Source organism: Anopheles funestus, chromosome 3RL, assembly GCF_943734845.2.
Source record: "Anopheles funestus chromosome 3RL, idAnoFuneDA-416_04, whole genome shotgun sequence".
Lineage (NCBI taxonomy): Eukaryota > Metazoa > Arthropoda > Insecta > Diptera > Culicidae > Anopheles > Anopheles funestus.
In genome coordinates, this window is record NC_064599.1 from 46,712,395 (window position 1) to 46,856,573 (window position 144,179).

Sequence of the window (144,179 nt, forward strand, 5' to 3'; positions counted from 1 at the left end):
ATTGGTATCTGGTAGTGGATAATGAATCTGTATGCAAACATTAGACCGGATCATCTTAAGAGTGCGCAGCAAAGTAAGGTTAAGGGGCTCAAAGCGAAACCGCTTCAATTATGAAACACAACGAGCCGATGAACATTTGACCTGGCAACAGGTTTTGCGAACCATCGGTTGGGGTGGAAGTCTTTTACGTTGGCCCTGTATTCAATACTGAACACAACAACTCACTATTGGAATTAATAGCAGTAGTTCCAGACATGAAAAGCACTGAAATTTCAAAATTGTTCAAATACGCGGTGAATTATTACATCGAATATGCTCTCAAGTGTGGCTTCAGTTAAAAAAAGAACGTCTAATGTGGCTTATACATCGTGTCTTTTGATCTGCAAGTTCCGATCTGAGATTACTTATCCATCTTCTTTATTAGTTCAGAAGTTCCGATCCGTCGATTTTCCTTTTGAGATTCTGATAATTTTCAACGATCTGTTTTGCTCAGGCGCGCAAACGCACATTAAATATTAACCGAGCAAATGAACGTTAATTATTTCCAATTTCGACAAAAAATTAGCAGAGAACAATTTTAGTAGAAAACCATGTACCTATTCACATCAACCAACAATTGTTTGAGTAGCGAAATCACTATCAACACGCTGCTAGTGCTGTATAAACGACTTCATTTACAGCAGCAGTTCATTCTGTGGGCAACATCACCTGAATATAAACTGTTAAGAATAAACGTAACATCAAGTCAATTCTCTGATTGGTTTGTTGTTTGGTCCTTGGACTCACGGATAAAATATGTATTTGAATTACACCCTTACATTCATTATCTTCATTACCATGGTCTGCAATTTACAATCGCTTGTATTGATGATTTTAATGGTAGTCTCAGTAAACCATTCTACAACCATTCTTTCCCTTCACTCCGGTCGCTTTTCGCTGTGCTTCCTGGTGTGTTCCTCGGCGTTTTTGGTAAATTTTTTCCTATCTTTTAGAAATTCCTCAGCTAGATCTGCCCGTAAAGGATGTTCTGGCTCGGGATCGTTAACAAGTTCTATCAGTGCTTGAATAACTGCAATAATAATAAACATTAATATGTTTCCTTAGTCACTTATACAATAACAATACTAACCTTGATCTGTTTTTGTAGCCGGTTTCCAATTCTCGGCACTTATGATAGGCAGACACACCTGTCCCTTTTCATCTATGTTTGGATGATATATTTTAGTTTTAAAAGAAATCTTTGGTGGCTTGAAAGGGTATTCGGCTGGGAAGTTTATCTCTATTCTAAAAGCACCCTTGTTGTAGGGAACATTGTCCTTTGAAGAAAAAAAAGAGGAGAAGGAAGAGTCACGTAATTGTGAATTAGTGGCATGAAATAAAACCGACACGGTACGCTCGCCTCACTTTCTTGGCGAAGCTATGCGGAAGAAAGCTAGAATAATTAAAAATAAACTAAACCAAGTTTACGCTTGTCATTCATTTACCATTCAATCTGAAGAGATACAATTTGTAAGAAAACATACATTCGATTTTAATAAAACATTCCAGTATCGTTCTTACCGGTACAATCAATCCAGTCCATAGTAGTAAATTAGCTTCATCCACAATAATGTCACGAAAAGATTTCATTCCCGATGCTCGGATGTCTGCTAGCTCCTGCACAAAAAGAATACATATACACAGGCACATATGATATTTTTCATACAACTATCGAGTATTGCATTCTGTTCAAAACGGCACTGGTAAAAAAAAACTATGAATTTCCCATTAATGCAATACAGTGACTGTATCACATCATACAAGGTCTTAGCACAACCATCCCTAATTTTTACCCCCCTCATTTTATAGACACAGACAAATCAATGAAAACTGACTGCTTACGAAAAGTACGAATCCTCATTTTGGATATTTACACAATTTATTGGCTGTGTAATATTATACCAGCGCTACACCGGAAAATGTAGTTCCCTAATCACAGAAAATCTTACTTTTTGCAATCTCCTTGTGGCTGCCATTTTGCTCAAGTTTCTTAAAATAAAAAAAATTGTTGTTTGCAATTTGACAGATTGTTTTCTTCCTCATTAAAATTAAGGTGGTTAAATGCACAAGGTGAATAGTTACAGACTGGATGGATGTGATATGTCAAATGAACACGGCGGTTTTACCATTCGCCATTACCACCGATTTGTAGATATAGAAATTATGAACTTGAAAATTTGAGTGATGGATAGTACGAAAAGCACCGATCACAAATTATTGCTGTTTGTTACATTGGCCATTAGTTCATTATCAAGCGTAAAAATGTCAAATGTACATTCCTTTGCATAAATACTATCGGTTCATACCCACTATGGAAAGACCTTGATAATCCTATGAACGTCAACACTATTGTCAAAAGTTTCCACATTGTAGAACCTTGCAAGCGTGAATAAAATATCAAGTCAAACACGAGGCAGTAGCGTGGAAACACGGTTTCAATTCTGAATGGGTAAAATACGCGAAAATAAGAAATACGTTAATTATGCCAGAAAAAATAAGTTCAAAAAGAATCAATCGTCCCGTACATGGACAGATAATAACGACGCGAAACATAATTCCAGTGAAGATGTGGATCAATTATGTTTCCCACAACAAAAACTGAAGCGGTTCAAGCGATCCAAGTTGCAGTTTTCCATCAGTGAAGAGGAGGAAGAAATCAAAATATTGTCTCAGCGTTACTCTAAAGAAGCAACACGTGCTACCGCAACAATCGAAACATTCAAAGATTTCCCCATTTCAAAGAAAACTCTCGCTGGTTTAAATGAGGGAAATTTTACCAAACCTACCATCATACAGCGAGAATCTATTTTTCCTGCATTGTGTGGTAAAGATATCGTTGCAGCAGCGAGGACAGGCAGTGGCAAAACGTTAGCATTCGTAATTCCCATCTTGGAACGACTATTTGTAGAAAAATGGTCCCACATGGATGGTCTAGGGGCACTCATAATAACTCCTACACGAGAACTAGCCACACAAATATTCGAAACGACGGTGCAAGTTGCAAGACATCACGATTTTACCGCAGGCCTGCTGATCGGTGGACAAAATTTGAAAATTGAGCGAAATCGACTACACAACTTAAATATCGTAATAGGCACGCCGGGTCGTTTGCTACAACATATGGATGAGAATCCTTTATTTGATACAACTAATTTGAAAATTCTGGTTCTGGATGAAGCCGACAGATGCCTGGACATGGGATTTGCAGCGGCAATGAATTCCATCATAGAAAACCTTCCGGATGTTCGTCAGACTTTACTGTTTTCTGCAACACAGACAAATTCGGTCCGTGAGTTAGCTCGGGTCAAGCTGACCACACCCACCCGTATTGCTCCACACGAGCATGAGCAAATAGCCACTCCTGACAAGTTGCGGCAAAGCTACGTGATAGTAGATCTACATGTTAAATTAACTATGTTATGGTCATTTCTACATACCCATCCAAAGCAAAAAATCATCATATTCTTTTCCACTTGCAAACAAGTCAAATATTACTATCAAGTTTTTAAAAGACTGCGTCCTGCGTCGTTGCTCCTTCCTTTGTATGGCGGAATGAATCAAGAAAAGCGTAACAAGATGTATACCGAGTTCTGCAAAAAGAAAACAAATGTGTGCCTCATGGCAACGGACGTAGCATCGCGAGGACTTGATTTCCCCAACGTACACTGGGTGGTACAAATGGACTGCCCTGAAGATGTTGTTCAGTACATTCATAGAGCCGGACGAACAGCAAGGTTAAACACTAGTGGAGAAAATCTTCTCGTATTATTGCCGCATGAGGCACACGCCATGTTACATTTGCTAGAAAACAGCAAAATACCCATAAAGCAGATAAAAATTGACGAACGACAATTGTTTTCACCCCTGGCAAAAATTCAATCAATCCTCGCGCAGTTTCCTGAACTAAAAGAATGCGCCAAGCGAGCATTTGTCGCTTACGTAAAATCAGTCGCCAAGATGAAAAATAGAGAGGTTTTTCAAGTCCAAAAATTAAACCTCGATGAATTCGCACGATCATTGGGATTAAGCATTACACCCCGTGTACGGTTTATTTCGCAGAAGTCAAACAGAGGAAACCAATCGAAATTCATTTCCAACTTAGATAACAAAAGTTCAACCATGCCGGTGGTGGAAACTAGAGATAGCAGTGAGGAAGATGATCAGGATGTAGACGATTTTCTACAAGTAAAGCGCATCGATAACGATTTGGAATGTTCAACTAATGTCGAACTAAAAACCATAACGGAAAATTCTCAAACTCCAACTAATGTGAATCAAGGAAATGCAGCAAAGAAACGAATGTCTAAGAGCAAACTAATGAAGAAGTCGTTGATCACTAGCAAACGAACCGTATTCGACGATGATGGCAAGCCTGATACATGCGCTGATAGCAAAGAAGATGATATTTATGATTTAACGGAGGCCCGTTTAAGGCTTGAACGGGAAGATGCAGAAGATAAGAAGCGCTACAAAGCGTTAAAGAAAGCAAAACGCATTACACTAAAGAAAAAGGAACGCCAACAAAAAGGAAATGATGTTTACGCTGCGGCTGACGATTTCGGCAGTGAAAGCGATGCTAGTGTAAATCTTGATTGGCTTCCAGATCCGGACAAAGTGTATGGCGTAAAAGAAAATCTAAGTAAAACCGGACAACTTGCAAAGGATCCACTCGAATCACGTTCCGAGACGAGAAAACGGAAGTTGTTGCAAAATTCTCGTGAATTAACTTTGAACGATACAGAACAATTGGTAATGAATTTGTTAAATTAAATTTATGATTGCGTTTGCATAAGCAGCGCGGTTAACAGGAAGTATCGGTGTGGAAATACAATACTATAGAAATAAAATATGTTATCATAAAATAATAACAGCCCTAACGATAAGAAGCATTCGAAATGAATTTACACATTACTTGTGTTAACAGGTACAATATTGTACACTTCTGAATATCATGGTTCGTTATTTTAACAACTGTTTAGGCCCGGGTCAATGAATTTTTTTTTTCGTATGGACGAAATGTCAAATTCTTGCTGCGGGAACAGTTTTGTTGCAAAAGAAACAAATCGATTTGTTTCATCTTCGAATGTTGCCGCAACAAATATAAATACCTTGGTATTGCGTTGGCTCACCGCAGTATTGTATTTACACGCTGAAGATCCTTCTTCGAGCGTCCAAAATTACACAAAATGGATGATGCACTCCCTATTTCGACAAATTTAATTTGAATACAATTATTTATCTTCCGATGATTTCATTAGAAAAATTTCAAACAAATGTCATCGGCCGTTTTGACATAAAAATGTGCCTTGTTGCATGTTCCATTTTTGATATTCATAGACCATCTCATTTTGTTGCCATTGAACAAATGTTGATGCAACATTTTCATAGACCCGGGCCTTAAGTTTAACTGATGGGCAACTGCTATGATAGGAGCCACATTTGGACGAGTCGTGTTTCGTGTAATATTAAGAAATAAACCAATACGCAGCCACAATGAACAACATAATTATCCGTGTCAAATCATACAATCCGTGGAAAGAAATCCTGGCAAATCGAAATATCTATGCTAATGTGATTTTTGTAAACAAACATGCACCCTAATTGTCAAACTGAAAATCATATTCACTCTGGTTATGGAGGTATATGTCACATTTACACAAATGATAAGCGCCTGATCAAATAGAGTGTTTCATGCCATGTGGTTTAATTTCGTAAACAAAGCTAGTTAAATCTCTCCAAAAGCTAACTACAACAAAGGGCGCAGTAAAAAGGGATCGTAATAATATTACTACTATACTATTAGATCTATAAAATGCAATCTAGTACTGAGCTTTCGTCCAGCGAACTACCTGGAAATGTAGCGAAAAAGGTTACTTCACAGAGTTCTGAGAATAACGCGGCAGAGGTGGAATCGATTAGAGGAAAGCCGAAGTCGGGTAGAATATGGAAAACTCGCAAAGAACGGTGGGTAACAATAGTGTAGTGTAATTGTAATATTGTAAATTGTAAAACTGCACGTTACCATTTGTTTTGTCTTCCACAGATTTGCTACGATAAAAAGGAGCCTTCCTGGCAAAACACACGCTCAACAAATAGCTTATAGAAATGAAATAAAGCAGATCAAACAACTTTCCAATTCTATTAAGGAAACAAGGCGCCGTGAGAATGAAGAAAAACGTCTCCGGCGGGAGGAGAATACCCGAAGAAGGTTGGAAAATGCAAGAAAGTCGGAAGTCGTACAAATAATCAAAAACCCTGCGAAGTTGAAACGGATGCGGAAAAAACAATTACGTATGGTTGAAAAGCGCGATTTAAGCAATTTGAACGTAGTGTAAGTGTAAATAGAGTCGAATTATAAAGATGGAACGTTGATGTTTTCATTCGTATTACATTGTATATATTTGAAGAAAAAAAAATAGTAAGCAACTTTCATTCGGACAACGTTGCAAGCAATTCAAACGCATTGGTCCATTCAAAGCCATCTTTTTTGTCCACAACGTGAATGTTGCTTGCTTTACATGTCACATTAAATAACTTACGAAAGGTAGTATACGATTCAAGTGTTGCTCGATCGCCAATAATAATGATTTTTTCTTGTGCTCTAGTGATCGCCACGGTCAGTCTCCGTTTGTCGTTTAAAATTTCATAGGTGCTGCTGTCTGTCCTGACCTCACAATCAGGCGCCGCCGGCGCAGTGGCAAGTTCAGTTGTCTTTGTACAGGAAAATATTATGATCTGTAACAATAAAAAAAGTAATATTTGAACTTGTATATTTTCGATCATATTTCAACTGCACATATTAGTGCTGTGCAGGTTAAAAATTTAATCGAAAAAATGTACCTTTTTATCCTTTCCTTGATATTGGTCCACCGTGTTGACCTCGATGCAGGATGCATAGTTTTCGACAACTTCTTTTTCACTTCCTATCATATCGTCGTTCGAGGGCAACTGCAAATCTTGAACATGGCTGGCCATATATCTGCCATCTAGTTTCCGTATTTTGCTTCGTATTAAATCCACCTGTGCACGAAAAGGTGCTATTATGCCAATCGATTCGCGTTTAACACCAGCTTGAAGCAATGCTTGGCAAATGTATACCACCAGTGCAGCTTCTGAAATGTTTGTACATTTCATAAAGTTTTTCGTAACACGATATCGATTATTGGACGTTGTTTCGTTCAATTTCTGATAGCTGGTATTTAATTGATACGTATTACCAGTATTCACAATGACAGCCGATAAGTCCATTTGGTTTGATATCGCTTTCATTAGCCATCTTTCGACTTCGTATATCCTACGAACAGTTTGCAGATTGGGAAGTTTGAGCGTGGCATTAGCTACCACGTCATTCCCACATACCAGTTTACCGTCATAAGTAAAATCGTTAGCTAACTTCGTTAAAACGCGATTCATTCTATACTGTGTTGGAAGTATGCAATAGGAACCCTCCTGATCCAATCGATGGAACAGACTTTCTGCAGCTCCAAGAGACCTGAAATAATAGCAGCATTCAAACGTATCCTTTCAGTTAAATTTGCTTACTTTGACTTAGCTAATCATTTAAGTAACATTACCGTGCTGTAGCAGATTTAACCACAGGAGGAAGCTGTTCTGGGTCTCCTACTAACAGAAATTTCTTACAGCGCAGCAAAGGGCGTATGATACTAGCTTGAAAAACTTGCGTTGCTTCATCTACGATGCAATAATCGAATACACGTTGAGTGATCAATGGATGACCCGTTCCCATACATGTTACCGCGACTATTTGCTATAATTAATTTGAAAAAATGGATCGATCATCATTCTAAGCATTTAATTTTGTTACACCTACTACTTACAAACTTTCCATATAACTCTGCCAATTTTTCCGGGCTAGTGCAGTTCTCAGCTAGATTTGACTCTGCAAATGATCGTACAGATGGGTCGATTCGATCCATTGCTCCTAGTCGAATGAAGCTTAGCTCTTGGAAAGGTAGTAATCTTTTTAATATATTGTCAACTGCAGAATGCGTGTTGCTAGTCAGTAGAACAGATTGGCCAAGGAGTGATAACAACCGAATCAGACCAACAATAGTCTGAGTTTTCCCAGTACCAGGCAAACCCTTTAACAAACAGTAGGACTCGGTAGCAGCCGCTTTCAGTGCTGCCTGTTTTTGGTGGCGATTCAATTTTTTTAGAATTTCTTTGGCTGTGGGAATCATCGACTTGCAAAGTATTCCATCTGAGAAAGTCGGCATTTCACGATCGATAATAATCCTAAAAGAAACAAAACGCTCAATACGTCCGTCGACTTAATAAAATTAGTATGTAGAACTTGTATATTGCATACCTGCGATATCGTGCCACTGCCTCATCGTTGCTGAGGAGATTAGCTAAATTCGATAAATCGAATCCTGATGATTTGAAAGATACGTTCTGATCGAGAATGAATTGTTCCCCACTATAGTTAGCCGACAAGTCACGTTCAAAGGATACAACTAGTTCATTACCAGCATGACTGATAACGTGCCCAGATGCAACGGCAACCCGTTTATTAGTGCTGCATATAACATACTCGCCTGCTTGAAAAGTATCAATGTTTTGAGCCACTTTTTTATTTTTTTCCGCAACAGGGTCAAAACCATTTGAAGGTTGTTCATTCAATGTAAACGTGTGAAAGTATAAGTCATCTATAGCATGCACCGGTGTACAGAGAGTAAGCCCAGCAATACACCAACCATTTTCTGATCGTTCCTTGGGCGTTAAATTCCAAATATTTCGTGCAGAGTGGGCTGAGCATTGTAAAGAAGAAAAAAAACAGACTGTTTAATTGATTTCTATTTGAAAACTTATTTAGCGACGTATAGAAATACTTACACTGAGATGATTCTTTTATCTCCAGATAGATCAATCCAGTCCACCGAATGAAGTAATCAATGTCACTGTTTCTTAGATGCTCGCACGCTGTGTCTGCAATCAACGAAAATTCATGTTTTGTAGCATTGGTGCGAGATTCATGTTCTCGTTTAGATAAAGCGACGCAAACCGTGCTGTATGGACATTTCGCACATGCTCGTACATTATTGATAGGTGCTGGCAGTGTAGGTTTCAGCGGCATTGCTTCGACACAGTTCGTGTTATCTATATCATATGGAATCATCCACGTACTAAAAAATCGGGTAACTTCATTTCGTAACATAATCAAATCCCGCTTCATGTTGCGGTTTGATGCTACACGGCTACATTTTCCATCCCGCAAGTAAACCAGCAGGCCGGCAGTAACGTCGTGACCAACAAGTTCCATCATCATTTCGTATAACGCCAACTGTCCGAGGTGTTCGAAAGAATACGTTGCTCGACCCGTTTTCAATTCCAATGGCATTATTTCACGTTTAGTAGCATTATCACGAACTACGGAAACCGTTGCATCAATCCTGCCCTTTATTCCTAGTTGATGGCACCAGATGTTTTCTTCAATGTCATTTATCTCGCATATCGAAATTTTATCAGAATCACGATAATTTTCGCACGACAATTGTTTATCTATTGGTAGGAGGTGAAGATGTTTCTTTATAAAAATGTGTATTTCCTCAAGATATGGTTCTATTAAGCAAAACGCTTCTTGGATGCTCATCTTCGCAGCATGCAGTGAGGAAATAATTTTTCGGGATTTCATAACAGATTCAGCAATTGTTTGTATTTCTTTTAGTGATTGGCAGGATTTGTTTAATAAACACCGTTGAAAGATACAATGTACTAACGTGCCAATAATCATCTATTTATGAAAAGTTAGAAAATGTATTGCATTAAAATCATTCCTTGTTGCTGCTTAATGGTTTTTTAAATACCTGTGTATTCTCTAACTCGGATATGCGGAACAATTCCTGTAAAACCCCACGGCGTTGGCAAAACAGTGAGCTCACCACTGTGGTACCGGATATTAGTATATCCGAATCCATGACAAAGAAACCGCTGTCAGAATTTACTACAAAGTGTTCGGAAGTTTCATGTTCTTTGGTAGCTAACACAGATATTGTTAGCCCTGGTGCGATGCCTTCAATCATGTTCCTACAATTCAAGCACACATTATATATAAACGCACATACTAATAGCATACTAATTATATAATATTTGTTTCAACTTACCATGGCGGTAAAAGATGGCATATAGCTTTGTCTTTACATCGTTTATCTTCTAAAGTTACTTTAACATGCGTATTTCTTAATTCCTCAACGTTTAACACTACGCACCTTTTCCATGTTGACAAGTCCAAGGTGAAATGCTTAAATCGAATGTATGTCAATAAGTGAACATAAATTCTAATAAAATCTAAAGTCTATTATCACCTTTTCTTTTACATCGAACTCTACATCAGGCCATTCGTCATCCCACTCCATCGTTAATTCAGCATTAGTTGCATTATTGTTTAATTCATTCGAGACCGGTAGGGCAATGCCGGCTTCAGTTGGCCGAACACATTTTGCGTCTAATTCCAAAATCTTACTGGGAGGTTTAATGACTGGAGAGATTCTTCGTTTCATACTTTCTATACACTTTAAAACACGTACGAGAGTACCGTTCCTATTAACTTCACGAATAACAATGAACGACTGTAAATTACCCGATAAACAAATTTTGTTAAGAACCCGCCAAAATCACATATGTCACGAATTGTCATATGTACAATAGAATTGTCAATGCGTATTCGTAGAAGCCATTTTAGAGTATCTCTTTTGACAGTAAAGGTTACAGTTTTTAATAAAACAATCTTATGCTGTGCATATGCACATAAAGAAAAGAATGTTTAATTGCATGTATTGAGGTATTTTAATTTGATTGTAAATAAAAACAAGGATAAGTTACGTCATGGGAACACCACTTACCGTCTGGTCTATCGAAAAAGTTTGCAAATAAAAATGAGGTGGTCTATGAAAAATGTTCGCCAAACAGATTTTAAGCTGTCAAAATTAAAGCTATTTGTTGTTTACAAAATGATTTGAAAAAAATCGAGCGATTATACTATTAAAAATATAAAGAAGAGTGTTCAATCTAATTACAATCCATTCTGGAGGTTTCTACGGATATGTTTGAGTGGATAGCACTAGTTGTAACACAACGGCTATGGAAAACAAAACTATTCATTACAGAGCTTTCTTATAATTCCCAACTAGCAATATCAACATACCTTCTCGTTCTGTCTTATGAACAATCAAACCTGCCAAAGCGAGAAAGCATGTTGGTTTGGCTGGTTGGGCTGAAGCAAGGCGTTACCAAGGTGCTGAAATAAGGTGTGACCAAACAAATTTTCGTCAAACAAATTATTTTGTTTGGTGTAGTTTGCCAAACAGAAATTTAACAGTCCCCCATACGATTTGACGTTAAAATTTTGGCAAATTTTTTAATAGACCAGACGGTCAGTAATTTAATTTAAATTGTTTCCATTGCACAACACTTTCTAAATTGGATATCCCGCCATATTTAAATTTTGACATTATGTGTAGACGAACCTTCTCTTCATCCACGCTGTCATCATGCGTCCTTTTCCGCATTGGTTATTTGGCAGTACGTTTGAAGCCGGCATAATTTGTTCATCGAGATATACTCTTTATTCTGTGGTTGTTTACTGCAATAAGATATAAAAAGATACAGCTTGCGGAATTGATATAAACGCGCTCGAAAATAATTGTTTTGTTGCGCTAAATTACACATAAAGTTAATAGAAAATGGCTGAAATGTATCGGGAAGTTCCTGTCTTTCAACAAAGTGTTGGTGGTGGAAGCCGATCAAAATCTATCAATATATCATCAGGTAATTATTTTTATTTCACTGCTAATATGTGCAATAAGCTAATTTTGATTTTTTTTATATAATGTTAGCAGGTGGTTATCATGCGATGTTGGTGGATTCCAAGACATCTGAAATTGCAGGCGGATTCAGATTCGACCACTTTATCAAAGGCGTTTCTATGTTAAAACGTTTCATTTATTGGTAAGTGGCTTCTACTGTTGACTATAAGCAGCAATATTCGTAATAACCAACAATATAGAGGCAGGCTAGTCAGAAAATGCGAGATAACCAACTATCCTATTGTAATCGATAAACAATGTACATAGTGTGTAATGGCAATAACACTTTTTCGGCTTATAATGTGGACCAGTTATGTCAAACACAATTTGCGATGCATAGCAGGCATAGGTTGCAAGTCTTAGCTTGCACGTACCTATGTGTAACTACCTAGTACATTTAATTTTCAATTAGATATATATTTGTTTGATTTAATGGTGGACAAATTTCACCACACTTAACCTTACTAAGCGACGAATAGTAGTAAGAGAATAAGAGATATAGTCGAACTAGTGCTAACGGTTCCACCTATGACAAGCCCAGTAATACACCCCATTTGGTACGCACACCATTATGCGATTAACAACTATTATTACCTAATTATTTAACTTTTAATTTCAGGCGAACGATCAGAGAATCAATTTTTTTAACTGAAACATGTTTGGATACAAACCAAGTTAGCTATGAATTAAAAATAACTTTTGAAGCAAGTCCTATACTCGCAGTAGAATGTTACAAATCAACCAATTCATCACTGCTACTGATTTTCGTAACCACTACATCCATTCATCGAGTTTCCTTTGAAATGCCTTCATCCACGGATACTCAATTATATACTGAGCAAGATTCAATCCTTCTTCAGATAAACGAAAGTATGTTAACTGATCCTCTGCATTGTTACACTTTCATCAACGATATAGGTAAGTACGAAATTTCGAAATCTTCAGAATTTTATACGAAACATTGATTTGAACTCGCAATGCTCTGGAAGAGTCTGCATTCAGCCTGCACACAGATCATGGGCCCCTTACAATGCGACTATAGTTTTGGGTCCATAAGTACTAGAGATGTGCACACTGAGTAAGAGTGATTGAGTGAGTTTAATCCTGCAAAGTAGTTTATGGTGTCAACTCAGCAAAAGGAGTTTTATGATTCTTTTACTTCCTCCTTTCCGTTTTTATTCATTCACTCTGTGCCGAATTATGATGGATTCTTTTGCGTTTTTACTCACTTACTTTCTGTGTCTAATAATGAGTAACAATTCAGCAAAAATTACAGCAAATGTAATAACTATTCACTGCAGTACAGTGAGTAAAATTTAAAAAGAGAAACAAAACTCTTACTCTCTTTCTTATTGAGTGTACAAAAACGCATTAAAAACTAGTCCTTCGTTAGCATAGAGATTGAGTGAATGAACAACGTCAAGTAGTAATTAAAGGATTAGTTTACAGTAATATTTTTATTGTACATCTTTAATTATTCAAATTTTTCGTGTTTTTCTATATTAGGTCCAGCGGTTCCAGTTGCTGCAACCATTGCTAATTCCAGCGATAATTTGACTAGTAAAATAGCCATTGCATGCGCCAACTCTCTTCATCTGTTGGGGCTACGAATAGAAGGGGCAAGAGTGAAGGTGCAATGCTCTGAACTAGCCCACAATCCGTTAACATTTTCTAAATTGATCCATTCAATCACCGATTCATGGCGTGGAAAATCCTATACAAGCCAGGTGGTGGCTATGTCGTTTGACACACAAACTTTAAAAGAGCATCAATCGTTTCTCTATACGTTGCACCGAAATGGTGCTTTGCGTGTTTGGTTACTTGGAGGTCGATGTTTGGCATCGGAATATTTGTCCAAATTAACCCAGGGCAGTGAAACAGAATGTAAGTGGCTATTACAATGATTCGTTTTAAAATCTTTCTTACTAATAATGCATTGCTTTTTCAGTTCATACTTGCATTTTACGGAGTTCAGGCTCGTTGGTGGCACTTTACTTTTCGTTTCAGACATTTTCTGAATTCGTTATAATAAGTCCGGAAATATCGATGGATTCCGTCACTGGAAACATATCATCTGTAGTACTAAAAAAAATAAGTACTATTCTGGCCCCAAATTACGATCTTATCGATTTCAAGCTTTGTGATGAACGCTTATGGACCTTATGGTGCAACGCCGAGGGTGAATCACAGGCATTGTTTTATGATTTAAGCACAAAGGATACAGGGATCGTAGCGCAAAACCAGTGGTCGCCGATAATTTTGGAAAATATTAGTGATAAAGAGCATTCTTCATTTGAAGTTGGTGTGGATCTAAAAGATGTTTATTGCAGCCGCATCTTTCAGTCTGGAAGTTTTTCAGATAAAGTTATCAGAAAATCGCTCACGGTAAACCCTTATTTCTTGGCGCTATCTTACTCCATCTTATTGTTTTCGTGTTTCATTCCTTTTTTTTCCAGATGTTCAATCGTAATACTTCAAATATAACAGCGAGTTCAACAGCTATCAATTACAATATGTTAAGATTGAAAAGATATGCACTTACTTGTATTGAAAGCCAATTACAACAAGAGTGTGCAACTATGCGACAAAACGGTCCGTTGGATAATGACCAAATACAAGAAATATCAAATGGGCTGTGGGAAAAATTTTATCTTTATTGCATCCAGTACCGTTTCGAATCATCCCGCCCTATTGGATTATTCATTTGCGAAGGAGTGCATAATGAAAAGTCCTTATATCCTTGTGTAAAATTCACTGGCATTATAAGAAAAAAATATGTCAGTTTCTTCCGCGTTTGTGACGATTTAGAAGCTGCATTTTACTTTCCGTTGTGTTACGACAATTTTTCGCCCGGTTCATCTAACGATAGTTCTTTGAAAGAAAATCCGGAAATGACGATACTGGTTGCATTTTTGAGCGAAATAGAACAAACACTCACAGCAGAACAAAAACACAAACTAGACAGTTTCATACATCAACGACGGGAAAATGAATCAAGCGAAATGTACATATCGTTTATCGAAGCTACACAAAACAAATTGCTCATTCATGTAAGTAGCTTTTGATGGTATATAATCATTTTTTCTCATTGAACAATTAGTAAACAGCATTCATACATTTACAGAATTTATTGCCCGCATTTTTGCAACGTATTTCCAACCTGCCCAGAGCGATCGAGACATTGCTTCAGTATTTAACACCTATGCATAAGGATGATTATTTGTCTTCATGGCAGAAAGAATCGTCCGGCCTTCTTGCTGTTTGCAACAATTACGAATTAACCAGTGAAATAGTATTAACAACCGTGAAGCAAGCGATACAGCTGCGTTATTTGCTGCTCCGCAACCTTCTGCTGTTGCAAAATATGATCACTCGTCACTGTAATTTTCACTACTACATCATCGATGCAATACAGTCCACCATTGGTCCAGATACTGAGAATATATTACGTTGCTATCATGTTATGAACTGGATAGCCCAAACTCGTCTTGATATCGATTGGACAAAATGGTGAGTACATCTAATCTTTTTGATGTGGTAAATCCTTACAAATAGTTTTTTACATTCTTTATTTCAGCAACAAAATAGCTATTACGCTTCCATTAAATATACGTACGTCATTGACATTGTTACAAGCGTATGCAATTACTCAGATGAACGAATTAATATCGCTGAGTCGTACAACTCATGCAGAGCATACTGTTACATCATCATCCTTAATACAAAAAGCTAATATTGTAATTGCTTTCATGTAAGATTTTAAACGAGTATAATCAGTTTCAAACAGCGCAAATTTAAAATTTATTTATCATTATTACTTCCTCTAGTTGTCCCTCGAGTGATGATTTCTTGTTCGGTGAATGGTTGTCACAGAATGATTTGCATGTGCATGTTGACGAGTATGTTCGCTTGTTAAGCAATTGGTGTGAGTGGAATAGCTGTTCTAGTAAGTGTATTGAATTAAGGTATGTCGATAAAATTTCCTTCAATGAAAAGAATGTCTTTTATCTTTTAACAGGAAATTTCATTAAAGCTAAATCATGCCTCTCGCTAGGGGATACATCCAAAGCGCTTGATCTGTTTCCGTTATCTCTGAAAGGAATTCAAAATGAGCGTATTTTAAAAAAGTTCTGGTGTCAAGATGAAAACAACCCCATTGCATCTAATTGCGCAGCGCTAACAGCGTTTTATCTTAAACTCATTCGTTTATTTCAAAAAGACGGCGCTTACGACGGTGTACTAAAGCTGGTGCACTCAGGAATCGATAATACGATTGATCCAATGCAACAGGTTTTTATTTTTGTCATTCCCAAATGCAAATGCCCACTCCAATCACAATTAAGTACATTTTATAATTGTTTCTGCTATCTGTTTCAGACTATGTTTCAGAGTATCGAATTCAGCTGTCATATTGAGTTGAGTCACTACGAAGAAGCATACAATGCTCTCATAAAAAATCCAGAACCTGCACGCAAAAAAGATTGTTTGCGGCAATTGATATGTTTGCTGTTCTCTGTGCGTCGTTTAGACATTCTTCTAGATTTGCCATACTATGGATTGGAAGAAGAGTTCACTAATATTGTGGGCATGAGTGCACGCTCTGCGGATATTGCCGATTGCTTACAGTACAATTTTTTGTACTCGTTTTACGCGAAACAAATGAATTTACGTAAAGGTATACCGCTATCCTGTGTGTCATGGTACACGTTGATAATAATTTTGTTTTATCTATTATATTTCAGCTGCCATTGTAGCGTACGAAGAAGGAATGCGGAATTATTTAGAATGCAATAGTTTCAACCATTTGAATAGGTATTATTGTTGTCTTATGAAATGTTTGAATTCACTTTCCGTTATCAAAGAGTCATACGCATGGATTGTACACCCTATTATAGAACAAGTTGAGGTATGTTTTGCGTTTCCTAATGATATAATAGAGTTGATAAACAAAAAAATATTTGTTTGATTATATTTTCAGGCACCCACTGCTATAAAAGAAGACATAATTGACATCGTTGACAAAAAACGGTTAGAAGAACAATTGATAACTACACAATGCGCTCTTCAATTATCCGTGTATAACGAAGGATTCAAGCTCGTAACATCTCTTGATGCGATGAATTTAATTTCTTTATTGGTGAAACGTACACTGTACCGTTCTGCATTGAAATTAGCCCGTTGCCGTATGCGTTCCATGATCCCCACCATTTATGAACATATAACGAGCTCTTGTATCGCAGCATCTTTCGCTCCCGAAGCGGCTGGCTCAAATTTTGATAATACTATAGAGTGTGGATTGCCTTGGTTGAACGATAACTGTTTATCTGATTTAGTTGTTCTCTCCGACAGCACTACAACTGCATGGAATTATTTGCGCCTCACATTAGAACAAGAAAACGAAGACCTAGTTAATGACGCTTATTTGGCAGTTTTTAATCGTATTCTTTCAAGATGTGCTTATATTCCTACATGGTTGAAGAAATGGTGCTTCGAAAATATACCCACGCAATTTATCCGTGCTTATTTACGTCACGGACGTTTAGATGAAGCGTATGAGTATACAATCGAATTGTTTAAAACTAGATTTTTCAGCACTGGCCGATTCAATCAGCATACTATTTTTCCTTTATCATTGTGTGAATATCTATTATATGAGCTGGAGACGTCATCAGAACACAACATGGTGAGTGTTGAATTTCAAGCAATAAATATTTCACTACCTAACATATTCTTATTTATTTCTTTCCTTAGGAAATGCAACAGATTGAACATTATTTGCGAATCATTGAAGTTGTTCTTTAAAATGCAACTTTTTCTTTATTAGAGGATGTAATATTATAATGTTTAACAAGTTTGGTAATAAAAACAATGTTTTGTGCAAAGAATGTAAGTTCTGAAAGTGTATGAACCATAGTGAATAAAAAACTCATAGAAAGGCATAAGAAATTCATAGAAAGTAATAGGGGGTATTTCAGGATGAATTCACTTACGAATAATCATATCGAAATCAGTTGTATTGCTAATATTGATATTTTGTTAATTACAATTTCATCGCATAGTGTTATAGCGAGGGATCAGGCTTCCCTAGTAAAACTGATTTCTTTGCTTTTAATCGATGCTAAAAAGACTGTCCATACGAAGCTACACGCAGCAACAAATGGAACACGATTTCGTTCAGGGACAAAAGCAAAATTAATTGTTTGAATAATTGGCCAGACGGTCAACCCAATCATATAAGTTTGCGGAAATTTTACCTTTACCTCTTGCATTGCTTGCCCAGTCGTCGCTCCTTCGGCCAAAGACATGATAAACAAAAAACTTACGCCAGCAAATGGGCCGTATGTAGCTTGTTCGACAATTGCTTTGAACAAGGCTGTTTTCAAATTCATATTGGGCCACATTATAGTTGAAATTTTAACCCATCCGTAGATAGTCGGAGCAACGTACAATGCACCGTACAATCCATACCGTATGCATTGAACGTAGTCGAACGACCCTGTAATATGAACACCGTACTATAATTTAAAAGCAAAAATTGCGTTTTTTATACTTACCGAAGCGTCGTCCTTCCAAGCTTTGTTGTACTAGATTAGCCGTAGGCCATAATACAGAATAGGTGACTATTCCGCGAGCCAGTGGATGACTTAAACGTTTTACCATAGCCATTACGGCTGTAGGGAAATTATTAATATTAATCAACTATTACCCTTCATAGCTGATTGGCTAGTACGATTGTTTTCTTCGTCAATTATGTGAGACTGACCCCTAGTTTGATTTGCTTTTGTCGAGGTAGCACAATCAACGCGTATTACTTTAATACAATGCTTTTAAAATTGTACGCTCTAATGTAGCTATTGATGTTCCAAAAGGTCCAAAGTCAATTGAACATTATGGAACAAGTTGTTTACAAAAAGAGTTGTCAGTTTTAGCAGTGTTGCGCGGAACCAAAAGCGCAAATTGCTCTGTTGGAATAACAAAAATAATATGGTAGGGGATTTACCAAAAAGATTCACGTGGTACAGTGTAGAACAAATTGACATTTAAAATGACCTAGAAGATACGGATTGGATTAAGCTTATTAAAATTAGTGTATAATGTATGGTGGCTTTCTTTAAGCATATGGTTTTATTTAAGATTGCAGCCGATTGTCTCTAAATAAATTTGTAATATTTTGCTGAAGTTGAGCCAATCGTAGCACTCAATATTGATTGCTTGAAAGTATCATTTCTAAGCATTACATGTAATCCGGCAGCCAATTTAATGGCACCTTCCAGCGTTCAACAATTCAAAAGTTAACAGATAAATAAGTGAATTCCTCATACGAAACCTCCGCGAACTGCAAAACGTGTATAAAGGTGGTGTATTTTTCTTCTATATTGGTGGGTAGCTTAATCCTCCTATGGCGATTGACTTTCAAAATCAGAAGCGTACCACTCTGGAATAGAAAAGCGAGTCCTGTCCATTTCTCGTGAAGTTCTTTGCGTAATTGTTGGATTTAGTCAAAGTGGGTATATAGGGGGTGTGTTTATAGCATTTGACACATTGCCATTTTGAATTACAGTTTGACAGCGGGGGTCGATGTCGATGTTTTTCTTGACAGCTCCACACATATCATTACGGGTCGGACCTTGTCTTGGGTTTTTCTTCATACACAAATAATGACGCGCAGATTACATTTGCGTTTGGGTGCAATTGTATTCAGTGCAATAAATTACTTGAGTGGGCTTTGTGACGCAAGAACATAAATTATTCGATAAATGTGTTCGTTCATATGTTGAACAGGTGCCAAATGGAATGAAATGGAAGTAACATTTGTGTTTTAAAGTGTTCGTGTCATGCAGCATTGCGTACCGTAAAGTAAGCAGTCATTCCCCTACAAATACGCTCAACAACAGTGTGAAGCTTTATTACTCATGTATTTTAAGCAAACGAATTGAATGTGTTCTTTTTTGTGCATGTTTAAGAAAAAAAACAACTGGAATGAAAATTCCAATGTATAATTGCAGGATGCTCTTCTGCTTTTCGCTAACTCAAAGTATATAATTTTGATTGCAACATACACTTTTACGTATTATAAAGTAGTCGCGTATAGAATGGCTTAACGCTGGAGCATAGTTGATGACACATTCCGTCGGAAGCACTTCGAGTATACGTGTATCGTAAAAACGCGCGTGTGTATGTGTGTTTATGTTGTTACCAAAAAAAATGGTAAAGTTACAGCCCCTGGAATTCATCGACTGTTTGATAGACAGTCCAGATTTTCGCGAAAATCTCAATAAGCATGAGAAAGAGTTAGAAAAAACGAGTCAACAAATTAAACGGATTATCAAGGAAATTAAAGACTTGTTAGCTGCTGCGAAAAGTAAGTTATTTTTATTACAATGATTTCCGATTCTCACTCCACATAACCGCTTTGCAACTTTCAATTTCTATTAACGTTTTTTTGAATTGTTACAATGTTTAATGTGTTGTTGTGATACTATTAAAAATTAATGGATAAAAAATGATACATTGCTCGAGATAACAAAGTGCAATACCTAAGTAGTTTTCAATGTACAATATTATAACGAACCGTGAATGTACGCATACGCGCAATGTGATGTTGTCTATTTTCGTTATTTTCTCATAGAGTTATTCAACATAGAGAAAGAAAACATACAAAAATTGGAACAAATTTATTGTATCCAAATCAAAGTCTGTAGAGTAATGAGGTCTCGGAATATAGGCTTTGTTGACATTGCCATCTTGGATTTTCATTTTGACAGTTAGACGTCCTTGGCAATGTATTCGTGAATTGTTTACTGAGCAAATTTCAGCGCTTGTAGTTTTGGCGACAGTCGTTACAACGTTAAAATGTGGGGTATATATGCACTATTCCATAAATTTCCATTGCGCATTGTATTACACGATAATCACACTATTAAGTGATTTCGTTTTAAAATAAAATATACAACAATTAACAATAGGATATCTTGAAATAAAATCCCTCCTTCGAGAACCGCCGCTATCAGCTATATATTGCTCGATTGCATTGATTCTCCAATGTTGCTTTCCTCGATCCCCCTCTATGTTCCTAACCGTTCACTCCGTATTCGTCCTCCCTTAATTAACCCCAGACGTCGCACTGCAGCAGGTTGTTCTGACCCATTGTTGCTTGCTCTGCGATCGTTTAACGCCTCTTCCCACTTGTTTGATTTCCACTTCCCTTTATGCTCCTTTCGTTACCGTCTTAGATTTCCCTTTTAGCCTCCTCATCATACTCAATGAGCTTTTATTATTTTCATGAACTTCCTTTGTCTGAGTTTTAGTTTTAGTTTAGTTTTAGGTATATATTATGGTTTAAGTTAAATTATTTTAAGTATTCTATGTGTAGCCTTACGGCAGACATAATATAATAATAAATTGAAATTGAAATCATTTTTACACGAGCAGCTAAAGCAGCCTCCAAAACAACCGTACACATGCAACTACACAACATCGTGTAGGAGCTTCGGACACCTATCTGTCATTTTATTTTTCATTGTTATTCCAAGAGCTGCCAAAACCCCTCTATTACGAGACCTCATTACTCTACAGACTTTGATCGAAATAAAAAGTTGCTTCAATCATTGTTATTCTTATTTACCCAACTGTCAAGACGAGTTGTAATATCATATGAAAAACTTTGGGTTTCTTTTTTTAGTTTCTCTTTTCATTCCTTGGTCAGTAATTACAATAGTGACTTTGCAGACTTCTAACACATTTTTTCTCATAAATGAGGATATACACCATTTTTGAGTCCACCCAAACTGTTGTTACACGCTTTTATGCCAAACGTAATCAACACACGCTACCTTGAAACATGCGCTGCATTTCTAGCAAGATAGCAATGTAGAATTTTGATAGTCACTGTGGTACACTATTATCTCGGACTGCGGAAATTTGCGTGTCTCGGCGTCTCTCAAATCCGCTTGTCTCATAAACATTGCGTTTAGCAAGTGGCTAGAAATGCATCGCTTGTTTAGTTGGGTGGCGAGTATTTAGCTACAGTTGGCAAGTGGTTAGAAGCGCGTGACAGTTGTTTAGACAGGCTCGAAAACGGTGTAAGGCTGTTGACAGTGCTCAGTGGTACACGACTTTTTTCAAAATTTTGCATGGGATTTGACAGATGATTTTGGTCGTACGATCAAATAAAAAAAAATTGATTCTGTCGGATGGTCGTGTACAACTTCTTCCAACAAGTTGAACTCGTTTGTATAATCGCGAAATTGCTGTCATTTTCTCGATGTAAATGTAAACAAATTATTTCATTGTTGCTTTAACTGCCAATTAAAAAAATGGTACGATCATATCCGACGAGCAATGACACCCCTTCGGTTTGGTCGTGCATTTAAAATAGTCGTACGACTGAGCACTGCCACCAGCCTAACACAACTACCTTTTACCTCCTTGAAGCTAGAACCGTTTGTTCCTGGCATTGAAACACGCGCCCAAGTCAGCGTTTCTCAAATTTCCCCCCGAGATATTATATTATAGAGGGCAACAGAAATCCCTAAAAAATCCGCGTATTTCGAATATTCGTGCACAGATAGTTCCCGAGATACACAGTACCTCTTATACGGGGGGAGATTCGTAGATACATTTATTTTAAACTAGCTTACCCGGCAAACCTAGCTTTGCCCTTAAACATGCCTTTTGTAATTAAAGTAAATCTTGATTCAATCTTGATTCGTGTGGTATTATTAGAGTGGCGATTAGAGAATATCGTTGATTAATTGAAAATTCTTAAATTATTGCCATTCTTAATCCAAATGATATTCCCCATCAAAGCAATTATTTTTCTTTTACGTGGCTTCTTTTCTGCTACTTTAAGAGGTATTTCTGGCTTTCCTTGACGATTGGGATGTAATACCAGGTACTTCCGTGTAAGGCGCCGATTCCACATGTACCACCGAGCCGCAAATCACTCGCTTTTTACTTATTTAACACTCACTTTACGTTTTATTGAATAAAATTGCACAAATAAATCGTCATGTGTATCTACTCTGATTGATTTGTTCGTTAGAAGCTTTTAGTCTCAGTAGTGTTCCACATTATTTGTGTTGCAAAAAGGCTATGCCTACTTGGTAACTCCCGTAGGAAAAACAGAAAAGAACTCATAATAATGGCCAGAGGCCACCTAGCGAAACGAAAAGTAGCGGTAAAGCTATTCTCATACCTAACGAACGTTTAGCGAAAATTTCATACAAATCGGTTCAGCCGCTTAAGAGGAGTTTGCAACACCGCGACACGACAATTTTATATATGTATATAGATTTGACACGTTGATAGCACAAAACTTAAAGAAATAAGTTGAAATTTGGTTGAAAATGTCTTCTAATTAAACCAAATAAAACACCGGGGCGGTTAGAGAAAATCGTTGGACAATTGACAAATTTTAAACTATTACCATGATATTTCCAATCAAAGCAACAACAAAAATTCTTCTTTTGTGACACTTCAGGAGGCATTTCTGGCTTTTTTTGTCGATTGGGATTTAATACCAGGTCCTTCCGTGTGGCCGGTGTGGCGCTGATTCCACATGTACCACTGAGCCTCGAGGCAGGTGAAAAACGCGGAAGCTGGGATGTCCTGTAGTTCCGCCGTCGCTGCGGCTTCTATCTTCTCGATAGTGTCAAAACGGTGTCCCCGAAGCGGCCGTTTTAGCTTGTTGAACAGCCAGAAGTCGACTGGTGTCAAATCTGACGAATACGTCGGTTGCGGAACAATATGGGTGCCAGTTGCTGCGAAGAACTCCCTCAAAATGATGGTCGTATGGGAGGGCGCATTATCATGGTGCATAAACCTGCTGTTGTTTTTCCACAAATCTGGCCGCTTTGGCCGGATGGAGGTCCGCAACTGGCGCATTACGCTTAGATAGTACTCTTTGTTCACCGTTTGGCCTTCGGAAGAAATTTCTGGTGAACCACCCCACGGTAATCAAAGAATACCATCAGCATCACCTTGATTTTTCACCGGTTTTGGCGCGACTTCTTGGGTCTCGGCTCGTTTGGGGAGGCAGGCGACATCGAATCTCATTAAGTAAGCTACGCAAAATTTTGTTCATTAAACAAAACAAAACGTAAGAAAGAAGGAGAATGCGAAAGTGAGAGTCGGATATGGGCTAGGATATAATTACTGTTACTGCGTTCAATTACGATAAACATATACGCACTCATATAAACACATAATATACTAAACATATTCAAAATCCGGTCCACAAAGGAATAGGGACAATTATGCATTAAGTTATATAAACCATTGTCATTCGACCTATAAGAAAATATTTAAAAAAATAAGTAAAAATAATTGGCGCATTTCGCTCACATTCCGCAAGGCTTCAAATAATGTTCCATCTTCTAGCTCATCGTTTCACCTTATCCAGCAGCTTATCCTGGCGGAGAGGAATTTCGCTCCTGGAAGCGCATCGCACAATCGCTCCTGCGTGCAGCGCTCCTTGTGCACGTTGGTCAGCTCGGAACAAATTTCGGAATAAAATTATTCTTGGGGATATTTAATGTTTTTATTTATTGTTATCATTGATAGAGATAAAAAATTGCATTTTTGGTTCAGTTCAGACCATATGGCGCTCAATAAATTGGTGTTTTTGGACGTTTTTCATACGCTTTCTTCTGACAATGACAGGTTTTTCAATTGTAAGGGGTTCTAGTTTCGGTTTTTTGTTTCTAATATTTTATATAATAGCACTGGTTTACTTTTTTATTCATTTTAAGAGGTAGAAAGTTGTTTTTACCACTATTTTGGGTTTTTCGGTTCGACAATTATAGGTAATTTTTCATCTGTCGAACACACATGTCTAAAACCACACCAAACTAGTTGTCAAAACTGTTTGACATCCCTGTACTAAGACCGCTGGATTCCGGTGGAGGGCGTCGGGATATGCGTCGGGACACACATATACTTGTGATGAGCTCCTAATCATCTCGATGTGTATCGTTTGACGGTCCGAACAGAAGAGAGCGAGCCGGATGCTGTCGATCAGTCTCTACCATGACCGGTTTGGTTAGACGGTGACGGAAAGTTTCCCGTTTGTTACTGAGAATGAGCATGATTGTAACAACATTTAAAGATATTCACTGGTATTATAGTTCAATCGTATTGATTGGATGAAGACTGACAATTACCAAAGGTATTGATATCATTTGCACAACTTATCTAACACAGCCTTAAATTCTCCAAAAAACGTTTTAACAATATCTGGATAGTCAGAGTCGTTCTTGATTTTCAACCTTTTAAGTAGCGAAATTTATCAGATTAACTCATCAGAAACAGATTAATGGATCAGATGAATAGAGAGCGTTCATTATGACGTCATTATTATTCAGTTGTTTACAATTCAAATACAACGGTTTGTAATAATTTGTAACGTTCCATCTCTTGAAATCAAGCCTATATGTAATAGACACTCTAAAAACGCATCCAGCAATGTAACGGAGAAATTCCAAAGTTAAAATTTTCAGGATTAGCTCTCTCTCTCTCTCTCTCTTCTTGGCTTTTAACGACCTTACGGGCGAAATGCCTTCCCTTTTTGGCTTACTAGACTTATTTTTACCACGTAGCCGGATAGTCAGTCCTTGCTACAGGGGGACGGTCCGGATGGGATTTGAACCCAGTCATGCCGTGTGGACCGGCGCCGTTTATCACATGCACCACCGCGCCGCCCCATTAGCATTCAGGAATAGCACATGATCTACTTTGTGCTAATCTAACAAGCTAAAATAACTAACACTTTTTCTTTTGTTTCCTTGACAAATTCTACTTCAATTGGCCGACAAAAACGTACAATTTGAGGTAGTAAATTAGGCCAAATTATTATGCTCCTCATGAAAGGCGCAAATGAAAGGCGGATAGGACTTAACGCTGATACAAGTAAATGGTTATCAGAAATGATGGCGCCTTGTAAGATGCCGGTTTACCTTTCTTTACCCGGTACAGATACAGATTATTCTAAAGGAATCATACCTAATATGGAACTCCTTCACATTTTTTTAAACCCCTACCGCGGCCTTATGTGTTACCCTAAAGTATGGATTGTTCAAGGCAAGTACTTTTAATTATTATTATTATTTATTTATTTTACCGACGGACTGCTTAGTCCACTCGATAGTGATCTTGAAGCGGACATTATGTGTACATAATTAATTAACGTGCACAGTACATTTCACAAAACTTTCGCACAGCAACTTATTGGACATACTCTTTAAATAAATAGACAGATTGACGCAAAACAAACTGTGACACTAAAGGTTACAGCTAATTACACGCAAGACGCTAATACGGGCGGCCAATTCGACTGCTGTAGTGCCTGGTTCATAAAAATCTCCCACTGTGTTCAGTAGTCGACACATACGAACCAGCGGGTCACGGGAGCCGCAGGAGGTCCGTACCCAAGCAAAAAGTTTCGACTTGTCAAAAGCAAATGCCGGAATGTCTCCCTCTAAACAGTATCCCGTGCCTGCTCGCACTTACACTGAGCGAGAGTCGGTCAGAAAGCTCGAGTCGTGTCTGATGAGTTTTCTCATGCCGTTCGCTTCTCTTGGGTTATGCCCTCTTGCTCGTACTCACGCTCGTTCTACCGTCGATACAAAAGTGTACAATCCGTGCAGTTGTCAGACTGCTCCAAACACCAACAACACCAACAAATGCATTGGTTTACAACAAATCGAAGCTACCCGAGTTGTTCGCGGGATCGTATACAGAATCGCTGATGAATCGCTGTACGTTTGCTTTCCTAATTTTTATCATTATTATTAACATAATTATTAGTCCATATTATGAGAGGCGAATGCACCAAGACATCATACAAAAATAAAACAACAGCAAACATGATCGAAGCCTCTTTATGTTACTGTTTTCACGCTATCACGATTTTGTTGTGAGCTAATAGACGTTTTGGGCGTTGGAATCCGATTTGATTATACGACCGTGAAATAAAGAGCCACCAAAGTACTAGTTCGTCATATGCTCACACTGCAGAATTATCCCAACATTTGTATCATGTGTATACGTCGTATCATATGAATGGAAGCATATGCATGGTGATCCCAATAATTCAAACGATATTTTTATCTTAAGGAATGTATGCATGGCTTGTTGTTCAGACCCATCGTCAAATGATCAACCGATGAAATAATGCGCAAACTATTTGCAACAAGGCGTTCTGAAGAACGTTAATACAAATCGATTGCGTGGCCGGTGTTCCGCGAAGCATTCTTCTAATGCTTGTCTTTGCCGGCCAGAGTTGCTGATCACAACATTTCATTTGCTATCGATCCTTTCATTCAATTGCTCATTGCATTGCATTGCACCAGCTAAGCCCGTGAGCCAAACTGTTTCTGTAGGATGCGACCGTAGCGACACTTCCTGGAAAACTAATATTAAGCACAAAACATATCACAACACAGCTGAACGTAACACATGGAACATTCTCTATCGTTCCCTTGTTACCAGCAATCGATGCCGTGCGAAAGATGCTCAGATACTTTAAATAAAAGGCGCGTGTAGAAATTGAAACGCAATGAAACATTTAACAGCAATCTGTACATGAACGTACTTCGCGACATCTGTAATGAACCTATTCGGTATCAAGCAAGAGCCAAGAATATGTACGATTGATTGTACGAATGTTCTGGTATGGCTTTGCATATTAGATGTCACGAAAGGCTACGAAAAAAGGTATGTTTATTTTAACAACAAACCCATAGATAATTCAACAAATATCATTGTAAAATCCTCAAAATAAAGCTACGTAAAAACGGTCCGTGTGCGAGGATCACCATTCTATGTTCAAAAATAAAAACACTCGTACAAAATACACCAACCTAAAAAACATTATCGCTCAGATCAGCGCACAACATTTTGATGCATCGCGCATGAACCATCACCAACAATAGAACCATAACAGAACAACTGATGGTACTTCGTTCGAGGCACTGCACGTAGAACAAAACCTGGTCCGTATCAATCCTTTTGGCGCCAAATTGTTGGTACCATCGGTTCGCGGACGCCTGAAACACCACCTCCAAATGTAAGTCTGGGATCGATTCCCGATATTTCCTACCATTACTATCTTTGCAGAAAACACACATGGGCGAGCTGGCAATATCACTCCCGTATATGACTATCATACTTACCCTTGCGCACATCGCGCGAGGATACCCTAACCATGAAATAATAGTACGGTCTAATCCTATACCACTAGTCAAAACGAAACAAACCGACAAGCCCCAGGCAGAACGAACGAACGAACGCGATGCAAGACACACCAGCGCAGAACAGAACTCGCGAATCGAACAAATACTAGAATGAGCAGGAGCAAGCAAGAGAAAAAAAAGACGATCGACCGCCACATATAGAAAAAAAGTGTTGTGGCAACGGCTGTGACAAGCTTTTTTGCTTTAATTTTGAAATTGAGCTTTTTGCTAGACATTCGCACGATGACAGCAAAAATCCGCTGTTTGGGCGAAATCGACTGATTTCCGGAACAAATTTCGCCAAACGTTTCGGTATACGAAATATAGGTCGAAATTTATGCCGAAGTTCATTCCAAACGTCCGATTGGGGTAGATTCGTGATGGCTAACCCCGGCTCTAAACGCTTAGTAATTGTCGCGTTTGCGAATGCGATTCAGAAAATTTTTGCGAAACTCCATATAAAAAAATTGTGAAAAGTCGCTATACGTCTATTTTTTGCGAAAAATCGCTATTCGAAGCGCGACTTGACGCCATGACAGTTTTCTGTAATGACAAGGTAAACATGGCAATAACAAGGTAAACAAATACAAATTTAAAAATTAAATCGTTTGTGTGTCATTAAATATTGTAAATTAAATTAAAAAATCGAGTGCTATTTATTTATTAAAAGTACGTACGTGTTGTATATAAATATTGTGAATATCAATAATATTTTTAAAGCAGAAGAATCATTGTTAATTAAAAAAAAATCTCATATCGTGGACAAATGCATGGCTGCATTGTTCATGAATTTATTACTTGTATGTTGAACATCCCATCCGGACCGTCCCCCCGTAGCAAGGACTGACTATCCGGCTACGTGGTAAAATATGTCTAGTAAGCCAGAAATGGCCGGCGTGACCTGTAAGGTCGTTAAGCCAAGAAGAAGAAGATGTTGAACTTACTTGAACAAGATAAATATTAGCTTAGATAAATTAATTAATAAATTAATTAAATTAATTGATTAGAAAAAATATTAGATAGTACACAGCGATCCCTTTTGGAAGCTGTGTTGGAATCGTGGTTGTGAGTACCTGTATATTGATGGTAATTTGGAAGCTGTGTTGGAATCGTGGTTATGAATACCTGTATATCGATGGTACGGTGACAGTCAGGAAATGAGAAAAAAGGAGGACAAATTTGGTTACACGGATTCGAAGATTTTTACCTTTATGCTACTCGAAGCTGCTTCTAATTTTTGCTATCCGACTTCTAATATTCGATCCCGATTGTATTTTGCCCGGCGTATGACGCGGTGGAAAAAAACATCTTCGTTCATCTATTTATCTTGTTACAATTTCTTCTGACTACCGGAAAAATTATGACAAGATTTTCCAGCGTCAAACACACAAGAAAATAAAACGGACAAATCTGCGGTACTGTTAGCAGCATACGTTATTTGTATCACAGGAATCAACAGCATCCGGCGAGCTTTCTTGATGGTCCGTTGTTTTGAAACATCGTCACTGGGCTTAAAAAACTTGCCTTTCTCATCAACTACATCAAAACAATAAATTTACTACTTATTATAATTTTCTTTGTTTAAATGAATTTAAATTTAAATTTAAAATCGAATTTAAAAGTTTAAATTCGAAATTAATTTCCCGCTACTGGCCAGATTGAAAACATAAACAAACCTTGCACGAGAAAACTTAAGCAATCTTGAAGTCGCGCCGAAGTCGCAATTTTTTTTTGGGAAAACTGTGCTACGATTGTCGCGTTCGCAAACGCGACAATTGTTAAGCATGTAGGCACGGGGTAACATAGCACGAGCTCGCAGCGTCCTGGCTGGTACGTAGAAGAAGTGCACCTGTTGACTGTCAACCGACTGCAAAAAGCACAGGTAACCATGCCATGAACAGAAGTATCTGCGTGTAATACAAAGTACAGAACACTACTATAAATAGAGTACAGGTTGAGTAAATATCAAGAATTCAAGAAAAAGAAAAGACGAAGCAAAAGGAAATGATGAATATTTTTTGCTTAAATCGCTGTATTAAGATCAATGCCTGATGGGGACGCCCAGTACTTTATGTACGCGTTCTCAAAAAACGTTAATTTGAAAAAACTGTCATAAAAATCGCGTTCGCAAACTTTCGCACAATAGCTCTTCGCCACATGAAAGTACATATTATGGTACTTTCGCCTCGACAAAAGTTCCAGAATGGTTTCAAGCCAATGTTTAAAAAAACATGATATTTTTCACGGACTTTTTGCAAACATTTTGAAAATTTAAGCTTAAATTCTACACAAATCAGAAACACGAAGATATATACATAAACAATATTGAATTTCCTATCTAAATCACAAAAAACTATCAAAATCGATCCAGTATTTAATGATTTAAATGATACACACATTGATTTAAATTTCAATTCACTTCCAAAAAAAACATGACTTTTTAATACATTTTTTCACCAATCTTGACTTTAAAAGCCTCGTTCTCCGAAACAGATTAGTTAGAGACTTGATTTTCTGGATTTTTTTTAGTTTAATCCTGTAGATTAAAAAATCGTGTTTGGTTTACCACTAGTTGAAAGTGGGGGTTTTTTTTTTATTTCATCCCGGCAAGTTTCCATCGTGTTGTGGTGCGAAACTTTGCTCCTGCGTGCAGCGCTCGTTGTGGTGCGAAACTTTGCTCCTGGGAGCGCATCGCACAATCGCTCCTGTGTGCAGCGCTCCGTGAAGAGCGAAATTTCGTTCCTGGGAGCGCATCGCACAATAGCTATTTTGTACAGCGCTCCATCAAGAGCGAAACTTCGCTCCTGGGAGCTCATCGCACAATAGGTCCTGTGTCCAGCGCTCCGCGCGGAGCTACCTCTTTTTCCTGTGGGCTGTGCGAGAGCGCGCTCAATAAGATGAGCTCTTGACCCAACACTACTCGTATCGTCAACCGACGATTGTTGACCACCAAATGCTTGATTTGGACGACGTAGTCGAGGTGGATGGTCTCCCCGGACGGTCTTCGTCTTCGACTTTCTCACGGCCATTTTTGAAATCACTGTACCATTTGTACACATTTTTTTTCGACATAGATTCTTCCCCGAAGGCTTTTTGTAACATCCGCAATGTTTCCGCAGCGTTTGTTTCACTGCGCAAATAAAATTTGATACATGCGCGCTGCTCCACAAACTTGGACATGGTCAATATGAACAAACACATTTGGCGCCGCTCCGAAATTAATTGATGTTGTGACTTGATAGATCTGTCAAAAACATAACAGGTTGGCTGATAAGCCCCCGGTCTAACAAAGAAAAACACATTTTTTTGTCGAAATTCGTTTTTATTATTCAACATAGTTCCCTTCAAGAGCGATACAACGATTATAACGACCTTCCAATTTTTTGATACCATTTTGGTAGTACTCCTTCGGTTTTGCCTCAAAATAGGCCTCAGTTTCGGCGACCACCTCTTCATTGCAGCCAAATTTTTTCCCTGCGAGCATCCTTTTGAGGTCTGAGAACAAGAAAAAGTCGCTGGAGGCCAGATCTGGAGAATACGGTGGGTGGGGAAGCAATTCGAAGCCCAATTCATGAATTTTTGCCATCGTTCTCAATGACTTGTGGCACGGTGCGTTGTCTTGGTGGAACAACACTTTTCTTCTTCATATGGGGCCGTTTTGCAGCGATTTCGACCTTCAAACGCTCCAATAATGAATTATGAAATGAATTAAATTGCAAGCAATTGCAAGAAACCTGGAAAGCGCACAAAAATTCTTGCAATTTGCAAACTACTGTCAGTTTGCTTAGCGAGTGTATGTAGTCATAGCGGCTAAAGTCTGAAACACGACCCCCCCCACTCACGGTCACTCATCTGCGTGTCAATTTTTCGTACAGGGTGGTTCGGAGACTATGCAATGTGGCCTGAATTTGATTTTTTTTTACAATTACTATTAAATTGTAAGGAGGTTTTCGCATAGTGAAAAATGATTTATTCATCGAGGAACCAAGTTCCATACGCTGTTTGTGAAACCGTAAAATTTTCTTCATTTTTGGCCCAACTTTGCCCCATAGCTCCGCCGGTATCCAAGATATCGCCAAACTTTCTTCTGGCCATGGCTAGAGGGCACTTGTGGCTACATTTCGTCCATGCACCACTAATCGCTACCATGTCTGTGGCCGGAGCTATTCGCGAAAGCTCCAACGGATCGCCAATCTTTGACCTGTGGTCGATAGATGGCACCAATTGCTACATTTTCTTCTTCGACGGCCATGCCCTCAGGTGTCTGTGTCTCGAAACATAATTAAAATAACACGCAACCGATTTCGAACCACCCTGCACGAAAAAAAGTCACTCAAATGAGTGCCCGTGAGTGGGGGGGGGGGGTCGTGTTTCAGACTTTAGCCTTTTAACGACTGGGTCTGACACGTAGTTAAATAAACGATCGTCACGAGCGTACGCGATACAAATTAACAGTCGTTTATTCAACTACTCGAAATTTTTACCCATGTCTCTTATGGGCCTTGACGACTAGTCGTTAAATGTTCTAACAGTCGTTAATTCTAACAGAAATGTTTAACAAATGAATTCGGTTCATGCAAAATGAATTTTTAACGACTGTTAAAATCTGTTAACTACATGGCGATTCCGGCTATTATTGTTATATCTGCTCCAGAATCGATCATCATTCGAGTTGGTATCTTATTTACAATAACATTTACGTGTCCGCGTTTAAAATCAGATGCTTTATTTATCCACACAATTTTAATGCTATTCTGCTTCCGACCAGTGGACCATACTAACGCGGAACTATAAAATCCCGGCATGTGTCCGTACTAACGGTATTGACGGCATCTATGACTATTGTGGGCATTTTCAGGCATTATGGTCTTCACTACACTTTCTACACTTACACTTTCACTACACTAAGACTTAAGTTGTGAACCCGACTTCCTTTCCAGGTTTGCGTTATTTTCTGTTTTGAAATATGGTTTATGACTGCTCACCACGTACTACGGCTACTGTTTTCTTCTTGATATTTATCATTGATGTCATGATCATTGATCGGATCATGAATCATTGATAAAGCATGATTTATGCCCTCTAGACTTTTACTCAGTCATTTGACTGAGGTTACTCAGTCTAGGCAGTCTAGGCATTACTCAGTCATTTGACTGAGGTTACTCACACGTTTAACTTCTACACGGCTCACTAAACAAGTACGAACATCTGCATAGCACTCATCGCTAAGTACACACACAAATAGCAAACATTTTCCGTCTTAAAACGCCAGCTCCGATTCTAGCACAGACTTGTTTACGCGACACGAGCACGCTACAAATTTTTCCAGCTTCGTTTGCACTAGGTTCAAGCACCCATAATGTCTTTCCATCTCGGAGCATGGTGAGCTAAGCTCGTCTTCAATTTGGCAACAGTCAAAAATCAATGCAAAATCAAAATCAGCCAATGCCGACGGTACTATATATGAAACATATTGCTCGTTTTCCTCTATTCCTAGCATCCGCAGCAACAATCGTACACGACCGGCATCGTCCAACTCCTTCGCGTCCTCCTCGAATAGACTTCCGTAGCGAGTAAACAAAAATGCCTCTTGCTGCTGGTGTAAGGATACCTACTATGACAAAAAAGCTCATAAATTTGTATGCTTTCTGAGTTGCCGAGAGTCTTCTCGGCCAAAGTCTCTTCATAATGTTGGTTTGCCAAATTAGAATTTTTTGGGCAAGCATTTTTTTGGGTTGCGCGCATACATCCTTTATATAAAAGAGAGACAGCAATTGCCCTAAGTTGCAGCCCTTGCGAGTTCTTAGAGTGCCTTCAAATGGGATAAAGGTCGAGGTATTTTGGGTTGGGATCGGTTACGATGTTAGGAACAAGAGTTGACTCCGATAAGACAAAACTCTACAGTTATACAGTTTTTTTATGTCTCATCGAAGGCAGTTATCAGTATTACATTGTCATATCCTTTCGGGATTTTTCCATGCATCCACAAAGAAGCATAACTCCATCGTTTGTGACAATTCGCAGTGCGAAATTTCGCATTCTTTTAATCAAATTTCAATGCACTAGCGAAAGGAGATTAAATTTATTTTTCACAATTTCCCAATTTGCCTCAACTTAGTTATTTTATACTTTCTTTTCTTTATCTTTTGTTTTAGGTCTATCACGTGCGCAGCGAACATTGTCCAAAAGTTTAAAAGAATTCAATTTTGAATGCATTGGCTCTACGCAAACCGATGATGAACAAGTTATAGCGGATAGTTTAAAACAATTTAGCAAACTGATATCTTCCATAGAAGAAGAACGAGATAATATGGTAAGTATTGAAATATGTTTTAGGAATTTATTAATATTATCGTTAAGAGCTGCTGGCTGAGATCATATCTTATATTTTTTAAATTTGGTAAGGGTTTTATTGATACCTATAAAAATTGTGAAGCAATTGTGAGCTTCACTATTGCATTTACAAAACAGCCGAGAGTGAGCTTTGGAACTATCATTTGTCAAAAAATTCTAAAAAATTGATAAAAAGAATGAATCAGCACACTTGATCCGGTTTGAACCGTGGAGGGAGAGAACTGGATTCGGACTAACGCCGGTGCATGTCCTTTCGTCTCTCTTGCTCTATCCACAGACAGGGTGGCCACTCAACCGGGAAATCGGGAAAACCGGGAATTAGTCGGGAATTTTTTTAAACCGGGAAAAACCGGGAAATAACCGGGAATTTCTCCGGAAAACCGGGAAAATTTTATTTTTTGCAATACCGTATTTATCATCAAAGTGTACAATTTGAAGTGTTTTTTTTATTCAAACAGAACGGCCTGGGCGTATTGCTGAAGAGTAAGTTCAATCACCATGAATTTTTGTGTATTATTCGAGTTTGGTGTGTCTACACGTTCTTCCTAGCACACATCTTTTCTTTTTCTGGCTCCTTACGTTGGGAGCCACGAATGATGTGTACACGTCGAGCTGCCTGCGCTTCGTTAGATGAGTGCAATTTAGAATAGTTCATCAAAAGATACGAAGAGAAAACATTTCACGACGCTTGTGAAATAGCTGTGACCATTATGAAGGCGCTGTTGTTGTGACCCATAGCCATGCCCCAGTGCTCTGACATTTTATGTTTTGTTGATACTGTTTATTATTATCGTTATATCTTGTCCGCCACTTTGGGTTCACAACGGATATGACTTATGCACTAACTGATTTGAAAACGAAGAATCTCACTCATCCTGGATAAGCATTGGTTAAAGTTAAACTCTGCATATTTTTGATTAAAACTACGTATTATTGTCGGTCGCAATCATTTTATCACCTGGTAGCAGAACAATATCATCCGTTTTCATAAGTCAATAGTTTATGTAATAATTAAGTCACATCCGCAATCGTTTTTTTTGTACATAGATTATTATTTTTTGAGGCGCGTCTATTTTTCCTTTTAATAATTTTGCAATAAATATGATTTTGGCGTTTTCACGGTGATTTTCTAATGTTTCCAATCCTAATCCATGTCAGCAACTTTATGGCATACCTCTTTGGATTTTTTCGATTCTTTTGATGCATCGTTCGGTACATGGGCACCCCACAATAGATCCAAACTGAAGGATAGGAGGGACTAGACTAACAAACAGAGTTTTTATACAAACAGGATCATTTAATTAGCTAGTCATTTTACGAACTAAATCAAAAGTCCTATCGGTCTTACTTATTATGTTTTCATAGTGATTTCGAAAAGTAAGCTTGTCATCTAATAGGACGCCAAGATCATAAATCCTATCAGCACCTTGTGTCGCTAGTCCACTTATGTTGTATGAATACTAATGCCCATTTTGTTCCATAGCTCGGTTAATTTAGCCCATAGCTCTGTCCATTTAGTTCAACTTGACAAATAAGCATCACGTGAAACATTGACTTTTAATTAACAGTTTCTTCTTCTTCTTGGCTTAACGACCATACACAGCTGTCACACCTAGGTCACGCCGGCCATTTCTGGCTTACTAGACTTATTTTACCACGTAGCCGGATAGTCAGTCCTTACTACGGGGGAACGATCCGGATGGGATTTGAACCCGGTCCTGCCGTGTGGACTGGCGCCGTTTATCACGTGCACCACCGGACCGCCCCGGATTAACAGTTTATGGATATTAATACGGTGTTTAGGAGCATCATAATAAATTAAATTCATAGATAACCAGCACAATCAAAGTATATTGTTATACCTATTATATTATATTGATATATTATGTTATTAAGGATATTGTTATGTTTAATTTTGAATTTAAAAAGTTTTGACTAATCTTCTTAAAATGTCCGTTGTTGCTACATTCCCATTTATTTTTTCAAAAAAAAAATGGTGTCATCTTTGAAACACCAAAACAGGACGGCGGCGGCTTGTACTAACTTGAAAATAGAACAGTTTATTTAAATTTTATTAGAACAATGCATCGAAATTGAATCACGTAGTAACAAGTTACAGGCCTCTAAATTTGCAGATAAATCCGATTGTGGTTTACAACAAATGAGCCTAATTTCTGGCGACCTAAGGAGAATTGAGTAATCGAAATTGGTTTGTCTACCCAAGTAGCCATTTGCATAAAATTGGGTTAAGTTTTATATGATAAAGAACTTCGGCATTAATGTACCGCGCAATGTTTATTTACAACCGAGAAAATAAGTGTAGTGAACCGCCAAAAACCGGGAAAAACTTGGAAAAAAACCGGGAGAAAACCGGGAAAAAACCGGGAATCCAAAATCCTGATTTGAGTGGCTACCCTGTATAAAATTTTTGCAAACGCGTTTCGCATACAATCGATTCTAGTCGGGCCGAGCGTCATCGGACGGCCCGCTGTCATTCGCTGATGAACTAGTGATGGGTAAATTCGACAAAAAAACGGAATCGCTTCCGAATGACTCCATAAATTTTGGAAGCGGTTCCGGAAGGTAGGTGCAGTACTCCGAATTCGGAACCGCCCGGAGCCGTCCGGAGCCGTCCGGAGCCGTCCGGAGCCGTCGGAGCCGCTAGTTGACAATGATATAACCTAGATTATTGCACTATCAGCAAATTTTATATAATACTAGCTTACCCGGCAAACCTAGCTTTGCTCTTAAACATGCCTTTTGTAATTAAAGCAAACATTTTGAGTGTTCAATCTTGATTCGTCTGGTAGTATTAGAGTGGCGATTAGAGAATATCGTTGATTATTTGAAAATTCTTAAATTATTGCCATTCTTAATCCAAATGATATTCCAAATCAAAGCAATTTTTCTCATTTTTTTGTGGCTCTTCTTCTTCTTTTCTGCTACTTCAGGAGAAATTTCTGGCTTTCCTTTACGATTGGGACCAGGTCCTTCCGTGTAAGGCGCCGATTCCACATGTACCACCTAGCCGCTAATCACTAAATAGCATTTTAGTTTTTTTTAATTATTCGCACACTTGCTTTTTACTTATTTATCATTCACTTTACGCTTCAATGAATAACATTACACAAATAAATCGTCATGTGTACCTACTTTGATTTATTTATTCGTTAGAACTTTTTTGTTTCAGTAGTTATTCGTGTTGAAAAAATGGCTATGCCTACTTGATAACTCGTAGGAAAAACAGAAAAGAACTCATAATAATGGCCAGAAGCCACCTAGCGAAACGAAAAGTAGCGGTAAACCTATTCTCATACCTAACGAACGTTCAGCGAAAATTTCATACAAATCGGTTCAGCCGTTTAAGAGGAGATTGCACACTAACACCGCGACACGAGAATTTAATATATGTATATAGATGGTTAAAATTAAAAAAAATAAAGCAATCTTTATTGAAAAATAAATAAATAAATAAAGCGCTAGCAATAACGGACGGCTCCGGACGGTTCCGGACGGTTCCGGACGGCTCCGAACGGTTCCGGACGGTTCCGAACGGCTCCAACGATTCCGACGGCTCCGGCTGCCGCCTAGGCGGCTCCGGACGGTTCCGGACGGTTCCGGACGGCTCCGGACGGCTCCCGGCGGAATCGTGGTTTTAACCTAGCCGGAATCGGAGCCGGAGTTGCTATGCTCGGAAGCGGTTCGGAGCCGTGGGTGCGACTCCGAGAACCCATCACTATGATGAACTGCAAATCCACTATTTTCCTAAATGTATCACGATAAATACTTCGGTATGGGCTTTACTGGTGTACATTTACTTGGGGGACCCGTACCAGCAAGAACTATTTTATTTATATCGTCAAAAATTGAGCAGCTGGTACAATCCATCAAAGCAATGTTTATCAAGAAATTTATTGCTTTGTAAAATATTTCAAGTAAGCCACTTTTTAAACTACACTTATCGGATCTCAGTGGGCCGATTTTGTATGGGATTTGACAGCGGACCGAGCGGATTTTATAGCAACCGCCGCTTGCGTCCGATACGTGTAGTTTGGCTTTTATGTACGATTTTGACCGGAACATACCACACACAGAACGCGTGACGCCAAGGAATGAAGGCAGAGAAAAACATGCCGCTTCATTGAGGCACCATCCGGATGTTTTGTTTTGTTCGCAACAGTACTTGGAATCCAAAGCTTGAGATAACACTTGTAAAAACAACAGCAGCACAGACACGTCCGATGGCTGACACCAGCGTCGATAGAATGTCAAAGACAAAATGTGATCATCGCAACCAGGTGGTCAACGAATCGAGCATTTTTCTAGCACTTTCCATTATTTTTTCATAAATTATTGCGTTTATTTTCGTACAATGTCAATTGGGAATGGCACAAATCCATACACAAATCGCAGTAGTCCGTTTTGCTCAAAGTCAAAGTCAAAGTCAAAAAGTTTGCGGTTAAAAACAGAGAAAGCTGCAAACTTTACGTCAAAAAGAATTTTAGCTTGTCGAGCTGAAATCGTCATCCGCAAACATTTTGACAGTTGGTTGAAAACTCCCGGAAAACACGACATTACATTTATGATCAATAATGTTTAAGGAAAACTACCATATATTCTCCATTGTAGTTTAATTCAATCGAAAAACTCAAAAAATTACCTAAAGTGCCTTTAATATGTTCGGCAAAATGTTTATGCAAAGAAATGACAGTAAGTTTGCGTCAACATAAAATTTTGGGCGTTTATGTGAAATTCACGCGGCTAAACGAACCGAAATCTTTTTGACGTAAACTTTTCAATAATTTAAGTTTGCGCATGAAGTTTGCGGGCCATTTACCAATACCTTAAAGATATCAATTTATTCGCCATTTAATTCGTCACACTCATTACCTAACATAAATCGTGAGGAAGATCACGCCAGTCCGATTTGTGCACGATTTTTCACCGGAACCTTTTTCACAACAAACAGGCACCATCTCGCTCGGTCCCGGAGCTTCCGCGTGTATGTTTTGCTCGCAACATTGCTCGGAAAATATAGCTGCACCACCTGCTTTACGCGGATGATGCGAAATTGTTCCAACCAATACGCTGCCAGGAAGATCAACAGCGTCTTCAGGACATCCTGTGTGCGTTCCAGTCCTGGTGCTGTACGAATGGTTTGCAGTTATGCGTCGAGAAGTGCGTTGTCGTTTCGTTCGCCAGGAAGCGAAATCCCCTTATTCGCACGTGTACTTTAAACGGTACAGACCTTGACCGTAAAAGCTGTGTTAGGGATCTAGGAGTGCTCTTTGACGAGAAGCTGAGCTTCCATGACCAGCTTGAGCACGTCGTCACTAAGGGCAATAAGGTAGTTGGCATCCTAAAAAAGCTTGCGCGCGACATAACCGACCCGGTTGCCATAAAGATGCTGTATTGCTCCTTAGTTCGGTCGGTGGTGGAATACGCATCCGTGGTGTGGTTGCCCACATCTGCACGCTCGCTGGCGCGCCTGGAGTCAATCTAGCGCAAATTTACACGGTTTGCGCTGCGTTGCTGGAGCATCGAGGTTGACTACAGTGGACGCTGCGCGTTACTTGGCCTGCAGTCGCTGAAACAGCGGAATTGTAACGCGCAAAGTCTTTTCGTCGCAGGACTACTTAACAATCGTATCGATTCGCCGGCGTTGCTCTCCGCAATTGACATTTACGCCCCGGCAAAATCGCTCCGTGCTAGAACACTACTTGACGTAGGGGAGCGTCATACTCGGTTTAGCTCCTCTGATCGGTTCCTCGTTATGTGTCGTGAATTCAACGCCGTTTGTGATCGTTTCGAACCTGACTTATCGCGATTTGTGTTTCTGAATTGTATACGTGAAGTGCGGCCCATTATTTGTTAAATGTTATACAACATAAAAGTTCATCTAACGCAATTAATGTAAAAAATGCAACAAAACGGTTCACGGGGCCACATACGGTCCGTTGAATTCAACTAATAAAATAACAAATAATGAAGGATTAGCTATGGATCCTTCTCATCCATAGGATGAGCTATGAACCAGACGTTTGAGTGTCTTCAATCAATAGCATATCTGGAGCAGTATTGAATCTAATTGTTGGGACAGTGTGGTGCTTACGTTGCAAATGCTGCTTATGCAAATGTTTGACGTAGTGACGAGACACCTCCGTAACGTCAAAAAATTGAATTACCTGTGCCAAACGGAAACGCCGTAGGACAGAAATTTTTGGTCAATAAAGTGTAATGGAAAGTACATTTTTTCGTGAGAATTAACTATAAAAATTGAATGCGGAGGTGGCTCGTTCTTTTGTAACATTACTAATACGAAAAACAACAGTGGTGACGAGAATTCCTAAATGAACCCAACAAAATATAATTTTCAAGCACCAACAAGAAATGCTTACGCAAGGAACAGCAAGCTTTCGGTAATGAAAGTAAAAGAAGAAAATTGCAGGTACGAAGGTTTGTTCCCCGATGACGCGAAGATTTTGAATTGTGGAATTATGTTACGTCTGCTTCTTTGAAAGATCGGAGAAATGAGCTACATGAGCTCAATCATGCTAAATCAGGCAAAGGATTTCGACTTCGCGAACACTGTGGAAACACCATACAAACAGTTTGGAGACCGTGAATCCACCGTGTGCAAATGGTTAAAGTGTTTGCAACTGAAGAATGCTGAAGATTGTAAGGATTCCTCAAGGACATAGCATTTTGACATAAAGAATGACATTAGGCTGCAGTTTTGTAAAACCGCGTTTTAAGGAAACAGAAATTAAAGCTTCGAAATATAGCTTTAATTTGAAATATAATTATCTAATTTTTTATAATCTGATTAAATGTTTATTACAAAGATAACAAATTATAATTATGGATAAATCAAATTATCTATGAAGAGTGTGTTTGTACATCGATACATATTGCGAATGAGATGTACATTGATTTTGTATGTAATGTTTAAATTAAACTAATAATAATCCTATATAATGGATGGGACAAAACTCATACAAATCGTTAAGCTTTTTTTATTTATCTGAAAAAATGTTTGAAATAACCGAATAACAAAGCATAACAAACGCACGAATTTATCTGATTCATACATACATTTACAATAATTGGCATGGCACAAGTAAAAATTTTTATTATTTTTCATAAAATCAAAATAAAAAAAATCCATATAAAAAAACTAGTGGAAGGTATCATAGACCCCACTAACTTAATACGCAGACTTAAGAAGCATTGCAACAACAGATTTAGCTGGTGTAATTTGTAAGATTATCTGTGCAGTTGTATGAAGGTTGTGTATAAGTAAACGCTACTTTTGGAACAACGCAAATGTTGTAACGGCACAAACTGTCAAACAATCTTTACCCAAACAAATATACAGTCGAGCTATCCTTAACCTATCATTAAATTATAAACCATTTTAACATGCGAAGTTAAACCGTTTACCTAACATTCAGTAATAAACACTTATATGTATGTGTGGAAACTGTGTGCATTCTGCACTCTTCGTGCAAAATTGCCTTTTCTATTTTCTCATTCCAATTATCTTTATACTGTATTTATACTGTATCGACCATTATGTCGACTCCTCACAGTGTTTCGACTTAGGCTCATATTGTGATGAGAATTATCCTAATTTGCTATAATCTGGACCGGTCATCCTGCACACAACGACGCGTTGTTATTTACAACAACCGTAAGTTTCGTTTTTACCGTTTTTAACTCTCACGCATTTTACCAGATACAAATGCCTGTTTACTTTACACATGGTCGTCGCCTTGAAATCCATAGTGTACCTGTTTACTTTTCAACCAGGTTGTTTTTGGAATTTTGGATCTAATTATGTACCTGTTGTAACCAGTTTTTTTTATTTTTCTGGACGGCTCCGATTCACCAGGTCGATTTGCCTCTAACAAAGCCAGCATGGTAGCTTGACGAAATCTGTGGCAAGTGGCGCAAGTCTGCAGAAGAATATTCGGGACAGGATCTTATGGGCAGCATTTAGGACTGTGATGGCTTTTTTTAAACAATGATGGGGGTTTATTGAGCTTCAAATTACAATAATGATATTATTACTTGTTGTAACCCAGCCCTCATCTCGCTCCCATGGAACGCTCACGGTTTACTGCACGACGTGCAGTCGTCGTTGGTGATGGAGGAGGTGAAGATGGCCGCCCACTTCGCTGCTCGTGTTGTGCTCTCGCTCGCTGGAGACGCCTTGCTGCATTCCATCTGTCAGCATATTTCTCTCAGCGTTTGAAGCTCATCCGTTATCCGGCTCCACCGTTCAGGGCTCTGGGGCAGGCAGAGACTGAATGTTGTCAGGCGTGACTGCGTCAGGCATTCCGTCACCCAACACTTCCCCACGGACAGCAGCAAACCGTGGACAGTCGAACATAACATGCTCCGCAGTCTCGTCAACGCCAGAACACCATGAGCATTCCGAGGACGACCTGAAGTTCATGTCAAACAGGTAGGCACGGAAAAATCCGTGACCAGACAATACCTACGACAACTGGAACGTCACGTCTCCATGCTTCCTAGAATGCCACGCCCTCACATCCGGTAAGACTAGGTGCGTCCAGCGAGTGTTCCGGCCGGCCTCGTCGCTAGCTGGTATGTCTGATCGCGCTCTGATCGTCGCACCTCATTGGCGGTTTCGGTGCGGTCCTCCTGATACAGTCGACGATAGACTTGACTATCTTCCTCTATCAACTAACAGATGGGAAGGAGACCGGCCTACAACACTGCCGTCTCCCCTCTTGTTGCCCTACTAACACGAATCGCCATTTTTCGCTGTACTCGACAAACAAACCTGCGACATTGTTGTCTCTCCAAGCCTTCCGACCATACTGGAGCCCCATAGCGAAGGATAGAGTTCGCTACGGCCGCCAGCAGCCGGGCTCGCGACGATCTCCGTCCGCCATGGTTGGGCAAGAGACGCATTACAGCCTCTGCGACCTTCATGGCAATCTCCGCAGCCTGATGGACATGCGGCAGCTAAGAGAGATGCTCATGCAACCGCACTCCAAGATAGCGGATGGAGCTCGAGGATCGCACAACCACCCTGCCGACACTGATGCTATCTGTTGGTGGACGCTTGAGGCTGGAGATCAGCATCATCTCCGTCTTCTCCGGTGCCAATGAAAGACGGTGCGGGGACAGCCAGTCATTGACGGATCCAACTGCAACCTCTGCCGCTGCTGCTGCCGCCTGTGGTGTCAGTTCTGGCACCAGAACAATTAGATCGTCGGCATACGCGATCACCTCGGCCGCAATCGGCAGCGGTATACTGAGAAGCCCATCGTAGAGCACATTCCACAGAGTGGGAACCAAAATAGATCCCTGTGTAACTACCGTGCTAATGTGCTTCTCGACAGGGCCTTCGCTGGTCTTGATCACCAACCGCCAGTCCTCGAAGTAACTACGCAAAATCCTACGCAGCGGTGGCGGCACACCCTTCTTGCGCAATGCGTCGGCGATGGACTGCCAAGGTGCGGAGTAAAATGCATTGCGTATATCCAAGGCCACCACCACCAGGCAGCGGTTGTCATGCAGGTTGGTCCGATGGAAGGACATGGCCTTCTTCTCAGCCTCGACCACTGGTTGTTTCGCGTTAATGGTGGATCTCCCCCGGCGAAAGCCGTACTGCTCCTCCGAAAGCCACGGTGCATGCGGTTCTTCTAGGTACGCGTTCAGCCGGTTAAGGATCAGGCGTTCCAAAACGTTGCCGAGTGCATCCAGCATACACAACGGCCGGTATGAGGAACTTTCCCCAGGAGGTTTGCCAGGCTTTGGCAGCACTACCAGGCGCTGCCTCTTCCATTGCGACGGGAATACGCCGCGATCGAGGCAGTCCTGGTACAAGCGGCAGAAAATCTCCGGGTACTCACTGATCGCCGTTTTCACCTCTGAGTACTCCGGCCCGTTAACAGGCTAATGAGTCGGAAATAGCCCGTCCCAAACTCATTCTCCTCCGCAAGTCGAACTAGTCCGAATGGCCTTCTCCATAGTCCGCTTCGCAATGCGGTGCTGTTATCCTGCAAGGCTGCGCTCCTGCAGATCCACCGTTTCTCGCATCCGGACAAGTGCGACCGCACACTCATTTCGCGTACGTGTCAGCTATGGAGTCCACCAAAATAGGTCACGATGGGTCAAGGTGCGACGTAGTGACCCGCGCCATCGTTTCATCGCATGCCTCCAACATAGCATCGACCATTCCCTCATGTCAGACCGCACGTTGCGAGAATCCTGCCGCCGTAAGAGCGACTCGGAATGCCTCAGCTGTAAACTGGTTGGTCTTCCACCTCCAACAAGCGTGATGTGAAAACGACGCTTGCCGCTGCTGACGACCACGCTTCTACTGTTGCCGATGGTCTCTCTGCTGCTGCGGGGTGGGCGGGCCGACGGTGAAGAGAATGTATCGGTGATCGGATGCCGAGTAGAACCGCATCGATGTGTCACAAGCCACAGCCCACGTGTCCGGACGCGCAATGGATGTGCTAACAAACGACACATCCACGATAGCCCTGGTTTAGTACTCGGAGTCCCAGCGGCTGGAGGGTGCTATACAGCTTTTCCCCGTGCCTGTTGTTTCTCGCACTTCAACATTCGTCGTGCGCGGCGTTGAAATCGCCCGCAACCACTACTAGAGGGTGGGAGTAGGCTTCCAATTCCATAGCCTCTAAGAATCGGTTGAACTCGTCCGAAGAAAGTCGCGGGGGAGCGTAACAGCTCACGCATACTACTCCCCCGATCCGAGCAGCCACCATCCCTGGCGCTGGACTGTTCCACACCAACTGGATGGGGTTGATCCCGGTGGCTACTATCGCAACTATTCCCGATGAGTCTTTCGCCCAATTCTCGTTGTTGTCTGGTGGACGGTATATCTCCGAAAACAGCAACACATCCATTTTCTCCGTGCGAGCCGTTTGCAATGCAAAGTCCTGAGCGACACCTCCACCACCCAGGTTGGCCTGCAAGACCCGCAGAGGCTGCATTACACATGGCACTGCACCGACAACTGAAAACTACAACTGGGATGACCGATGACCAGGCTTCGACACTCTCGAGCAAACTGCTCCATTTCGAGGCAACGAAGACAACGTTGTTGCCCGATTGGACGCTTTGGCACAATGGCAGAGCATCAACTTCTGCCCATAGAGCGTCTGCGCCTTGGCCAACGGGAGACGAACACGAGCACGCTTTGTGCCATCATTCAGCTCGCACATATCGACGATAGTAATTCCGGAGTCCTGTCCGAGCTTGGTCTCAACCACCTTCTTGATATCATCTTCGGTAGCGAGGACATCCACGTGTGTAATCAAAATCGCTCCCATCTCAGTCACCATTCGGGTCACTCCTTCCTCTGCAAGTACTTCCTGGATGCGGTGAGCCAACTCCACACTATTTGCCGACCGTTTGATGGGCACACTGAGATGGCCAAGTCCGGTGCGGCGACCCATCCCGATGTCCGCGCGAGCTTTAGGTAGACCTGCGTCCAGGTTACCCCATCTGCCGGAGCAATATCTATGCGATCGAAACGAACCACTCGCCGTTTCGACCGGTGTTGCTGCTGTTGTTGCTCACGTTGCCGTTGCTGTGCCATGGGCGGCTGACGCTTTTGTTGCTGCTGAAGCTGCTGTCGTGGCTGCTGCTGCTGATGATGCGCCCCACGTTGTCTCACGTCTTGAACCGCCTTGTTTCCCGCCCGGTTGCGAGACTTACGGCTCACCACTTCCGCATATGTTGTACGATCCTCGTCCTCAGCCAGCACGGCATAATAACACGTGTGGGGCCGATATTGTTGCTGTGGAAACGACGAATCCAATTGCTGATAATTGGTGTCTCCATTTCCCCCCAGCATTCGGGCCAGCAATTCATTCATGGCATCCCGATCCCTGAGGCTCTCGTCGCACGGGCGGTTTGCCTCATCCCGTGCAGCTGCCTCACGCAGTGCACTCTGCTCCCGTTGGCTTGGCATTATTTTCGCACGTTCAGTTCCTGTATAAAACACGACCTAATGCACCGTCTCTGCACTGAGTCGAAGGAGCACCGTCCACTGAACTATGTTACTAACTTTCAGCCTCTTTAATGTGAAATTAGTCCTTCTTTTCGCTGCTTTTATCTCCCCATACAAAATGTATGGGAGAGTTTCCTTCACTAATAAAAGCACCTAAAGTGTCCGTTTTTACACGGTTTTCACCAGCATTGTCAAGTATACGCCCAAAACATGTAGTGATTAAGGTGGTGGGCAACGAGAGCTGACAAAAAGGTGAAAAAATTGTGAAAACGGAGCTTTAGTCACTTTTTTCAGCTTTTGACAAAATTTTATTTTCGGGAAAATCCAAGACAAAATGTTGACAAGAATAGTGACAAAAAGTTGACAAATTTTGACGTTCGCTCAAAATGTAAACAAGCGTGCTTTAAAGATCGTATATCGTGAATTGCTGACCATTGCGGTATCCTCATTCGTTAAGTTAACTGTATTTCATCCCTACAAGGATGCAGACCATCTTAATTAATTAATTAATTAAAAACCAAAATTACTTTAACATCGCGTTGAATTTTCGTGTACGTTGAAGATAATGAAGATTCTGTCAATCATGGGTTGTTTGTCATAGTGTGCAAATGTGTACACGGCCACGGGAAAAAATATTTTTTGCAGTTGACAAGCTGTTTTTGTCAGCTCGTTGCCAAGCACCTTTACTGTTTTCAGTACGTTTTTCACAATTCTACACACAGTTTTCAGCTTTAATTGGAGCGCGCACTAAAAAGAACGTGCTGACACTTATCCTGGACACAAACCTCAGGACTGTGATGGCTTGGAAGTTAGCATAGTCCAGCCTGTCGCTCTTTTTGTGCACTGGCCCTAAATCCTTACGATCAGCCGATGCATAGTGCTGGCAGGTGTCTCCGGGCCCCACTTGAACAGCTCGGTCAGCAGACCATCGCTGCCAGCTGACTCGTTGTATTGCAGTTGTTCATGGCACTGATGACTTCGTCCAAGGATGATGGGGGCAATTCGTCATCATCATGCTGGCTGCCGAAGTACTGCTCTCCGCTGCTTCCTGCGCCTGATTCGGCATCTCCTGCTCCATTCAGTTGTCTGTCGAAGTAGCACTGCCAGCACTGGATAGCTGCTGCATCAGTTGCTGTGGATAGCTGCTGATCCCGAAGGAGCCCGAAACAGCGTTGGAGCGATGACCGGGAGATGGGTTGACGACCGGCGCTAGCGAGGATAAAAGTGTGGGTCGAAGCGGGATACGCACTTTTTTCGATCAGAACGCGCATCAGAAGCACAGTGATTTTTTTAACCCTCGATACACCCGTGACAAATAAATAGCGTTAAAAGAAACTGTGCCGTGTCGATTGGTAAAAGTCGTGGAAAGAAAGGTGTCTGTTGCGAAGACGCAACACTATAAAGAACATATCAATAGAACAACCTAATAGGGATCGTTGATCGATGTTGGCCCCTCGATAGGTTCTGACGTTTAGCATGCCTTGTCTTCGATAGGGGTGTAAAAGTTAATGAGGCTGACTCAAAAATGATGATTTTTGAATCGTATAATTAATATACAGTCATTTCTCGAGTTACACCATACTCGATTTTCTCGCGAATTCGAGATACACAAATCTACACAAAAAAATCTACAGATACACAAAAGATAATCTAAATTTCACGGGTCATATAATCTACGCATGGGGAATTTAATCTTTATCTGTGAACTTTTGAATATTCTCTAAATTTTATTTTATCAGTGTAAATTTTAGCTTAATTAAAATCTATGTAAATTGTTGTAATTGAATATTTTAGTTTTAATCGCGTTTTAAGCGTACTCAATCCATTCATACGAAGTATAAAAGATGTCTTGAACGATATGTGAATAAATCGTATTACAAAAATATATCTTTTTTAAGAGCGTACTTGTAGATTCCGATTTCACTACCTCAATTCTCACGCACTGCCCACATCCACAACTAACTTTGTAGAAAGCCCTCTATATCCACAGCACGCACAAGCGAGACCGGCGCCTATGTATCGTCAAAATAAATGCACAAACTAATTTTCGGCTTGTTGATCGTACGGTACATCATCAACCGGAACAATGATCACTATTTCACACACAGAACACAACACCAACTGTATTCAACTGTGAGTAAAAAAGACAAGAAGTTTCCACAACATGTACCGACAGTTTTTTTTTCGTCACTACACAGCAAATTTTCTAAGTTTGCTTCAGTAATATTTTTTACTGAAAGCTGTTCAGTAATATACATCGATTTTCATACACAAACGGAAATGTCTCAAGTCAAGTGAGCCAAGACAAACGGAAAAAAGATTTGTATTATGAAACCATTCTTGTGACAAGACAAGATTCGTCAATTTTTTTCTTTCGTTAAAGCTGTATCAAAGCAACGATGGATGTGTGAAACTGTTCAAAATGACAACAAAAAACCGATAACAACTCCCATTACTCTTAGCTTGAGAAAAGATTGTGTATAAAATAATTGATGAAAACATTGAAATAATTTTCTCCTGCTACGTAAGTGATACAACGGAAGATCTGGCATAACAAATACGACTCCTTTGAATTATTTCTGATCCTTTGCCACTTATCACGCGAGCGCGTGTTAAGTATGCGAAATATTTGTGCAAAAAATATTTAACATGTTCAATGCCGTGTTTTTTTCTATCTCCGCGGCGTTTGGTAAGTTTTTGGGAATTGTCAGAGGACAAATGGATATGCGATGCTCTTTGTTGTTCCTAAACATATTCATTATTTTGAGCGAAAGCATGAAAAATTATTCATAAATTAATGTTTTTACAAAAATAGTGGCTTATTCCAATAGTTTATGTACTAAAATGCAACAAAAGTATGCCACGCGCTCCGAAATTGGCACCTTACGTGAGAAAAAGCTGACGGAAAGTTGTTTGAGAGTTTCGGCTTTCCGTTTGTGTATAAGGATGCAAATCTAGCCTGCTTGTTTGTAAGCCTTGCTTTCGTTAAATTTAATTTTTCCAACAGACCACAAACTTGACTGTCATAATACAAATCTTCCGTTTTTGACAACTTGTCTTTACAATTTGTGTATGATAATTGAGGCTGTAGTTCTTTTTGCTGATTTTCAGCTTTAATGTCACTCTTTTGCTGGATGCCTTCCAGTATTTCGTTTTTTACTGCAGATCAGTAATTATATGTGGGATATGTCACATTTCACTGAAATTCAGCTATTTTTACTGAAAAAGCATCAAAATCTTTCCATCCATCTGTCAAAAATCATCTGTCAAAAGTTCCAAAGTCAAAAAAGTCAAGTAGCATGCATGTTTTTAGCGTGAAATGGTTTTGGTGTTCAATAGCAAATGGTAAATGGTGTTCAATAGTGACTTCAAAGTTACGAAATGGATGTCGACCTGCAAATTACACCTGTTTCCAGCTACGTTCGAATATCGTGCCATCTGCCTTAAACCGCATGCCTTCTGCTTCAAATCGCGTGCCATCACCTTCGAAAGCGTGCTACTACGGTCAAATCTTGTGCCACTACGTTCGAATTTGACAGCTACTTGGATGCATGTTTGTTGACAATAAGCCTATTTTTTAGTCGTTTGATGAAAATTGTTGTCAAAAAATGTAATTAATCCATAGTTTATTCGTTTAGCTATCGAAAACCGATTAAAAAAATGCAATATTTGCGAATCATTTAGCAAAAGTGTTTGTTTTGTTTTGGTGCCGCAATGCCTCTGCTCGAGCTGTCAAATACGTTCGAATTTGGCACACGAGTGGCACACGATTTAACTGTAGTGGCACGCTTTCGAAGGTGATGGCACGCGATTTGAAGCAGACGGCATGCGGTTCAAGACAGATGGCACGATATTCGTACGTAGCTGGAAACAGGTGTATCCTGCTTTCGCTCAAAAACAGTGAAAACCTTGACCTGCAGGAGTTATCCTGTGAGTAAATCTTCAGGTAAACAAGCTTAATATTTTAGGGGCGGCCCGGTGGTGCATGTGAAAAACGGCGCCCGTCCACACGCCTGCCGACCGGGTTCAAATCCCATCCGGACCGTCCCCCCGTAGCATGGACTGACTATCCTGCTACGTGGTAAAATAAGTCTTGATACGGCCAGGCCGTTCAAACCGAGCAAAAAAAAAAAAGCTTAACACTTTGTTGACGGACTTGTACGTCTATAATCTAACTATAATCTTCATTCTAATATTGTATAAATCACTCAGATCAACATGGATTTCGTGCAGATGTTCCCAACTGCACGCAAGCACAACGGTGACGATTGGATTAATTTGGATCAATGTTAAAGAGCCTTCAACTACCGTTAAGGTGATGGAATAAAAACAAAAATTACATCAGTAATAAAACTTGCTGGCTTTTCAGTAAAACCAACATCCAAACTATTCAGTAAAACGAAATGGTTTTTACTGAAAATTCATCAAACCAACTGTCATTTTTGACACGCAAAACATTACTGAATAATCAGTACTCACTTTGCCACACTTTCAGTAAACGAGCTGTCAATTACGACTTTACTGTAAGATACAGTAAAATTACCTGTACTGAAACGATTACTGAATTTTCAGCTGAAAAAAATTCAGTAAAGTTTTATTGAACTGCCGTAAAAAAATTTTAGTGTGTGCTATATAATGCGCTTGCCGAAGCAGGCACGAAGTGAAGGGATAAAACTATCACCACACGTTAATGCTATGAAATGGTCAGCACATAATCGCTATAAATCATAACACTCGTTTGCATATTGCACTGCACAAAATAAACGCGCATATTTGCAATCTTCCGCGCATCATTCAAGCACATACAGATTCAAAAATGACAAAATTGCGCATTACCCAAGCAGACAAAACGGGCAGAGTCGATACTAAAGACGAGCCTAGAATGGGGCCCCGTTCTAGCCCCGACTTTAGCCCCCCTTTCAGAACAGAACGGGGCTAAAATGAACACGCTTCAAAAGAAATGTGACGTTGCCGTATTTGCAAGGTAAAAATTGAAAAAAATATATACATATTTTGATATCGGCGGTTCTTCTCTCTCTCTCTTCCACGTGGCCTGTTTCATTCTCCACAGCTGATTTGAGGGGATATATATACAAATATATGTAACCTACCTATGTAAGTTAGGTAGCAATATGAAATAATTGATGTAAGTTAAGTTAGTATACGTAAGATAAGATTTAATATAAATTATTATAATATTCGTGAGATACTACGTATCTCTTGAAACTATTAAACGTATAGGTAGTAGAAAGAAAAACTGCCACGCGTCCCGTCTGGCTACAGCACTGGACGCGTAGGCCAGTCTCGTTTGTAAGTTCAAATAAAGAACTATTATAGGGGTCTATGATACCTTAAGTTAGAAAGCTAAAATTTTTAGCCCGGATCTGTCAAAACATCGAGCAGAATCGAGCGGGAAATTGTTGACAGGTAATATCATCATGCAAGGATTCCTCAAGGACCTAGCATTTTGACATAAAGAATTACATTAGGCTGCAGTTTTGTAGAACCGCGTTTTGACGAAACAGAAATTACAGCGTCGAAATGTAGTTCGAAATAATGGCATAGCACAGGTAAAAATTTGTATTATTTTTCATAAAAAGCTGAACATAATTAAACTCATGTAATTTCATTGTTGTTTTAAATCAAAATTCAATCAACATTCAGCCGAATCAAATATGGCCTAACCTGTTTCAGACCTGCTAGAAAAATGCCTTGTTTTGACATTTGTCGAGCAGCTGATCGAAACTAACATTAGAAAAATTTTCTAATCTGAAATACGCAGGCTTATTTTGCTGAGCGGTTTGTATGGAAAACATGCAGCAAATAAGCCGCGAAACTTCAAAGTCCATATAAAAAACTAGTGGAAGGTATCATAGACCCCATAATTGGCGCAGTCGACGGTTCTCACAAGTTTAATCCGAGCCCACGCACGAGGCAACTGTTGTCCCGAGTTTTCGGTCGCTGAGCGTATATCAGCCGATTTGCGGCAATAGCAGGATCGAGTGAGAAAAATAAGCTCACTAACGTTCAAAGTGTCGTGACAAACGTGCTAAAGAATTCGACAAAAGGAGATATATGGAGCCCGATGTAGCACAATTAATGGAGCAAGTGAAGTTGCTTACATTAAACCAGCAAGTGTTGATGAACAGCATAACGACATTAAATACTAATTACAACGACCCATTGCTGAAGTTGTCTATCCCTGATCCGGAATGTGTTTATTGCTGTTTTCGATGGGAATAAATCATTGGCCAACGCATGGGTCGTAGATACAGAAGAGACACTTAACCTCTACGAAAGCTTTGTCGGTCAGCCCATCTACGCACAAATCATCCGAACGGTGAAGAATAAAATAAAAGGCGAAGCAAAAGAAGTGCTCGTAGCAGCGGGCAACCCGAACACATGGCCCGAAATCAAAGAGGCAATTACGACCATATATGGAAACAAGCGAGATCTAGCGACGCACATGTATTCCTTGTTCTATGCTAGACAAGGAAAAATATCAGAGTTCTATAAGAACGTAAAATCTGTTCAAACATCCATGAGGACATCGGCCGCTATGATGGACGAATACAAAGATTCGTTGCCAGCCATAGGTAACTTGCTTGACCTGCTGACATTAACGAGGTTTATCGATGGCTTGGACTGCAATTTATCCATGTATGTGCGAAACTTCAAACCCAAAACGCTGGAGGATGCGTTGGAGATAACCGAGCAATACTCTAATGCTGCTTATCGAACAAAGCTGGAAGCAGCTAAAAGCAGTAACGGAAATAACACAAACAGCAGTTCAAATTTCGGTGAATATAAAAATTATGATCAAGCTTCTGGAAGCTATCAATCATCGAAGCACGCCGCCGGGAGATGGAAAAATACAGAATAACATGCATACAGCCTCAAAGCCATTATCCGATAGAGATGTTTCGATGAAGACTACTTTCTAGGATGCAGATAAACGCACACAACGGAAAACAATCCGCTTACATTTACACACAAAATTAAGCACAAAATAAGAACTACAGAAAACATACCCATTCATACGAAATCGTATAAATACCCACAAGTTTACGAGCTTGACGTACAGCGGCGGGTTAAAAAGAAGATGAAATAATCAGAGAATCTATATCGCCGTACACTTCCCCCGTGTGGATAGTTCCGAAAAAGGACGATTCATTAGGAAACAAACAATTTCGGTTGGTAGTAAATTACCGAAAATTGAACGAAAAAACCATTAATGATAGATATCCAATCCCCGAAATATCTGAAATACTAGATAAACTAGGAAGAACGTTTCTACCATCTACCATTCTACCAGTTAGCGGAGGAAGATATCGAGAAAACTGCGTTTTCAGTAACATCAGGAAAATATGAATTCACACGCATGCCGTTCGGTTTAAAAAAACGTGCCAGCAACTTTTCATCGCGTGATGGACTGTATTCTTAGGGAGGAAATAGGAAATTGTTGTTTTGTTGTGAACGATATTATTATTTTTTCTAGTTCATTGCAAGATCACAAAAAAGATTTAATGAAAATATTTAAAAAAAACTCAGCGATGCGAACTTGAAAATCCAATTAAGCAAATGTAACTTCTTTCGCAAGGAAGTAGATTTTTTGGGTCATACAGTTACAGAAGACGGTGTTAAACCTAATAGTAGTAAAATTGACGTTATAAAAAATTGGCCAACCCATAAAACAGAAAAAGAATTACGTCAGCTCCTCGGTACTATAGGATATTACAGGAAATTCATTAAAGATTTTGCAAAATTAGTTAAGCCGTTAACAGCATTATTACGAAAAGACGTTGAATTCGAAATAACACCAGAGATAACTACATGTTTCGACAAATGTAAACGATTGTTAACAATCTCGCACATTAAATAAGACAGAGTAGAAATATTCTACCAACGAGAAAGAATTGCTTGCGATGGTTTGGGCTGTAAAGCATTTTCGGCCGTACCATTATGGAAGACATTTCAAACTTGTGACCGATCACCAACCATTAACATACTCACCTACGAATTGAAACCAGAGAATAGTTAGGGGAAAATTAGTATTAGAGGAATACGATTACGATTTGGTATATACAGCCGTTGCCAGCAAATGTTGACCGTAAGTCACAAATTTTTGACAGTGCTCATCAAATTTTGTCCGTAAAGCATCAATTTTTGACAGAGCGCATCAATTTTTGTCTCTAAGGCATCAGTTTTTGCCAGTGTGAACCAATTTTTGACTCTAAGTCACATATTTTTGTCCCTTATGGAGGAACCAGGAAGAAACAACGTCGTCGCAGACGCATTATCGAGAATAAGGTCGAATGAAGCGAATTTCAACAATCAAGCACCAAGTTCAAATAGTAATAGTACAAGCTCAGTTTTAGTGCCAATCCCGAATTCTTATACGACAAGCAATTGCGAAACTGTACATTCCGCAGATACTAGTGATTTTCATTTTCATTTCACTTTTTCATTCCTTCAATTCCTTCATTGATTGGAAAAACCAATCAATTCATTTAAAACACAAATAATTATTAAAATAGATTCAGTCAGCTTCACCTCCGAACAAATATTTCCTAAGTATTACAGGTTCACCTATTGCAAACCACATTATGAAGAACAGGATATAATTAACATATTTAAGAACCAACTAAATCCTGAAGTGATCAATTGTATCAAATTACCTGTCTCTATATTACAATTAGTTCAGGAAACATATAAAAAGTTAGGTGTTACGACGGAATCGTTCGACACCCCAGACGTGTGGACAGGCCTAGCACGGCGAAAAGCGCTAGGGCGAATTGATCGAGTAGGAGAATTGATCGACAAAGTAGGAGAGTAGGAAAAGCAGCGAGCGAAACAAGACGTAAAAAGACAAGAAATGTCCTACAGGAACCTACAGGAGTGAAATAGTGTAAATTTTATAATTATTTTCAAAAATATAGTTTTAGAACCGGCGGAAGCGGTTAACTACAAATCTTGTCTACATTAGGCATTGATAAATCGTTCAAAATAGTTATTTCTAACACATTATTGGAAGATATTCAAGATGAGATAGAGCAAGATAGAATCATACGCGGGACACACGAGGAAGCACATAGGGGAGTTAATGAGAACAAATTACAAATTTATCAACATTATTTTTTCCCTCGCCTGGAAACCAAACTCAAGACATTTATCCAATCCTGCACCAAATGCAAACTAAGCAAATACGACCGAAATCCACCTAAACTCATTCGGAAAAGTATTTTTGGTGCGGCACCATTTGATAGGATTCACATAGATATTTTCTTTTTGAAAAAAACAAAAACAAAATGGCTAACGGTTGTCTACTCATTTTCGAAATTTGCAAACACAATCCCAATACAGACAAGAACAATAGTAGATTTAAAAACAGCTGTTACAGAGCATATTTGCCATTCCGGACGTTCATCGACAATCGTATGCGATCAAGAGCCGTCATTCACATCAATTGATTTTGTCGGATTTCTGAATGACTTAGGTATAGAAATTCACTACGCGATCTGTTCAAGTTCTAACGGAACAGTGGAAAGGTTCCACTCAACATTAATCGAACTATACCGAACTTTAAAAAATAAATACAGGACTTTTACTCTAGAACAACAAATCAATATAATAACAGATATTTACTACAATACTTTCCATTCGGTAACAAAATGTAAACCTCGTTCAATAATATTTAATTCGCGTAATATAACGAATACCGAGGAGATTGAAGAAAATTTTGAAAAAATACGAAGCGTGGTATAAGATAGGCTAAATAAGACCAAAGAGAAATACGAGCATAAACACCAGCATTTAGAAACACCCAAGAAACTTATTCAAAATGAATCCGTATTCATCAAATCATCTCAAAGGCTTATGAAGGATCGTGATCCCTTTAAAATATCTAAAATAAAAAATGATAATGAATTAACACTTAAGGATAATTACAATATAAATACACAATACACAAGAAAAGAATTAAGAGTTAAATAACTAATGAAATAACTTAAAATTAACGGAACCGAGAACCGAAAAGATGCTAAGCGTGATACGAATTGCATTAAAGACCGATAAATTGCATTTGATTCATAAATTACAGGCCGAGGATGTCCTTTTTCTACCCCGGGGAGGAGTTTGCTAGCAATATGAAATAATCGATGTAAGTTAAGTTAGTATACGTTTGATTAGATTTAATATAAATTATTATAATATTCGTGAGATACTACGTATCTCTCGAAACTATTAAATATATAGGTAATAGTAAGAAAAACTGCCACGCGTCCCGTCTGGCTACAGCACTGGACGCGTAGGTCAGTCTCGTTTGTAAGCTCAAATAAAGAACTATTATAATATTAAAACATCGAAAGATGTTTTTTCTCTAGAAATAAAAAAACTTTCCAAAACAGTTGAATAATTGATTGGCGGGGTTGTTATATACGGTGAGTTATTATACACGTGGGAAATTAGAAGTTTGCTGTCTCAATGCGAAATCCTGATGATCACGGATATTCGGTGACCCACTCACTGTTCCCGAGGAAGTCCCCGAGATGCACTATATATTAGGTCCGTGGAGATCGTTTTTCGAGTCTAATCTTGATGCTATTTAGTTTCAAATTTGCAGTAATACGTTCATCCTTCTTCATTGCGCGTAATGTATTCCGCTTTTTAGCATTTTTTTCTAGAGGAAAACAATAACAGAAATTATTCACAAATTTGTTTTCTGGAATTTTTAAACATTTTCATTTATTTCTTGTGAAATTTTAAAAATTGTTTGGAGTCTACTTGTATTTCAAAGTATGGATTAAAAACGGAATTAGCTACTAGACGACGAATAATTTGTTTGCTAATCATGATATTTTTGTTATTTTTTTCATTGTGAAATACAGCTTGATCGTGCTCATGCACAGATTTTATTACCCTTGGAAGAATTCCGAAAAATTCATATTGGCGGTGTAAAGGAGAATAAAAAGAAATATGACAAAAAAACGGCAAAATTTTGTCAGGCTCAGGAAAGGTTCCTCAATATGTCTTCAAAAAAATCTTCTCCAGCAGTTATTGAGGTAAGTAAATTTACTATAGGTTTGCTAATTCATGTTAATTTATATTGAATATATACTACTAATTTGTTTCACTTTTCAATACTAATTACTGTAGCATAAACTGCTCGGTAACCCTAATCTATAGCACAGACTGATAAATATATATTCCGTCATATAAATACTGATAGATATATATTAAACATAAAAACATTTGCGAAGTTTAACTTTCTATTTCATTTTTTATCACTCGTAGTGAATTAACGATTACGTTTGTGTTTACAAATGTTTGTCATAATTCGTGAAACATATAAGATCACAATTCATTTTTCGGTATATTTAGCTAATGCAATTACTTCGCTACAATTTCCAAACATAAGGTAAGCGACCCAATAATGGCTATTGCATTATGAAAATTATGCGCTTAATTTTTCTTTTTATACGTTATATGCTAACTCTAAGAAAACGGAGACATTTTCATCACCGAATATTAACGTAGTAGTAGTAATTATATTTATTGGGTTAAACTTTCTTGTAGATTTACATTTGGTTTGGGTTCGCTTATTGCTTTCCGCATTGTCATATTGCTTACGATTAACTGTTACAGTGAAATCTTTATGTTATGGCATATTATTGGGTCGCTTACCCTTATGTAATTATGTTAGAAATATTAAATATATTAATAATATCATTCTTCAAATATTAAAAAAATATAATTGTGCAACAATACTGATATGCCCGTTTCTAAATTCATGGATTTGCATTTGGGATACTGTTCACAAACAAAGGAATTAATTTGTTTACGTTTTGTTTTAGACTCTGGACGGACATAAAACATTTTATGTTCTTAGGGACGTAAAAAATAGTTTATATTTTCTTCTAATTTTATTGGTTAATTTCTGTTTCAGTTTGTATCTGTCTGTTTTACATATTATCGCTATATCGTATTTTTAAAGTGTAGTGACGAGTACGGCTGGCGGGAGTGCTTAGTAGTTCACGATTTGTTTTTTTCAGAATTATGCATGGGATTTGACAAATAAAATCGGATGACGATTTTGATTGTACGATCAAATAAAAAAATTGTTTTTGTCGGATGGCCGTGTACGTTCTCATTCGTCAAATTTAATTCGCTTGTATAAACGCGAAATTGCTGTTTTTTTCTCTATGTTAATGTAAATAAATTATTTAATATTTTTTTAACTACCAAATAAAAAAAAGTCGTACGACCAAATCGAATGAGCAATGACACCCCTTCGGTTGGACCGTGCGATTAAAATAGTCGTACGACTAAGCACTGCCACTAGCCTGAGATCCCGATTACATTATGTAATTTTGCAGCATCAAATTTGGTTTGACACATTTTACCATGGTATGAAAAAAAGAATTCTGTATATTATGTCAAATTGTAGTAAATTCTGTCACTGAATGAAAAAACATAGTTTATTAACTATAAAAAACATAGTTTATTATTTTGTTTCGCGGGCCGTCATTTAAATCTATGATGTTAGTTGAACATAAAAAACCCATTTTTTCCATGATCTCGAAGCATGGTAATTTCTATCAAACAACTAGGTTTGACATTGATTTGATTTTTTCCATTGAAAATCCATACAAAATTACAAAACGTAATCGGGCCTTAACGATCTCTTTGCATTGTGAATAAACTTCCTCGGGATAATTTCTAGTTACTGTACTCCCATATGAACTAGGTGATGATTGACTAGATAAAGGAAGCTGTGTTCAAGAACTTTGATTTGAATTTCAACCTTTACAATATATTGTTTATTTATTACGGCATTTAACCGTACATATTGTCAGTCTCAAAAGGATTAAGTGTACAATTTTCACAAGGCATTTCCTCTTTGTACTTTGCCTTAGCCCGGGCATACTCGGTTGAAGCTGAGTTTCTTTACAAGATATTGAAGTACTTATATTTTCCGTTCCCTTTATTTCAATACTCATTAAATTCGATTGTTAGAAATACAAGCATTAAGAAGATATAGACTTATACCTTCTTAATGCTGATACATGCGATCTTTCCTTTCATTTATCCCGTGTTAACGCACTTATCCTAATGCGAGCAAATATTTTAGCGTTCACTTTGTACTGCACAATTAAGATAGCAACAATTTAGCGACGACTTGCATCATAAAAATGGTTTTTGTAATTTTTTTTAATTCGTGCAGTCTTAACCAATTCAATGTGTTATGGTTTGATATGTCCAGGTAAATGGTCATGGAAACGGAAAAAGGGGATGTAGCAAATTACTTAATTATTTCTTTGATTTTTTTTACATTATTTAATTGCAGGCAGATGCATCTTTAGGAATGTTGGAGAGAGAATACCTTAGAGAATCCTTGAGCTACGTTTTAAGTATACAGGAAGTTCAAGAACGAATAAAATTTGAATTTGTGGAAATCATATTGAGTGAGTATGAAAATAATTAATTACAATATCTTATTTCAGTAGGCAAGCCGGTACTAACCACCATTAATGCGGCGTCATAATATAAGGAAATTTGTTCTGATCGCGCTATCCTTTTTCCTCTAACAAAGAAAAAAGAACATAAGACGTATAAAGAACGTTGCTACACCTTATACGAATGCACGATTCGAATCTATTGTAATATACAAATTTTTATATTTTTCACCACTTAGCGGACTTCGGCTTTACACTGCAATTTACTTTACTTACACTGTAAAGTTTCTTTCTTGATCGTTGGAGTCATCGAGGCCTTACCTTGGGTAGGGGGACTCTCGATGCTCTTGAAATAATAACACGAAGAATTTGGTTTGGAATCCCAGTTGTGCACTCTGATCCTTGATGACTGTCGACTTGCGATCGATCTCTGGAGACTGACCGCGTTCTAACAATTTTGGTTTATTTTATACTTTTAGTTGTGTAGGTGTACATGGTTTTTACATAACGGCTTATGTATCGAATGTTTCTATTTCTGTGTTTCTATTTGCTTGTAATAATTCCTAATGCATTTCTGTAATTTTCGGTTGATGCGCATTAGCCTATAAATCATGCGTCGAGTTGGTCTTTGCGAAGGCGGGTAAGAAATGGAAACTTAGGTAACCTTTTCAAGTGCATTTCATAGCGTGAGAAAGTATTGCATATGCAACGTAATGAGTGGCCTTCGACTATGTCAACTTTCGGGTACTTGAAAGGGATAAAAAGGATGTGTTTAGAAAAGTCGTAAAAAAACCCTGGCCATGTGTTTTATGTTAATGTGTCAGAATGAGAATAGGAGAAAATAGGAAAGGACCAACGCGATTTTGTTAACCGATTCTATACTTTGAATTTTAATGTGTTATTTGAGATTTCCCATATGTAGATTTTTAATGTTTAGCAGATATGCTACACTATCGTTACTACAATATGATTTGCTGTACTCTCTTAGACCATAATCTATTCTCATTAGTGTTAACCCTCTATTTCGCAGTGGAAGGTTATAGCCTGTTCGCTATATGACTATATGACGGTAACGCTACCCCGCTGAAAATAGTAACGCGAAAATAAATAAATAATGCGTTGACTGTCAAAACAGTGTTGCGCATGCAAAGCGTAAACATAGCCTCTTTTTCGTTTTATGGTTCATAAGGGATCATTCAATAATTCTTCTTCTTTTGCGTCACTACAACCTCAAGAGATATTGGCCTCCCGTTACTGCGTACTAGTGATGGGTAAATTCGACAAAAAAACGGAACCGCTTCCGAATGACTTCATAAATTTTGGAAGCGGTTCCGGAAGGTAGGTGTAATACTCCGAATTCGGAACCGTCCGGAACCGTCCGGAGCCGCTAGTCGGCAGCCGGAGCCGTCCGGTGCAGCCCGAAGCCGCCCGGAGCCGTCCGGAGCTGCTAATCGGCAGCCGGAACCGTCCGGAACATTCTGAAGCCGGTATAAATTGGCATACTAGACCTCCGCTATGTTCTCTATGACCCTCCTGGTGGAACTCTGAAGACATTCTGCTTTTGATGCTTTGATGCTCTAACTTTTCTCCAAGCGAAATAAAATTATATAATTATGTTATATTAAAAACCATAGATTTCAGCAGATAGTTATCATTTTTCCTTCGCAAATTCTTAATCAAAAATTTTAAAAGCTTTTTTTTTATGTTACATAACAGAATTTGCACCATGCTCGTTTCTCCCTATGTAACACATCGTAATGTAACTCCCCACCCTCTCGCTTTTCACTGTTACGTAATAATAATACCTACTAAAAAACGAACAATCCATTTCAATACTTTAAATGCTAATAGAGTTTTTTTAAATCAAATTATTTTATTAATAACGTTATTATATAACAACGGTTCTCCCGATTTTACTCATATTGATTTGAGTTTTGTACAATAAACTCACTGAAGTGCTATATTTAGAATATATTACATATCTGTTACATCTGTAATTTTTACTTTTAAAACCAGAACAGAGTTTATAATAATACATTGGGCGGCCTCGTGGTATGTGTGTTAAACTGCGCCAGTTCCACACGACAGGGTATCAAATCCCATCCTATCCCATCCCACGTAGCAAGTATTGACTATCCGGCTATGTTGTAAAACAAGTCTAGTAAGCCAGAAATAGCCGGAATGACCGTAGTGGTCGTTAACCCAAGAAGAGGAAGAAGAATAGTACATAATAATACGTAATCGTTATAATTTATCGCTATACTAGTAATAAGTAATGAACAAGTTGGTCATTGAACTCATGTATTCTGATTTTTTAATACATTAAAATTATTAAATGAACTGTTCTACATATCTTTAGGATTCATATCTGATTGGCTCGTTTTTTATCACCTCGGACATGAAGTTGCTGAAGACGCTAAGGAGTATTTAATTGACCTTCAGCTCAAAGTTCAGAAAGTGAGTAGTTGTTTTCTTATAATGTCTTGTAATATTACAACATATAATGTCTTTCTATATAAATTTGACACACGCGTACTCGAGTCTACCCGTATAGTTGTTAAAAATTGGTCCTATAGAGGAAAGTTGCATAGAACAATTGATCCTTGATCCAATTGAAAGCCTATGGAACCTTCAAGAGGCTCCGGATCCTACCATCCCAATGCCGAACGAATGTCGATATAGATCTTCATGTTAATAAAAACAAATTATGACATTTAAAAATGAGCTATAAAACGATGTGACTGCCCTAGTATTGTTTATATTGGTAAATATATTGTGTTCACTGTTCTTCTTAATTTTATTCCAATATCAATTCTAGACTCGGGAAAATTTCGACGAAACTCGACAAAAGGCGCAGGAATTGAAAAACAAATATATGGACAGTAAATTAAAACCAGAAAGTGAATACACCAAGCAAGGATATCTTTATTTAATGGAAAAAAGTGAGTAATATTTAGTTCATTTCGTAATTGATGGTCTAATACTTTTGTACCATTGGATTTGTTTATCATTTTTTATCCTAGAATTTACTGTCGTAACATGGTCGAAATTTTACTGCACTTACAAGAAACAAACCAAGGAGTTTTCTATGTTACAGTACAACCAAATGTCTGGACGCACGGTAAGTTGGAAAATTCAAACTAAAATCTGCTGAATAACCTGCAAAATAAAAATCATATTACTATACACTTTTTATGTCCGTGATGAATTTATTTATCATGGTCAGTATTTTACTTTAATTGGAGAAGTATCTACAACATGAAAAACCTTTCTTAACATTGATCCAACTTATCCGACTATCTGAAATCATTGAACATTTAGCAAAATACCTGAAATCGTAAAAAAATGTTTTCGATGAACACTTTTCATTCGATTTTACGTTTTTAGCTCAATGTCTAATGATTGCAGATTGGCGGGTTATTATTCAAAATTAAAGATAACATAAGGTGATGGATAACCACCTTTTTAGGGACGTCTTCGCTACCTTTTCTAAATTTTATCATTATTTACTGAAAATTTACTGTATTTTTTATAAAATAGGCCCATGACGGTTGAGCATGTTCTTAGAAATTAGTAGCAATTTAAAACCTTAAATACTCACGAGTGATTCTGAGTGATTTGAATTATGAGGAAAACCTGGGGCATAGACAGAAGTCTTTAACATTTGAGACAAATTTTGAGTAATCGCTTTGACTAATCTGATGTGTAAACTGTTCAGAACCTAAATATATAAGTACGTGTTACGTAGAATGCACTTTATTTACATCGATGTGTTCAAGTCGGCGGTTGGGTACAAAGAGATCGATTCGTTGTACGGTTTGCGTTGACGTCTCAACGCAATCGTTCTGCCAGTTGTGTTGTAGTTCGTTGTTTGTTTATAGTCCCTAGTTGTGTGCTATGAGCTATGAGGACATGGTGATAATACAACTATAATTATGTTTTTCGCTTGTTTCTCTTTTTTAATGAAATCTCAATTTTTGTTACGTACATTTTATAATTCATATTAATTACCATGTAACATGGCCTGCATCCTGAAGTGATTGTTTACATTTTATTTGTTTCTGTAACGATAAATTCTATCTTTATTGAGCAGTGTGTGACAAAAGTTGTGTATGGACCATATCTGCCATAACATTGAAATAAAAACTCAATTACATGAAAAAACATGTGTAACTTACATCACACACTATGTTTTGACGAAAAGATAAGCAGCATGGACAGGTTAAGAGAAAACGGAGACTTTAGTTTTGAGACGCTTTTTGAGAGATTTGGGTGAAAAAGTCTCAGGCCCCGCGGGGCCACGACAATTGCTTTTCCTCAAACTTCCAAAAGTAAACAAACAAATAAGGTGCAAACAAATAACGCAATCAAAAATTTTGTTTGTCTATATCTTAACAGCTGAACCATCGGATCCGTCAAACCGATTCCTCAAAAATTGTCTCAAAAAGTTTTTGAAATTTTTGTCGATGATTAAGGTTTTCTTCAAAGGAAAATCACTCAAAAGCACTCCTGTGAAAATGAGTTCCTTGAGGTTTTGAGTTCAACCGTCGTTGCACCGGTGCTTCAGCTGTTATGCACCGTTTCTTAACACTTCACATAACTAACTGAATTCATCTGAACTACAGTCAATATCCGACTTACGCGCTACTCGAGTTACGCGGATTCGGAGATACGCGGATTTTCAAGTTTATCAGCATGTTGGTTTTATTATACCAAATTAAGTTCATCAAATTATAAAAAATGGCAAATATCCGTAATAAAAGTGAAATACGAAAGAAACGTGCTATTACATTCGCCGATAAACTCAGCATTATCACACTGCATGAAGGTGGAAAAGTTTTGCTGCTATTGCCATGGCAAGACTGAAATAAATATGTTGTTAATAAATAAATCAACCAAAAATACTCGTTTTATTGCCTTTAATGCAATAATGCTTGAAAAATTCTCTTTGTATCCAAATCAACGGATAAATTTAATATTTGAATTTTTTTATAACATGGACACAAGAACTCGACCCCTGGATACGAAGTATAAACTATATGTCAGGCAGTATTCGAGTTACGCGGATTTTTCCGGTCCCCATTATCCGCGTAAGTCGGGAAGTAACTGTAAATTGGTTCATTGATCCAGAAAACCTATGGGAAACACAATTGTGTAATACGTTGTAGGCCGTAGAATACAAAACAATTTTTAGGGTACAATAATTTTTTGCCGTAGCTTATTGAGCATAATTACAGAAAATGAAAATTTCCTGTAAGGTGGTGGTGGTGTATGTGATAAACGGCGCCGGTACACACGGCAGGACTGTGGATCAAATGTGACGGACTGACAAGACTGACTGCAAGGACTGACTTTCCAGCTTACGTGGTAAAATAAGTCTCGCAAGACTCAAGCTACTGAGTTTTAGTATAAAAGTGTTGTTTACAACAACGGCCCAACGTTTGACAGCGCCAGATGAGCGAGCGAAATGAGGAGCGAAACGACCGAGCGAGACGGTTGCGGACAAGTTTAGGGATATTCATCCGATCCGAAGGATCGCGGGCGGCTCGGATGAACTTCGGAAAGGAGTAACGACCGCGATCGGTTGTAAAAAAAGAGCATAAAAGTGCGTAAGAAGGGACGCTAGTTCTCTTTTTTTCGATAGAAACAGCCTGAGAAGCAACAGTGATTTTTTAATTAAAGATTGTACTTTATCATTAGAAAAACTGTTTCTTGATACTTTTGGCAACGGTTAGAAAGAAAGGGCTCGTTGCTGGACGCAACAATAAGAGTGCGTACATATATATACGCATATACATATATATATATATATATATATATATATATATATATATATATATATATATATATATATATATATATATATATATATACATATATTATATATATACATATATATATATATATATATATATATATATATATATATATATATATATAAATTAAAATTTTGTTTTGATTATATTTCTTATACAAGCATTAATTTCCTATGTAGACAAAAAATGCTTCCTACGGTCATATTGGAAGGACTTCCAACTATAAATTTTTCCATACATTTTAGAATAAAATAATGACCGTTATAAAATCGAACTATCAGTGCTAATATTGAACTTAAACTTAGAACATGGCAGAATTATCTATGTTTCAATTTGTTATCCGTCTTCATGTATAATAATCCTAAATTTTTTATAATCTTGATCTCTTCACATACAGCAGCAAACAAATCCTGAAACATTCACCCTTGCATCTTGCACAAAAAAACTAACGGAATTTGAAAAACGATATTGTTTTGATGTAATTTTTAATGAAAGGCCTTCAATTACATACACATTCCAAGCATTAAGTGAAGACGATATTAAAGCTTGGGTAGATGCAATGGATGGTAAGGAATTGGTAAGTAAACAGTGAAATCATTTCCTTTTTATTTGTTAGTTAGATGCGTCCTTAAAAACATAGCTTATTTATACAGGCCAATCTAACGCTATCAACAAAGCACAATGAAGACGGCACACTGGACGATGTTGGATTCGCTTTTATTAAAAAGTGCATTGATCTGCTGGAAAGACGAGGGCTGGAAGAAGAGGTACGAATACATATGTATGATAGTTTCTTGTAATGTTCATATGATTTTGTATATTACAGGGATTATATCGTATTGGTGGTGTTAGTACAAAAGTAACAAAATTGTTGCAAATGGGACTAGACCGAAAAAAGACTGAAAAAGACCGTCTTAACTTTTTCAACGATGAACAAATGGGTTTTAGTGATATTTTGGAGAGCAAAACAATAGCTAGTGCTCTAAAACAGTATCTTCGGAATTTAAACGAACCACTTATGACATTTCGTTTGCATCATGCCTTCATATCAGCAGCAAGTGAGTATAATCAATACAAATATGATTTATACGTATGTTTTCTATTTTGTTTTAGTACTTAAACTTCTTGTAACATTTTTTGTTTTTGTTTATTGACCAACATAAATGTTAATTCCATATGAAGTTTAAGACATGAAGAGGGGCGGCCCGGTGGCGATGTGATAAACGGCGCCAGTTCACACGGCCGGACCGGGTTCAAATCCCATCCGGACCGTCCCCCCGCAGCAAGGACTGACTATCCGGCTACGTGGTAAAAATAAGTCTAGTAAGCCAGAATGGCCGGCGTGAGCTGTAAGGTCGTTAAAGCCAAGAGAGAGAGAGAGAGAGATATATATGAAGTTTAAGCCATATAATCTATTTATTACATAAATTGCCTATTAATCTTCTTGTGTGACATTACAAGCTCAGGAGTGGTTGGGGACCTGTGGGTTGTTCTGTGGTGGGGTGGGGTTGTGGCGTGGAGGATAAGGGCAATTAGGGGATATGTGTTGTCGAAGAACATTTCTGGAATAACAAGTTTTCTACGCCGCTCTACACGCGTGACCCTTGGGAGACTGGGGAGGATGTTTATTTTTTCTTATTTTTTCCCGTAGGTTAATCCCTCACTGATAGCAGGCGTAGGGTAAATGGTCGTAATATGATAAAGAAGAAGGAGATACATATTTAGAGTGTATTTCGGCATTTACGGCACTGTCTTAAACATTTTCACTACAGTTAAATACAGCCAAACATGTCCGATAATTTGTGTTGGCTAAATCTGATTCAGATTCATGAATCAGAATGAATCTATGAACTGAATAAATGATTCTGGTTTCTTCTGTTGTAGAAAAACAAGTGGTCTCCCAGTCATGCAAAAGCGAGTTCATGCAGTCTAGTTTCTTTTGTTCTCAGGGTTCCTAACTGGTGTTTGGTGGAGTCCGATGCGGAATCCCGATGTCAGACATCAACGACCACACGCACACACTAAAACTTCAGTCGCTCGCGTATTGTAGTGTGTGGATGTATGCCGGATTTTAGCAAAAAATGAACAAATGCCAGAAAATAAAACGCAATGGGGGTTCCTCAAATTCACTCTCTCGTTAGAGTGTGAGAGAATATTTTTTCCCCATACAATTTCCTTGGAGTTTTTGCTGTAATGATAGAGAACATTGGATTAGAAATTGGTGTAGAAGAAAGTCATGCTTACATTTGCGCCGTCCGACCAGTCGTTGAGTTGGTACGTTGTGTACCAAGAGTTGCGTTGTGTATGTAGGTAAAGAATATGAATGTAAAAGGATGCGTCGATTAGGTGTCGCACGCTGGAACTAGAGGCAGTGAATGCTCAATTTTAAAAGGTTTTCCCGGGTATGCCGGTCGTAGACTTGAGGGGTATGAAAAGAATATCCAAAAATAAAATTGCGATCAACATAAAAATAAATTAGTTTCTGGATTAAATTTGCTACAGATACAAAAAAATCAGTAGGATATCTTTTTTTTGGATTGAAGTTTGAAAATGAAAAACATATCCGGGTATGCGGTCGTAGACATTAAGAATAATCTACAAAATGGCTGCTGAAGGCGGCAAAACCAAAACCAAAGTGGGTAAAGAGACTAGGTGGGCTCATTGGTTTGACGCGGTAGACATGCTGGAAACCAATTAGAAGTTTGTGGGTTCGATTGTGATTCGTATATTTTCACTCACACACACAGCACATACCAAAGGATTCACTCACATACATTGACAAAAAATCGAACCCATAAACGTCAAATTTTAATTCATTTTTCTACAGCGCAGCTGTCAAATCGTTACGGATAAGCCCACCTGATATCTATACCCACTTTGACCAAAACGTCAAAATGACAAATAGAAATATGTCAAACGTATTGCAGGGTTCGCATGAACACTATAGTGGAGACACAGAAATTGTCTCCCAACACCCCTGCTCAATTTCTGGAACTTCGCAATCCAATCTACTCTAGAAGACCCTTGAATGCTATGGTAGTCCTTTTGTTATAACATCTGCCAGCTGTTTTTCAGAAGGAATGTACATTATGTTTATGAAGTCACCTTTCACCTGTTCACGGATGAAATTGTACTTAATGTCAACGTGTTCAATACGACGAGAATCCCGCGGCTCTTCCACCACGCGCATGCATGATTGGTTGTCTTCATAATATGATACAGATCCTTTAATATCGACTCCTAGATCTGCCAACAACCTTCTCATCCACATTCCTTGGCTGACGGATGTGCAAAGCGCAACAAATTCGGATAAAGTCAGAAAAAACGACCCCCCTCTCACGGTCACTCATCTGCGTGTCAATTTTTCGTACAGGGTAGTTCGGAGGGTATGTAATGTGGCCTGAATTTGATTTTTTTTATAATTACAAATACATTGTAGGGGGGTTTTCGCGTCGCGAAAAGTGATTTATTAATCGAGGAACCATGTTCCATACCCTGTTTGTGAAACCGTAAAATTTTCCTCATTTTTGGCTCAACTTTGCCCTATAACTCGGTCGGTATCCAACGGATCGCCAATCTGTCTTCTGATCTGGGAAAATGGCACTTTTGCCTACATTTCGTCCATGCACCACTAATCGCTACCATGTCTCTGGCCAAAGCTATTCGCAAAAGCAACTGTTGCACTTTTTCGGGTATTTGGTGCAATTTTCCTCATTTTTGGCCCAACTTTGCTCCATAACTCGGGCGGTATCCAACGGATCGCCAATCTTTGACCTGTGGTCGATAGATGCCACCAATTGCTACATTTTCTTCTGCGACGGCCATGCCCTCAGGTATCTGTGTCTCGAAACATAATTAAAAATACACGCAACCGATTGCGAACCACCCTGCACGAAAAAAAGTCACTGAACTGAGTGCCCGTGAGTGGGGGGGGGGGGGTCTTGTTTCAGACTTTAGCCCCAAATTTATTGTCAAATTCATTAGAAGCTTTCAATGTATATGTATTATTACAATCATTTTTATATAATCAAAATAAACTAGGTGTAACATATACTAATTTTGCTATACGTTTTTTTAGAGCAAGAGACTCGCTTGCAACGAATTAACGAAGTGCATCAATTGGTTTACAAATTACCCAAAAACCGGTTGGATATGTTGGATATGGTTATCCGACATTTAAAAACGTAAGTAATTGTGAATAAAAGATAGATAACGAGTTAGACCAGACTGTCAAAATTTTCAACTATAATATCTCTTTTTTATTTGTAGGGTATCGTTAAAGTGTGATCGCAATAAAATGTCAGTTTTTAATTTAGGTGTTGTTTTTGGCCCTACTTTATTACGAGCTGCTGAAGAAACAGTTGCTGCTATACTTGATATAAAATTCAACAATGTTATCATTGAAATATTAATTGAAAATTACGACAAAATGTTTAAGAATTTGCCTTCTATGCCAACGGGCAGCAGCGCTGGTGATGCAAATATGTAAGTGAAAAAACTCATTTAAATTCTGTTAGTCAGGAAACATCAACAACAAATTATAAATATTGCATATTGTTGTTTTTTTTTTATTTAAAAATGATGTAAAATTGTTTTAAAATCAACTGAAGAAACACCGATGACTAAATAGTATTTTTATATTGCCTCAAGATACGAAGCCCATACTAACTTACATACCTAGTTGGTTGTATTTAAGTTAGTTTAAACAGATTGTTTCTCAACCTCTGAACCTTCTGAACAGATTCTGTTTGAAAAAAATGCTTTATTTTTCGTTTGTGTTGTGTTTCAAGTGATATATAGTGCTGTTGTTTTATGCCCCAACTTTGTATTTTAGCATGAAAGAATTCTAAATAATTAGTATCATTTGATATTTTATACTTATACTATTTTTTCCACTTATGTGTATTACTGTTTCAAACACTGGTATAAAATCAATTAGTTTATTTGGCAAATGTAATATGTGCTTTTTTATTTTATTACAGTTAACACTATTCACGTATATTACCGTTTAAATAATTAAAGACTACCTCTAGCGTTGTAATATACCTACAATGTTGTTGGAATGAATCATTTTATTGCATTCTTATACATGTTCGATCTTTTCCAATCCAGGTCGCAATCTAATAAAAGCCCAATATTTCACCGGCCTGATAGCAGAGGTAGTGGCATTGTGGACAGCACAGTAGGAGGATCTGGAACAACTGGAGTAAACCATAACTACCCCAAGGAACGTACTACACATGCTATCTACCCACAAACGCAACCTGTAGTTCGTGTAGTTGCCAAGTCAAATTACACCGAACCACTTTTGTCCTCAAGTTTACAACACATACCTAACGGTATACAGCCGTTATACAGCAAAGGCACCAATCATTATCCGACCTACGAAGCTAAACCGACCATTATATCTTCGATTATTGCCGAAACTACCCCCGCGTCGTTAATTATTAGAGATCAAAACAATCAACATCACTTGAAATCTAGTACCGATTCTTCACCAAGTCATTACCATGGAACACTACATACTTTAGACAAAGTTTCTGCTGGATATCAAACCGTATCAACTGGTAGTTCTCTTGGTGGATGTTATCTTCCGCAACATCAATCAACCGCATCGTTTTCACAGAACTCTTCGTTATCTGGTATGAATAATATGACAAACTGTGACACTACGATCCCACACGGTGTGTATAACCGAATAACTACCTTAGGCAATAGCGATTCCAATATCGCTACTTCTCGCAAAGAGTTATCAACATATGAAAAAATTAACTCAACAAGCAGTTCGGCTGAATCAGTATGCTCTTCACCTGGAGGTATTGTTACTAATAGTGTATTGTGTACTTTGAGAAGTCATCGTGGTGCCTGGAGCGAATATAATAATGCTGCAGTTTCCAATAAAAATATAATTAAATTTGATAGTTCTGGAGCGAACAACAGCAATCGCACAGTCATTTCACCATTAACAACTACGGTAAACGTTGTAGAGTCTGACAATTCTGCTAGTCCTAGTTATTGTAGGCCAAAGAAAACTCAGCGTATTAAAGACTATGGGCGAAATCGTCAGTTACCGCAAATTCAGCAACAGCTATCGTTAGCTCAACAGCAGTATTTGCAACAAAAAGGAAAACAATCAGTCACTTTACGAGAAGATATGTAAGTGTCAATATGTCGCTGATGTTTTAACACGTTCACCAGTTAACAATCATTTACATTTATTTCATTTTTTTTTGCATTGGATAATTGATTTAGACGTGTACGGACATTATACGCTTGTTTAGCAGAAAACGATGGAGAGTTGTCCTTTGAACCAAACCAAATTATAACGAATGGTGAGTAACTAATAATTTTGTTTTCTATTTTGAAGAGAGTAATTAAATATTTTGATTCTTTCAGTGCGTCGATCAAATGAACCAGGGTGGTTGGAAGGTACACTTAACGGAAAATCTGGATTGATACCAGAGAATTATGTAGAAATTTTAAAATAATCCGTCTTGCATATTATCACGCTTTAGAAATACAACAAAAACACGCACACACGTCGTTACAGAAAAGCAGAAGAAATGTTAAAAGATATCATACTTAATCGATAAAAATAACTAACAATGCCACAATAGCTGTACTCTATAAAACAGTACCGAACATTCCACAACTAAACATTCCATCATTGGGAAATAATCAGCGTCGCAACTGTACATTCCAAGTCCATTAACGCATAAAAATGCCAATAGCGCTATGTAACGAAAGTAAATATATACGCAACGACTTTAACTTTTAATATTAACCCGAATCACATCTACATAAAACTATATGTATCGTAAGGGTCACAAAAGTAATATTTTTTAAAATGAGTATATTATTTCTTTTTTTTTTCAACAAGTTTTCTTGTTATTAGCCACAAATCTCTCATGGTTCTTTATCATAGCTCGCACAATCAAAGCTGTAGTTAAGGTTTGATTGTATTGTAAATGTTCGCCGTGATTGTCCAATTTCATCATAATGAGTACATTATCTATGATTTGCTTGATATTGAAATGTATTAAACTTTAACGCCATCAACATGAAACTAATTATCATCATTAATCTGAAGAATTGGTCAATATTGTTGTGAAAATATTTACGTTACGTTTACCACAAATATTTGTTTAATATATTGAATTTAACATATTGTGTTAGCTTTCGGCAGTTCAACATGAAATTAAGAATTTTTGAAACATTCGTACGCAGTTTTATCTAAATTAACTAGAGAAAAATCAAAGTAATCTATACACGAATGGTTGTAAATATGGGTGATGAAATTTAGATGGCGGTATCAAGTATAAAAATAAATGTAATAGAGCGATTCAAAATGTACATCAATCAGTTTTGAACGAACGAGATGCCATTAATATTGTACAAAATTTCTGTAAAACAAAAACTAAATATCTTAACTAAGTTTCTTCTCATTATTTTGTTTATTCTTTCATTTAATGTTGAAGGCATACCATTTGTGGGTAGTCAACGTGAATAACATTGATGTTTTATATACAATCTGGGAATAATAAACTTAATAGTTAGTGTTATGCGCCGTTTTACCTATTGCCAGAAAACTTTGAATGACCAAGGCATTCAAAAACTGAGCCAAAACATGAAAAATAAATTTAAAAATACATCAATAGATCAACGATCGAGAAAATTGAAACGATAAAAAAAATATATCATTATTTTACTAATGATTTCGGTATTATTGCAGTACTCATATCTTTTTCATATTACATAGAATTGAGTTTTCATTTGAAAATTTAATCATTTTCACCCAGTCCAATGTACAACCGTAGAACGCATCAGGGCAACGTGTATAATTTTTTAATTTTTAGTAGAAATTTTTTTGTTACAATGCTAATTTTAGTTGTGAAGAAATAATGTAAACCATCCCTAATTTGATAAATGTTCTAAATTCACTCAAAACAATCAAGTCACTCTGAAAATATCTCGCGAGAGTAGGTGATGTATCGATTTTTTTTCAATTTCCAATATAACTGTTATTTTTTGTGTTAATCTTTCATTTGCTGAAAATAAGAAAAGTTGCGATTTGTTATTTATTTATAAATTTTATTGTTGCGTATTATGCGTATATTGTTGACTAAATAAAACCCATTGACACTCAATCAATCATCATGAATTACAAATCCGACAAGGTGATTGCCAATCTACTACAATTGTTTTCCAGGTAAGCTGTGATATATATTTTTCTTAGTTAGTTGGTTTCGTTGTAACTGCGAGTTAACTTATTATAAAAGCTCTTGTAATTGTTTCTATATTTCTTCTTCTTCTTGGCTTTTACGACCTTACAAGGTCACGCTCGCCATTTCTGGCTTACTAGACTTATTTTTACCACGTAGCCGGATAGTCAGTCCTTGCTACGGGGGACGGTCCGGATGGGATTTGAACCCGGTCCGGCCGTGTGGACTGGCGCCGTTTATCACATGCACCACAGGGCCGCCCCCAAGGTCTATATCTTTCTATATTCCTTAAATAACTCAACACACTTGTTGTGGTCTATTTGAGAACTCAAATCTAATTATCATGATAAGCAAGATCATTGGACGCAATAAGATAACTGTTCCCAGCATAGCAGGGCGATAAACCCGTGTCGACCTCTCGGGCTGGAGTACAAACTCTGACCGAGGCACGTTGGGTATTTGCCGGGAGAAAAGTCGAAAAACCAACTTATAGTTTTCGTTTATTTTTGCTCAATCTTTAGGTTCAAACTAAGAAAAAACCAAAATCTTAATTTCCTGCTACAAGAAGATTTCTATTTAAAAATGTTCGAAGTTGAACATTTGAAAGGGCAAAAAACACATACATTTTGGTTCAGATTTGAAATGCTGTAACTTATTTAGTTTTACAGATATTTTTGTTTTATTAACTGTTTTAGAAAGGTAATTAATTGTAGTTTTTAATGCTATTTTTGTTTTAATTATCACAAAGGTCAGTAAGATGTTAGGAGGTTTCATGTAAAAAAGTCAAGTGCTGGTGTGCAAAATGGAACTTTGAAGACATGCTAAATTTTTTCACCGTAAAACACCGTAGGTCCATATATTACAAGTTATAGTGTGATATTTGAATAAACATTCTGTGAAGAAATATTGTGCAACTTTGAGCAACTTTTTGAGTTATTAATGTTTTTGTGCAACAACCACAAGTCATAAAGTACTAGTCGCCTCCATCGTAGATATTCATAAATTTTGGGGTTTTCAGCAACATCGGCATTATTTATCGTTTGTTATGAGTCAATGTGAAGTTTTACTTGTTTTAGATCATTGGTTGTCCGTACAAAGCATTTCATTAACTTACTCGTCTCATCTCAGTGAATCGGTTTCTTTCAACCGTTGTTGAGTGACATACACGTCCTTATCTTTGCTTGCACATACCGAACTTTCGGCGCTATGAATTTCCGAGATTAAATTGGCTTTTTGTTTAAATATTGCATTAAAGAGTATTCATTCATTGATTTGTCATATTTGGTAGTATGTCATATTTGATATATGATAGGATGACAGCATGATATGTCTATGATAGAAGTTATAGCAGTTACAACTTTATATAGTCTTGATATACAATATAAAGGCGATAAAAAAATCTCTAATTTGATTTTTCTTTAATACCACTTGTAACAACCCATGGTTTTGTAGAACACCTTACAATACCATTGAATGATACGTAAAAGAAACAGGCATACCAACGCCATCTACAAAAACACATAAATTTACCCAAATTTACAATAAACCTTTGATATTGTTCCATATTAAGTGCAAATAGACACAAAAATAATTTCATCCCGATATTTGTTCTACGGTGCCCACTGTGCGAGCGTGAGAGAAGGTAGAAAGTAAAATAATTACTCCGCAGCCAACCGAAATCAAATAGCTTTTCCGTACATCCTGTTGCTAGCAATATACAAATTTTCATTTCATCGTATTTTTATAATCCTTTTATTTCCCTATTGCCCTACTACTTAGTTGATAATACTAATTCCTCTAAATGCCTAATTACTGTTGATGTGTTTTAAATTTACTATTTAACATAAGAGGCTATTCTCTTATTGTACCTTCAAGTAACCCAGCAACAAACATAGCCTAGGTATGCCTATGTCTTTTTCATGAATCAATCCCTAGCAAGAGGCATTGTACACTGATATCTCCCGTTAGTTCGTTACAATTGAAATCAATTATCTATTAAAGCCATTTCCCTAGTTACGCCAATAATGTTTTTGGAGAAATCCGCGCAACAGGTTTATGGTTGTATTGTAGTGAAAAAAAACTGTGAAAAGAAAAACAGAGGACTTTGTCTCCGCTACTTTGTGTGAAGCACATTAACCACGGGGCCTCTTGACAGCTCGGGGCCCCCCGAGGCCGCTTAGTACGCTTAGCGTTAGAGCCGCTGCTGCCTCAACCTCGTCTATCGACTCCCCGGTGAGTGTCAGCTCGACGTCGTCCGCCAAGCCGGTGAGCTCTGCTCCGGGTGGGTTTGTAAGAGTAAGCACTGCGTCATACACGGCGTTCCAAAGAATGGGAAGAACTGATCCCTTAGGAACGCCATCGATGATTTTTACTGTCTTCATCACTTCTTCCATATCGTACAGCAGAACTCGTTCGTCGAGATAACTACTTAGCAGCCTGCACAAATACGGAAAAAACCTTCATGCGATCCGGCATTTCTTAACAACATTCAGAAGGTATTCTTAACAACAATTGTGATGACAGCACAGTAGCGAGCTCCACCCCAAGCGAAACAAAACGTGGAGAGTCGTAACAATTTTGGGGATCATGCCGCTTGAACAAAATGATTCACATCTTCGCTAGCGGAACATGCATGCTATGCATGGTATGCAAAAAGTATGTGCTAGTGATCGTTGCGTACTTTGATGATCGATTTCTTCCTCTGGCAATCTGGTGATCTACCGCAGTATCACTGTCTCCAGGGTAGCATTGCATTCTTCGGTTAACCTTCATTTCAATGACCACCTACCCGGGTATGTTTTGCACTTTTAAATCTTAATAACATTTAATATAATGAATCTATCGACTTGAAACTTTAGGAATGCTTAAAAAATCATGTTTTCTATCATATACGCAATAACCAGATTTTTGTATATTTTTTTTAAATATACTTTTAGTTCAATATTCGATTTGTACCCCTTACTTCTATAACCACCCTAGCTACAAAAATGACCATAAATTCATCCGAAATATTCATTTTCAAAAAGGGGGAGCCAAACTGAACAAGACACGTACTGTGCGCGGCAGACTTTTTGCTTGCACTGTTGAAGAATTGTGCAGGGGGAATTATTTTTGCCTAAATTTAACTTCGACAACTGTTGTGAGACAAAATCTGCTTTTCTTGCTCGCCTATGGATGGAATTGAAGAATGGAATAGAAGATGTGCAAGATGGGATTTGAACTCAATTTAGACACCCTTCCCTATACTAAATGTCCTGCCACTACGATCACGACTACGGGAATTGGCTGTTCGTCCGCGCGCGAAGAACGTTGTATAAAATAGCGGTGGAAGAAAACATTTCCACAACCATGATCTAGGAGTGTACATCTGTACACTTTTTAGTACTCTTAGGTTTTTGGTGCAAATAAGAGGTAAGATGTATTTTGAGTAAACACAGCGAAACATTCATTGCTAGATATGCGTCCTCACCATTCTAACACATATAAAATTATCTTTTTTCAATCAATCAATATCAAATGAACATGCATTCGTTAAAGCATATGATGCATAATGATTTTTTTTTAATACAATGTTAACATTAGAGGCAAAATAGCTCTAAATTTTGTTTTAATTGCTTTTGCAAACTTAGCTTTATATTTTGATTGTTTTTATTGAATTTCAATAACAATTCAAAAAATTGATATTGTTGGTGATAGTATAACAGCGTAACGGTTTTCTTTACTAAATGAAAACAATTTATTATCATGAATTGATATTATCATTAAAATTATATGATTGCTTTCAACAAATTGCTTCGTCAATATACCACAAGTCATTGATTCATAATTGGAAATCAATCATACGCTTCGATTCAAAATATCGTTCACGTGATGCAGACTACAGATGAGTTTAATCCGTTAGTAGGGAAAATCATTAAATTGTACATTTTTTAAGTAAAACATCGTCCACGCGTTGGAAAAGAAATGCAGTCCGTATGAATGATACACGTGGTGAAGACGACATACTTTGCAATGATCGAACGGCAATAGGTTTCTGTAGTATCGTGCCAGGTCCTTCTGCTCCCGTCGATAGTCGAACATCGAATGCTGTCGCCTTCCCTAAGCGGTGTGCTCCTGCGCCTCTTTCATGTGTGTGTGCGGCAACCCAATTAACAATTGCATAAGGTCGATTGCCAAAGGTGTAAAAATAAAGTCATCCCGGTGTGCCCAAGTAGAAATTTCGAGCAGTTTTTTGGCTTTTTTTAATGGACTCGACCGCGCGGCAGCTTATCGGGGGGTCGGATGGCACGCACACAAGAGAAGCCATGGCGACACGAACACATTTACACCAACTTGTCAGCCGGCCTTAGCGTAGGCGAAAAAAAGAGGTTAGGTCAAAGTCTGTAGAGTAATGAGGTCTCGGAATAGGCTTTGTTGACATTGCCATCTTGGATTTTCATTTTGACAGTTAGACGTCCTTGGCTATGTATTGGTGAATTGTTTACTGAGCAAATTTCAGCGCTCGTAGTTTTGGCGACAGTCGTTACAACGTTAAAATGTGGGGAATATATGCACTATTCCATAAATTTCCATTGCGCATTGTATTACACGATAATCACACTATTAAAAGATTTCGTTTTAAAATAAAATCTACAACAATTAACCGTAGGATATTTTGAAACAAAATCATGTTTACACGAGCAGCTGAAGCAGCCTCTAAAACTGTTAGTATTAAGCAACGTTTATTAAGCAAGATTTGACACCTCCTATGATTCGACACGTCTGTGTGTCGAACGTTTAGTTTGGCATCACTGCCTAGTACTATATAAGAGCTCCGCGTTATGAACTTCTGTATTGTATCCTTCCAGCAACTGTACAATAAAGAACTGTGAACTCAACGTGTTTTCCGCATTCCAAATTATTTAACAGGTTATGGGCCCAGAGTGAAAGGCTCTTGTTAAAAAATGACGACGTATCAAATTGTGCTTCCGCGTCTGAAAGACGATAACTTTGAGATATGGAAATTCCGTTTGGAAATGGAATTGATTCGGCAGGATTTGGTGTCCTACATTTCGGAGGCCAAGCCGGAAGAGCCGAATGAAAAGTGGATAGCCGGTGATGCAAAAGCACGTGCTGTGATAAGTTCGACGGTCGAGGATAGCCAAGTAGTTTATATATTGAATAAAACTACGGCAAAAGAGATTTGGGACACTCTTTGTTCTGTTCATGAAAGCAGTGGCCTCCCGTCAGTTCTTTGTGTACTGCGAAAACTATGTTCGCTGAGATTAAGTGAAGGTGGCAATCTTCCTGCTCATTTAAGTGAGATGGTAAAAATGAACACGCGTCTTCAAATGGTGGGCGAAGGACTAAAAGATCGAGTATTCATGGCTATGATCTTGTCTAGCCTTCCGCCGTCTTACGGTAATCTGATAGTAGCACTTGAAAATCGTCCTGAAATCGAATTAACATCTGAGTTCGCGATGAGCAAGCTACGCGAAGAATACCGCAGGAGAACTGAAAGTGAAGTTGGCAGTGCGTTACCGGAAGATAAAGCCCTTCATGTGAAGTTGCCAAAAGTGAATGGTTCTATTTGTTACCATTGCCGAAAACCAGGCTATTTTCGGAAGGATTGTGCTTTGTTAAAGAAACACAAAGCAGGACAAAAAGCTGTCGCCAATTTTTCGTCAGTTAAGGGCGAAAAAGGATGGGTGGTTGATAGCGGTGCGAGTAGGCATATGTGCGGTGATCTAGATCTGTTTAAAAGTGTTGTGAAACATCAAAGGAACAGTGCAGTTTCCATAACGTTGGCTGATGGTAAAACTATCAAATCTGCCGGTATTGGGAGTGGAGTGATTCACGGTATTGATGACAAAGGAACAGCTTGTGAAATCATGGTGTTGCGTTCTTTCTTGTGTAGTGTGTAACTATAAGACGTTGATGTTGCCCTACGTTGTGTATTTTATTTCCTTTCAAAATCACGTCCTATTCCTAGCTCTCCTTGTACGCGACTGACTAAAAAACGTATGCACTGTGGAAACAGTGCTGCCAAAAAACTTCATTATCCACTTCGGTGACAGTAATTCAAATTGTCAGTTAACCTATAATTCATAACTCAACATAGCGGCCACCTAAATTTATCAAATTTACCTTATCCTTTCAAATGGCAACAAACTTATCTTACTAGCTGGTCTTTTATAGATCCCTCCCTTGGTTCGAACGTTTACTACCCGAACGATCCCATCGGGTCCCGGAAAACCTCTATTATGCGTCCTAAAGGCCAATAGTATTCGCGCCGCATCGCACTGAGATGATAATATTCTGCTATAAGTCTGGTCAACCAAGACTTCTTTGATATCGCTAAAGGATGCCTATAATTATGTTGCGTCATATACCTGGCACGGTTCAAGCGGCCACCAACTCGGAGTAGACCATCGGTATCCAGAAAAGCTCCTAAAGTTTTCAGCGATGATTTCGATCGCAATGGTTGACCGCCCTGCAACTCCTTTATATCATTAGCAAAATAGATTCGCTGTTCCCTTTTTACTAGCATTAGTTTTGCTTCCGTAAGCTCGCCTAACGATAAAACGCCCTTGCCACAGCGACTTGACATCCGCCGACAGCGATTGATGAACCGCAAACAATAGGCAGTAACCCGCAATAGACGCTCAAAGGTAGAGAACCTATCACACCAATCGTCCTTTTCCGCTTGTATCGAAAACACTACAGCCTGTTTGCGACGCTCCACTAACTCCTCTTCAGGAGCAACCATAGCACTATGAACATGCCATTCATCTTCTGGATGCTGCAACCAAGCCGGACCATGGAACCACAATGTCGATGATAACAATTCCTTGGGCATTGCACCACGTGAGACAATATCTGCCGGATTGTCGATACCCTTCACGTGCATCCATTTATAGCCATGTGTCAAATCCTGAATTTCAGACACTCTATTCGCTACATAAGTGGCCCATGAATACGAAGGTGCCCGTATCCAGTGCAAAGCTATTGTAGCATCCGTCCACATGAATGTCTCCACTGCTTGGTGTCTTATCGCTTGTCGTACAACCCTTTGCAATCTGGCAGCCATCAGGGCTCCACAAAGCTCTAATCTCGCCAAAGTAATCCTTTTGAGAGGTGCAGGACGTGACTTGGCGGCGAGCAATTCAACTCGAACACTTCCATCGTTGTCAATCGACCATATATAGACGCACGCTCCATAGGCCGCCTCCGAGGCGTCCGAAAAGCAATGCAGTTGTAAACCTACAGGATTTGCTACAACTGCGTGACGCGAGAATTTGACGTCCTTTAACAGCGCTAATTGCGATCGGAAGACGCACCATCGTTCCTGCAACTCAGCCGGTATTTCTTCATCCCAACCACCAGTTGCTAACCAGAGTATCTGCATATTTATTTTCGCCCAAGCCGTAACAGGTGCCACCAGTCCAAGCGGATCATATATGCGCGCCACCAGGGAATAAATCGTTCTGCGCGTCCAATTCTCGTTGCTCATCCCAATGGTTGAATCAATGTAGAGCTGGTCCGATTCCGTCAACCATGCAATGCCCAGTGTCTTTACTGGTTCCTCCGGAACCTCAAACCTTTTGACTTTGGAAGTCGCCTTTTCTTCCGCTGGAACATTATTCAGCACTTCTGCCCTATTGCAGTTCCACTTTGTGAGGTGGCATCCACCAGATCTCAAAAGCATTGTTAACTCAACCTGCAACCTGGCTGCCTCCTCCACGGTCGAAGCCCCACCGATGTAATCGTCGACGTAAAAATCCTCTTTCAGCGCTTGCTTGGCTAAAGGAAACTTATTCCCGTCATCATCCGCCAATTGATGCAGCACTCGAACCGCCAGAAAAGAAGACGACGCGAGACCAAAGGTTACTCGTTGTAGCTCGTAACATTCTAGTGGCCGATCTGGTGAACTTCGCCATAGTATTCGCTGCAACGACGTGCAGTCGGAATGCACCTTCACTTGCAAATACATCTGTTTTATGTCGGCAACCAACACCACAGCTCTCATGCGAAATCGCAACAACAACGCTAGCAAGTTATCCTGGATAACTGGACCAGTCATTAATAAATCATTGAGAGATTTACCTGTGTCCGTTTGCGCCGATCCGTCGAACACTGGTCTTACTTTGGTGCTTGTACTCGATGTTTTAATAACCGGATGATGCGGCAGATAATAAGCAGTGCTTATATCCTCACAGCTCAGTGTCGTATCAACTTTGACTAAAAATCCCCTTTGGATGTAGTCATCGATAACGGCTGAATATTGCTGCTTCAAACTCTGGTCTCGATTAAAACGACGCTCCAGTTGCAGAAATCGCTTTCTTGCCGTCGACTCCGAATGTCCCAATTGAATCCGCACATCTCCCTTTAAAGGTAGTTTCACCACATATCTACCTTCACCATCCCGATGATGGTGTTGCATAAAATGGGCTTCGCAATCATTTTCCTCTTGTGTCCGCAATGGTGCATGGTGAACTTCTTCAATAGTCCAAAATCTTTCGATTAAATCCTCCAACCGAACACAAGTACCACAGGTAATATATGGATGGCTTACCTTGGTTTGCGGATTCTTCGTATGCACTTGTCCCACGGCTACCCATCCGAATACCGTGTGGATGAATGTTGGAAGTGCAGTTCCAAAATCGGCACGCAATATTCCGCGGCTATCTGGCTTCAAGTAATCAGCGTAAAATTCAGATCCTAAAAGCAAATCAATATTAACTTTCTCATCAAAATAAGGATCTGCTAGTACGAAGTTAGATGGAAGTTGTTGACGGCTGATTTTTGCACCACTCGCTGGATTGTATCCTGTTATTCTCGGCAGCACCAGAAACTGCATGTTTTCCTGATACTTTCCATCTCGGGAACGTACTTTTGCCATGACCGATGTCTGCAGGCTAATCCTCGATTCACCAACAACCGATAGAACCGTACTCGCCTGTGAGTATGGTAAGTTCAGTCGCGCAGCTAGGTCTTTGGTCATCAAGCTTACTTGTGAACCACTGTCGATCAGCGCTCTAGCTGGCAACCACTTGCCACCGCTGGTTTTCACGTGGACTATAGCGGTCGACAAAAATACAGTACCAGATCCTTCTCCAGCTGACGCATTAACTGCTGCATTCTGACTTGGTGTGTCTTCTAGAGTGGCTCTTGCTGTCCCGTTGCCCTCACTATGCAGCAAAAAATGATGCTTTCTGTTGCATACAGTGCATCTCGCGCGAGACCAACACCTTGCCTGAAAATGCCCAGGTTTTAGACAACTAGAGCACAGCTTTTTTCCTTCAACTATTTCACGCCGTTGTCCCACAGTTAATGCACGGAAAGCATCACAATTGTCTATCAGGTGCGACCCACCACACTTTATGCATTTGGCTTCCACCGCCACATTCGACGCAACACGACGTTCACTGACGACTTTGCCCGTCGCCTTAGGTTTATCGACAGCAACAGCGTCCATGATGCGCGTCTGGGCTCGCAAAAAGTTCAATAAGTCGCCCACCGAATTCTCATTGCTCTCTTCCACACGCCGTTCCCATTTTTGTTGCGTGCTTAGGTCCAGTTTGGAAACAATGATTTGTGCCAACAGAATACCCCACTGGTCGGTGCTTTCACCAAGATGTTGCAAAATCTTCAGATTGCGCTCGAAACATTCGATCAGCCCATGGATGTTCTCATTGTTCGCTGTCTTCATCTGTGGCCATAGCAACATCGCATTAACGTGGCGCTTTTTCAAAATGTACTCATTGGCATAACGCTTATTCAAAGCAGCCCACGCCACATCATAATTCGCATTGCAAACCGGTAATGCATCTATCACCTTTAATGCTTCCCCTTTGAGCGATCTTTTCAGGTAAAGCATTTTTTCCACCGAAGAGAGCCTTTTATTGTCGTGTATTGTCACAACAAACATATCATGGAAGGATAGCCATTCATCATACTTCCCAGAAAATTCAGGTAGTGTTAAGCGAGTAAGCCGAACCGCGTCACTTGTACTGCTGTCCTGCTCTGGTTTCACTCGCGCCATATCGCTCACTTCGCCTAATTTTCGCAGTAATTGTCCTTTCAATCGAACCACTGAGCTCTCCATGTTGTCGTATATTGCGTCGTTTTCTTCGGTTCTTTCTTTCGCATCTATCTTTCTAGCAATTACCTGGAATTCCCGCCAACGATCGTTTAAGAGTTCAATACGCGGTGTCAATTCCGGGTAATCCTTTTCCTGATAGTCCACAAGAAACTCGTCCATCCTTTTCACCGATCGCACAATACGGTCACGCTCACGTTTTGCATCGCTCACATCACAAAACAGCGCGCGCCGCACCCTATTTGGAGATTCAGCTTCCTCTGAAAAACCTGCGAAAGGTTCTTCCTCATAAACCGCCATTTTTCACGACACTCAAATGAAGAACTCCAAAGGACACAAATCGCTTTGACGATTTACATATATGAGTCGCTCCAAAACGTACAAGAACACGATAACCGATTTCGTGGTACACAATGGATTTCACACGCAATATCGCGATTTTCACTTTAACAGAAATCCCCCCAGATTGTTCCACTTCGATTGTTTTTCGTATAGGTAACCAGTACTATCACAAACGCATTAACTTTTAAACCAATCCTGGTCACGGCATCAATGTTGCGTTCTTTCTTGTGATAGTGTGTAAATTATAAGACGTTGATGTTGCCCTACGTTGTGTATTTTATTTCCTTTCAAAATCACGTCCTATTCCTAGCTCTCCTTGTACGCGACTGACTAAAAAACGTATGCACTGTGGAAACAGTGCTGCCAAAAAACTTCATTATCCACTTCGGTGACAGTAATTCAAATTGTCAGTTAACCTATAATTCATAACTCAACACATGGTTAAAGACATTTTATATGTTCCCAGTTTAAGCAGTAATCTATTGTCAGTGTCTTGCTTGTGTGCTGATGGTTATGATGTAATGTTTACGAAGGAACTGTGTAACATTATTAAGAATGACCGGGTTGTGATACAAGGCTTTCTAAACGGCAGCATATATGTGCAAAATAAGGAGTCGGCGTATGTAGTGCGAACAGGACAACATAGTGAAAATTGCTGTCATTTGTGGCACGAGCGTTTTGGGCATAGGGAAGATTCCGCGATTAAGTTGCTGTTTGAAAATAATTTAGTGACTGGTGCAAAAATGCGGTCGTGTCCGGAAAACTTGAAGTGCGAAACATGTTTGGAAGGGAAACTTTCACGTACAAAGTTTCCAAAGATATCAGAACGACAGACAAAAGAAATGCTTGATCTAGTGCACAGCGATGTCTGCGGTCCAATGCCGACAACAACACCAAGCGGAAATAAATATTTCGTTACCCTGATAGACGATTTTAGCCGATATGCAACAGTTTATTTGGTCAAAACAAAAGCCGAAGTTCCAGATAAAATAATAGATTTTGTTAACCTTATGCGTAACCAGTTTGGCAAAATACCGAAAATATTAAGGTCGGATGGAGGTGGTGAGTACGTTAACGATAAACTAAGAGCCTTTTATCGGAAACAAGGTATTCTAATGCAAACATCCACTCCATACTCGCCGCAACAAAACGGTGTCGCGGAAAGGAAAAATCGGTACCTGGAAGAAATGGTAACGGCTATGTTGTTGGGTGCGAAATTGGACACGAAATATTGGGGTGAAGCAGTTCTGTGTGCAAACTATTTGCAGAACAGACTGTATTCAAGTGTAGTGAAATGCACTCCGTATGAAAAGTGGTTCTGTCGAAAACCAAAAGTGGACCATCTTCGCGTGTTTGGTTGCGGGGCATGGGTGCACGTCCCGAAAACAAAAAGAAACAAATTTGAAAGCAAAGCTCGAAAGTTGACTTTTGTTGGGTATTCCGAGCAACAAAAGGGATATCGTTTCGTGGATTTGGCAAACGAGAGAATCACAATAAGTCGTGATGTTAAGTTTTTGGAACGAGACGTACAGCGCAAGCAACCGGTCAGTACCAGTGAGTGTGTAAATCCTAATACTGTTGTTGTTTTCGAGCAAGTTACCGAGAAAGAAAAAGCAGACGAGTGTGTGGCGTCGAACAATGAAGATCTCACAGAAGGGTCGAATTCTGAAGACTCATTGTTTCTTGACACCACTACCGGATTCTCGGAGCTGGTGGAAGGGGACGTCAACGAAGACAAAGAACTACCAGCAGTTCGGCGAAATCGCGGTAAACAGCCTGGGTACTTGGACGATTATGTGGTCGGTATGGCGAAGCTGATCGAGGACGAACCAAACACATGGCGTGCAGCGATGAACTCATCAGATGCTCGTTCCTGGAAAGCCGCAATGGACGATGAAATCAAGTCACACGAAAAGAACTGTACGTGGGACTTGGAGGATTTGCCACAAGGTAAGAAAGTCATTGGTAGTCGCTGGGTGTTCAAAAAGAAAAGAAACGAAAAAGGAGAAATTATTCGTTTCAAAGCGCGCATTGTGGCACAGGGTTTTAGCCAAGTTTATGGGACTGATTACGATGAAACGTTTGCTCCGGTAACACGATACAATACGGTACGTACGTTGTTGGCAATTGCGGGACGAGACAAATTGTTCGCAAAACATCTTGATGTAGCGACAGCATATTTGCATGGCAACGTAGAGGAAGAAATATATATGCGACAACCTCCTGGTTATGAAACCGTTGGCCAAGAAGGGAAAGTTTGCCGTTTAAGGAGGAGTATATACGGGTTGAAGCAATCAGCCAGATGTTGGAATAAGGCACTTTGCGATGTAATCGAGAAGTTAGGTTTCGTTGCGAGTAAGGCAGACCCTTGTTTATTCACGCGTGTTGATAAGAAGCTATTAACATTTTTGGTAGTCTATGTGGATGACTTGTTAGTTGTTTGTAAGGACGAAAAAGAAATAACAAGTGTTTATAATCAACTGAAAAACCATTTTGACATCAATATGTTAGGTGAAGTTAAGAATTTTCTGGGACTGCAGGTCTTAAGAAATGAAGAAGGAGTTTTCTGTCTTGGTGCTCAGAACCATATTGATGGACTAATTACGAAACTCGGATTAGAGAATGCAAAATAGGCAAAGACCCCGATGGATTCAGGTTTTCTACGAGACGAGAAACCTAGTAATGTTCTGAAAAATGGTACGAATTATAGAAGCATTGTAGGAAGTCTATTGTACATTGCAAATTGCGCTAGGCCTGATATTGCCGCATGTGTTGGGATTCTAGGAAGAAAATTTAGTGAACCAACTGAGAAGGATTATGTAGCGGCAAAGCGAGTAGTGCGGTATTTAAAACGTACAAGGGATTGGATTTTACATCTCGGAGGCAAAACGTATCAAAGTCTGGTAGCGTTTTCCGATGCAGATTGGGCAGGAGATGTTAGTAGCAGGAAATCCACCACGGGATTTATGATTCTTTATGCAGGATGAGTTATATCATGGGTCAGTAGACGTCAGAGTTGTATAAGCCTTTCATCCATGGAGGCGGAGTATTGCGCTCTAACAGAAGCCTGTCAAGAAACAGTATGGCAAAAGCGACTTTTAGAAGATATGCGAGAAAATACGAGTGGACCAATAATAATATATGAAGACAATCAATCATGTATAAGTTTTGCAGGATCAGGAAAGGCAACTAGAAGATCGAAACACATAGAAACTAAACAGAGCTATGTGAAGGATTTGATAGAAAAGAAAACAGTGACCCTGCGGTATTGTCCCACTGAAGAGATGACGGCTGATATATTGACCAAACCTTTAGGAGCAACAAAACATTATAAGTTTTGTAAGGTTATGAATCTTTCCTAAACTATGTAAACGTTGAGGAGGAGTGTTAGTATTAAGCAACGTTTATTAAGCAAGATTTGACACCTCCTATGATTCGACACGTCTGTGTGTCGAACGTTTAGTTTGGCATCACTGCCTAGTACTATATAAGAGCTCCGCGTTATGAACTTCTGTATTGTATCCTTCCAGCAACTGTACAATAAAGAACTGTGAACTCAACGTGTTTTCCGCATTCCAAATTATTTAACAAAAACAACCGTACACATACAACTACACAACATCGTGTAGGAGCTTCGGACACCTATCTGTCATTTTTATTTTTCATTGTTATTCCAAGAGCTGCCAAAACCCCTCTATTACGAGACCTCATTACTCTACAGACTTTGGGTTTGGTGTGATCCTTGCTTGCTTCTAATTCCTTACAACAGCGCGACTGTTGTAGATATCCGATCTATTTTTAGATTTGCGTCTGCGAATGAGATAGGAAGAGAACATATATTTTTTAATTAGAGAAATTTTTTTTACGCATCGAGGCTTTGGGCATGGTACATGGTAGTAACGGGATCGCTGCTATTCAGATGATCTATTTTACTGATCTGCGGCTGGCGTCAAAACAAATGTGTTTGGTGCTTTCTACACGGAGGAACGCCAACGTTGTTTTTTATTGTTCATGTTCGACGTAGCTTTTATTTGGTTTGGATATTACAATGATAAAACGATTATGTAAATTAGATTTGATTTTGTATTTTATTGATCTTTTGAATCTGTATACACTTTCTTAACACTTTTAATGATGCCTTCGGTACAATACGTAACGTATCTTCTTTTCAAAGCTTTACATTTTTTGTAGGACAGGACAACTCCTTACTATGCCCTAGACACAATCAACATTCTGTTAAGTAAAATATACTCTCATGTTTTTTTCAACCTTGTGAAGTTTCGGCATGCCTTATCCAGTTCTTGAACTCTGTTGTTCTACATATAAGTGGGGTAAGGATCCGGTACTGTTCTAACTTATAGTTTAGTTATACTCTTTTTACAAAAATCTGACTAATACGTTGAGGGCAGTTTATAAAACATCATCCTTTATAGCGAAACTTTAGTTACATATATCTTATCTGGTCACTTCTAAAGGACTATCCTGGGAAAGGTAATCTACGCGCTCACTATTTTTGTCCACAGCTAGTTAAGCTGTTTAACTAAACAATTATGCTAATTCGTTAATATTAACGCTAATGTGCAACCGTTAGAAGAAGTAAGGCTCATGTCCTCCCAGGACGTTGCTCATCAGCTATCTGTTCGGCACGATGCGTATAGTAGCATAGCCAGCTCATTGATCGAGCCAAATGCGAATTAATCAGTCGGATGTCGCAATAGTGAGTGGATTTCCTACAAACTATTTCTGGCAGACCTAAAACGAGCCAAGAAGAAAAGACATTACGATAAAGTAGGCAAGGGTTATCAACTGCTTATCAACTCGTAGCGGCACATTGAAAGGTGGTTTTAGACTCCTAAGCAAAGAAAACAAATAGTATTAATAATAGAGTTAAAAACAACATATCTTTCAATTACAGTTGAACTATTAGTTTTAAGAGACAATCCCACATCCTTAGCATATTTGAACTATCAGTCTAAGTATATTTACCCTCTTCTTCCGTTCCGGCTTGATTCCAATTGTAGTTCGTCTACGAACATTCCGTTTCGTAAATCTATTCCACCACTAGAACCCTCCTGTACCTCCGCTTTAACGTCCGGCTATCCAACTTCTGAAACATAGAAGATTTATATGTTCAATTAAACGCTCGTTGTCCTGTGGTTTATTATATGAATATAATAAAACACAACACACAAAGAAAATAAATGCAACTTACCTAGTCCTTCTGAACTGGCGCTAACTTATCTGCTTCTGATTCCTTTTAAAACTGTCCCAAAATAACTTCAGCACGATAGAATGACCCTGTACTTTCCTTTAAACGATTTGTACTATACATAATTAAACACTTTTTCACCAAAATTGGAGCCACAAAACACTAAAAACGCGAAGGAGATTTGAAAATGCGTTCAGCGTATATTCGTTAGGACATACGATTTGTTTTTGTTTTGAAAATACCGCCATAGGATGGGTGACGTTCACCAACACCATCATAGACTTTTATCGTCGTCCTGTTCTTTCCTACGGCGAAGTTTCTTTCATCTCACGATTCGAGCAAATTTTTACCTTTCACCCCCCATCGGGCCTATTTTTCGCTTGACAATTTCTACTTGGGGTTGCTCATCCCTGTTCTATATGAATACACCTTTTTATACGCACTTTGGTTTCATTAGAGGTCAGCTTTTGAATCACGAAACATAAACACAAAATTAATAACTGTAATCAACACATCTACATAAACACAAACACACATACCAAATGATACTCAAAACAACGAATTACAATTGATTAAAAAGAGTTTCAGATTTTGTGAAGTTATTCCTTTAGGAATCGCATTCAATTTCACGTAATACACTGTATTTAAAAATGACCTTCGACGTTGAAAAATATAAAACTTTCTACGAATGTGACGAGCATTGGGAATTAAAGAAAACATTTATGGAGTGTCATAAAAATAATTTCCCGGAAGATCAAGTTGTTTGTCTCGCACAAGTGTTCAGCAACATGGAGCTTCTGGGATGTCAATATCCTGCGGAAACAATGCGCCTGGTGGCAGAATTATCGAAAGATATTGTGTCCAAATATCGTGATACACGAACTGGCAAATTAAAGCGAACATTTGTTACTGCGTCGGATGCTGCTGCTGCTCGTTACGTACAAAAGAAATAGAATTCTAGAATTCCCACAAGACAACAGTACGTACGAGGTTGAATTTTCCAGCTTCTCCCAGCATTTGGTAGTTCCGTACAATACGACAAGGTTCTTCGATGAACTCCTCTTGACTGAAATAAAATGTAACCCTGAATGAAATACGCAATAAACGAAACAATAGCACAATTTTATCGTTTCAAACAAAATACGATAGGTGTTTTACTGTATTCTCAATTATTGGCAAACAAAAGTGTATTACGCTCATACTATAAGTATTTCACATGTTAGACATTCATTAAAGACGATCTACGCTTACAGCTTCAGAATTTACAACAGGATTTGATTCATTTTCCATTTTGTCATGGTCAGAGACGACCACGCAATGAGGACGGGAAAGTCTAAAGTTGCGAATTCCTTGAGCAGTCACAGATGTTCCTGTTACGTCTAAAAGCTTCAAGTGCGGTGCTGCTGTTTCGAGATGATCAAGCGATGTATCGGTGACAAGCTTATAATTGCGTATGGACAAACGCTCCAAGCCAGTAAGGTTATGGTGTAATATTTCATCCAGAAGGGCTCCTGCTAGCTCATTACGTGACACTCCGTACGCACAAATACCACGATCACTAATTAATGATACGTAATTTGGCGCTTGTTGCCCTATGCCTAGGTTTACAAAAATTTGATGTTGATTTCCGTTGCCTGGCCGGTGAACAAGTTCCTGAAAATTTCCTGGCATAATAATCACATGTGGTAGTACGCGTTGTGGTGGTGGTGGCTGCTGTGGTGGTTGTTCTTCGTTTTCATTCTGCACTGGAACATTATTCGCTTCATCATGCAAACGCAAGTTCACTGTAAGATGGGATAAAGAATAAGCAGTTAGTAAGTTACCAAGCGCTCCCAAAGATTCTAAATATGGTAACGTTTTTACTTTACCATCGTGTTCTACAAGACGTTCACGTGGTGGATTTTCAGCCAAACCTCTGTCATCTGGTCGGTCAGGTCGCGGTTCAGGACGAGGGCGTTGTACATGATTACCGCCGGCATCGAAAATGCGTTGATAGGCAGCGTTTATTTGCATTTGATCTCCATGTTGACGTAATATTCTATGATTTAATAGGACATTTTCACGCCGTTGCAGCAGCAAATCTCTATTGATGATCCGTACAATATTTTGTCTATCTTGTCTATTGTTCTCATTTGCTACTGGCATTCTTCGGCCAGGCTCTGCAGGAATATTTGCAATCGGTTGCTGTGGATCGCGGACGAATCGTATTAAATTATCCTGATTTCCACCAGCATATCCTGGATAATCACCGTGTATTATGCGTATCTCAAACACTCCATGTCTAGGCCGCGGAATAGGTGGAGGCAACTGGGCACCTTCCACTGGTGCTTCGTTATGGATATGAATCGGGTTTGCAGCAATATCATCCCCGGGACGATCAGCATCTTCATTCTGGTGTGGATCTGGCATAGCCAAACGGTGTAATTGCTCAACGCGTTGCCGTTCTGCTTCATTATATTCGTTTAGTCCTCTTTCCGTTCGCAAATGTTCGGGACATTCCAGCCTTAATTCTTTCAGAGAGTGTACAATATTAAAACAGCTGACATCTGAATCCGATATCGGTGTGTCGCGTAAGTCGAGTGTTTCGAGCTTCTTGAATCCGAACCGCGTTGCTAAACTGGCGTATGGGACACTATCTTTTATATTAGCACAACCCTTCAGGCTGAGGTATCGTAAATTCGGAAGTTTAGAAAGAACCATTAAATCATGTGTGTCGAACCAAGCGCAATATTCTATTGTGAGCTCTTCCAGGCGAATGAGGTATTTGTACATGTTCGTTAGAAATGATCGAATTTGCTGGTTGGGCAACACGAACTGATTGTTAATATTTTGCACTGATAATGCACACTTTCTAAATACCAACGAACGTAAAGCATGGGGAAACATTGTAATGTTGATTTTGTTCATATCCAAATATGCTTCTGTTAATTCCAATCGATCTAATAAAGTACAACGCGTTGCGATTGTCTGCAGAATACCAACTGTTAGCGTTGGCACATTCCACATTTCTGCAGGATATACACTTGTCATACCACGAAGCTTTAACATTTTTGTATTGGCTGGTTGTAGGTGGCTAATGCGTTGACGTACTTCCGCTGTAGTTAATTTCGCTGAGGTGAAATCAGCATTTGTCCATAGTGTTTTGTCAGCCACTAGCCGCTGCAATCTTAAACAAACTTTTGATAGCAGAAGCAAACTGTTACTATCCAAATGTTGAAATATCAACAACAGTATTTCGTCACTGAGATCTAAAATATTAACGGCCAATGTTGACCAAAGCGGTTCTGTGGCATTATTGAAGCTCTTAGCTTCTTCTACCAACTGATGTTTTGCATCTGGTTCCACCGTCTTGCTATCCACCTCAGTGGATAATTTCCTTTTACGGCCTTGTTCGCATGTTTGTTGTCGAAGACCAGACACTCGACTTGATGATGGAAAATCAGGTTCAGCCATAGTTTTATCTACGCCAATCGGATCCATCTTTTAGGGTCTTGTACAAAAATAGGCACCATAAACTTGATAGTGTTAGTTTTGTATTTACGTTACGATTTGCTACAAATATGTCTTGATAAATTATTGTTATTTTTCTAGATAATTTAGACCTTTCGTGCACGTCTCGAATGGCGACATTAGCTGATTAGGCGACCCCAGCGAAACGGGTATCTAAAATTCGATTATTTCCTTATCCAGCAACACAAAACTAGAAACAGTGATCGAAAATTTTAGGTTTCTCGAATGACATTCACAAAATCTGCAGTCAATTTTGACACCTTCGCCAGACTGTGTCACAGTGTCACATCGTCTGCACAAGATGTTTGTAGGGTGGGTATGATCTTCAAACAGTACGTAACAGAATTGAGTGAATAGGTAATTTACAGATATAAAAAGAAGAAAATAATAGCTGTAAAAAGCTTTCCACACTTATTTTGCTTAAATTTTTCATCAAAAATAGTTAAATAATTTATTATATTCCGTCCGTTTCGGCAATCATGTCAATCGTTTACCAAAATAATCCTTACGCCGGATACCTCATTGCTAGTTGTAGGAACCTTGGTTTTTTGACAGATTGACAGATCATTCATCGTGTGTTGAAAAAAAAGATGTGTGCGCGTCATTGCAGTGCGTTTTATTGCAAGAAATATTCCGATTCGTACGAACAAATTTAAAGTTTTCTGTACCAATCATTATTGCGCTTTAATTCTTGTCCACCTTTTACACTATGTCGGATCTAATTCGCCAAAATCTATCAGACGTTCGGCCGAGCTTAGAAAAAGTTGTTTACAAGGTACTCGGCACTTCGGATGGTACAGTACTTGCTCATATAGAATCTAATCTGTGTAATGGATTTGATCGACGCAAGCTGAGCGAAGACTTATCGTTCGTTGTTGACGAACGTAGAGCATTGCGAATTTGCGATAAAATAGAAGATTTGGTTGATAATTTAAGGATCAAGGAGCAGCATGGAGGTCTTCCCATTCCGCACGATAGCGAGCTATCAACAAATGATTGCAAAAAACGCCCGCTTGACCAAACGGCGCTTGATCCCCATCAGTCTCATCGAGCAAAAATAACCAAGCATGGGAATGAAATCAGCAGCGTCGCCGTCAACTCATCTAACATCGGTGAGATCAGCATTAGTAACAAGAGCGATACTTTAGCTGGAAACAATTTTTCTGCCATTCATATAAAACAAATGATGGAAAACGCACAGAGAGAAATCGAAGAGCGTAAACGAAAGCTAGAAAATATGAAGTTAAATAAGCACCCAAACATACCGGCCACAGCTGTTGCCGCTGCAATGACCGTAAATGCGAAAATTTTTTCTGCAGCTGCCAAAGCTATTGATGAGGATTCAAATAATTCGGGAAATGTTCAAACTGAAAATAAGTCGGTTATTTCAGATATCGAACGGTCGAAGAAAATTGCTAAACTTCAAGAACAAATTCGTGCGAAGCTTTCTGGCACATTGGCAAATGTTCTGCCACAACAACAGCCTCCAGTTGATAAACCCAAACCGCTGATTCTGGATGCTGAGGGGCGTACTGTGGATGGTAGCGGTCGTACTATTGTTGTACCGCAACTTACACCCACTCTGAAGGCTAATATTCGAGCAAAAAAACGGGAAACATCAAGAAATCTACAAGCTTCAGAACGCATAGCTGTGGACGATTCGAATGAAACACAATTTCACGATGATCGCATTGTACTTAAACCTGCTCTGCGAATTAAGCGCTCGTTGCGTTTTCATGAACCAGGCAAATTTCAACTGCTCGCAGAAAGGTTGCGGATGAAGGCTCAACTTGAAAAGTTACAGAACGAAATTTCGCAAATAGCACGAAAAACTGGCATTAGCTCTGCTACGAAGCTTGCGTTAATTGCACCAAAATCCGATACACATATTAGCGATGTACCCCAAATGGAGTGGTGGGATTCTGTTATACTGATGGATGATTTCAACGCACTAGATGCACAGGGAAATATTTCTATCAGAGAGTCATCTATTACTAATCTTATTGAACACCCTACGCAAATGCGACCCCCAAGTAAGTACTGAATGATTATTGTGTCTTATTAAACTTGAATGTATTTGATTATGAGTATGTTAGCGCTGTGTCAAAGTATTTGACCAAAAAGGCCATGCATATGTAATGATTACTTTGGACATGTAACTACGTGTGTTTTGCGCCGTAAACAATGATCCTATTTGATGAGGCAACAGATTTTATGATTAGTTTTTTCTGAATTGAATGTTTGTTGTAAATTGCGTTTTATAAAACTATTTAATTTTGATTATCATTTAAAAAAATACAAATTGCAAATTACAGTTCATAAAAGTGGATTCGAATTCATCTACTGGAGAGAGATTTTTAGTTTGATACAAATCAAAAAGTAAATGTACTAACCTGTAAATGGCCTCCGCGGGGCCATGACTGTTGACGATTTCTGCAGAACTCATTACATTAGACCACTTCACAGCCTTGATTTTTGGGAAAACGGGTTGAAACCTATCTATTTGTTGTAAAGATAATGGTAATAATCGAAGAAAACATTATGGTTTATGAAGAAAACATTATGGTTATTTTTGCCTAATTTTTGTCTGTTTTTGAATAAACCGGATTGACATGAAGGGTAACGCATGGTTAGTAAAAGAGAGAATAATGGTTTCTATAATGGAAAGCGTAGTACTACACCAGTTATAACTACTCCGGTGGTCAAAGATCGAGCGTCTTCGCTTGATCGAGTCTAACTCTATGCAGTGTACAATTTTTTTAGTGTGTTGTGTTTAGCGAACATTCATCATATGTTCCGTATTTCGTTTAACATTAGACTTATCAGGTTAAACCTACTACCAGCAAATGTTTTCCTTCGATTTTGTCTTACTGTTACTTTGTTAAATTTTGCCTTTCTCTTATGCCTAATTCCTTGTCGTTTGTTGTAGACTGATTCATTTTCCTCGAAAGTTGGTTTAGTGTTGATATTTTTGCAGTCGGAGCATTGCATCATCTTACAATTTATTTCTGTCTTCCAAAATTTTATGCATTTCAGATGGCCTATCATCGCTTTGTTTTATACGAAAAAAAACTCAACAGTTTTTAATTTTGTCGCATTGTGAATACTGCTGATATTTTGTCGTTGCTATATAACGTGGTAGTTATAAATTTCCTAATGAGTTAAGTCATTATATTTTCGTTTAATACAAAGAAAGATTTACGTTAAGGTTGAATGGAAGCTCTCCACAATTCCATTTGCCGTTCTATGGTTTGAAGGGGTGTAATGAACATCTACTTCTAATTTTTATATTAATGCTCTTATTTTTATTGATTTAAAAGCTAATTCATTATCACACAAGACAATTTTTGGAGTTCCATAGGTTGTAAGCAATTTCACTAAACTTCTATTTACATCAGAACGAGACTTTATTGGAATGATTATTGCAAAACGTGGCAACTTTTACGGTGCTGTTAAAAATAAGTTCGGTTTATTAATGAAAATATCTATGTGAAAAATTTCTAGCGGTTTCTTTGGTTACTAAGGCAGATTTTACTGAAATTAATTTAAGAACGAATCTTATCTTTCATTTTTGCGAAATAATACTTCTGTATCATTACATGGTAATTTTCGTCAATTCCCCTATGTGTTCTATCATGATTTTTTTTTCAATTACATATTTCATTTTGTTTCTCAGGGGTAGTTAAATCCTGTAGCATGCACTGCGAGATTCTGATTTTCGATGCATTCATCTGTAAAAATTAGGAATCAAAAAGTTCTTGTAATGTAATTTGTGATGGATGTACAGTATTTCTAAAAATTGAGATCTAGTTCTAGATATCAAATTTAATCTTCCCCCGTCCGTTTGTTTTCTTGGTTTATGCCTTATCTCTTCCTCTAATCTATGTATATACATTATCAATTTGTTGTACAGATCTTTTAAATTGATTACACATGTGGGTGGTTTGTGATCTGTATACAAAATGGATTTTCTCCCGTACAAATACAGTCTAAAATATTTATATGTTCTATCTATGGCTAATAATTCTTTTTCACTTGTTGAATAATTTATCTCACTTTTGTTGAGGGTTCGTGAGGCAAACGCTGTTGGTATATTTTTCGAGGCTAAAGGGGGTCTGATTTTTTTTGGCGCTTGTAGAGTTCAGTATTTTCATAATTTGACTTCCCCCGATCGGGGCCTCCGAGAAGCTTGATCCTAGGTGTGTGCCCTGTGCTAGGTGTGTGCACAGCACACCTCAGTGTGCTTGCGTGTGCGCACAGCACACCCAATTGTGCAACTTTACCTATCACTAATTAAGATCTGACTGCTGCTTAGTATTTGTCTACATCTATCAAAAGCAGATATGTACTCTTCAGTCATGCCAAAAGATTTTTCTTTTCGTAACTGTGCAGTACGTGGTTTCGGAATCTTAGCGAAATTCATAGTGAATTTCCTATAATAACCAATTACTCCTAGTAAAGCCTTGACATTATTTTCATTTTGTGGGATTGGCCAATTTTGAATTACTGATATTTTCTCAGGATTGGGTTTTACGCCCTATGGAGTAACGATTTGTCCAAGAAATAATACTTCCTTACGTAAAAAATCTGTCAAGCTGAATTATAAGATTCTTGTAATGTTGACGGCGCGTTTTCCAGACCGAATGGCATTCTAACAAATTCGTAAAGACCATTGTCAACGCTGAACGCTATTTTAGGGATGTCCTATTCGTATATCTGATGAAAACCAGGGGCAAGGTCAAGAGTAGTAAAATACATACTACTTCCAAGTTTATCCAAAATCCCTGTTATGTTGGGAACTCAATACCGATCACTAACAGTTTTTTGATACACTTTCCAATGATCTATAACAAATCGCCTTTTAGGTACACCTTGTGCTGTACCTTTTTACGTACGATCCAGATTGCCGAATACCATGTACTATTGAATGGTCGAATAATGCCTTGTTTATCAATTTGTTTATCAATGCCTTGTTTATCAAGTTTATCAACAGTTTATCAATTTGCTGCTTCTTCTTCTTGGCTTAACGACCTTACAGGTCACGCCGGCCATTTCTGGCTTAATAGACTTATTTTACCACGTAGCCGGATAGTCAGTCCTTGCTACGGGGGAACGATCCGGATGGGATTTGAACCCGGTCCGGTCGTGTGGACCGGCGCCGTTTATCACATGCACCACCGGACCGCCACCGAAAAATGCCAGGTCTCCAACCCAAATTTCTGAAATTCTATATAATAGGGTAGCTGTGTGAAATTTCGCATTCCTTAAGGATGTTTTCAAATTGTCGGTGATATAAACTTTTCGCTCTTATAAAATTGACGGTGCGTACAACCACGTCCATAACATGACCATTCTAATATTTGTGGCACATAACATTTCTTGATGCAGAATGCAATGGAAAATCCAGACATGCCTTCCATTCATTGATTCTACTTTTCTTAAATTTTCTGAACAACGCCTGATTTCTTTCCAATCATTGCCGGTGCACCATCTGTAGCTACGCTTACAACACGTGACAAATCCAACCCTATCATATCTAACGCATCTCGAACAGCGCATAATATATGTTCTGCCGTTTTAGTATTTACCAACGGTGCCAATTGGAGAAATTTTTCCGTTATATTCAATGATGCATTTACGCCCCTAATAAATTTAGCTAACTGAGCGATGTTAATTGAAACCGCCACAAAATGTTTCACCTTCTCCTTCAGCTGATGGTCCAGATCAGTAGCAAGGTCCGAAATTCTTTCTGCTCTTGTATTTCTGGACAGGCTTATAGAATTCAAATCTAGTCGTTTCTCAGCACACAAATTTTCTGCAGCTAACAGCATGCATCGTTTGACGAATTCGCCTTCCGTGAATGGTTTTGATGATATAGCAATTTCATTTGCTATTATGTAACTAGCTTTCACTGCTCCGTCACTAATTTGTTGCGGATTGACAAAACAACATTGATGTTTTTTTAACTGTATCATCCGCTTTTTCAGTTCTTCGTCTCGTGCTGGTCCTTCAACTTTTCTAAATTTATCCTTGTGATGCGAGTCATAACGCCGGCGAAGATAAAACTCCTTCATAACACCAATAGTTTTCCCGCACACTAAACAAACAGGCCTACCTTTTTGTTCTGTAAACAAGTAGGATAGTGACCATCCGCTATTATCCGTCGATTTTCTTTTTTGTCATCACAGACATTTCAAGAGCAATTTTGATCACTGATACCAATCTTTGATATTCGATGGCAGTACGGACTTCGAACGACGAAAATCCGTTCGCCGCCGGTGTCAGTCAGTGTTCACTAGACACTCATTTTTAAAATAACGTTCAATTGAGTTACCGTACATTGCGCGCGAGAAGAATGAACTGGGCCTGGCGGATTCGAACGTTCCCGTTTGTATGGAGAGAAATCCGCGAGGTTTTGAGCTGCGGATTTTAAAAGAATGTGTTTGGCAATGGATTTTTTTCAATAAATTTAGTAATTTTAATTTTCAATGAACGTTAATAAGCACTTTCAAATAGTAAAATGTAAGTTTAATTGAATTTATTTGTGTTTTTTGTTGCATTGAGTAAATTAACATTAAGGCCAAATACATCAGTAACGGCAGAAAATTTAAAATTCCTATTAGCCATGCATCTGTCAACCCTTTGATCGTAGATATAAACGACATTGAAACATTGGCAGCTACATGTCGTCCTGTTCATTTCCTCGTGAGCGTCGAACGGATTTTCGTCGTTCGAGGTCCGTACTGCCCCCGATTAACTTGTACGAATAGTCTGAAGTGATCGCTTTGGTGGTTGAGGTGATACTGATAATGAGTTAAACTCAGTTCACACTGCGCCGATTATGGTTCTCAGTAATGATATCACACATGCTATAGCCGGTTATTCGTAGGGAGAGCACATATAGAAAAAACGGTCGATAGTTGAGCATTCCTTGAAACTAATACACCTCAAAACTTGTTTGGACTGCAAGAGGGATTCAAGAACGTGTTAGTTAAGTGTTAAAAGTAGTGATGAGAATTCCGTTCCGAATCTACTAGGTTCGTTCCGTTCCTTGAAAGGAACGAACGCACCCAGGTTCAAACAAAAACACAAAGTAGGTTTTTTGCACCTATAATTGTTTTTAGGATGAGAAGGTAGCAACGTAAATTCTTACTTCTATTTTCTTTTTCAAAATTGTTTAGCCAAATAATACGCCAAGCAAAATAAACATTTTGGAACGAAAACAACGCTGGAAGTAGCAAAGCAAGTTGAAACTATTGTACAACTGTTAAGGTGCCTGGCAACGAGAGCTGACAAAAAGGTGAAATATTTGTCAAAACGGAGCTTTTGTCACTTTGTTGAGCTTCTGACAAAATTTTATTTTGTAGAAAATCCACGAAAAATGTTGACAAGAATGGTGACGAAAAGTTGACAAAATTTTGACGTTGCTCAAAACGTAAACAAGCGCGCTTTAAAGAATTGCTGACCATTGCGGTGTTCTATTTTGTTGAATTAACTGTATTTCATCCCTGCAAGGACACAGACCATCTTAATTAATTAATTTAAAGCCGAAATTACTGTAAAACTGCTTCCATCGCGTTGAATTTTCGTGTGCGTTGAAGATGATGGAGATTTTGTCAATCATGGGTTGCTATGTTTTGACAAAGTGTACAAATGTGTGTACGGCCACGAAAACAACTATTTTTCGCAGTTGACAAGCTGTTTTTGTCACTTGAAAAATTTGTCATCTTTTTGTCAGCGCTCGTTGCCCAGCACCTTTATGAAACACACACTCAACCTGTGCATATGGTTTTCAGGGAAAAAACTCATTGATAATACAGGGGCCCCGGCTGTCCATATAATTCATTGGAAAACGTTCGTTCTCGATTTAAAGGGGACCCTACGATTCTTAGGTGCATTGGAGAATATAGCGAGATGGGAACAAATTGGCAAACTCGTCTTTAGCTTATACACAGTGGCTAACCTGTGCATATGGTTAGAAGCAAAAAAAAACGGCTCAAGTCTGAAATAAGAACCCACCCTCTCACGCTCACTCAATTGAGTGACTATTTTTCGTGCAGGGTGTTTTTTTTTGTTAACGGGGAGGGAACCTTCAAAAGATACCCGCCTCGAAGGGCGGCTTGCGGCTACAAACCAATCCCTCCGAGATGGTTTATGTGGGATTCATCGTGACGCTGGGCCCGTGAAGGGGCCCGGCAGCCGATGGGACCCTAACTAAACCACTCCTCGACCTGATCCGAACCCTGGCGATGCGCTTGATGTGCGTAGTACTCCATACAGGAACGTTTGTGCGATTCACTCATCCTGTTGACGCGCTGCTGCTTTCCAATGTTGCTACTGCGTCATCCGTCCTAGTTGTCTCAGCTGCTGCTGCTGCTTCGTGCCTTCCTTCCGCTGCTGCTGCTTAATTCCGCCCGTCCGTAGCCGCTACTTCCGGTGGGGTCTAGCTCCTGCTGCTGCCCTGGTTACTCGTTGCTGCTGCTGCTGCTGCTTCCGTTGTCGTCATCCGTTGGTGCGGTCGCGGCGGCAGCTGTTGCTGTCCCGTTTGTTCCGTGTTCCGCCGTCGTTGCTGTCGTCTCCGTCTGGCCGTAGGTGGACTTTCCTCATTCCATCTCACTTGGAGGTTTCTGAAGATGGTCCTTGCGGCGGTCCGGGCTGCTTCCCATGTGTTGCTGTTGGCACACATTTCCGCTGCAAGATTTTCTATCGTTAAGCGGGTGTGGCTCTGCTGCTGCATCTCGTGTTGGGTTCGAGCAAACCGTGGACAGTGGAACATTACGTGGTCGACATCTTCCACTTGGTGTTTACACACCGGGCAGTTTGGCGAGCCGTCGAGGATGCCTCCGGAGAAACCCATGCCCTGTAAAGAGTTGAGAGAGATAAAAATCAATTTCTCCGTGCTTGCGATTTACCCAGGACATAATGTCCGGGATAATTCTCCTCGTCTTCATCCCCGGCGATCTCGGCTGCCCCGCTCCGGCTGTCCATTGTTGTTGCCAGCGTCCCATGGTCTCTTCCCTTTGCCGCTTTCGTACGTCTGGTCCTGGACTTCCCCTCGCTACCTTTTCGTCGTGGCAGCGGATGTCCTCCTCTAGGAGAAGAACTAACGGGATAGTGCTTGCGACCACGCAAGCGGCATCGTAGGAGACCGTTCGTGCAGGGTGGTTCACAATAGTAATTGTGACGAATGCGTGTTTTTTATTATGTTTCGAGGCACAGACACCTGAGGGCATGGCCGTCGAAGAAGAAAATGTAGCAATTGGTGCCATCCATCGACCACAGGTCAAAGATTGGCGATCCGTTGGATACCGCCCGAGTTATTGGGCAAGGTTGGGCCAAAAATGAGGAAAATTGCACCAAATACCCGAAAAAGTGCAACAGTTGCTTTCGCGAATAGCTTTGGCCAGAGACATGGTAGCGATTAGTGGTGCATGGACGAAATGTAGGCAAAAGTGCCATTTTCCCAGATCAGAAGACAGATTGGCGATCCGTTGGATACCGACCGAGTTATGGGGCAAAGTTGAGCCAAAAATGAGGAAAATGTTATGGTTTCACACGTGTACCGTGTACACACGTGTATGGAACATGGTTCCTCGATTAATAAATCACTTTTCACTATGCGAAAACCCCCTTACAATGTATTTTTAGTTATAAAATACATCAAATTTAGGCAACATTGCATAGCCTCCGAACCACCCTGTACGAAAAATTGACACGCAGATGAGTGACCGTGAGAGCGGGGGTCCTTATTTAAGACTTAAGCCAAATAATTTCCGTATTGCAAAACTTTGATTTTCCCGCTATCTGTTAGTGTATATGTTGAAGAGAGCCACCCGTTGGGGGGCCCGTTCGACGATCTTTTTTTTATTATTTCGCTATCAACAGATATTTCTAAGCTCTTATTCTAAAGGACGATGCTAATCCAAGCAATATCTTCGTTGTATATCGACAGGGATTGCATTATTGTTGTTAGCTCATTTGTTAATACACTATTGTACGCACGTCTATAAAAACCACTCCACCGTATTTTTCCTGTTGTTTTTCGTTATGGCGTTGATTGACATTTCAATCATGTCTGTGATTGATTTGTTTTTGCGAAAGTCGAAACTGGAATCAGGCAGAAGTAAATGTTTTTCCATGTTTCAAGTACGGCTATGTTTGCTACTTATAAAACTGTTATCACTAGTGTTGTCGGTCTAAAATTGATAACTTCATTTAATTCTTTACCGATCTATCTATGTAAAAAGTAATCTATGTGGTACTTTTCCCTCTCGGTACATTGTAGTGTTGGGTAAATCTGATTCAGATTTATGAATTTGAATGAATCTTTGAACTGAATGAATGATTCTGAATCTGAATGTCAAAGATTCATGAATCGTCGAAGATTGAATGATTCATGAATCTGTTGGGAGTCGACTCATGAATTGAATGATCCTTCACTGAAGATTCATATGAATGATTCTATTCAGAAGATTCATTAAGCACAACACTATATACCTGTATTCCGTGTCAATTAATGTGTATGAAATGTTTCTTTTCAACGCACTCGCACGTTTTTGTTTTAAATTAGGGTAAATGCTCCAGTTTTCAGCAGGTTAGTGCAGCTGTTTTGCAAAAAACGAAGAAACACCTATTATTTGCAATATTTGTGATTGAAAGTAATGTTATTTCGGTTGATAAACTGTCGTAGTATCTTTCTGCATTTTCATTTTCGTGATTCTAATTCGTTTTATGTGCAATATTTATGAAAATGAAAACATTGGTTTGGTGCCTGTTTTCGGCAGAAATGTTCCTATTTTCGGAAGGCTGTGTTCCTATTTTCGGCAGCGTAAATAAGGGTCATTAAACGTTTTAAACCACTGAAATGATTAAAAAAATAAATTTTAAACAATTTTCTACTCTTATTTTGCTAGTTTTGTGGCCGCAAAGTGGTTAAAAATGTAATTTTATGCTGCCCGTTTCGACAATTTTGCTGTCAGATTTTCAAGACATTGGTACACGGTCCGTGAAGTCAAAAAGTTTGCGGTTGAAAACATAGAAAGCTGCAAACTTTACTCAAACTCAAAAAGAATTTTAGCTCGTCGAGCTGAAATCGTCAACCGCAAACATTTTGACATTGGGTTGAAAACTCCCGGAAAACACGACATTACATTTATGATCAATAATGTTTATATTTTTAGGGGAAACTACCATACATTCTCCATTGTAGTTTAACTCAATCGAAAAATTAAAAAAAATACCTAAACTGCCTTTAATATGTTCGGCAAAATGTTTATGCAAAGAAATGACAGTAAGTTTGCGCCAACATAAAATTTCGGGCGGTTATGTGAAATTCACGCGGCTAAACGAACCGAAATCTTTTTGACGTAAACTTTTCAATAATTTGAGTTTGCGCATGAAGTTTGCGGGCCATGTACCAATACTTTCATGCTTAATCTAGTAGACCACGCTGTCATTGCATACAAAATCACACAGTTTTGTGCTGTCAAACATCATGGCATGTACCCATTTTCGGCAGCCTTTAAAGTGAAAAATAAATAATTTATCGAGTTTTTATTTTTTTTAAATAGCATAAATTTTAAAATCATTTTATCTGTCAGAAAAGTGCTTCATTCATTTTTTATATGCAGTGGTTTCTTATTTCCAGTACCTGCCGAGTTATGGACTGACAAATTTTACGAAAATTTGTTAACACTTTAGGAAAATTGCAGGGCTGTTACAGCTAGCGCGTATTTTGCGTTTGGCGCGGATTTTGCGTTTCGCGCGGATTTCGCGCGTTTGTACCCTTTATCGGCGCGGATTTTGCGTAAATGTACAAAATAACGTCTAAAATCGTCATTATTTTTACTTCGGAGCAAATCTCCTCATAATCAAAATCGAAAAATTGCCCATTTTATCAATTCTGAATGTAGTGGACGTAATGGGAAAGCATACTCATTTTGTTTGTAGGACATAAGATGCAAAAAATGATTAAATATTTTGAACACCTATTTTCATCTCTGCCACTTACAAAAAAGTCTCGCGCTGAAATTTTCCAATATGGTTGAGTGTGTCATACTTCTCGCTTTGGCCAACTTCTCGCTCTGCCACATATGATATCAAACAAATAAAGCGAGAAAGCGTGCGGATTTGTTGGTAGTTTGGTGGATTGAAGAATTTCATTCGTACGGAGAAGCAGCAGGATGAAACGAATTTACGAATTTTTAATTCTATGATTATAGTGTGTAGCAATCTTCTACTGAGTATTTTTTTCTTAAACATTTTTTTAACATTGAACTAAGCTATTGAATCAGACTTCATGAAATTCCAGCATATTGGTAGTGCCAGGCACAGAATATGGAATAACTATTAGTTTTGCATAGTACGTAATGATGAACTTTTACCAAATATTTTATTTATTAACTTTGTGGATTCTAGAAATTGGCAGTGTTAGAAAATTTCGTTTTTCGGAAATTTGCTAATTAATAATACTTTTTTTGCCGAACACCGATTAACAGACGTTGCTCGCAGGTGGCAAAAAAAGATATTTATTTGTCTCCACAGGCGTTGTCTGCGATTTTTATGCATTTTTCCAAACTTCTTGTTTTTATCCTTCTTTTCTCCTGCTTGTGACAGGTCGTTGGGGCATTGTCTCCCTGGGAAATACAAGGTGTAGACTTAACAATTTGTTGCATCATAGGCAAAGCGGTTATTCAATTAATCATCATAGAGGGTTAATTAACTACATTTTGTTTCAAATGTTCCAACATCGGGTAAAAATAAAATGAGTACGTTTTTTCATTATCAATACCTTGATTCAATAATTCTATGAGTTACTTTCGTATTGGCGCGGATTTGAAAATCTGGCGCGGATTTCAAATGGGTTGGCGCGGATTTCGCGGTTTTAAAATAGAGACTTCTGTAACAGCCCTGAAATTGTGATATCTCGGTAAATATTGGGCTAAATGCAGCGAAACTTCGTATTTGGAGAATATCTATTGGTATTTACGTTCTAAAATAGTGTTTGACCGCATTGTATAACGCATTTGCGTATAATTTAGCTTTTATTACACACCTGCCGAAAACTGATGCACTTACCCTACCCATTTAATCTTTTTCCACTCGACTCATCACGGCGACATGGTTATACTCATGAATGAGTAAAATGTCGGAACCTGTACTTACACCGTTTCTCGAGCTAGTTGGGATCAAGCTCCGTTGAATTGGGATCACCATCAAGCGATTTGGGATTTTTCGCAGCGGATTGGGATCTCGTGCTGTCGAAATGGGATAGCTCTCATGTTGTTGGGATCACCATCACTTGAAATCGTCACTTTCTCATTCAAAATGGGCTAGTTTGACAGCGCGTGGATTGTAAACACGTTCAATCGATCTTTTTATGTAAACAAACCAATTCATTAGATGTATTTTATAGTTCAACAAACAGTGCATTTATAAATTCTATTACTAAAATTTTATTTGTTTACATAAAAACATCCATTACACCTTTTCTTGAGCTAGGGTAAGTGTACCAAGTATGGACGAGTTTGTACAGCGTTTTCACAAAAACGACGTTTGTGGCAAAACTGCTTAACTAAAATTCATAAACAAGAGTCCAATCGATAGACACACGTTTTTTACGAAACGTCCGAAAGTCAATATGCTTATCTCCAATACACGCACTTTGTTTATCAGTGAATTACGACAGCACAAACAACCAACATGAAAATAGCACAACAATTGGTGCATTCCGGTTTTCCATACACCAATTGTTGTGCTATTTTTAAATACGATAAATAATGTATTTCGTATCATTTAATTATCAAAAACGATGTGGTTCGAACTGAAGTGTGCCTTAAACAAGTTTTTAAAATTTTTTGAAGTCGATTTTGGGCTCTAGTTTCATTAAAAATTGAAAACAAAAAAATGGTCATGTTTTAGACAATCGTTAAGATATTGCAGATTTTTTGACAGCAAAACTAAAAATCGTGATTTTTCGAAAAATAAGCTTATGAAATTAATGAAACGTATGGGAAAATAAGGAAATCTCTTAATTTATGTGAAGAAATTTTTTTGGAACTGCAAATCATCCTTGTTTTTTCATATTATCCATTTTTCCGACGATAGCACAACAATTGGTGCTAGCACAACAATTGGTACACTTACCCTAGTTGGGATCACCATCAAGCGCTTTGGGATTTTTCGCAGTTGATTTGGGATCTCGTGCTGCCGAAATGGGATAGCTCTCATGTTGTTGGGATCACCTTCACTGGAAATGGTCACTTTCTGATTCAAAATGGGCTAATTTATTATTATAATTAATTATGTTACTGTTTCAAAATTTTTTACAACAAACTTTCCTTTGTTTTTTGTTTCCTTCATAGTCATTAGCCAGTCATTAGCCAGTGATAGGCATCTTTAGAATAACAGTACACATTAAAGGTGCAAGTGTTTACACACTAAATTTTTTTACCGCAGTTCAGTAAAATTTTACTGAAATTTTTTCAGCTGAAAGTTCAGTAATCGTTTCAGTAAAAAGTAATTTTACTGCATCTTTCAGTAAAGTGGTAAGTGAAGTCGTTTAATGAAAGTGTGGCAAAGTGAGTACTGATTATTCAGTAAAGTTTTGTATCAAAAATGACAGTTGGTTTGATAAATTTTCAGTAAAAAGCATTTCGTTTTACTGAATATTCAGTAAATAGTTTGGATGTTGGTTTTACTGAATAGCCAGCAAGTTTTATTAATGATGTAATTTTTATTTTTATTCTGTCACCACAACGGTAGTTGAAGGTTCCTTAATATTCATCCAAATTAATCCAATCGTACTTGCGTGCAGTTGGGAACATCTGTTCGAAGATGTATACAATATTAGAATGCAGAATATTGTTTTTTATTAAAACATATTTACATACCAGCTATCCTTGAAATTCTGTTGAAATGGGAAACATTTTGATCGTGGTGACAGTCACATTTTGTTTCTTTTTTCGAAGTTCCTTTCGAATCCCTGTTTTTTTTCAATCTTCCTGGCACAACAAATTTAACACTTTGTTGACGGGCGCCAGAACGTGTTGGTATCACCAGATTTGTCTGGATTTTTAGCCTGAACGTTTTGGAACGTTTGTTGTCTTAGGCGCTGGAGAGCATAGCGTGTCCCGCCGCACGATGTCATTAGTTACTTGAAATTTTTCACAGGCATAGAAGCATTACATTAAAAAAATTCAGGACGTACCAGTCCGTCCCGAATCAGAAAAATTCGGCTAACTTAGGACGGACATGTCCGTCCACCCGTCAACAAAGTGTTAAGCTTGTTTACCTGAAAATTTACTCACAGGATAACTCCTCCAGGTCAAGGTTTTCACTGTTTTTGTGCGAGCAAGATAATTTGCAGGTCAACATCCATTTCGTATCTTTGAATTCACTATTGAACACCATTTACTATTTGCTATTGAACACCAATACCATTTCACGCTAAAAACATGCACAGCGCACCGAACACGAGTAAACATGCAACATTTGAAAGATGGATGGACATATTTTGCTGCTTTTTCAGTAAAAATAGCTGAATTTCAGTGAAGTGTGATATATGCCACATATAATTACTGATCTGCAGTAAAAAATGAAATACTGGAAGGCATCCAGTAAATTGATTTACTGAAGTCCAGCAAAAGATTGACATTAAAGCTGAAAATCAGCAAAACGAACTATTACTGAACAGCTTTCAGTAGAAAATATTACTGAAGCAAACTTAGAATTTTTGCCGTGTACATTTAAGTGTCTATGATAATTTTGTTATTAACAATATTTTTCTATTTTGCTTATACTTCAGATGAATCATCGCGGGGTGTCTATCTTCCAGTATTTCTTACCAAAAAGGAAAGACGTAAGCTACGACGCCAAAACCGTCGTGAGGCATGGAAAGAAGAACAGGAAAAAATACGCCTAGGGTTAGAAGCACCGCCGGAACCGAAACTAAGAATTTCTAATTTAATGCGCGTATTGGGGACAGAAGCCGTGCAAGACCCAACAAAAATAGAAGCGCATGTACGTGAACAGATGGTAAAGCGACAAAAAATACACGAAGAAGCAAATGCAGCGCGTAAATTGACAGACGATCAACGTCGTGAAAAAAAAATTCGTAAAATGAAGGAAGATACTACGTTGGGAGTTAGTGTTGCTGTGTATCGTATTCGAGACCTGCAAGAACAACAAAGCAAAAAGTTTAAGGTGGAAACAAATGCGAAACAACTATTCTTAACGGGTGCTTGTGTTCTCTTTCGCGATTGTTGTGTAGTGGTGGTGGAAGGAGGGCCAAAGCAACAAAAAAAATATAGAAGACTCATGCTCCATCGTATAAAATGGGAAGAAGATTTAGTTAAAAATGCTGATGGTAAAGAGATTCCTAATTCATGCGTGCTTGTTTGGGAAGGAATGAATCAACGCAGAAACTTCGGAGAATTTAAGTATAAATCTTTCCCCTTGGAAAAAAGTGCAAGAGATTTTTTTCAAAAACATCATGTTGAGCATTATTGGGATTTGGCATACTCTGGGGCTGTTTTAGAAGCATCGGAGGATGCATGACGAGGTTAAAGAAAAAGTAAGGGAACCACATTGTAAAGAGTAATGCTTTGCTAATAGTGTACCAGTCGGGTATGTCTTCTCATCGCATATTGAATTTAATAAATAAGTTGAAAATAAACGAATTCGTTGCCCCTTGTTTGAATCTGAAATAGATAACATAAAAAGATCCATGTCGGTTCACATTTTGGCAATCAAGTGAGGTTGCGGAGGAGCGGAGAGGCGATTCTAGAACCGCAAGGAAAATAAAGGTTAAGAAAAAAACTGACCGACGAAGTTAAGGATTTTTAGGCTAAATATTCGAGTATTGAGATTAATAAAGGTGTTATTTGCCAAAAACCGATTGGTGCGTTCGTGTTTATTATTTGTTATTTAAACTTGCCTAAGTAATGAATCAAACACAGTATGCAAGTGACCACCAAAGAATTATCATTCAGCTTCAATAATCCCATAACTGGTGACCCCGACTGAACAAGTCTAATATTAAGGTATTTTTGTCATATATTTAAGGTACTTTAGATTTACACATATCTTACACCTCTCATGTTGCATGTTTCCTTCTTTCATATTCATTTTCCTTTGCACATTACTTACTCGCAAATTCTTTACATTTTCTTCCTTTTCTTTATTCCGCAATACCTGTTCACTTCTACCTTCCTTCAATTTTTTATATTGTACATATCGTTACAAACGGGTAACAAACAGCGGTTTTTTTTGTATGGACACCACCCGGGTAACAAACAGCGGTTTTTTTGTATGGACACCAACACCAGTACGTGACGCCCAACGCCACGTCCTACGGACACCGTGTAGGGTCCCGTCAAAAAATTCAGCATGCAGCAGACAGCAGTGCAAAAACTTCAGCATGCAGCAGACAGCAATCTGCGCCCAAGATGCATAAATAAACGAACACAACATCAATTCACAAACTACCCACTTGGCAGAAATCGCATGAGAGGGGGGAAATTTCTTCATTCTCGCTACCCCTGACCCTCACTTTCGAGCGATCGTACGACAAACTCTCACTCCACCACCCTACCTCACTGACACACGCTCCCATATTCTATGTAAACCCTCACCGCAACCTGAATCACCACTCCACCTCACACCTGAACGGTCCCATACTCGAAGTGTTAGACAATTTTGATTCCACACTTTGAAGCCTGTCGAGGAGTGTGGCACTATATTGTTTTTCGCTGTCTCCTTTCTTTCACTGCAAAATTGCTTTTGCCCTGTCTTTGGCGTATTCATATAAGTTTGGCCTTTGCTGGAGGCGGATGTGTGTGCGCAAGCGTTATCGTGTTTTGTGAAGTGATTCTTTGCTCCGGTAAGTAATGTGAAAACTAGGGAATGTGATTAGTGAATTAATTATAATCCATGTGTTTTGTGCGTAGTGAATCCCATCGAGTCGATCAGCTGATGGAAAGAGTTTGGCCGTGAAGCGGAAAGGGTGAAGCCGGAGTTAAACCGCAGGATGGCAGGACAAATCACATCAGAGAGAGTGCTGAATATTCGACGTCTTGAGAGGTATGCATTTTAACACTCGAAATGAGTTACAGAAAAAAAACAAAGTGTAAAGTTTTCTCATGTCTCTCCGTTTTTTTTTCTTCTATATATTTACAGAAACCACTGACGAACCCCATCCCACCGTCCGCTTCGCAGAACGCCGGCAGTTTTTTTACCTGTTTGTCCAGCGAACGCTTGCGCATGATGAGCGTATGAGCAATAAAAAAAGGAATCGTATGTATTTCCTGGTAATTATTTCGTTCACGGTCGTGGTGTGTTTCGGACGAGGGTGTCCCGAATGCAGCAATAGGAAAGAAAGGGAAAGCGAGAAAGAAAATAAAGCGAAGGAAAGAACGGGACACACTGAAGCTTATTTGGCTACCAACGCTATCTATAAATTCCCAGTGTGCAATTCAACCACGCCTGCTAATAAATACTATTGCCGCTATGTTCTGGCCTACAGGCGAAGTGAGATAAAAAACGTGCACATACGCATATACACGGTACGCTGTCGATCCCAATTAGCCCTTTCTCCCTCTACCTAACTAACGATCATCCTGTTAAAGCGAGAATGCGTGTTGGGATCGCGCGTCGATACACACTAACACATTCAAAGACACCATGTGTGTACACAGCGTACGAGCGCCTGCACGATCCTAGGGGCGTGACCCGGGTCGATGTGGAATCCATGTGGAACGCATCGGGACTGCTCGCAGCGTACGGGCGCATACACGATCCTGGCGGATAAATGTGGAACCTTTCGAGTCCATGTGGAATCCTTACAGCCTCCATGTGGAATCCTCACGGCGTCCATGTGGAAAGCAACTCGTCCGCAGCGTACGGGTGAATTATGAATCCTTACAGGTCAATGTGGAAAGCTACAAGACCGCTCGCAGCGTACGGTGGTCGCGGTGGTCGTAGCGTAGCGTGCAAAAGCGCGTTCAGTTTTCTTCATTTATTTGTATTTAAATTATTATTTATTTGCAAACGACCGATTACAATATGTTGGCCACACTTTGAGCTAATAGTTGCAAGATTTTCCCGTGTGGTATTTAAATAAAATAATACTAAAATTCAATGACAAAACCAAGGTATTTTTCGCTACAATTCTATGCCTTGCTTTAGCTATTTCCTCGCGGCCGCCCGTAACGTACTGGCTTTGGTTTTTAACAAATAACTAAAAAAGTTGAAGAGCTAGACGAAAATGATGTTCTACAAAGTTGTAAACAATAACATTTTGCATCTTTTAAAGATTTTTTCAGATTTTTACACAGTTAGTTAACCATGTTATTTTGATTAAATATATCGGGGATTGCTTCAGCGTCACAAATTTAATTTTTAAATTCTTTCAAACATACGATTTGGATAAAGGTGTTAAGGACAGTGTTAACCTACTTATGAACAACTGTTTGGGGCTTCTGAACGGCTTTTAAATTGATCGTTCACTGCCTGTAGTCCCATCGTGCGACACCTAATCGACGCATCCTTTTACATTCATATTCTTTACCTATGTTTAACCGGTAAGGATTTCTTGGCCGAGCAATGCTTTGTGGTATGAATCAATTCTCATCAGAGGTATTCGGTTTCCCCTAGTCGCACCTACATAACATCCTGTGTTCATTACCTGCCTACAAGAACCAGTACACCTTCCGCATGTATAGGCGCGTAGCGACAACGAACAGTGCTAGTTACCTGTCGTGTGTCTGAACGCTCATGGGAAAAAGCACCTGTAGCAGCTACCTCGTATTTCTGTGTGTTTAAAGAAATTTTCCATAAAACCACACCTTGAGGCTAGTTAAAAAGGACCAAACAGCGGTCTAACATTTTTTATTGGAACGGCTGTATGGTAGGAAACAAACCTGTTATGCAATATTTTTTCCCAAAAATACCAAAAAGCACGAAGGAATTATTTTTTGCATCATACGTGCAGTGAAATCCATTCCCATTCAGCTTCATTTATATACGGTACACAACGTACCCCCTCAACGACTGGTCGGATGGCGCAAATGTAAGCATGACATCCTTCTACACCAATTTCTAATCCAATGTTCTCTATCATTACAGCAAAAGCTCCAAGGAAGTTGTATGGGGAAAAAAGATTCTCTCACGCTCTCACGAGAGAGTGAATTTGAGGAACCCCCCTTGCGTTTTTATTTTCTGGAATTCATTCATTTTTTTGCTAAAATCCGGCATAGATCCACACGCTACGAACGCTCGCGGGCGACTGAAGCGGGCGTGGCTACGCGGGGCTTTATATACCAACCCGGTTTGAGTGTGTGCGTGTGGTCGGTAAATGTCTTCCTGCGGGACTCCGCGGTGGATTCCGAATGGACTCGTTAAGGACCATGAGAACAAAAGAAACTCGACCGCATGAACTCGCTTTTGCATGACTGGGGTACGTGATAGTCTAATGCGGATCGCAGGTATACCCGGGGTGTAGAGAGCGAGGGAAATGGTCCAAAAAATGGAGGGGGAAATGGTCCGAAGAGCCATGTAAAAAATGGTCCGAAGGAAGACATGGTCGGACCATTTCCTATGTGCTAGCATAGGGCAAAAAAGAGAAACGGACCATTCCTAGCATTCCATTGCAGAGCGTGCTCTCCGTATTTCTGACGTTGTGTGAGTGTAGGTTCAAGCAGTGATCTTCGGTTCCACGTACGAATGATGCCGAAGAGGATGACGAAAACACGATCCTTCGCTGCACATAGGAATACAGCGCATACAATGCGGGCAAAACCCACAAGAAGAAGAAGACACGATTCTTCACTGCATGTAGGAATGGGGTGAGCGAACAGCGAACGACGCCGGCAAGAAGCACAAAAGGAAGACAAAAACATGATCCTGTACTGCATAGAATCGCAGTGCCTGCGCGTACAGGATATTTGACATCATTTTTCACCAAATCAAATGCAAAAACTTTGGGGCGGCTCGGTGGTGCATGTGATAAACGGCGCCCGTCCACACGGCAGGACCGGGTTCAAATCCCATCCGGACCATCCCTCCGTAGCATGGACTGACTATCCTGCTTCGTGATATAATAAGTCTTGATACGGCCAGGCCGTTCTAACCGAGCAAAAAAAAAAAAAAAAAAAAAATGCAAAAACTGACAGAACAATAATCACTATTTCACACACAAAACACAACACCAACTGTATTCATCGGCGTGTAAAACATCGGAGAAGGTTCCACAACATGTACCGAAAGTTTTTTTCCTCACTTCAATTCAATGCGCTTGCCGAAGCAAGCACGGAGTGAAGGGAAAAAACTAACACCACACGTTAATGGCTTGAAAAGGCACATAAACTCTACATAAATCGCCATACTTGTTTGAATATTGCACTGCACAAAACAAACGCGCACATCTGCAATCCTACACGCCCAAACAGATTCAAAATTTTCTAAGCCCCACAACACGTCCGCCCTGGACTTAGCGCATAGCAAACTGAGCCTTTCACTATGTGGGTTTTACGCTAGAGGAAAGAGGCAGGATGAACAATGCAGGTCAGGACGAGATGAAAATTATTCTGCCTTGAGCAAACTCTGTCGGCTTACACATACAATCAAAGAACCCTTCTTTTTACACTGATCCGCTCTCAAAATAGTCAAGTTTCGGAGAGAAAAACCGTCACGCTCAATTTTTTCCTAAACTTTTACCGAAACTACACGTCAACGCACCAAAACGGTCCGTTCGTCTCGCTCTCTGCACACCGGGTAATTTATGAATCCTTTTTCACTTCGCGAAGATCCCAGGTATAATTCCCGAACCCTCTTTCGCTTCGCGATTTGTGGACGCATCCAGAACAGGACCCAATTTTTTGAAATTTTGTGTGACTTCGGCTTTTTTGGACGTCTCATGAGCCGTAATGTGTACGCAACCATAAAACCAACTCGAGGGCCGCATGCGGCCCGCGGGCCCCATGTTGCTCCTGCATGCTCTATGGCATTGAATTTGTCTCCTTACAAAAAGAGACTGTTATAAAAAAAACTCGCTCCTCTCTATCACACTGCGCTTCGTTGCGCCACTGGAGCTTTCATCACAAGCCCAATCAAATTATTACTGATAGAATCGGGCCAACTACCTTTTGATTACATTATATCGCTTCGCTTAGTTGCTGCCATGAGTCGCCTCGTTGAAAAGGGAGTAAACGCAAATTTTTACATCAAAAGAGCTCAAACGGATTGGTGAACGGAATGAGGTTGGTAACTCACAAACAAAACTCTTCCCGATATCACCAAACTTCCCCGGCCCACCCTCCGACCCTGGTATCAAAATGCCCCCAAAATAGGCTGGAATATAAAAAACAAAATACGCGCTGGTTCAAACCAAAATAAGCTGGTATAGCCCGGAAACACTATTTTGACCTCCTAAACTCAAAATATTCTCATCATCATCATATCTACACCGATGGCTCAGTTCTAGATAATCAAGCTGGATGTTCTATTCACTCAAACAACAACAACTGTTCCATAAAACTTCCTAAAACACATCTTTTCTGCTGAAGCAATCTTACAGCTATCTTACTCGCCGTACAAGAGGGTCTTGACCCCAATAGACCAAACATCATTTTCTCGGACAGCTGCAGCGTTTTAACTGCCCTGGAAGCAGGCACCTCAAAGGATCCTCATATCCAAAATATTGAGGATCACATCTCTTAGGCGAATGTCACACTCTGCTGGGTTCCCAGTCATGTTAGCATTACTGGTAATGAAGAAGCGGACACCCTAGCAAACCAAGCAAGAAAAACTCCCAATTCCGACATCACTTCCATATCAAAACAGGATATACCTACTCTCGCCAAATCCATCATTGCTGAAACCTGGTAAAAACACTGGAATATCAATAAACACATATTCACTCGAATTGTTAAACTCTTTAGCAAACCATGGAAGGATCTAGACTCCAGTCATGACCAGAGAGTCCTTTCCAGACTCCGGATTGGCCACACAAACCTTACACACAGCCACATACCGGGGTGTAGCAGCCCTTCTCTTTGCTCTTGTAGCATATCTGCTAAACATCTTATCATAAATTAAATGTTACACAGTATAAAGTTAGAAGGTTTATCACGTGATAAAATTCAACACATTACGCTACCCAAAAAACCCACGTAACCTAAATTAAAGGAGGTCAGATTTAAAAAAAAACAGTAACCCACTTTATTAAATGAAGCAATTGGCAAAAACCGATGACCAACGTATAAACATAAATTTACACACTTAGTGTTACCAACGAGAACCAATTTAATAGCCACCTGGTAAAGATAGCTTAATAAGCGTTTTTGCATGAACAGCAAAAAACGGCACCGGAAGCAAAATTAATAACTAATAGCACCATCGCTATTTGTCGCCGATATCGTTATAGCCTGAACTACTTATTAATGTTTTCATAACATCTATAGATAAATAAGCAAACTAAAAGCTTGAAAAATGGATATAAATAAAGCCAGTTTAACCTGAACGGCAGACAGTCCCAGATGAACCGCCAAAGTGCGTGTTAACCGTCAGGTTGGAAATTATAACCAACCAAAACTATATTGTGTTCTTATTTCAAGAGCTTCGAGAGGCCCCCTACCCAAGGTAAGGCCTCGATGTCTCCATCAATCCAGTAAGAGAAATCTCTTCCAGATTTCTATGATCGCCTGGACGATCAAGTCCGCCCAAATGAAGAAGTTTGTCGTCCGAACGAAAAGTCGTTGATACCGTGTGATGATTAACCTTGCGCAAATCGATAAATGTGACGCGGGTACGAACGGAAACGCGAAGTAAGCAATTGTACGCGCGAGCGCATTACACTCTCACTGTGGTGTCTTCATCACAGTGAATCACTTACTAATAGACTGTTTTGGTTTCTCCAACCAACGAACTCTTTGCTGGCTAAGTAATAATATTGACATAATCCTATCAAATAATCCACAACTGCAAAATAACCTATTAAAATTTTTAAAATCCACAGGTATTTACAGGCAAATATAACCATTCCAACCACACGAAGAGACGAATGAAGCCACCAGGGCTTAAAGTCTCTCTAAACTAAATAAAAAATATATATATGAGTGGGCCGCCAAATCCCCAGTGAGACGTGCGATGACGGAGACCGGCTTGAATCGATGCGCTGTCCTCGACTGGTACAAACTGCTCCGCAATTTTCTTTTCGATTTCGTTTTCGACAGTACGTCGAGGCAAATCGGTGGTGCAGGGATGACCGTCGTGGTCGACGAGACAAAAGTCGCTCGCCGGAAGTATCACATTGGGCGAGTGCGGGAGTCGCACAAGGACTGGTTGGTTGGTGGCATTTGCCGGGAAACTGGAGACATTTTCCTGGAACGTGTGCAGACCAGGACACGTGAAGTACTCCACGAGCTAATCCAGCGATACGTGGTCTCCGGAACCCGCATCTTATCGGACTGCTGGGTGGGCTACAATGGGCTTGGTGCAACAGTGAACCACTCACGCAATTTCGTCGATCCGCTGCAAGGTGATGTTCACACGCAACGGATCGAGAATGTGTTGCGGTAGCTGAAGCATTTTCTCCGCCAAAAGGGCACCAACATCCATCGTTGGAGGGCTATTTTGCGGAGCACATGTTCCACAAAGAGCACAAGACGGACGTCTTCGCGGCCCTGGTCGACGTGCTCGCTCGCGAGACATGTTGAGCAGCAACACCGCCACGGATCACCGGCAGCCTCCGATGGATTGGCAGGAGAGCTAGCACCATCCGGTAAGTAAAAGTGTTATATTCGATGATGATATATTCAATGTAAAACTAATATTTGTTTCTTTTCTCTTTAGGAACGGATCGTACGCTAGTGGGTTGACGCCAGCCCCGTTTATGCTAATTGGCTCAAGGAGTTAGGTTTTAGGGCGGTACCAAAACTCTTCTAGTTGTGAATCCCCCACTACGTGTCACACGTGCCTTTGGAAGGTTTCCCCTTCTTGTAAAAAACAAAAAAAATCAACTTGCTAGTTCATTAACCCACTAACTAGAACTAACAACTGAAATTAAGTAAGCTTTTAACACGGTTATTGGCAATTTAAAATGTATTACCTAACAGCGTAACATTCCATTTTGAGTATAGTTGTAGAAAAAAAACGCGAATATGACTTCAGTTTATTAGGGACGCTTGCGCGAACCAAAAAATTAGTCCGTTTTATTCACTGGTTCGCTTTCTACAACAAAAATGTGCCCTTTCTTCGCCCGATTCTTCTTTTTATCGCGTTGCAGTCTTCTCCTATAAATTCACCACGGTTCTCGGTGTGCCTATCGGTGACCGCCCTATCGAGATCTATATAGAACGTGGTGGATCCGTCGATCGGTAAACATAAACGACAACAGTGACGGTGACGGTAGGCGTAAACAAATATTGTTTTCAACATTGTCCCCCGCAGTGAGGGCCCGATGTGCAGAGAGCGAGAGAAACGGGCCAAAAAATGGTGGGAGAAATGGTCCGAAGAGCCATGTAAAAAATGGTCCGAAGGAAGACATGGTCGGACCATTTCCTATGTGCTAGCATAGGGCAAAAAAGAGAAACAGACCATTCCTAGCATTTCATTGCAGCGCGCATTCGCCGTTTTTCTTTCATTGTGTGCGTGAAGAACCGGTTCAAACAGTGTTCTTGTCATTTTAAAAATGATCATTTATTGAAAAATTTAGAATACAAAATAAAAACAAACTGTCATTCGCATGACCGATCGCCATTAGCAGCATCATCTCAGCATTTTCAGCATCGTTTACCAGCATAATAATTAATTAATTATCGTCGTTTTGGGTGATCCTGCAATTATTACAAAAGTGTTAAAGTGGATGAGCTCGTGATAGACGATTTATTATGTGAATTATTAACAACATTGTCGATCATACCTGATTTTATGTAGTTGCATTATTATGCCGACGCCAGACAAGCGAGGAGATGTTTCTACCAATGAAAACGCTGGTAGTTTGATTTGCCTAGGCGGTCAAATGTACAAGCTTGTTCGACCGAGATCGGGAACAATAAGTACGCTCGGCACGCCGCTGTCCGCGATAGTCGTCCCCTCGGCTTCGGCAGGTAGTACGTCCAGTAGCACCAGCAATACTGTTCGACCGGGATCGGCAACAGTGAGCAGGGGTTGCACGCTGCTGTCCTCGATAGTTGTCTCGTCGGCTTCGGCAGGTGGTACGTCCAGTAGCACCAGCAGTACTGTTCGACCGGGATCGGGAACAGTCAACAGGACTTACACGCCGCTGTCCTCGATAGCGTTTATGCCAGGAAAATAAACAACTTTCGTCCGTTATGCTGTTGTCTTTGAACCGTACATTTTTGGCATCCTAATTTAAGATTGAAATATGCAACACCTGGAAGAGGTGGAAATATTAGTTAACTGTTTTTTCGAATGGTATTTTTATGTTTGGTACCTTTTATAAATGCGCGTGCTGGTGAATCTGCGATGAAAGCTCGTACGCGTACATGTATCATCTTATTGGCGATTTCTATACCAGTTTGCAATAATTCGTTGAGCTCGTTAACTAATGGCCGAAGATATTGTTCCGTGCTTTTGGGTTTGGATGTACCATAGTAATTTCCAACCATCAAAACTGGAACCTCTGGCATTTCATTAATGCTCAATAATATTGGCCAAAACTGCTTCCGAGTACTTTTGTGTAGCGGTAATCCGTCGATGGACAAATTAAAGGAAAACGTATCCACTGTTGGTGGAACATCACTGAAAGAAAAGTAAAACGTGAATCTTTAGATTACTTTTATGTGTTACTTTAATGTTAAAGTATTCCTTACCGAAAATAGTTGTTCAAAACCGCTCGTATTCCGGGATACCAAAATTCTCCTCCTGTGATTGAAACTATTTCCTTTCCACATTGCTTAGTTCTGAACAGCGTACGTGCATTTTTCGGAAGCATGTAGTTTGTTTTATCACGAAGGATTCGCAACAAACTATTGAGCGCTCGATGGGTTTGGTACGTTTTTAGTGCCCAGCTTCTAATCAATTCATCGAATGGTAGGTTTTCATCAGATGTTTCCTGCGAACTTGCAGTTTCATCTTCTCCATCAAACATGCAGTCCTCTATGTCACTGTCGTCGATATTTATCCAGTCCTCGATGTATTCTTCGTCCAAAGTACCATCATCAGAAAAAGTTTCCTCGGAAATGATATTATCATCATCTGTAATGGATGCAAGGAAAAATTAATATATTTTGAAATATTTATTCAAATAATATACCTCATATAATATCACCCTCGAATGGCATTTGCACATAGGCACAAGAAGGATCTTCGCGAATTACATCATTTCTGCTTTCTGGAACTGACGTACTGGTCTCCCCAAATATGTGCCGTTCCAGGGCCTCGTCATTAATTTTACCAACTTTGTACAAAGATCCTGTGGCGCGTAATCTTTTGGCCATCTTTGAGCACTGCACTTAACAGATCTCACGCAGCCTGTGACACTTTTCCGCACAAAACACTGCAAACGATTTTCTCACTGCCGCTTGTAGTCGAAAAATCACAGTTAATAACACTTCACAGGGATATCACATATGCAGGAATATTAGCACTTCAATGTTCACAGTTCTAAACGATTAACACTTTAATGCTAGACACAACGGTAAAAACAGACGAACCACGACGACACGATGTGAGCTGTATGAAGATTGGTACGTTAATTGTTGTTTGGCCTACAACACCACATGTTTATAAACAATTCAAATGTATGCCAGATGGTTAAGGTAAGGTTTAGGTAATATTTTACCAAAGGCTTAGGATAAAAGAAAAAACAGGTAATTTGATAAAGTTAAATTCGTAGTAGGTTTACACTTTTCAGCTTTGTTTACGTTCGGTACTGCACCGGCCAACACGCTAGAACGTAACGAAACAAGACAGGTCAATTATCTCAACTATTAATAAACTAGCTCCGAATTAATTAATTGCAAACACAGCACTTTTAATATTAGTTATTAAACTCCATTAAACTTCAACAATCATTTTTACACATCGATATCAACGCAAAGTCCCAAAGCGTGTTTGCACTTTCTTTTCGTTCTTTGACAACTGGTCGACCACAAAGCTAGAACGAAATCGCTAGATCCTTAGCACGAGAAGGAAACAGTTTCGACACCGCCCATAATTGCCTTCGACCGTTTCAGGCGCTGTCAGCTTACGCATACAATCAAAGAATCTTTCTTTTTACACGGATCCGCTCTCAAAACAGCCACGTTTCGGAGAGAGAAACCGTCTCGATCAACTTTGTCCGAAACTTTTACCGAAACTACACGTCAACGGACCAAAATGGTCCGTTCATCTCACTCTTTGCGCACCGGGTAGTGTTTTAACGTTCTTTTCCCTACTTATCCTGGTTATCACAACACGAGTGGCACAAAACGCGTCAAATTCAATTTTTCGACTCATATATCGACTCAGTTTCGGCGGGTCGAAAATTTTGACAACTCCATACATGGTGAGTCGAAACTGCTGCCGGTTAGCAGTCCTGTTTCGACTCACCTTTTTGACCTTTTTCACCATGGTGCTTTTCATAGGCTTTCAGAAGCTGTGCCGTGCGCTGGTAAAACGCGCCGGATTTTCGTTGTGCCTGTAGTTCAGGGCTCTTCCTGCGGCCAGATCAAGCTGATGGTGTAGTGCTCATTTTACCGCAACACTTTTAAATGAAACTTTACAGCTAAGCACTTCCACTTTCGCTTTGCTTTGTTGACTGAATGATTGTTGACATGAACGCTCACCATAACACCGCGGTAATGTCACAGCTGTGGTGAAAAAATTTCGTTTGATACATCAATTCACCATAGAGTTGAGTCGAAAATTTGAATTTGTGCCACTGGTGAAGTAAGTATTTTTGGCTTAACGTCTAATAACGCGAGTTTTGTTGCAGGTCTTTGGAATATGCCGTTATTGGTTTGCACGCTCGCTTCCCGGGTAACAAACAGCGGTTTTTTTTGTATGGACACCAACACCAATACGTGACATCCAACAGCACGTCCCACAGACATCTTGTAGGATGCGTCAAAAAATTCAGCATGCAGCAGACAGCAGTGTCAAAAAATTCAACATGCAGCAGACAGCAGTCTGCACCCAAGATGCATAAATATACGAACATAAAATCAATTCACAAACTAATTGCGACTTGTTGATTTTACGACACAAGATCAACAAGAAAATTAATCACTATTTCACACGCAACACACAGCACCAATTATATTTATCGGTGTGTAATAAACGAAGCAATTTCCACAACATGTAACGATAGTTTTTATCCTCACTACAAACTCAATGTGCTTGCCGATGCAAGCACGTTGTTGACGCCAAGCAATATGCAATACGCATGGCAATGAATTATAGGATATAGGATTTTATAACTTACGAATAGGATAGGAACTACTATAAAATAATGAACTAAAATGTAATGAAATAATGAATTTAGTTGTAACGAAATAATGACGAAGGAATAAACAGTCGAACTTGTAACCCCGGCGAGAGCGCACAGTATTTTTAGCTTGAGAAGCGAGAACATAAATTGGTCCTTCGAACCGGATCTTCACGAAAGGTGTTTGAAGTAACATCAAGGCGTGTCATCACGATATCGTGAGAAAGAAACAGTGGGATTCGCAACTCAAGCTATTTAGGCTCGCCGTGGATTAAGTTGGGCCAAGCGGTGCGATTAAGTGTTAGTGCCAAAGCGTCAGAATATCGCCATTGCAAGGGTGAATAACCGAAAGGGACGCTACAACGAGAACGTGCACCGTCATTGTCATATCGTATAAAGTGTTTGAGTGTGTCGTCATTATGGCCAATGATAAGCAGATCAAACAAGCCAAGAAAAAGCTGCGTGACTTAATGGACCACATGAAGGATTTGCTGGATTTTGTGACCAACTTCGACGCTACTAAGCATGCGGTACAGATCGCCAGCCGACTGGAGGATTTAGAAGAAACGAAGATGGCGTTTCGGTCGTCGCGAGATACGTTGCTGCAGAACAGTGAAGAGAGTGAAATGATCGAATCGCTGTCCCATGATCGCCGCGAGTTTGATACAATGTACCATACGGTAAAGGGATTTCTCTTTGCCAACCGTTCAGAAGAAGTGCATCGACGTGAGCCGCAAGCCAACAGTACATTTGCTTCATCATTTAATTCCTCGCAGTCAAAGTTGCGCTTACCGAAAATAGAGCTGCCTACTTTCGACGGTAACACAACAAATTGGCTGACTTTTAAGGACCGGTTTGAATCATTGGTGCATAATGTGGTTGATGTGCCGGACGTGCTAAAGTTGCAATACTTGTTATCGGCACTTAAAGGAGATTGGGCTAAGCAATACGATCACACACAATTAACAGCAGATAATTACGAGCCTACGTGGGATTCTCTCTTAAAACGGTTTGATCAAGAGAAAAGGATCAAGAGAGAATATTTCAAGGCGTTCGCTGCGTTGGATGCAATGAAGGACAACTCGGCTGATGAGTTGCAACGCGTGGTGAACGAGAGCAAACGATTAGTGAAAGGAATGGAGAGATTAGGAGAGCCGACTACATTATGGAATACGCCGTTAACCAGCTTGCTGTACTACAAATTGGACGGAGATACACTCATGGCTTGGGAGGAATATTCTGCCGACGATAAGGCCGATATATACACTGCATTAATGGAGTTTTTGGAGAAAAGAATAAGAATCTTAAATTCTTCAAAGCTTTGTGATGACGGTTCGCATGCAAGAAAGGCTCCAATGCCTTCCAATGCCAACAAGGTGAATAAGACCAATGCAAGGAGTGTGTCTATGGTGGCCGGCCTTCCTTTGAGAAACAGACAAAGTAACGGTGACGTCGCGTCTAGTTCACCTCCTCCAACTAGTACGCGACCATGTGAGGTATGTACAGAAAACCATAGACTGTGGCAATGTGGAAAATTTGTAAATATGCCATTAGCGGACCGAAAACGGGTAGTAAAAGAGAAGGGCTTGTGCTTTAATTGCCTAAATAAAAATCACATGCTAATTAATTGTAGATCCCCGATAAGATGCCAACGATGTAGGAAAAGACATCACACAAAGCTATGTGATATGGACGCCACATTAAACACCGAAGCAACAACAATATCAGCCGTCACTAAAACAGAAACAACAATGAAGGCATCACTACTGGCTACGGCGCAGATTTGGGTAACGAACTCGAACGGTGAGTCAATTTTAGCCAGGGCAATACTGGACCCGGGATCACAATTGAACATTATATCGGAACGTGTAACACAGCTGCTAAAACTAACGAAAAGAAGATGCAACACTTCGTTATCAGGCATAGGTCAAACTCCAGTTGCATCTAAAGGCGTAACAACTTGCACCATTCGCTCACGAGTGTCAGAGTATGAAAGTACAGCTGATTTTTTGGTCATCCCAAAAATAACGATAAACATTCCCACCCGAAATCTCTCCACCGACAATTGGAAGATTCCTGCGGAATTACAACTGGCAGATCCCGAATTTCATGAGGCCAAGGGAATCGATGTATTGTTGGGGTCAGAACTATTCGTGGAGGTGTTGCAAGATGGTCGTGTAGATTTAGCTCCAGAGCTCCCCACAATGCTTAACACAAAGATTGGTTGGGTTTGGATGGGAAAGTGTCCACAAAACAATACAACTGTTACTTGCTACAGCATAGTATAATCAGCAATGGACGAATTATTCGAACGATTCGTATCTTTAGAGGAGATTCCTGAGGAAACGTTGCAAAAGGATGAGCTTGAGTGCAATAGATTGTATAATGAAACCACAAGATATTTGGAAGCTGAACGGAGATATGTCGTTAAACTACCAAAGGTTTCAAACTTGGATCGGCAGCTTGGACAATCTAAAGCGATAGCTTTGAGGCGCTTTCTTAGCATTGAACGAAAAATGCAGGGCGATAACAATCTGGCTCAGGAATATAAAAGATTTATGTACGAATACGAGCATCTAGGGCATATGACACGTGTATGTACATATGACCAACTTAAGCAGAGTTCGCAACATCTGACATATTACTTGCCTCATCACGCGGTTTGGAAATCAGACAGCACCACTACCAAGTGTAGAGTCGTCTTCGACGCGTCTTGTAAGACCGACTCTGGGAAGTCCCTAAATGATCTACTGCTTGTTGGACCTGTATTACAAGAGGATATCGTTTCTATATTCATACGGTTTCGGTTGCAGCCAGTTGTATTGGTCGCGGATGTAGAAAAGATGTATAGGCAGGTTTGGGTAGATGAAGGCGATCGATCACTACAGCGTATACTATGGAGAGCTGATCATGGAGTACCAGTAGAAGTCTTTCAGCTAAACACAATTACCTATGGGACCGCTTCAGCCCCGTACCTGGCTGTTAGAACTCTGCAACGTATCTTTGAAGATCATGGAAATCTATTCCCAAGGGCAGGTGTCTGCAGGACAGATTTCTACGTGGACGATTTACTGACGGGAGCAAGCACCGAGCAAGAAGCGCGAGTAATGAGAGTTCAATTAGAAGCATTATTAGCGATGGGCGGATTTAAACTGCGAAAGTGGGCTTCAAATCGACCAACAGTACTTCAAGGCGTGGCGAAAGAAGATTTGGCGTTGTCAGAAGAGCATTTATTTGACAACGAATCAAACACCATTGGCACACTAGGCATGAGCTGGATTCCTGATACTGATAGAATCTCCATTCGAATAAGAGCACCAGACAATTCAGAATCGCTAACGAAACGGAATGTGTGTCGTAACATAGCAAGGATTTACGATCCATTAGGGCTCCTAGACCCGGTAAAAATGATAGCCAAGATCTTTCTACAAAGGCTGTGGATGTGGAGGAAGGAAGATCAATCATCATTAGGCTGGGATGAAGAGCTGCCTCAACATTTTCAACGAGATTGGAACAACTATGTGGAACAGCTTAGTAAATTAGCAGATGTTTCTGTTCCGCGATTTGTGTCATCAGCGTCCTATGTGGAGTTGCAGCTTCACATATTCTGTGATGCTTCAGAGAGAGGCTACGGAGCATGCTCATACATCCGTGTGGAAACTGGAGATGGTGAAGTATCTGCAATGTTGCTGATATCTAAATCAAAGGTAGCACCAATAGCGAAGAGACAAACCTTAGCTCGTCTGGAGTTATGTGCAGCAGTGTTAGGCAGCCGTTTGTATGGGTTCATAAGGGATGCAGTAAGAGTAAACCTTACCTGTTTGTTGTGGACAGACTCAATGACGGTGCGGCATTGGATTAACGCTTCACCGAACAGATGGAAAACCTTTGTAGCCAACCGTGTGGCAAAGATACAAAGACACACAAGGGAGTGTGCGTGGAGGCATGTTCCGGGCAACCAAAATCCAGCGGATGCAGTCTCACGTGGATGTTTACCACAGGAGCTGACCAATACTTGGTGGAATGGTCCATCATGGTTGGTAAACAAGGAAGATTTCTGGCCATCACAAGCAGAATTAAGGAACGACACTTTAATAGAAGACGAAAAACGTGTCGTACTCATCACCAGGCGAGAAGAAGAATCATTCAGCGAGCAACTATTTTCGAGATATTCTTCTTACTCGAAATTGCGGAGAGTCGTGAGCTACTGCATTCGATTCATCAATCGATGTTTGGGTAGACAAAGGAGCACGGATCGAGAGATCGTCGAGGAGACTAAGTGGCTAACAACATCGGAGTTAGAAGCAGCGGAACGGGCTATTTGCAGAATGGCTCAGCGAGATGCGTTCACAGAGGAGTTCAACACACTAGCAAAGAACAATCGAGTACTACAATCATCATCATTGAAATACTTGCATCCGTTCATCGGAACTGATGCTCTCATCCGAGTAGGTGGTCGTTTGGGCAACGCAGATGTATCCAGGTCCGAACAATTTCCGATAGTTGTGCCGAGAAACCATGCTCTCGCAGAATTGCTTGCCAATTACTATCATCTTCGTTTGCTACATGCGGGACCACAGCTAATGTTATGTGAAATACGTCAACGATTTTGGATCCTCGGTGCTAGAGCATTAATTCGGCGAACATATCATCAGTGCATCCGATGCTTCAGATGCAATCCGAAACCAGTATCGCAACCAGTGGCACCGCTTCCAGTCGCTCGGGTTTCTCCATCAAGGCCATTCTCCGTCACTGGTGTAGACTATTGTGGACCAATCTACACAAGGCTCAATCGTAGAGCAGTTGCACGCAAGGCTTATATCGCTATTTTTGTTTGTTTTAGCACCCGAGCCGTTCACATCGAGCTAGTGTCGGATCTAACAACAGAAGCCTTTATTGCAGCTCTACGCAGATTCATCGCAAGACGAGGAGAAGTCACGGAAATCCACTCTGATAACGGGACGAATTTCAAGGGAGCGGCAAATCAGTTGCATGAGGTCCACACGTTGCTGAAATCGGAAGAGCACAAGAGTCGGGTACACCATTGGTGTCTAAACCATGCGATTAGATGGAGGTTTATTCCACCACGTGCTCCAAACTTTGGTGGACTTTGGGAGGCGGCCGTAAAATCTACAAAATATCATTTTGTCAGGGTAGTAGGAGAAACTAAGTTAACGTTTGAAGAAGCAAGCACGCTGTTAGCAGAAATCGAATGTATTCTTAATAGTAGGCCGATTACCGCATTATCCAACGATCCTGAAGGGTTTGAGGCATTAACGCCTGGTCATTTTTTAATGGGAAACCAACCCAGAATACTAGAAGAAGTGGATAGAACAGAAGTATCTACAAATCGCTTGAGTCGCTGGCAGTTAGTTAGCAAATTAAGCCTACAGTTCTGGAAGAGATGGCATAGGGAATATTTGCAAACTCTATTACCAAAAGGTGGAAAACAGAATAAGCACACCATCCTTCAGAAGGATATGTTAGTTCTCATCGCCGAAGAAAACTGTTCTCCAACACGGTGGCCATTAGCTAGGATAGTAGAATTACATAAAGGTACAGATGATATCGTACGAGTTATTACGGTTAAAACACAAAGGGGCTTGTTTAAACGTCCAGTATCAAGAATTTGTATCCTTCCTGAACAGAACTCATTGTAAGTAAAGTAAATAGAAAAACCATTCATGGGTTTTTGGTGGCCGGCATGTTGACGCCAAGCAATATGCAATACGCATGGCAATGAATTATAGGATATAGGATTTTATAACATACGAATAGGATAGGAACTACTATAAAATAATGAACTAAAATGTAATGAAATAATGAATTTAGTTGTAACGAAATAATGACGAAGGAATAAACAGTCGAACTTGTTACCCCGGCGAGAGCGCACAGTATTTTTAGCTTGAGAAGCGAGAACACACGTAGTGAAGGAGAAAAACTAACACCACACATTTATGGCACGGAAAGACAAGCACAACACTCACTTTAACATCGCACTGCACAAAACAACGCGCATATTTGCAAATTTCGGCGCATTACTCACGCACAAAAGAATATAATATTTTCTAACTCCCACAACACGTCCACTCCGCACTTAGCACATAACAAACTGCGTCGTTATCAATGATGGCTGGATGTCAGCCTACACATACAATCAAAGGATTCGTGTTTGTACACGAGTTTTACAGCATTTTTCAAGGTTTGCATGTAAAAAGTGCTGACATTGCTGGTCGGGTTGCCTTACTTGGCCATCGTTAGCCCTGACTACCTCAATCACGCGTCCTTTCGGCCAACTGTTTCGCGGTAAACTGTTGTCGACAATACTTAATTACGATATCACCTACTTGAATCGGACGTACGTTTTTGAACCATTTCGTTCTGCGAGTCAGCATGGGAAGGTAGTCGGCTACCCATCGCTTCCAAAACACTTCCGCATTGTGTTGAGCAGCCCTCCAGGACAATTTTATAACGGCCTCGCCATCGGCAAATACGCAGGGCTTCTTGCAGCCGTTAGAGCTTCCGAGCAGTAGATGATTCGGCGTCAGCGGGGTGTCCATCTCATCGTTCAGCGGTACGTAAGTGAGTGGGCGCGAGTTAATGATGAGCTCAATTTCCGCGAACGTTGACATCAGCACCTCGTCCGTGGGCTTCCTCGGGAGATCAAATTGACCCATTACCTTTTTTACAGAGCGGACCAACCTCTCCCAGCATCCGCCGAAATGTGGAGCCGCGGGCGGATTAAAACTCCAATTCATCTCAGGGCCAGTGAATTCAACCATCAGCGCATCGTGGTCCACGGCTCGAAGCGTTTCCTCAAGCTCCCGGGCTGATCCGTTGAAGTTTGTCCCTCTATCGCTGATCATCTCTAAGGGGTTACCACGCCGAGCTATGAAGGGTCGAATAGCCATTATGCAAGAAGCCGTGGTCAGCGAGTGAGCCATCTCTAGGTGGATAGCTCGGGATGTGAGACAGTGTGATATGCGGAGTCGCCTTGCGTAGCGGTTGATCTTAGCACTTCGTCTTAAAGATAAGAACACCGTTTTTACTGTTTTAACTAGTAGCACTTATTTATTTTACTAGTTTTTACTTTTACACTTTTACATCGTTTGTGGAACAACTGTTGGACTCTATGTATGGACTATTTTTACTTGGACTATTTTCTTGGCTCCGCGCGAGCCTCCTTTTATATGCAAATTTATGCATTATCCTTATGGGCGTATTTAGCCCTCCTGCTTAGCTAAACCTAAACCTATTTATTGTAAATTAGTTTCTTTCGTAATCACAAAGCACCAAGCACAAAGTTTCGTCCGCTTCGTCGGTTGACGATCACACATCTGTATTTTTTAATCTGACATGTACAGGGTTGTTCATATTAATTATGTCAGATGTCAAAATGCCAAGATTTATAATTTTACAATGTTTATATTATCTATCCTGCTTTTTCTACTCATTTGTGCGTACGTGACTTTCGCAATTATTGCTGCTGTAAGTGTATTGGGTTAGTGGTTTTCCTAGTTATTTCATTTTCCCAAGTGTAACTATGAATGTGTTAGATTGTCTTTTCATTCGTTCTTATACGCTTACGATCAGTATTCACGCGTTAGTTTACAAGGGTATCAAACCCCTTGTTACAGCGGTACTATAAATGTTCATCGCTGTCGAATGCGTTACAATGTGTAGAACCTATATGTTCATCGCTGTCGAATGCGTTACAATGTGTAGAACCTGTATGCTACACCTCCCCCGTTTTTGAGAATAACGTAAGATTGAGTGAATGTATGTATATGAGGGAAAGAATTGCGTTATTCAATTAGTTCTTAATTAACCTGTTCTTATGTACTGTTGTTTGCTTTAGAGTTTGCTTATTTTTGATTGTACAGTTTGGATCTTCTATTTTTGTAACTATAAATGGTCCTATATATAGCGGATCTAGCTTCTTCCTATTTTCGTTTTTCAAATATACTAAATCTCCTATGCTTATAGCTATGGGATTTACGCGTTTATTTAATTCATTTTGTCTTTTTTCTTTTTCTATTAATATATTTCTTCTTGCAATTTCATTGGATTTTTGTAGCTTAAATTTCATTTCGTTATAATATTGTTCTATATTATATATTGGATCTATTTTATGTTTATAAATTTCTTGTGGTAGATTTGCCGTTCTACCAAAAACTAATTCGTATGGAGTGTATTTTGTATCTGTATGTGGGGTTGTATTGTACACAAATTCATAAAACTTTATCCATGCATCCCAATTATCATGATGTTCATTAGTAAATGCTCTGAGATATTCATTTAAACTTCTGTGATTTCGTTCTAGAGCTCCAATTGTTTGTGGATGATACGGTGTTGCAAATGTTTGTTTGATTTTCAAGATTTCGGCTATTTTACTTAAAACTTCATTATTATATTCCAAGCCTTGATCTGATCTAAGCTCCAAAAAGCTTCCATAAGTTAAGATAAAATTTTCAACTAATGCTCTTGCAATAGTGTTTGCTTCTTTGTTTTGAACTGGTATGATCACTATGTATTTTGATAGGTCGCATTGAATCGTAACTGCATATCTGTTGTTATTTACTGTTTTAGGTAATGGTCCAACTGTGTCAATTGATATTATTGTGAATGGTTTCGCTGGTGTTGATGTTATAACTGACTTCTCTATTGTATGTCTATTAGCTTTGCTGATTTTGCAAATTTCACATTTCTGTACGTAACTCTTTATATCTTGCTTCATATTATTCCATTTAAACTTTTCACGAATCTTCAAATATAACCTGTATTGCCCTATATGACCTCCTGTGGGTATGGCATGATACTGTTCCAAAATCTTTGACTTTTCTTTGTCACTCGTTATCCATCTTGGTGGATTGAACATAATTATTTCAAAACCGAAAATTGCTGTATCTGCGATTTCCTTTATGGTTGTTTGAGAATAATAATTGAATAGTACATCTTCAACTGATATTGCTAACTTGTCTCGATTAAATTTCTTAGCAATTTGGCATATTTCTAGAAGAGCAAGTTCTATTTCTTGACTTATATTGTTACTATTATTATACTATTATTATTTATTTACTTCTGATTTTATTTTTAAAATCTTATGAACTTCTGACGGTCTATCCGTTTTCCAAAATACTTGTTTAACATCTTTTTCCTTATTATTTCCAGCTGATTCCTTTGGGTTCTTTTGCGCCTTAGCCTTTGATCGTGTATTTACTACCAAAATTGAATTTTTCTTTATCTTCTGCATATCTTCATCTTTAACTTTTGGGATTAAATCCTTCAATTCATCTGAATTGTAAACTATTCTTGACAATGCGTCTGCTGCGACGTTACTTTTTCCTGCTACAAACTGTATTGTAAAATCGAATTCTTCGAGATCTAATCTTATTCGCGTTAATTTTGATGATGGATTCTTCATACCAAAAAGATATACTAACGGTCTATGGTCTGTTCTAATAACAAATTTACGACCATAAACGTATGGTTTAAAATGATTTACTGCCCAGTGTATTGCTGCTAATTCCTTTTCTATAATGCTTTTATTTTTCTCGCCCTTAGTGAATGTTTTACTGGCGAATGCAATTGGCAAATCTTTACCATTTGTGATTTGAGAAATAACTGCTCCGCACGCAAAATTTGATGCGTCAGTAGTTATTATAAATTCCTTCGTGAAATCCGGGTACTTAAGAATGGTTGGAGATAACAGATGTTTCTTTAATGCCTCAAACGCTATTTGTTGTTCCTTTTTCCATACAAATGTTGCACCTTTCTTCAATAAATCATTCAGGGGTTTCGCTATTTTTGCGAAATTTTGTATGAATTTTCGGTAATAGTTGCAAAATGCAACAAACCTTCTCACTTCTTCCGCATTTGTTGGTACTGGGAATTTTCTTACTGTATCAAACTTCGATGCATCAGGGTATATTCCCTGGTCTGTAATTTTGTGTCCTAAATATGTGACTTCTGACTTAAAGAATTTGCATTTTTCTGGATTTAATTTTAGGTTGTAATCTCTTAATCTGTTAACAGTGGCGGATCAAGCTTGTCGGAGGCCCTAGGCGGAATGGTAATTGGGGCCCAAAAAAGTGTAGTCCAACTGGCGTGAAACTGAATTTTGAAAAAAAAAACGAGAATTTAACTGTTTTCAAAAGTGCTGACCGGGGGGGGGGGGAGTTATTTTTGGAGGCCCCTATCGTACCTGCTCGGGGCCCCTACAACTCCGCAAACGATGAAGCCGGGGGGGGGGGGGGGGGGGGGGTGCTCAGTGACCGTTAGCCAAAACACACTCGCAAACCTGTGCATATGGTTTTCAAGGAAGAACAACCCATTCATAGCGCTGGGGCCCCGACTGTGCATATGATTCCTTGGAAATCGTTCGTTCTGGGTTTAAAAGGGCCCCTGGCAGGTCAACAAATTCACCGCCGAACCTGTTATCCATATGATTCTTTGGAAATCGTTCGTTCGTGGTTTTAAAGGGGCCTCTGGTGTTCGAGTTCGATAAGTAGTTGATGACCGGGGGGGGGGGGGGGGGGGGTGCTTCTGCTCGGGTTCCGTTACGTATTTAATGTTCTGTCGTCTTTCGGGGCCCCTCCAAACGACGGGGCCCTAGGCGGCCGCCTACTCCGCCCACCGTTAGATCCGCTACTGTCTGTTAAATACCTGTGTGAGATTTTCTATGTGGTTCTTCATTGAACTTCCTATAAAAATAATATCGTCTATGTAAATGAATGCAATTTCAGGTGTAAGGCCAGCCATGGCTATTGCCATCATACGTTGAAAACTGTTTGGACTTATATTGAGTCCGAAAGGCAATCTTGTGAATTGAAAATGACCCTTTGTTGTAGAAAATGCTGTATATTTTCTAGAAGCTTTTTCCAAAGGTATCTGATGGAATTCAGGCATCAGATCTAGGGTACTAAAATATTTTGCGTTTCCTAACTGATCCAGTATTGTGTCTATTCTGGGGAGTGGAAATTTATCAGGAAGTATCTTTTTATTTAATTGTCTAAAATCGACTACTAATCTCCACTTTTTATCATTGCCCGTTCTTTTGGGAACAAGTAGTATTGGTGAATTATAGGGAGAAACTGAATTTTCGATAATTTTGTTATCTAACATTTTATTAACTTGTCTATCTATTTCCTCACCTTGAGAATGTACATATTTGTTTATAATTAGGTATCTTCACTTAGACAAAATAAATCTGAATATTTGTTAACTAGCTTACTTATTTCTTCTTTAATTGGATTTGAATAATTTCTTAACTCTATTTTACTTAGAATTTCTTGTGCTCTTTGTTTACTATTCTTATTTTTTGAGAAATTATAAATGTTAAATTTATCAACTGGTTCTATGATAGGCTTGAAAAATTTCATATTTATGATTGTATCTATTTCAGTAGTATTAATGAATTTAACGTAAGGGATATCTTTAGAAACTATTGTATTGGCACAAAATATTCCTGGTTTTATTTCCTGTGCATGGACTACTGAATCTACTTGTATATTTTTTGGTGAAATCTTATGAATGATTTCACTTCTTGCTGGGACTAAAAATGTATTATCTTCTATAGGATGAGAGAATGATATTCCATTTAATTCAAAATTTAGCAAATAATATTCATAATCTATTTTACATTTATATTTAGTAAAGAAATCTCTTCCTAGAATTCCATCCGCTTCTATTTCTATTACATCTGGTATTAAGTGAAAGGTATGATTAACTGTTCCATTCTGAAAAATTAAATTTGAACTTATTGTTCCATACGTTACCAGTGAGTTATTTGTAATTCCTGTAAGTTTAACTTTGTTTCTGTTGTTTATTTCGTGTTGAGTTTTGATTTTTCCAATTTTAAATAATGATACTGCTGCTCCAGTATCTATAAACAATGTACTATGTGTACTTTTAGCCTTTTCTACTTTGATAGTAGTTGAATTTTCGGCTGATAAATTCAATGTCATAACCGGCAGATGCTTCAATCCTGCCGGGATTGGTCTAAAAAATTATTTACTTCTTCTTCTTCTTCTGTTTCGGCAGTGAATATTCTACGTTCACGTTGATTATTGGATTGGGTGTTTTGTCTCCTATCTTGGTTAGGTTGCCATGGATTTCGATTTAGGTTACTGTTATTGTTTCTATTTCTGTTAGGAGTGTATGTATTTCGATTATTCCTGTAGGTGTTTGTATTTGACAACAATCTGTTATTGCCACGGAAATTTCTATTTGCTTGGAATCTGATATTGAATCTATTGTTTGGAAATCTACTATAATTATTTGAAGAAAAATTTTGGTACCTGTTATTTCTTTGAAATGATAAAACTTGAGCAGAATTATTACTGTTTGTTTCATTTTCCAAAACTTTTTGTGTGGCTGCTGAAATTGTTGAATATTGTCCGACTTTCAATAAAATTTTTGTTTCGGAGTTGTTTATTTTATCTACAAGTGTATCAACTCCTACCTTAACAGCCATTTCGTTTGCTACCATTTCTGGAATTTTCTGTTCCAGGTAGAGCCCTTTCAATTTACACGTTAAAATTTCGACTTCTTCACAAATTTTTGTGGTTTGTCTTGTTTGTATGGTTTTTAATTGGTTAATCACTTTTTCTGGATTAGTTTTTTCTTCACATCTGGATTTGATGTTTTCGATTATTTCATCAACTTTTACTATTTCTGGTGGTAATCCTATTCTGGCTTTTCCTGTGATTCGTGTCTTGATGAATTTTACTAGCATTATCATTTGATCAGTTGGAGTAATTTCTTTGAGTAAATTTACTGAATCTATAAATATGTCAAGATTTTCTGGTGATCCATTGTAAATTTGTACAAGAGATGTAGCAGTTTTAATATCAAAATGCGCCATTTTGTCTGTTGTAAGTGATTTTTGTGATTCGTTCAAATTTGATGTTCGATAATTATAGATTACAAACTCGATTGCAGAGAAGCACTGGTTAGTTTTACCATTAATTTTTATTAAATAACTTTCACTTATGGTCTCTTCGAGCTCAATCAAATCCGCTTGTATTGAAGTTAAAAGTTCTGTTGCCAAAATTCTGTATTTACTAATTGTACAACTCCTGAAATTCTTTGGCAAATTCCGCAACTTATGTTCTATTAGTCTTAAATGAAAAAGTTTATCTTCTATTTTACTCATGAATTATAATTAGTGTTAAGATTGAACTAACACAGTTGCACGAACTAATTAGCTGTAGGTATTAGTATTAGTGTACTTTGTAATAATGTAATAATGTAATGATAGTCAATAAAATTAGTCTCTAAGTATCAGTCGAGCAGAACGGTCACTAAAGAAAGAATAAGCTGCTTCTTACACTGTAGACAGGATTACGGATAAAGCAGTAGCTAGCGATCGGAAGCGAAAGAATCGGAAAGGATCAATTGTAGTATAGCTGAACCCGAAATCATCTAGTTAAAGTGATGAGCGATAGCGAGACTGAAACTTTTAAGGTGGCAAGTGCGTTTGTCACTGAAAGAAAAAATGAGAAAAAGGTGGAGACCAACCAAATAGCAGCGCTTAAACGCATGGTAGAGGAACTGCAGAGCAAGCTCGACGAGAGTTTGGGTGCGAGTGCGACGAGCAGGGACGGGAGTGATCAAAACGTTCGCAAAACTAATTCGTTAACAGGTCGCATACCCGAGATAAGAGAATTGTGTGAGTGCGTAACCCCGTTTGACCCGAAGAACGCGGTGTGTCCGGACGCTAAAGTGTGGTTACAAAATTTTGAGGACACGAGTTGTGTGTATGGGTGGAATGAAGCAGTGAAGCTGCATTGCGCACGGTTAAGTCTAGCGGGTTGTGCTAAGCTGTGGTTTGAAGGACTACAGAGCCAAATCAAATCGTGGGACGCATTTAAAGAAGGTTTAGCAGCAGGGTTCCCTTCTACAAAAAATGAAGCGTATTACCATAATTGGTTAGCCGCGAGAAAGTGGAACGCCAAGGAAACACCCGTAGAGTATGTCTATGAGATGTTAAAGATGGGCAGGAAAGGCGGATTTCAAGAGGAAACGATAGTGATGTATATCGTAAATGGTATGTGTGATCTATGGAAGAGGTCAAAACTGTCGATCGGACGCGTGTCAACGATCTCCGACTTGTTAAAGGAAATAAGTTGGGTGGAAGGAATTGCAGCAGTAGATGGCAAAAAGGATTACAACGATCCTGTTAAAAGCACGACGGAGAAAGATGGCGATCAAGTAAAAAAGTGTTTCCAGTGTGGCTTAAAAGGACACGTGGCGAAGAGTTGCACAAAGGTTAAATGCTATAATTGTGGTCGTGAAGGGCATCTTAAGAAGGATTGTCGTAGTGCAAGCAAAGCACTTACACTTAAAAACACACCAATGAATGTAGTGGACAATAAAAGTGTGTTTGTAAAAACGGTCAGAGTGGAAGGTGAAACCATGATGGCGTTAGTAGATTCAGGAGCACGTGTTTCAACCATTCAGCAAAAATGGGCAGATAAAATCGGAAATTTGAAGCCTACTCATAAAATTTTAAGAGGGTTTGGTAGAAAAGAAATACAGGTCAATTCAAAAGTTGTCATGGAATTACTATTAGACAACGTTAAACTAGAAATCGAGCTTCAAGTAGTGCCAAATTGGGTACAGGACACCGCGATAATAATCGGTGAAGAAGTGTTGGGAAAAGAAGGATTAGTTGTAACAGTGCGTGCTGGATCAGTAACGTTCCAGATGGAACCAAACTGTCGCTCTGAGGGAAAAGAAAGAGAAGATGAGAAAGATAGTGCGAAATCAATAATGCACATGTTCACCATTAAAGAAGGGTCAAGACAGGTCGTGGATCGCAAAATGGTGAATTCAGATGGAAGTTACGAACACACGGACAGATTGATAAAAGTTGTAAATGAATACCGTGATGTGTTTGCGTTGAATATTAAAGAGTTAGGGTGTGCAAAATCGACGGCAATTTCACTAAAATTGACTCAAATCGAACCAGTGTATGTGAAACCACGGAAGTTGGAGTATGCGCGAGAAATCATGTTAAACGAAATGGTCGAAGAACTGTTAGAGGCGGAGGTAATAAAGGAAACAGATTCGCCTTATAATAGTCCGATTGTGTTAGTGCCGAAGAAAAATGGACGATTTAGGATGGCGATCGACTATCGGATGCTTAACGCAAAGACAGTAAAGGATAAATTCCCTATGCCCGACCTCGAACAGTGCTTGCAAAGATTAAGTGGTGCGAAAATGTATATAACGCTAGATTTGTTCAGTGGGTATTACCAAATACCAGTACATCAGGATAGCCAAGATTACACTGCGTTTTCGACGCCCAGCGGACATTTTAAATTCACGCGTATGCCATTTGGACTGGCAAACGGTTGTGCGGTATTTCAACGGGCGATGAATAAGATTGTGGAGGTGTGTAACCGGCAAAAGGTAGCAATTGTGGCCTACCTGGACGATGTGGTGGTTCCAGGCCAGAATGAAGAGGAGCTGCTGAATAGTTTCGAAATATTATTGGTAGCATTACGAGCCGAGGGATATACCATCAATCTGGAGAAGAGCCATTTCTTCAAACGAAGAGTAGCATTTCTTGGATTCGAGATATCGGAAAATGGAGTTCGACCGGGGGAAGACAAAACCAAGGCGGTAAAGGAGTTCCCGATTCCATTAACCACGCACGACGTACAACGGTTCATTGGACTGGCGGGATTTTTCAGAAGGTTTGTGCGCAATTTCAGTATGATTGCGGCACCGTTGCTGAATTTGCTAAAGAAGAATAAGGAATTCGAGTGGCATGAGGCGCAACAGAGATCATTTGAAGCGATCAAAGGTGGGTTAATAAGTCGCCCAATACTAATGCTGTATAATCCGCAGGCAGAAACAGAACTACATACCGATGCATCAAGATTGGGAGTAGCTGGTATACTGATGCAAAAAAACGATGAGGGATGGCATCCGGTGAGCTACTTTAGTCGGAAAACGTCACCAACAGAAGAGATGTATCACAGTTACGAGCTGGAGGTATTAGCGGTTGTCGCCAGCGTGGAAAGATTTCGGCATTACTTGATTGGACGTCCCTTTGTAATCAAAACAGACTGTTCAGCGGTGAAAGACACATATGCGAAAAAGGATATGAATGCGCGGATAGCGAGGTATTTTTTACGCTTAATGGAGTACGATTGTAAACTGGAACATAGAAGTGGTTCACAAATGAAGCATGTGGACGCACTTAGTAGGGCACCAGTGGAGGAAAAAGCACAACATATGGAAGAAACCGTGGCAGATCGCCTGATGGTGATAGAGTTTGGAAATAATGATTGTTGCGGTGGATCGCGTCCACTGTGCGACCGCCATGTGTCAAACAGATTTGACAGTTGCCCCCTGATAGGAGAGTGGTGCGACCTGGCACATGGCCGGCGAACAGAAGTAGTAGGGATCCGGAAGCCGAGTTAGAAGGAGCGGAAATTTGAACTACGTTTGAATTTATCTTTTGTCTTTTTATCTTTTTATCTTTTTTTGTTACACTTTACTGCTTAAAATAAACCACAAGTGAAAGTTAATTCCAGACTTTTATTTTTCCGCATTGTTGGACTGCGCCAACAATTTTCAAACGTAAAGTCGACATCTCCGGATCCCTAAGATCGCGCGCTTGTGTATGTGTGTGCAATTTGGCGACCACGCTAGCAGAACAATAGGTGTTTGCGAGAATACGTGGTAAAAGCGACAAAAGGACACGCGCGTGATATCGAAACTGGAAGTGTGTTCGTGTCGGTGTGAATAAGGTGATGGACAAAACTGATCTTTCAGGGAGTGAAAAAAGCCGTACCATGCCAACCACTAGATCGCAAAAAAGTTCATCCGAAACCGGAGACGTTCCAGAAGGCGCAAGCGGGTCCGACCTATGGCCTGTCGAGATGCGGCAGGAGGAGGAACGGCGTGAAAAGGAAGTCTTCGAAGAGCGTATGAAGGAGATGCGTAGGCAGTTGGAGGAACGGAAAGCGCGCCATGATCAGGAGTTACAGCTCCTTAAGGAACTGCACGCACTGCAAATGAAATGTGATGCAGAAAAGAAGGAGCAGGAAGAGATGTTCAAACAGGAACGAACGCGTTTACTACACCCACACCAACAGGACGACGAACAAAAGAGCATTCCACTAAACTGTGAGGAAACCCAAGCCTTGTTGGAGGGAGGGGATACAGCAGTTTCGACAAAGACGGAGCAGACAATTGTGCCGGCCGGTGACGGGTCGGGGCAAAGTTTAAGCAGGTTGACGAAAGAACAGATCGCAACGAGGAAGAGCATTTCCACGAAACTGCCGAAGTTCGCCGGTGAAGCCGAAGTGTGGCCGTTGTTTATTAGTAGCTACACACACACCAACGAAGCATGCGGTTTCACCAACTTGGAGAATCTACAGCGTCTCCAGGAGTGCTTGCACGGGGAAGCGTTGGAGGCAGTGAGAGGACGTTTGCTGATGCCTCATTCGGTTCCAGGCGTGATCGCGGAATTGAAGCGTCGATATGGAAACCCAAAACGGCTGTTGAAAATGCTGCTTCGAAAAATTCGGGCTACCGAACCCCCGCGAGAGAAACGCTTGGTGACGTTCGTGGAATTCGGGACGAAGGTGCAACAGCTATGCGATCACGTAGAGGAATGCGGTCTAACCGAACACATAAGTAATCCACTGCTAGTTGACGAATTGGTGAACAAATTGCCTTTGCAGTACCAAAGAGAGTGGTCTCGCTTCGAACGGGAGCAGAATGATAGCTCGTTGTTGGGATTTTCAAGGTACATTTCAGGATTGGATGAACAGCGCGCTAGAACCCTGCTCGAATCTACAACGTGTCGTGTGGGTGACCGTTTCGAAACTGGTCTCCTGTGGAAGAATGATGTTCGCCAATTTCCTGACAGCTATCCAATGGCTGAAAAACGTATGCAATCCTTAGAGAGAAAGCTGAATAGGCAACCACAGTTGAAGGAGGTTGTGCTACAACAGATGGAGGATTATCAGCAAAAGGGATATGCACATAAAATCAATCCGAATGAAATGCTAGTACCAGGTAACAGTGTGTGGTATATCCCGCTTAATGTAGTGCAAAACCCAAAGAAGCCGGGAAAGGTACGGCTAGTATGGGATGCAGCGGCATCAGTGAAAGGTGTATCACTGAATTCAGAACTTCTTAAAGGGCCAGATATGCTGATACCGCTTCCAAACATCATCAGCAATTTCCGAGAAAAGGCAATAGCTTTCGGGGCCGATATCAAGGAGATGTACCATCAGATCCGGATTCGTGATGCTGACAAACAAGCGCAGCGGTTCCTTTTTGGCTATGATTCGTCGGGTCGACCGCAAGTCTACGTCATGGATGTTGCGACCTTCGGAGCAACGTGTTCGCCGAGTTCTGCACAATACATAAAAAACTTGAATGCCGCACAACATCAGCATGAATACCCTGAAGCAGCTGAAGCGATCATCAAACGTCACTACGTAGACGATTATTTCGACTGTACTGACACCGTTGAAGAAGCTGTTTCATTGGCAGAGCAAGTGAAATATGTCCATTCTAAGGGTGGATTTCATATCCGCAATTGGGTGTCCAATTCTACGGAGGTGTTGAGCGCTTTGAAAGAAGACAACGCAGAAGATCGAATACGCTTCAAGGGAGAAAATACCGCATCAACAGAACGAGTGCTTGGCATATCCTGGTTAGCAAATGAAGATGTATTTTGCCTCAATTCGGAGAACAATGATAATGCATTGCTAACAGATCTGCAAGAGTCGCAACCGTCCAAAAGAAAAGTGCTCAGCTTCATAATGGGACATTTCGATCCAATGGGCTTCTTCGCACCGATTACCGTGAGAGGAAAAATGTTGATGCAAGATATTTGGAGAACTGGCTGCAACTGGGACGAACCTATAGAGGCGACCTGTTACGAAAGGTGGTGTCAGATGATTCAGAACATGCAGAATGTTGGTCTGCTGAAGATACCACGTAGCTACTTCGGGAAGGCTTTATCGAGCGAGATAAAAGATGTCCAGTTGCATGTATTCACGGATGCAAGTGAAACGGCGTTCGGATGTGTAGCGTATTTTCGTGCCGTGGTTCAGGGTGAAGTAAGGTGTTCACTTGTGATGAGCCGCACCAAGGTGGCTCCGTTGAAGAAGATCTCGATTCCACGCCTCGAACTTCTTGGAGCAGTGCTGGGAGCACGAATGGCGAAGACAATACGAGACAACCATAAACTGGCGATTGACAGAGTGGTTATATGGACAGATGCCAAAGTCGTTTTATCATGGATCAGATCGGATCATCGTCGGTATAAACAGTTTGTTGGATTCCGTGTAGGTGAGATACTGGATCTCACTAACATATCTGATTGGCGCTGGATTCCTAGCAAGATGAACATAGCTGACATTCTGACGAAATGGGGAAAGGCTCCAGATATAGGACCAGATAGTGATTGGGTATGTGGACCGAAGTTTCTTCGAGCGGATGAATGTTGCTGGCCTGTTCAAGAGTTACCACCTGCGAACACTACTGAGGAGCTAAGAGCACACCTTTTTATACACAATGTGGAGCTACTGAAAGGTTTCATCGATGTTAGACGTTTCTCGAAGTGGACCGTATTGGTGAGAACCGTAGCTTGTGTATACAGATTCATAGCGAATTGCATCAAGAAAGCTAAAGGAGAGCCGATTGAGACGCTACGTGCTACAGTAAATCAACAGAAGATCCTGATGGCAGTTGGTCTAACCACTAAACGTACCCCCCTGCAACAACCCGAATATGCGAAAGCGGAGATGGTGTTAATAAGGACAGCTCAAGCCGAGAGTTTCATCGATGAGTGGAAGACCTTAATGAAGAACAAAGAGTCTTCGTCAAACCAATGGATCGGCCTGGAAAGGAGTAGCCCGCTGTTTAGATTATCTCCTTTCATAGATGAGAAGGATCTAATTCGCATGGAAGGGAGGACCGAATATGCAGAATCGCTTCCTTACAACATGCGATTCCCCATCATCCTGCCGAGTGACCACTACATTACTGGATTGATTATACAACACTATCACGAACGGTACGGACACGGTTATCGAGAGACGGTAAAGAACGAACTACGTCAGCACTACTACATTCCGCATCTGGATGCAGCTGTACGCAGGGAGACGGCGAAATGCATGTGGTGCAAAGTTCGTCGTAACCAACCGACAACACCGAGAATGGCACCTCTACCCCCTCAACGTTTGACGCCTAACGTCCGACCGTTCAGCTATACTGGCGTTGATTACATCGGGCCGTACGAGGTATCAATTGGGCGGAGGACGGAGAAAAGATGGATCGTACTATTCACGTGCCTGGTTGTACGCGGTATCCACCTGGAAATAGCACACAGTCTTTCAACGATGTCGTGCATGATGGCGTTGCGTCGGTTCATCTGTCGGCGAGGCTGGCCGATAGAGTTTGTATCGGACAATGGTACAAATTTCAAAGGGGCGAGTCGCGAAATAGTTGGAGCTTTACGAGACATCGAAGAGGAGTGTGCGGACCAGCTGACGAACGCGCGGACAAGGTGGACGTTTAATCCGCCGGTTGCACCCCATATGGGGGGCGTGTGGGAGCGGCTTGTAAGATCAGTAAAGGGTGTTTTCGATGCGTTACAAGACGGTAGAAAATTAACAGATGAGGTGTTATTAACAGCGATAGTTGAGGCCGAAGACATAGTGAATAGTCGACCCTTAACAACCGTAACACAACTAGGTAGCGAAGAAGAGGCTTTAACGCCTAATCATTTTTTAAGAGGGTCGTCCAAGAGTGACGATAGGAACATTCCTATGACGTGTTCGAAAGAGGCTCTCAAAGATGCATACAAAAGATCTCAACTTCTCGCGGATAGGATGTGGTCAAGATGGGTTAAAGAATATACGCCAACGATCAATCAAAGAGCGAAGTGGTTTAAAGAGACGAAACCTCTAAAGATTGGGGACTTAGTATATGTTGTAGATGGGAAAGACAGGAAGTGTTGGGTTCGTGGTAAAATTGAGGAGATCATAGTGGCTAGGGATGGTCGGGTTAGACAGGCGTGGGTACGCACGAATAATGGAAGATTCAGAAGAGCTACAAACAAGTTAGCGGTTTTGGAGATCGAATAGGGTAACACCTGTTAAGGATTTTAACAGGGTTACGGGTCGGGGAATGTTGCGGTGGATCGCGTCCACTGTGCGACCGCCATGTGTCAAACAGATTTGACAGTTGCCCCCTGATAGGAGAGTGGTGCGACCTGGCACATGGCCGGCGAACAGAAGTAGTAGGGATCCGGAAGCCGAGTTAGAAGGAGCGGAAATTTGAACTACGTTTGAATTTATCTTTTGTCTTTTTATCTTTTTAACTTTTTTTGTTACACTTTACTGCTTAAAATAAACCACAAGTGAAAGTTAATTCCAGACTTTTATTTTTCCGCATTGTTGGACTGCGCCAACAATGATTTTATAGTGAGCTTGCAAAGACAAGATGAAAATTTAGTTAAAATAATAGACACATTAAATAGGGAACCAAATTGCGATGAAGATAGACAGGTGCATCAAAATTATGTGTTAGAGAATCATCGGTTGTTCAGAATAATAGACGGACGGAAATGTTGGGTTATTCCAACGCGCGTAAGATGGAGAATAT

The 144,179-nt window shown here is 39.6% G+C and overlaps 8 protein-coding genes across 14 annotated transcripts; 5 read left to right on the top strand and 3 right to left on the bottom strand.

The window, feature by feature from the left end:
* Window positions 1-761: 761 nt before the first annotated feature.
* On the bottom strand, window positions 762-2,107 carry LOC125767782 (ubiquitin-conjugating enzyme E2-18 kDa). 3 transcript variants are annotated; one of them, XM_049434676.1, is made up of 4 exons: window positions 1,989-2,107; window positions 1,561-1,656; window positions 1,130-1,316; window positions 762-1,069 (listed from the first exon to the last, which is right to left on the bottom strand). In XM_049434676.1, the coding sequence occupies exons 1-4, from the start codon at window positions 2,013-2,015 to the stop codon at window positions 918-920; spliced, it is 462 nt and encodes a 153-aa protein (XP_049290633.1). In that variant the 5' UTR covers window positions 2,016-2,107; the 3' UTR covers window positions 762-917. The 3 variants fall into 3 exon arrangements, with proteins under 3 accessions (XP_049290633.1, XP_049290635.1, XP_049290634.1); XM_049434678.1 differs by lacking the exon at window positions 1,989-2,107 and adding an exon at window positions 1,882-1,977; XM_049434677.1 differs by lacking the exon at window positions 1,989-2,107 and adding an exon at window positions 1,833-1,856.
* A 270-nt stretch (window positions 2,108-2,377) lies between these two features.
* On the top strand, window positions 2,378-4,954 carry LOC125767760 (probable ATP-dependent RNA helicase DDX10). Its single transcript, XM_049434643.1, has one exon. It carries the CDS (start codon window positions 2,485-2,487, stop codon window positions 4,807-4,809), a length of 2,325 nt encoding a protein of 774 aa, XP_049290600.1. The 5' UTR covers window positions 2,378-2,484; the 3' UTR covers window positions 4,810-4,954.
* Window positions 4,955-5,700: 746 nt separating this feature from the next.
* LOC125767784 (coiled-coil domain-containing protein 86) lies at window positions 5,701-6,405 on the top strand. The gene is made up of 2 exons (XM_049434681.1): window positions 5,701-6,003; window positions 6,083-6,405. Exons 1-2 carry the CDS (start codon window positions 5,852-5,854, stop codon window positions 6,372-6,374), a joined length of 444 nt encoding a protein of 147 aa, XP_049290638.1. The 5' UTR covers window positions 5,701-5,851; the 3' UTR covers window positions 6,375-6,405.
* Window positions 6,406-6,416: 11 nt separating this feature from the next.
* LOC125767754 (DNA replication ATP-dependent helicase/nuclease DNA2) lies at window positions 6,417-10,723 on the bottom strand. Its single transcript, XM_049434629.1, has 9 exons — window positions 10,365-10,723; window positions 10,164-10,300; window positions 9,867-10,086; window positions 8,896-9,793; window positions 8,369-8,810; window positions 7,878-8,295; window positions 7,614-7,807; window positions 6,880-7,531; window positions 6,417-6,774 (listed from the first exon to the last, which is right to left on the bottom strand). Exons 1-9 carry the CDS (start codon window positions 10,557-10,559, stop codon window positions 6,469-6,471), a joined length of 3,462 nt encoding a protein of 1,153 aa, XP_049290586.1. The 5' UTR covers window positions 10,560-10,723; the 3' UTR covers window positions 6,417-6,468.
* A 796-nt stretch (window positions 10,724-11,519) lies between these two features.
* LOC125767753 (nuclear pore complex protein Nup160 homolog) lies at window positions 11,520-88,016 on the top strand. Of its 3 annotated transcripts, none has more exons than XM_049434627.1 (14): window positions 11,520-11,826; window positions 11,895-12,006; window positions 12,484-12,782; window positions 13,371-13,748; window positions 13,813-14,249; window positions 14,321-14,914; window positions 14,989-15,374; window positions 15,442-15,615; window positions 15,692-15,810; window positions 15,883-16,154; window positions 16,242-16,539; window positions 16,607-16,770; window positions 16,843-17,547; window positions 87,565-88,016. In XM_049434627.1, the coding sequence occupies exons 1-14, from the start codon at window positions 11,742-11,744 to the stop codon at window positions 87,592-87,594; spliced, it is 4,053 nt and encodes a 1,350-aa protein (XP_049290584.1). In that variant the 5' UTR covers window positions 11,520-11,741; the 3' UTR covers window positions 87,595-88,016. The 3 variants fall into 3 exon arrangements, with proteins under 3 accessions (XP_049290584.1, XP_049290582.1, XP_049290583.1); XM_049434625.1 differs by lacking the exon at window positions 87,565-88,016 and adding an exon at window positions 17,616-17,749; XM_049434626.1 differs by lacking the exon at window positions 87,565-88,016 and adding an exon at window positions 17,616-17,749 and having other exon boundaries at window positions 11,898-12,006.
* LOC125767758 (rho GTPase-activating protein Graf) lies at window positions 19,504-73,886 on the top strand. 3 transcript variants are annotated; one of them, XM_049434640.1, is made up of 15 exons: window positions 19,504-20,226; window positions 34,252-34,409; window positions 57,356-57,529; window positions 59,815-59,932; window positions 62,283-62,380; window positions 62,742-62,865; window positions 62,947-63,044; window positions 66,140-66,316; window positions 66,393-66,506; window positions 66,566-66,797; window positions 69,818-69,923; window positions 70,009-70,224; window positions 70,852-71,895; window positions 71,992-72,071; window positions 72,136-73,886. In XM_049434640.1, the coding sequence occupies exons 1-15, from the start codon at window positions 20,052-20,054 to the stop codon at window positions 72,225-72,227; spliced, it is 3,006 nt and encodes a 1,001-aa protein (XP_049290597.1). In that variant the 5' UTR covers window positions 19,504-20,051; the 3' UTR covers window positions 72,228-73,886. The 3 variants fall into 3 exon arrangements, with proteins under 3 accessions (XP_049290597.1, XP_049290595.1, XP_049290598.1); XM_049434638.1 differs by having other exon boundaries at window positions 19,505-20,226; window positions 66,137-66,316; XM_049434641.1 differs by lacking the exons at window positions 19,504-20,226; window positions 34,252-34,409 and adding an exon at window positions 59,692-59,730 and having other exon boundaries at window positions 57,457-57,529; window positions 66,137-66,316.
* Window positions 88,017-90,762: 2,746 nt separating the features above from the next.
* On the bottom strand, window positions 90,763-93,365 carry LOC125767762 (uncharacterized). The gene is made up of 2 exons (XM_049434648.1): window positions 91,462-93,365; window positions 90,763-91,377 (listed from the first exon to the last, which is right to left on the bottom strand). The coding sequence occupies exons 1-2, from the start codon at window positions 93,071-93,073 to the stop codon at window positions 90,824-90,826; spliced, it is 2,166 nt and encodes a 721-aa protein (XP_049290605.1). The 5' UTR covers window positions 93,074-93,365; the 3' UTR covers window positions 90,763-90,823.
* Window positions 93,366-93,643: 278 nt separating this feature from the next.
* LOC125767764 (U4/U6 small nuclear ribonucleoprotein Prp3) lies at window positions 93,644-110,000 on the top strand. Its single transcript, XM_049434650.1, has 2 exons — window positions 93,644-95,136; window positions 108,909-110,000. The coding sequence occupies exons 1-2, from the start codon at window positions 93,813-93,815 to the stop codon at window positions 109,658-109,660; spliced, it is 2,076 nt and encodes a 691-aa protein (XP_049290607.1). The 5' UTR covers window positions 93,644-93,812; the 3' UTR covers window positions 109,661-110,000.
* The last annotated feature ends 34,179 nt before the right edge of the window (window positions 110,001-144,179 follow it).

Coding starts and splice junctions, on each gene's coding strand:
- LOC125767782 (XM_049434676.1), bottom strand. CDS start 2,015: ATGGCAGCCACAAGGAGATTGCAAAAA. Junction 1,657..1,988: donor CCACAAGGAGATTGCAAAAA/GTAAGATTTTCT, acceptor CTTTTTGTGCAG/GAGCTAGCAGACATCCGAGC. Junction 1,070..1,129: donor GGCTACAAAAACAGATCAAG/GTTAGTATTGTT, acceptor TTATTATTGCAG/TTATTCAAGCACTGATAGAA.
- LOC125767760 (XM_049434643.1), top strand. CDS start 2,485: ATGGGTAAAATACGCGAAAATAAGAAATACGTTAATTATGCCAGAAAA.
- LOC125767784 (XM_049434681.1), top strand. CDS start 5,852: ATGCAATCTAGTACTGAGCTTTCGTCCAGCGAACTACCTGGAAATGTA. Junction 6,004..6,082: donor TGGAAAACTCGCAAAGAACG/GTGGGTAACAAT, acceptor TGTCTTCCACAG/ATTTGCTACGATAAAAAGGA.
- LOC125767754 (XM_049434629.1), bottom strand. CDS start 10,559: ATGAAACGAAGAATCTCTCCAGTCATTAAACCTCCCAGTAAGATTTTG. Junction 10,087..10,163: donor TGCCATCTTTTACCGCCATG/GTAAGTTGAAAC, acceptor CTTGAATTGTAG/GAACATGATTGAAGGCATCG. Junction 8,811..8,895: donor GATAAAAGAATCATCTCAGT/GTAAGTATTTCT, acceptor TACAATGCTCAG/CCCACTCTGCACGAAATATT.
- LOC125767753 (XM_049434625.1), top strand. CDS start 11,742: ATGGCTGAAATGTATCGGGAAGTTCCTGTCTTTCAACAAAGTGTTGGT. Junction 12,783..13,370: donor CACTTTCATCAACGATATAG/GTAAGTACGAAA, acceptor TTTCTATATTAG/GTCCAGCGGTTCCAGTTGCT. Junction 13,749..13,812: donor CCAGGGCAGTGAAACAGAAT/GTAAGTGGCTAT, acceptor TTGCTTTTTCAG/TTCATACTTGCATTTTACGG.
- LOC125767758 (XM_049434638.1), top strand. CDS start 20,052: ATGTTGTTACCAAAAAAAATGGTAAAGTTACAGCCCCTGGAATTCATC. Junction 69,924..70,008: donor GTTATCCGACATTTAAAAAC/GTAAGTAATTGT, acceptor TTTTATTTGTAG/GGTATCGTTAAAGTGTGATC. Junction 72,072..72,135: donor AAACCAAATTATAACGAATG/GTGAGTAACTAA, acceptor TGATTCTTTCAG/TGCGTCGATCAAATGAACCA.
- LOC125767762 (XM_049434648.1), bottom strand. CDS start 93,073: ATGGATCCGATTGGCGTAGATAAAACTATGGCTGAACCTGATTTTCCA. Junction 91,378..91,461: donor ACGTCTTGTAGAACACGATG/GTAAAGTAAAAA, acceptor CCCATCTTACAG/TGAACTTGCGTTTGCATGAT.
- LOC125767764 (XM_049434650.1), top strand. CDS start 93,813: ATGTCGGATCTAATTCGCCAAAATCTATCAGACGTTCGGCCGAGCTTA. Junction 95,137..108,908: donor TACGCAAATGCGACCCCCAA/GTAAGTACTGAA, acceptor CTTATACTTCAG/ATGAATCATCGCGGGGTGTC.